General features: G+C 38.7%; 3 protein-coding genes across 4 annotated transcripts; 2 read left to right on the forward strand and 1 right to left on the reverse strand.

The window, feature by feature from the left end:
• The first annotated feature begins 4,123 nt into the window (after positions 1-4,123).
• Positions 4,124-116,538, forward strand: LOC139732605 (beta-1,3-N-acetylglucosaminyltransferase radical fringe-like). The gene is made up of 10 exons (XM_071643462.1): positions 4,124-5,133; positions 76,648-76,696; positions 78,966-79,008; positions 81,185-81,244; positions 82,669-82,816; positions 86,214-86,296; positions 103,912-103,982; positions 106,828-106,922; positions 108,048-108,136; positions 114,260-116,538. The coding sequence occupies exons 1-10, from the start codon at positions 4,345-4,347 to the stop codon at positions 114,318-114,320; spliced, it is 1,488 nt and encodes a 495-aa protein (XP_071499563.1). The 5' UTR covers positions 4,124-4,344; the 3' UTR covers positions 114,321-116,538.
• On the forward strand, positions 28,549-31,470 carry LOC139732607 (uncharacterized). Its single transcript, XM_071643464.1, has 3 exons — positions 28,549-28,828; positions 29,675-29,779; positions 30,443-31,470. Exons 1-3 carry the CDS (start codon positions 28,642-28,644, stop codon positions 31,468-31,470), a joined length of 1,320 nt encoding a protein of 439 aa, XP_071499565.1. The 5' UTR covers positions 28,549-28,641.
• On the reverse strand, positions 34,910-43,219 carry LOC139732603 (uncharacterized). 2 transcript variants are annotated; one of them, XM_071643461.1, is made up of 6 exons: positions 42,811-43,219; positions 39,336-41,187; positions 38,447-38,593; positions 37,806-38,006; positions 36,592-36,724; positions 34,910-36,080 (listed from the first exon to the last, which is right to left on the reverse strand). In XM_071643461.1, the coding sequence occupies exons 2-6, from the start codon at positions 41,178-41,180 to the stop codon at positions 35,794-35,796; spliced, it is 2,613 nt and encodes an 870-aa protein (XP_071499562.1). In that variant the 5' UTR covers positions 41,181-41,187; positions 42,811-43,219; the 3' UTR covers positions 34,910-35,793. The 2 variants fall into 2 exon arrangements, with proteins under 2 accessions (XP_071499562.1, XP_071499561.1); XM_071643460.1 differs by lacking the exon at positions 42,811-43,219 and having other exon boundaries at positions 39,336-41,401.
• Positions 116,539-119,706: the final 3,168 nt, after the last annotated feature.

Genomic DNA, 119,706 nt, shown 5'->3' on the forward strand with positions numbered 1-119,706 from the left:
AATCCCCATGCATCGGCACACACTTGAGTCAAGACGGACGTGATGAGTAAAACGTCTCGTCCAGGGCTGTACACGGTGGCCAGGATTCCAAACCAAGATCTATTCAACAGTTCAGAGCCTTGTCTTCTATGTCAAAGTACTCGCGATGATGGTGATGAGAGTGATGATAATGATGATGATGATGATGATGACGATGATGATGATGATGATGATGATAATGGTAGAAGTAGTAATAACAGCATGGATGAGCATATAAAATAGTGTAATATTTATACGGTGTTTAATGCTGATAACGGATAGTAATAATAACAGTTCCTTTTAATTTTGATGGTCATTCAGAAAGTGCAGACTTGATTTCATCATCTTTGAAATGAGTTTTTGATAACGTCACGACTAAGAAGACAAAGACACCTTTCGATAATGCATGTTTTAAAATTATCATTACAATCGGTAGCGCTTTTTTATAGATTCGTTAATCTGAAAGTGAAAAAAAGGTTCGTTATTCCAAAGACTTGTTGATACGAATACAAAATGAGTGGGCTCTTTTTTGTTTGTTTGGTTGTTGTTTTTTATTTCTTTGTGTATGCGTGTGTTGTTTGTTTGTTTGTTTGTCGTTTATATTTGGATTAATGACTCTTAGGCCCCTATTTCATTTTCGAGATAACAAACCTTCGGAGTAACGAACCTTATTCAATTTTCGGATCAACGAACCTTCGGAATAACGAACATAATATTGTACCTAGAAATGCAATGGGAGGATAATTTGTAACGTGCAGCTACCGAAAGAGGCGTAGAAAATGAAAGAACATTAATTAGTAACACTGTAAACTTGGACGAGGAAATGTGGAAAGTTTAAAGGGATGGTACAGTATTGGTGGAGATGAGAATTGGGCTTTTAACTTTTTGCGAGATATTGAGAAAACAATATGATATAGTACAGAGCATACCATTTTAAGAGGAATTCAAAGTTTATTTGATGAAAATCGGGTTTGGAATAACTGAAACATCCAAAAACAAAGTAAAACAAAGCGATCGTAATAATAAAGTGTGGGTCCCACACTTCATTAGAATCGCTCTTTTTTTGGATATCTCAGCCATTTCAAAACCAATTTTCATCATCGCAAATAAACGTTGAATTCCTCATAAAATTACGTTACATGCTCTTTCATATTTAATAAGAGGTTTCTCATTATCTCACCAAAAGATGGTAGAAACCTGAAATTAGGTCTCAACCAAAACTATACGATCCCTTTAAGCCTATATTGCAGGAAATGGAGGTCTATTGACAATCGTTCACGAACTTTTATGTATCTTCAAATTTCTAAGGCCTAAAGGAACTATATACACGGTAAAAGCAGAAATGTGTTTGTATATAGAACTTTTTTTTTTTCAGTACAGGCGATGAGCCACAAAAGTTGTTGTCAGATGACTGCACGACGGGACAAGGAAGTAAATTATGATGTAAACAAATCTGTCGCACGTATCAGGTGGCTTTAAGAAAAAAGAAAGAAAGGAAAGTCGCAAATGAGCTACTCTCGCTTTCTCTCTCTCTCTCTCTCTCTCCCTCTCTTTTCCACTCTCTGAGTGAACGATAGTAGAGCTTAATTTATATTAAAGATGTTCAGTGGAAAATTAATCCAATTGTAATTCTGGGATTAATTAATCATTAATTCTACAAGACATTATATAGCATCGGCATGGATCTGTTCTTACTATATATATATATATATATATATATATATATATAGGCTTATATATGCATGTATATATATGTATATATATATATACATATATATATATGTGTATATGTATATATGTATATACATATATATATATATATATGTGTATATGTATATATATATGTATATATGTATATATGTATATACATATATATATATATATATATATATATATATATATATATATAGTAAGTTTTTTTTTATTGAAAGGTTTATTTATTCATATCACATCTCGTAGCCCAAGGGCTAAATTGCGTGTAATATAACATAAAATATGTACATACAAATTCAAACATTCAGACAATTACAGAATAAAGCATTTACACGTGTGATAGAAATGAGTAGGAAAATATCATAATTACACAAATCAATAAGTTGAGCATTATGCAAAATAAGAGCATATTCCGCATTTGTCAAAACAAACGGAACTACACAAAAAATACTGTGATGACTGATTTGCCTCTACTCCAATAAAACTACAAAACATCATACACAAAACATCAGGCTTACATAACTGATGAATAAAAGGTATTTAGAAATGTGATTGCAAAACCCCCAATATAATTAAATCACTGTTTTTAAATTTCATAGCAAAATTTCATTCTGATGGCTGAGTTATCACATATGACTTATATACCCTAGCACTCTCAACCGACCCCTACAAAGCCCCGTAACCCACATTCTTCTTTAAACATCATCAAAATAACAACATCAAATTCACAGAAAAATTCGTCTAACTGTCCAAAAGTATGGATAAAAATTTCATATTTCTCCATTCAGAATTTGCAGAAATATGGGGAAAAGATAACGTTGTGGGAGTGATTCTCAACGTAAGTATCAATACGGAAGAGATGTGGAGTAGAGATACGAGAGGGAGAGGGGGAGAAGGAGAGATAAAGATAGGAATAAGTAGATGTATGTACACAATACATATACAGGTGTACACAATTCACACAAATACACAGTCATTTGCATGTACACACAAATAAACGAACCTCTCTAGGGGGGGGGGGGGGCAGAGTTAAAAAATAACATATTTATGTTCTGCATAGCTTTCTCAGTAAAACAGATATCATAAACCACATATTATATTTTTAATAGATATTGAAAAAAAATAGAAAAATACTCGGTAATGAGCAGCAACATAATCAGAAAAATAGCCCCATCAAAATAATAACATTATCAGTGAAAAATTTCCCCTGCCGGAGCAGATGGGAAGGACAAGGCAAACTGGATTTTAAAAAAGGGTCTAACAAATATTTGGATGTTTATGTATACATGCATATATAGGTATAATCATACTGTACATACATACACAGTCATATGCATGTACATAAATGGAGACGTTTGTATGGGGATGCAGAATGGAAAAATGACACATTTATATCCTATTTAGCTTTCACAGTAATAAATGCATACATACATATTATCACGGACCGCACACTTTAAAATTGCAAAGATAAAGAGATACAACAACGTGAAAGGGAAGGTGGCCCCATCAAAATGATAACCGTCGAGTCAATGAAGGCTTTCACCTGATTGTAGAACAGATGGAAAGACCAGGGTAGAATGGGTATAATGAGGGGTCTAGTAAAGATAGAGTAGGAGAAGGAGAGATAAAGAAAGGAATATGTGAATGTGTGTATACACAAATAGGTATACATATACGAACACAGCCATAGGTGCATGTGCAACCTTACTCAGATAGTAAAATATATTTGTGGTATAGGGTGGAATTTGTAGCCATCGTGGCACATACCGATATGTACAAAATTCGATTTATTTTCAGGACCTGTATTCACAGAGAATTGGATTTTGTTTTCCTCCTGTAATTTCTGAATCTCGTTTTCCAAATCATGAATCTTTATGACACATACAACTAGGTATTAAATGGAACGCCAACAGCAGATTTGCTAGTTACTCATTCCTGCAATAACATTTTTGGGCGCCATTTTTGATAAACATATCGCCATTATCAATTACACGAGGTTTAGGCCCTATTGTCATTATCAAAAAAGGACAATAAATCAAATTTGTCAATGATGCTGCATACGTTACACAGCTATACGAGGAAATATTATTTTTGAGGATATTATCAAAATGATCACAAATATCCTTATTAATTTCTTTTTTCCTCGGCAGCTTCAATCTCAATATCTGAAGCTGAAAAAGAAATGATAATCGGGTTTTGCTTTGAAACTACTCAGTATCACTCTTTCATTAGTGTATTTTTGCCTCAAAACCGTTGGAAGGAAAGGCGAATGGAAAAAACGCCATCATTCGTCGAATGTGACACAATCCCACGAGTTTCCTACACACAGCTAGCTACCAACGGCGAAGCCACACATGTTCTCAACGGTCACTTTATCGCTGCACAACTCAACCGTGCGAACTCGGCGTGCCGTCTACCAACCAAGGGGAGGCGATCTCCAAGGGGAGGGACCGCACGTTCACCTCTCTCTGAAGCGATTTCAGTGTACTGTACTGTTGTTGTTCTGGAAGACTGTGTTACACACGGTTAATGGATTGCGGATACGCGAAAATTGCTGGATGATTTTGATCATGGCTGTTGTCGTCGGAACCAGCCTTCAGTTATTGTAGCAAGATGCGATGTCGGCTCAGGAAAACGTTCCAATATCTGTTCCTCGCCTCTGTCACGTTGTTAGTATGGCGCGAGCTGAAATGGATCGACGGAAACCGCGCTTCGAACTCGAAGCGCGGAGCCGGCGCCGCCGCCGGCGAGCACCCACTTGTTGCTGGGGTGAATCCCCTTGAGCAGCGGGTGGAGAGGCGTTCGGCTGCCGGTGCCGCCGATGGGGCAGGTGGTGGTGGTGGTGGTGGTGGTGGTGGTGGTGGCGGCGTCGGCATTCGCGGGGGAAGGGAACCGCTGTGGCAGAGCAAGCAGGTAGACGGTGCCCTGATCCAGAAGAAACAGCGCGAAGCTGTCCCCGAACTCGACGTAAAACCTGATCCAGTACTGAACGATACACCTGCGAAAAATGCTTCACTGATTATCAGGACAAAGTTTGTGGTTTCGCAACGTGATAATGGACCCAACAACCCTGTTCTGCATCCTATTCAATCCAACGAAAGTATCAGAGTAGGAAAGCCTCAACATTTACCACCAGACACAGACCACTCAAAAGGGGCCAACCCAATACCTTTGGATCTGCGTTTAAACGATCTATCAAACATCGCAGCAAACAGACCGCAACAAAATGTGGCAAACTTTACAATCGTCGTCCATAACCCTGGCGATGTACAGTCGAATCCGCAGATCCACAAACAGATGGAACTCTCAGATATATTCATCGGCGTGAAAACGACGGGAAAATACCACAAGGAACGCCTGCAGATCATCCTGGATACGTGGTACTCCCTTGCTCCAGAACAGGTGGGTGACAGCTATAGTAGTAGTTACTAGTACACAAAAAGTCTCTACTCAATCACAGAATGCACATGTCTTGTGCTGAGCTGAGGGTGTTGACATTGTATAGAGTAGAAGTGAATGAAAACTTTTTTCGCCACTTTGAACATTGTTGAACAGTAAAAGATGTTTATCAAAATCAGACCTAAAATAAAGTTATGGAAGTGTAAAGTCTCCCATATATTTGACCGAGAGATTGGTCTGTATCTGGTCGTCGGGGATATGTTCCGCGGAGACTGCGTCTAGCTTCACGGATCCCCTCCTTGTCTCCAGAGGAGAGTGATAACTTTAAAAAAAAAATAAAAGACTCCTCTGGACAGACGGATCTTTCTGTCTACCCATATATTTGCAAATCAGGACTGGTTCGTTGTTTATACCACAAACCTTTAGATGTCTGTCCCTGGTACTCAGAATGGCAGAGGTGATGACATTATCACAAGTCTTCCACTGAGCTTCATGCAAACCTTCACTGGATTTAAATTGTCATATTTCCTCCTGATACATCAATAATAACAAATGAATCCACATCTAGCATCTGACAGAAATTGTGTAGTCAAATGTCTTGCATGTCCATCATTCCATGAACATTCACTTGGCATGAATCCTGTTATGAGATAATGTTAACTCTGTACATGCCAGATAAATTGCTGCTCTATGGGATTTGTGTGTAATATATGGTACATATTGTGACTTTGGCAAGCAAAGAGTTAAGGGGAATTTTAAGAAAAGACCAGGGCCAGGGCTGAGTTTGAAAACAAACAGCATTTTCTATCAACTGCCTTTGCTGGCCGGGAACCCCCAGCTGACATTATTATTTGACATACGCCCCCTCCCCCTTTTTTCCCTCAACCTTGGGTGGAGTTCAGCTCGATCATATTTCCTCCGTGTTTTTTAGTGCATGTTCCGTTATGAATAGCCCCCCATCTGATCCCTATTCTTCTGCTGTTAACTGCCCGAACTTGGCTGGGGTTTATGTGAAACAATGTGCGGTGTCGAGAACGACACACTCCGACCCCTATTGTTGTCACTGGTGATGGTAACACGCTGTCTGCGTATAATGGAGCTACCCCCAGGAAAAAAGAGAGAGAGAGGACTGGAGGCAGCTGGAATACAATTTTTGTATTTTCATTTTTAATGTCTAAGAGGTGACTGAAAAGTCCATGTTGCTGCACCAGATTCGTGGGAAAAATACATTCAGTGGGATGAGAGTAGAATTTGAAATACGAGCGATGCAATTAGATCGAGAGCGATGGCGACACTTTTGACAAATTGATGCAAATTGCATCCCAGGTGAAAGGAACCCCGGCATTTGCATTCATCATTGCCAGGGATTGCATGCAAACAGGGATTGCTGAGAAAGGATGGAGTAATTGATGGTTTTTATTTGTAGTGCCAATCTCCTTTTGCTGATTGCAAATTTCCCCATGGGAGAAAGAGAGTAAATCAGTGTAGGCCTACATATCTGAAATTTTGTGGTTTAAATGGAATATAATAAGTCAAGAAGAAAAATAAGTGCTTTATGTGTGATTTCTTTATTCTGTGATTGATCACCTCTGTGGATTATCAAAATTTTCCCCATCCAGTTGATGCTATTTGGTCAGCAGAGAAAAATGGAAGTATAGTGTTACAAATCAGTGTACATCTGTTGTATAAATGTTGACTTGTTATGTTCACATGATACTGGTAATGCATTTTGCTTTCTTTGTAGAGTATGATGCTTACGTGGAGAGAGTGACAGTCCGAAATGAAAAGAACCAAACAAAAATCTTAATATATCCATGCTTATCTGAAGATAGCTAATATTTTTTTTCACATACATTTTAAAGTTTATCATTAAAATTAAGAAGAAATAATTAGATTAATTATAATGAACAGTTCTAAGGAAATGGTAATGTACACAAAAAAAGGAGAAAAATAAGAGATAATAATACCGGTACTTGTATGTCATATACTGTAAAAGTAGTTTCTTTCGCGGTGGTTTTATTTTCGCGCTTTTAGCGCTTTGAGGTTGAACTGCAAATTTAACATCATGCGAAAATATTTGAAAAGTTGCGCGAAATTAACCACGCAAGGAAATGTTTTGAACTGGCCGCTTGTTACAACGCTATTGTGCACATGCACACACAAAGATTCCGCGCATTGAGTGTATTGATGGTCAACACACACACAGCGATACCGCGCAATGTAATGTTATTGTTATAAAGTGCTAGACTAGTACTATTATAACAATAACATTAATAATAGAGAGACAGGATTTCAGGTAAGCCTGCATTTAATTTTAATTTCTATTTAATGAATAAAAGAATAATTGGATTATAGTTTGGGTATTCATATGCAAAATAAAACAGTTTTTGCTGACTGTGAATTCACAGATTTTGCCGACCGCGAATTAAAATACACACGAAAAAGTCGGCACCGATGGAAACCGTGAAAGTATCTGATCCCGAAAGAAACCACTTTTACAGTATGAATATGTAGCAAGTCTAATTATTCCTGAGTGGTGACCTTGGAGTGCAGCAGTGAGTGGTGGCATGTGTGCATGCACATCACTTTTGTGTCAGATCAGAGTTGACATATTTTGTGCATTTTTAAATTTACAAATATCAACCAGACTGGCAAATTTGCAATATATGCTGTATACCGTAGGCCCTGCAATGGATAAGTATAGATTGTCAGAAAATGAATCAAATGCTTCGTACTATATATTGTAGCGAGGTTTCATAATATATGGCAACCAAAAAAGCCTGCCCTAGTTTTTCCCAGTGAAACCTAGGTCATCTATTGATAGCTAAGTGCTACTGGATTCTATTCAAATGCAGATAATTGTTGGTAACTGGTTCATGTGATTGCTTTCTGCAATTCAAGAAAGGAAATGAAATCAAGCAGCATTATAAGCAAGGGCTACCGTATTATTACTCCGTCTAGGATGAATGAAGATAAACATACCTTATGTGGGAAGTTGATATATTCCAATCAATTTCAATTTGTCAGTTTACATTCCATCAGTGAAATGTTCAGCATATCTCAGCACTGTTATCATATTACGAACATTATTGTACTATAAGCACTATCATAATTACAGTATGAGGGTTGTCTGTTCAGCCGTATATGGCTTCACGGTATTGAATACATCATTACTTGTTGTCATTAGCAACTGCCTGGCAATTGATTTTCAATCAGACAGTACACGTGTGGGGAATGTACTGTGTGCACACATACAGTACTGTACCAACGCAATTAAGCATTGATACTGGATTTTGTCCGGAAAACACATGTTTTTCAATTGTGTTCTTTGCCAGGGCATTTGACACATTATTTAGAGTATTTACTGTATGCTGTCTGACTAACAAAGTTGTTCTGTCAAGCTTAGAAAACTGGATTAATAGACTGGAAAAAAAAAATGTGTGCAGTAGAATAACAAAGACATATATTGTGATCAATGCACTAACAGCTCACACCTATCACTGGTTAGTTATAAGTGACTTGCAAAATTGCCTCTGTAATTCCAGGTGCACTCACAGGGATGTTGTTTGGCTTGAGAGCGTTAAGCAGCAGAGCTTGTTATCAGTACTCATACTGTACGATTCCAATGGAGATATAATTGTGAACGTGATTGCATGGAACACACTCACACTGAGAAACACGCTGACCTGCCCTCATACAAACCCACCACCTATACAGTTCCAGGGGGCTGTCATATCGAATGATCTCGCAGCGTTTTTGAAGAGATAAAACAGGCTTTGGTCATAAGGGTGATTGATAGGTTGATTAGTGGCAGCGATATTAGCCAGCCACCTCTTTATGTGTGTGAACAGTGCCTAGGTCATACCCGTACAGGCTAGTGTTATGATTTCAGTTCATCGGAGCAGTGTTCACACCACAAATTATTTATAGTCACAGCTTTTGGTGTTTATGGCAGTTCTGTGACACATCATTGTGTATGTGTAAAGACCATGACCTTTGGGAGTGAACCTTGTTGTTTGTTCATTATGGCCTTGCCCTTGTGGCTGGCCTTGATGATTTGCTGGCAGTTTTGTGGCACACATCACTGGCTGCATTTCCTACATAAATGAATGATAGCTAGCTGAATATCTTACTGAAGAGTACAGAAAAACATTTTGTTATGTGTACAAGTACCCAAAGCTCACTCTATCTCGTTTGTGTACTTTCATAGATGGGAATCAATGTTGTAATCAGTGCTAGAGTGTGAACACACACCGCCCTCTGCGATGCCCCCCCCTTTCGATTCTTTTCTTCGACTGATAACCCATCACCCGATACAAGCAATCAGCCAGCAGTAAATTGGGAGGCCGACATCCATTCCCTGGCCCCGCTCCCACAGGGAGTGATAGTGACGAAGTTGTCGTCTGCTGGTGTGCGTGTGAATAAAACATGGTGCTCTAGTGTCATGCATTTTTTTTTTCAATGTTTCTTTCCTTTGCTGGCGTAGCTCTAGTCGAATTCGCATGGCAGTCGGTAATAGTACTTCAGCACGAGACCATCCATGACTAATGTGATTGCAGCAGGATTGCGTAATGTGACCAATTAACAGCTCTTGAAAACCAGTACACGGAAACCTACCCAACTAAATTATGGTGTTGAACTGTAAAAGAATGCTGATACATACCATGAAGTGGCGTTCGTGCTGAGCACTTCTCTTCATATTTATGTAATGTATAATGTGATAATTAAGGAGTTTGTCGAATGCTGCATCTTATTTCTGTAGGTGCATCACAACTGTTGATCTCTGCCGAAATTTGTTATTCATGATGTATTCTTCTTCAGTGTGATATAAATCCGGTGCTTGCAAATTCAAATAATTTGGTGTCATTAATTTTTTACGAGTACTCTAGTTTGATTGGTCAGTGTAGTTGATTTTTTTTAATGCCACACAATAGGGGAACTTCTTTAGCTTCATTAAAGAGAGAGAGGGGGAGGGGGAATTAATGATAATACATGCTGTCAGGAAAGTGTGCTCCGATCCTTTGCTTGAAAGACACTGCAAAAGGTCATATGATCCTAGAGGCACATTCAAGAACTGCTTTGTATGTAAGCCAAGCAAAGGTCAATATACTTTTATGGCAGAGTACTTCAATAAAGGAAGCATGGATTCATTGTTTGATGTATGTGTTGGTTTCAGCGCATCAAATAGATACGATCCGGAAATCTTGATAGGTAAATGAATCAGCGTTGTTTTGGAAACACTCAAAAGCTATTGAAAAACTAATTTTCTTTCACAATTATGAAATGATCTAGAAGATATTAAATGACATGTGAGAAAGGGAAATTCAAACAAGACAATGCTATTTTGGTGAAAATTTGTCATACTGCTCAAGTATTCTTTTCATTCTTTATTAATGTTCTAGTTCTGCTGCTGCATATTTATGGTAGTAGCTCAAAACCATGAAAGCATTCAGTTTATAGATCATGAAACACAATGATGACAATGACATGTATTAACCAAGATTATGCCCTTTTGAGCTTAACCCATTGAAAACTAGTCCCAAGTAAACTCGGGCAGGTGTCTGTGGGAAACACATGTCATAGCAAAATCAGCTCGTCATCAAAGGTTTAATGAAGATGTAGTGACCTCGCTTGCACTTTTGTATAGTTATTACATGGATCACGTCGGGGTCACCAATGTAGAGTAACGGGTGATTATATTGAGTTAGTGTCAAGAGTTACTCTACTCACCGTGGCGGTTCTAGACGACTGTGAGTAGGCAGGACTGCTATGACGACACGGACGAAGGATCGGAGGACGGCTACCAAAGATCCCGGGCGATATATAATCACCCGTTACTCTACAAACTCACTGCTGTTAAAATCTTCAAACATCAGTAAAGAATCAATGAAAAAAGTTTTTGACAAAATGCACTTTAGCAGTGTAGTTAAAGAGAGACAGAGAGGGTGTGAGAGAGAGAAAAAGTAGTACTTCAGCCTAGTATTATGCTGTGAGACCCTAATGAAGGGTCTTCAGTGTGTATTTAAATCTGTGTCGAGGCCAAATATTGCACCAGTTGAAGCAAGATTCTGTCGTTGTTGGGTTGTTGTAGTAGCAAGAGTTATGTCAGTTTATAATCTCTTCTCAGACTGGTGCTTTCAATTATCCTTTTTTTTTTTTAACAAGTTTCTGAAATCCTCATTATATAGGCTCTGTCTGCCTTGGACCAGCTGCATTTCTGTACAGCCAGATATATAAGTTTATGTCAGTATTGCCAAACAGGTGGGAGAAAAATGGGCCCGCTGCCTTGAATTAAGGCTACATAAGATATATGACTTGTGGTTTAACATACAGGTGCGATGCTCTCAAAGTTAACATAGGTCATCCCCTGTCAAGATGACAAGCAGCAGTTGGTGATAAAAAAGAACCGCTCGAAATCCTTCCCTGACAGTCTGTATACATTTGGTGCAAACAGCGTTCACGGATGGTTGTGAAAATCATCCATAAAAAAGCGGGAATGCTTATTTCTCTGTCTAGCTAATGCGCACAATACAGAAGGAGACGGAGACACATTGGATGAGAACATGCAAGTGGATATACACTGTATTTTTTCCGACAAGATGTATCACCTGGCATTATTGATGAAGATGGTTACCGTGGTTACTGGAGACAGGGGGATTTGATGGTTGGGTCTGATGGATTTTGAGGAGCACAGTTGCACAGATATTGTTATGAGCATATGCTCCTTGCGATAAACGTAATGTTCTTGCGTATCTTTAGGTGGATGGAAATGGAGCAATGATATAGGCCTATACACAGATCTCAGTATACATCAATGATAAATACCAGCATGCCAGCCCGTAGTTAGTACATTTCATATACTGATGTTTACTCTTTAATAGTTGCGCAAACTGGCCTATCGTTTATCGAGTTAGAGCATTAGATTCGCCAGTTTGTAAAGCCATTTGTGTCAAAGGCAGTGAATGAGGGGATAATAGATCAGACTCCACATCATTCTAACAAGAAAGGTGTTAAACAGAGAGTGTAAGGAAAAAACAACAACAACAAAGATTACAAGAGCATGACATAGACTTTCAATGATCTAACAAATCATATACCTGAGTACCACAAACAAACCATGATATAATCTTGACCATATTCAAGGGGTTGGGGGGGGGGGGGGGGGGACTCGTCATGTTTTGTTAAATCACCTCCTTGAAATCCAAGGTAAATATACTGGATGTGGTGAGGAATTTGTCAAAATCTCTACAACCCCGCTTGGCAAGATATATCTTAGTCCTGCTTGGTTTGTGTAGGGGAAAAAAAGTGTAGATGCGAATGAGAGCAGATCCAAGAGGAAAAACATGCCACTGGTCGTTAGAAGGCATCTTCCCAGGATGACGGGATATCGTGTTTGTTGCTAGAAGCTAGTTTTGTTGGGCCGTGACATAAATTTTAGGATTTGCTGGGGTTTTTTGGTGAGATGAACCACACACGGCATTTCACATTTATCAAGATATGCAGGACCTTGTGAGAAATTCTTATTTAAATGGTACTTTAGTTTAGATCTGTTTGGCAGACTCATATCTGTTATATTACTATGTAAGTTGATAAAAAGTATAATTATGTAATAGTTCGTGCACAGATGACCAACGGAAAATGGTTTAAAGTGATGATACCATGATCTAGCTGTTATACTGCACTAAAGATAAGTAGTGTGCAGACTGTCCATCTGCCAGGATTTGGAAAAAGTATGAAATCAGACCACTCTTTCTGTAGTATACTGTAAGGGGCAGTCTTAGAATGAAAGCAGAAGGCAGGAATAGGCTTGATTAAGTAAGTAAGTTGACATGCACCACTACTAAACCAGATTGTACACACTTTTTTATTACTACATTATCTGAAACACGTACACGTATTAAATGTCCATTAGGTTTGGCATCTTTTGCAAGCTTTATCATACATCACTTGTGTTATATCTTTCATCTGATCTGACAAGTTTTGTTGAAAAGACACTGTATGTATAATCAGTATGATGACACATGTGAATCTCTTATGTAAGGACTGCTTTCACTGCAGCCAGCAAAACAAGTCCATCCATAATTTAGATAAGATAAATTGCAAGTTGTGAAAGTGGTTTCGAAAGCAGCAAGTGGATATGAAGGGGAGGAAGGTTGTTGACTTTTCCTGTAGATAGAGGGCAAATCTCTGAATTTGCTTTTCTCCAGTTATATTTTTATCCCGGCTGTACTCCCCCACCCCCAGCTCCGCCCACTGTCCCCGGCTAGACATATGGACCTCAAGCCCACAGACTTTACACAGGCTTATTTTCTCTGCACGCGGTGGTGTCACGCGAGATGCCTATTACATCATGTGTCAGTGGTGGAGGAATGAATGTTGGCATTTCTCCCCGCTGGTCGTCTACGAGGGGGTCCCCCCTTCGACGTCTGGGACAGGGGATGAACTTGTCTCTCCCCGCCTCTCTCCCTTCTCGCAGCCAGCCTACAGGTTGGCATGCCGCTCATTCAATGTCGTAGTCTCCGAGTTCAGTCTGAGTTCCAGCATTTCAGCTGTGGTGTGGGGCTACATGCTTTGCATCATGCCCAAATGATATACAGTATTTAATAGACCTGTAAATGCGTGGCATATTTGAGATGTTCGTTTTCAACTCTTTCCCATGAGTTCATTCCCCTGGGGGCCGTCAAAATGTGAGACAAAATCATCCTTAAAGGGCTTGTACTTGTACTTTGTTTTCAGACCAAATCCAGCCAGAAACCACAAACAAATCACACATTACTCATCTGTTCAACTCGCACCCGCTCAAGCATGAAGAATGTGGTAAACATCGATTCATGTCCCGCAAGCGCCATTCAGTTGGAGGTTCGTTAGAAGGCCCTACTGAACAAAGCCATCCAAGTGTACTTAAATTCAATGTTCTCTTGCTCAGGTAAAGCAAGAACATCAACACTGCAGAGATACCTATACCTGGAAGTTCGTCATAACAACTATACCGGTAATCAAAGTACTATCAAAACAGGTCGGCCAGCAATTGCAATGCACATACCGTAAGAGCATTTATGAGTAGGAATAGTACTTAGTTGCCATGCTTGGTTTGGAATAAATGTCGACTGAGCAACTCAAGTGTGGTAAATGCTGCTGATACAAATGAAAAACACAAATTTCGGGAAGAATTAGAAGTTATGAAAATCAATTCACTTTACTGTAGTTACTGGCTACCTACAATACATGTACCTATCAGAGCTGTTGATACTTTTACTAAAGGCTTTACTCTGACCTTTGTTCGATAAATGCCCGTAGTCATTCAATCCAACAGTCTACCAAACTATGGTGTCTCATTGTAACTCTGGCGAATTATTCAACTTGCCTTGAAATATCAGGAAGACCGTTTATACACTTTGTAGGTTACATACATGTACATACACATGGTTATACAGTTGTACAAGTGCACGCTTATTCATGCATTACATCCATTTACAGAAGTCCACGCATTGCTCTCCTTTGTAGTATGGCCTACATGTTTAGATCCCACCAAGGAATCTTGCTCTAAATAGTAATAGTTTTATACCGAGGAGACAGAATGTAGCCTTCAGTTCTTGGTACGTGTACCGGCATGTCAAGCAAATAGACAACTGTCTTCTGCAGCAGAATGTTACATGCTTTGAGAAAAAAAAAATGCTCGAATGGAATTTTCTTGTCCATTCAGGACAGACTCAACAAGTAAAAGGGTCTGAGTGTTCAGACTACCAAGACAAGTGTTATTTGGTTGCTTTCAGACATGAACTTGTAATAAGATCCCCCCATTTGCAGATGCATTGCAAAAAGCAGTGGTAATCTCAGTCTGTAATCAATTTATAAGCCAATTTCCTCCGAGGAACACGTTCTAAAGAAAAGAAGAAAAAAATCTGGAGATCATTTGCCTTAGCAACGATGTCTGTCGGATGCCACATTTTGCATTTCTAAAAAATACACCATCATGTACTGGTACGTCGATGGATGCAGCATAAGATATGATGAGCGGAATATCCCAGGATGTTTCAGGGCAAGTCGGGACAAGATTTGCAGATACATGACGTCGCGGTTGCTATGATACAGATCAATGTAGTGTTTTATTTGTTCCTTTTTTTTTTGCCGTCGTGTTGTGGTCAAAAAAATCCTCTCAAATAGGCCCCCTCATTTGAAATTCAAGCTCCTGTCTGCTGTATGTGTAAATGGGAATATGTGGAAATGTCTATGCGTATCTCCCACTAGATAGAATTGTATGCAGATAAAATATGTCTTAAATGTCAAATGTTCACTCAGAGAGAGAGAGAAATGAGAAAAGAAAATCTTATGGAGAAATCATCGTAGTACCCAAACTTTTTAGAGAGAACAAAAAAATCTCTCCTTACCATGTGTGTTCAGATTTTCAGTTTCACACTTGGTAAAGGAGATATTTTTTTTTAGTATTTTGTTTTGTTTGTTTTTGATGAGATACACCATGTGTGCATATCACCCAATCGGAGATTCACAGCTGTTTCACTGCTTACATTAACAATGAATATTAAACTGATTGTATAGTGATACATCTTTGTTCCTGTAATTCACTTTGATATTTGGTGTCACCACCACTTGTCTCCATGGTGCATACTTCAATTTCACATTAGTTGCTGTTTGTGCAAGGTATATATGTAAGACAACTAGGACAAAAAAAAAATATAGGTAGACATAAACTAGTTATGTATGTTCCTTTACCCTTACCATTTTAACTGCTGTATAGGATATATGGGAATATATCGTCGGTCTTATGCCAAAAGGGCCTTCAAGGGATGGTACAGTTTTGGTGGAGATGAGAATTTGGCTTTTACATTTGTAACTTTTTGCGAGATACCAAGAAAACACTTATGATATAGTACAGAACATACCATTTTAAGAGGAATTCAAAGTTTATTTGACGAAAATCGGGTTTGGAATGACTGAAACATCCAAAAACAAAGTAAAACAAAGCGATCGTAATAAAGTGTGGGTCCCACACTTAATTAGAATCGCTTTTATAGTATTGCCCTGACTGCTGGGGTGGGGGGGGGGGGGGGGTTGTATCTAGTGCAAGTGGGATGAGATCATTGGTGATTTCTAAAGACATGATTCGAACTGAGTCAGGCTAAGTCTAGAATTGATGATACCGGTTCCTCCCCTTGCTCTGTGGCTTCCTCCGACCCCAGTAAATGGTAACCCGTTTGACTGTCCTTTAGGGCTTTAGTGACTGAAGGAGGAAAAAAAAAAGCAGAGAACTTGCAGCAAGGGACGAAAAGGTCAAGCTCATCCTATTTTGGAATCTGTGTCATTAGCCGACAATGCGTGTAGTCTGCACCGTCAGGCTTCACTCTGTGTGCCAAGCCATACAAATCCGTGTCCAGAAATGAATGATGTGCTTATAATTACCTATGATGGTAGGGCCTTTATGCTCAAATTCTGTGCATCCCTTTATGGCTGAGGCCATTCCTGTCGACCAGAAATCCTGCCCAAGCTTTGCCTGGCATAGCAGCAGCTAATGAATGCAAACTGGATTCCTAGACTTGATAAATTTGTTTAACCCCGGCCAAATCAATATAAAATACCGTGCTTCCTGTGAGTGAGTGGAGATTAACATTACCACAGAAAATCTGTAGGTCCTGAGGGGTTAAAGAGTTGATAAGTTCGAATTATTACCGAATCAAATTTTCTCGGAACCACAGCACCATTTGAGCCCACTGTCCGCCGCAGTGCTCGAGACATGGGCTTATTGGGTGTTGAAGCAGTCAAAGCAGGAAATGAGCGAGTCGGACGAGCGAAATCGAGTGAGTAACTGTGCGTGGCAATAGCAGTGGCAGTATAGGGCTTTGAGCGTTATTTGAGCAGCGCCACATTTCAAGGAAATCCCTTTCCTTGGCCAGCTCTTCGGACCCTTGCAAATATGCTGCTGGCCTTTATGCCTAAGCTAATTAATTCAAACGTGCGACGTAAGGATTAGCTCCCGCATGAAATAAAAAGGATATTAGGCCGAACGTTAGTTGCCGCGGAGAGGATGTAGAAACAGGAACACACATATCCGGATGCCTAGAGCTATTGTTTGCTTCTACTTCACGCGAAGGTCTCAGTATTTCAATGATTTGACACTGAGGTGCTTTGTGTGGAGATGATGTTTGTGTTGTCTTGTGAAGATTACTGCCATTTCTTCTTTAATGATAATTTTTCTTTTCTTTCAAGGAATGCTTGTGATTAGGATTCTCATTAGAAAAGAAATTATTCTAGAGTGTAAGGTGGTTTGGAGTGCAGGCTGTGATATAAAAATAATATGAAAATTAAATTCAGATTGGAATTTGATGAGTGATTAGACAGCTATAACTATCGGTATGATAGTATATCAGCCAGTACACCCAATATCAGACTATTTACTGACCAGGCCCTGGAATGCTTATGTTTTTTTGGAAATGCATGATTTTGCTTTAGTACTGACTGATTTGATGTTTTGATAAGAAAAATTCCAGTTCAGTGAGTGACCAAATAATCAGCTGAAAATGCTGTTTTTTCTGAAGAATAACTCAAGTGTACTTCTTTTTGTAGCAGTTGTCAAACTTACTTTCTATCACATGATTTGAGGTATGGTCACATAAGAAGCAGGATGTAATGTGATGAAAAAGAAAAAATAACGAAACAAAAACTAAATGAACATACCATAGACTTCAACTGCATAGTCAAATTATGATTAATGTTTCGTTGCACACTGCTTCTTCATTTTCAACTGATTTTTAACTCAATACGGATTGACTACCAGCTACGCTTGACCGACAGTCACATTCAGGGCTATTGAATTCTTGGCAAAACTTGTATCATATTCATACAAAGAAGGATTATATGCCAATTCAAAATATGTTGCAATGATGCAAAATAAAACCAAATCACCACCCCCCCCCCCCCAAAAAAAAGAGAGAAATAAAAACAATAAGCAAGGCAACACTTTGAAACCAGAGTTTAGATATTAGGTCCGAGTGAGATTGATGGGCATATTTGGTCATCTGGAATCGATGAAAACCAGCTGTCAACCAAAGTTTTCTTGGCTCGAGGCTCCGGGATTTTAATTAAGAATTGATGACCTGTATTGAATGCATATTTACACAATTGTGGAGTAGCATCCTGTCCAGTTGATCACTATGGGTCTTTTTATGCCTCCACCACTGAGTGGAGCTGGAGGCATTATTCTAATAATATTTCAGTGACACTTCCCTTGACCAGTCCTCCATAGAACCTATATGCATTGATACAATTGTACACATAATGTCATGAAGATGATGTTGAAAAGACTATTCTGTTTTATCTGATTTTCAGTACTGACGTAGCAAAATGAAGAAATTAAGAGTTTAAACTTTAATTGGTGCTGTTATGAGATGCTTTTCCGTCACAGTCAGAAAAGATAACGAGAATCATGTAGTATCATATGCAGACAATGATTACACTTGCATGTAGAGACATACTTCAAGCAATATTTAGTACCACAATGCTATTGGTACTGCAACTATATACCTATACACATGTGTGATAATATGTAGATAGTAGATAGGTCAACTAATGAATGGGAAAAGAGAAAAAGAACTGAAAGAAACATATTTCGTATGATATATGCCACCTTTTTTAGATTGCAATTGGAGCACTGAGCTGAATATAAAATGAATAAACCAATGTATAGATATATAACTACATATCAATATGTGATAGTATTTTAGGATAAATATATTCTGTACCTACATTTTGTGCAGACATGTGCATGATCTGAAGTTTTTAAGTACATTTTTTAAAGAGTCCCCCAAAAGGTAACATGGATGAGTACCTACACTGCATTTTGCCAGAGAAGCAAATAGACACTCAGCGACTGGCAATTGGCAAAAAAAAAAAAAGAAGAAGAAGAAGAAGAAAAAAAAGATGGGTTCAAAATGAGGGTAAAGATCCGAAAAAGACAGAACAGGAGAAATTTCATTGATGATGATAATGATGATGATGATGGAGAATGACATCTCTCAGTCCAACTTATTTGTGAGTAATAGGCTGGCAATGTAAGCCAGATGTCGATATTGACTTAGCCTGGCCTCCAGGCTTTGAGATTTATCTGTTGCCATGTTGATACACTCATAATCATATCCCTGTGTTTGTATATCATTGGTAGTTCAAAGGATCTAAGTAGGAAACATAATTGTTCGGACCTAATTAGAATATGGTACCAACACCATAGAGGTGGGAAATAAAAACACACGTTGAAGTAGTCCCTCGCAAAAATGAACAGATAAATTGCAATTCATACTATCGTGGCATGGAGTAAGTCTGCTACAGACTTGACAGCAGGCTATGCTAAGGTATCTGGGGGTTGTTGCTCCTTTGAACCACTTTCTGGAAGTACATTTTGAGGGGGTTTCACGCAAGAAAAAGATTTGGTTTGTAGTCACATTTCAGAAACACATCAGTATTCATGAATGTGCACTGTTCAGAGTTATAGGTCATTCACATCCTAAAACAAGTCTTCTTGTCTACCATGTCACTATGCAAATGGCATTTGGAACAACATCAGTGTCAAAAACTTTGTGTTTTGTCATTCAAACTTGCAACTTTGTATATTAACGATGTACACGCATGCATGCAAGAATCATAAGTGTAGTTGCAGCACTTCTGCAGAGTGATTAAAAGGTTGAGCTAAGCTGTTCTTACCCATGTCACAGAAGTTCAACCATTCAGATTCCACCCAGAATTGTGTTTACATGTTGGAAAAATTCCTCCGATGACGATCGAAAAATCTTTACCTGGGAAGCACATTTCGGAAAAACATGATTTTGATCAGCTTTCAAGACTTGAAACAAGGGGAGAAAGAAATAAGTCAATTAGTAAGCATGTTCAGAAGCGAGATTGTTTAGAAGTCTGAAACCGTTATTTAACAACCTGTGGGCATGCCCTGGGCTGCCTCTGGCCATCCACCCCTCCCCTCCCCCCCCCCCCCCCCCCCCCCCACGCACATGTGGAAGTAGTGGAAGTTGCATGCGGTCCAGACGCTAGGACGGGACGCGGCGTATGTGGAAGGAAATGTGCGGGCTGGGCTCGGCAACAGATGTTGTACAGCGTGACATTTAAAGATGGCGATCGTTAATGAGAGGATCAGCTGACGAGACAGCCTTGAAATGTGCCTTGTGGTAGATAGTTAGCGCTCAAATGTCGTTGTTGTTGTCTGATGTACTGGGTGGCACTTTGATGTGACAGATATATCTTGATGTTGCCCTCTGCACAGGCCGCCATTCATTTTAAAAGCTCCTTGTTGATTAAATGATGGAGTTGAGGGAAGGGTGAAGCCACGACGTGAACATTCAACAAGCAGCTTGCGTGGCTTTGATAACATCGAAATCAATATGAAAACGTCCTTGTCAATCGACCAGAAAATGATTATGTAAACAGAGATGCATTGAATGATACTGTTGTCCTTGTTGTAGAGTTTGATTTGTGAAAGGCATGGGTTTTGAATCCATGACCTGCCTGACCGCTAAATTCTATGAGCACTGACATCAAAAGGATTAGAAAAAATAGTTATGATTTGATAGACCTTCCTCTGCCATCCTCTTTGCATCCTCTTTTTTTTTTGCCTCCCAAAACATTGGATTTTAGCAAGCTTTCTACAGCATGAAGTTAATACCACGTGGAAAAGTGTGAAATGAAATATGCACTGTACGTGCCATATATTTAGTGAGTCTAAATTTTCACGAATAGAGACTTCTCGATGATTTTGCGAGTGGTTAAATTTGAGATCGTGGAGTCCTGTACTGAATGGAGAAATGTATATTCGTACAGCACATTCATACTGGGATTAGAATCAATATTTTTGTGTGTCTTTAATTTCGCAATAAGCAGCTCACTAGCGAAATTCGCGAAAATAAAAACCTCGCAAAATATGGGGTGTATACAGTATATCACAATGGCAGCTAGAAGATGGAGTCTAAAGGATGCCAGCATGTCAGCACCAGTAGGAGGAAGTTATCATGGGCGGACAGTTGATGCGGTTGTCACGACGAACTACTCATGCCTGACTGTATTTTGGGCAGCCCAATATTTTTCTTGCAATTTCACACATTCAACATCGTTACAGTCCATTACCAACCGGTGTGCTGATTGCACTGGATACGCTGTCAAAGAAAGCTTCAAATGGTGTACTTGAGGCTCTGTTATATATCACCTATGGAATCACCATACCTTTTAAATGGTCAATTACATGCAGGTGTGCTGGTCCGCCAAGATATGGTACGTATGATTAAAATGCTTCAAATCATATGATACCTGTATCATACCTCCATCATGTCCATATATTCACACTGACTGTTGCCACATTTCTGCTCTAGGAGAATTATTCATAAAATTTAATTGTGTCCTTGGTATCTATAATACTCTTCATGTGATAGAGGCCATGTCATGTGGGTGATAAATGATTCACGTACTCATCAAAATTCAAAATGGGAGCGCCCTCACAGCAAGTGCTGAGGTGGAGATTACATCAAGGATTATTGCAATGTCCTTCCCCCACAAACTGCCCCTCTCAGCGCATTAAGCTCCATTCTCAATGCCTCTAAAATGGTTCACCATCTTATTGAGATGACAGGGTAGGAGGAGATGGAGGATTGGAGGATTAGAAGTGGAGAGGATGGAGCCGCCAGAGAATATAGGCGTTGGATGATTTGAAGTAGGCTGTAATCAAAATAGGGGGTTTTGACTTGAGAACACAGTCAAAACATAAAACAAGCAAACTGGCAACAATTTTAGCAGAGTTGTACATGTGTGTTAGAAAAGATGTGACCCTTTACAAAGGATGCTGGTCAAGATGGCTGGCTCAGGGATTCCAAAGGAAGCCATTTTGAATTATTTACCGTAATACCAATGTGGAGGCTTGACTGCTTTGGCTTTTTTACCATTTGGCTGATTTTGCCTAAAAATTGTTGATCCCTTGCTTTCAGTATATTTTTCAGTTCACAAATTTTTGACTTGGATTTGTAAAATCAATGCTGTCTGCTTGGCTATAGGCAAGCCAGACAGAAAAAAGTAATACAGTAGTGCCAATACTGATCATCTCTGTCTTTTGCATCATGACTGCATGCTTTAATATTGCATTGCCACTACTGTGGCCTTCCTTGAATTCATGTCATCCTTGCCTTGACCTGGTCGTAGGAAGCTTTAACTCTTCAGGGCCATTGTCTTAAAATTATGTTGCAATTGTACATAATGGTCTTGCCTCTGGCTATGACAGGGTTAATTTAGCAGACTGCCTGATGGGATGGGGGGATGTAGGGTTGAGGGAATGGACGGGACAGGTATCTGCGTGACACAATTGTTTTAATGAGCCTGAACTTTTGACTCTCTTGCGCATGATGATGTCGTCGTATAGCGAGCCCTGATCGTCCGTCCGTTGACTGCCTCGGGGGAAATGTGCCAATATCTTCTCATTTATACTGGGGCAATTTCCTGGCCACGGGGGTGTGAATTCCTTTTGGGAACTGGAAGTACATTTACTATTGGGAGCGCTATTTGGGCAGATGGAATCTTGATTTGATGCTGTGTCATTCGTAGTCTCCTTTGCTCAGTCCGTCCTTGTGTGATATGAAGCTAGAATAGAAGTCATACAAATGCAATAACATCTGCGTGTGTAAGTGTGTCTATGTGTATGTGTGAAATAAATCTGACATTTAATGGGTATGATGCAGAGGGTCATTTCTCCGGGAATTATTAAATGTTACAGCAGACCATTTTTCCTGTCATGGATTAGTTCCTCTTCAAATAGCAATGATTTTCTATTCTATGAGGAGGCCAATATTTTCGTACTATTTACTCCTCTCATTTACTATAAAAGACGCTTTCAGTTATGCTAGACAAATATATACATGTGATCTCACTGCATGCTTGAATTTACTATTCATTTGATGCAGAGATCTATACCAAACTTTGTAAAGAGGAAGATTTTCAGCATGTAGTCCTTATCTCACATTCAGATCATCTGTCATTTTGACATTGAAGAGCTAGAGCTTCTGTTGTGAAACATATATCTCCCTTTTCATGCGATTAATTGTACCAATCTGCTCGTTAAATCTGGTAGGACTAGCGTGATAGATTGGGTATTATGTCCACTGTAGTGTAATTGGTGAGGAATATGTAGTAAATCCCCCGTGATCCAGGTACAAGCACACAAACTCAGATTATAATGGATGCACGATGTGGAGTGATGAAATGAATGCCTGACTGTTTATAAATGTCTTGTAATTTTATGAAAACAGACACAGACTATATTTGTCTGTCTGTGTGTATCTGTCTTTCTGCCTGTGTGTCTCTGTTTCAATTTGCCTGTCTATCTATCATATTACAATTGCAAAGAATTTGACGAATTCGCCATTGAGGTCTGAAATGTAAAGGTTGAGCGTTTTGACATTTTCCTGAATTGTGCAGTTTTCTTAAGGGGCCTGGTTTTTAGGGAAGGAAAGTTTATCATCAGGTGCTCCTCTATTGATGTTGCCCGCTGCAATGTTTACACAGTACATGTTTTATTTGAGGAATTTTGGGCCAGGGGATGATTTTGCCGACGTCTCCTGGCCTCATTAGGCGTTTTCACATCAGCCCAATGTTTCGAAATAGCGCGCTATTTTCTGACTTGGGAAATTTTTCCTATAGCGAAATAGCGCGCTATTTGATAATGTGAACACAAATTAGCACGCTAATTGTATCGCTCTGATCGAGAAAATCTCTCGACTCCAACTCTGAAATTTCTGAAATAGCGGGATAGTAGCGCGCTATTTGATAATGTGAAAACGACTCGAGAAATTAGCGCAATGAATCCCATCATGCCTAGCGTGTGTGACCCGATCGATCGAGGCAAACTGCACACAAATCACGACTAATTTTTGAGAGGGCACGCACATTACTGATGCTGTTTACACATACTCAGCTGTCGAATTAGCTATTTTAAAATTTTTAACTATTCGGGCTACCCCCTCTTTGGGCTGATGTGAACAAGAAATGAAATAGCGCTCTAATTCGCAATCGCGGAAAATATTTCGAGCTTGGATTTTTATAGGGCTGATGTGAAAACGCCTATTGTAGAATTGGTTTCCAAGAATGGGAAAAAATGAGCCAACTGACATTTGCTTATGTATAGATAGGATGGCAGAGATACTATTACTCTTAAATCCTACTTCACCTTTTGGAAGAATATACTGGTATATTGACAACTTTCTTTGTATGGATTAAAAAAGATTAAAGGTGATTGGTTCCTTGATAGGTACTTGTTTGAACTTGAAATGAGATTTGGAAAATAAAAGAATATCGCAAATGCATTTTTGTTCCTTCTCAACTTGGTGTAGAAAAAGTAAATGTGAAAAGGAAGTGATGATGTGATGACCTTTGAACTTTGAGTGCACATCCATAGTGCTAACCATGCATGGAATCAGATCACAAGGCACAATTTATTGTTGGAGAATTTCATGATTCATTCTCTTTTTCTTTTTCCTTTTTTAATTTTTTTTTAGAGTGGTAATGAAGACATGCCCACATAGAAACACAGAAACATGCCCATATAGATAAATAAAGAAACATTATTGGCACAAATGTTGTGTAAGGAGAGGCTCACAAAAATATTTGATTTTAAAGGTACATGTTGACAAATGAGGCACAATACCGCGGAAATCAAATGAATTTGGATTCAGCTGAGTGCGCTTCTTTGATGCGGTGCCTTGTTTGTCTTCATCACTCTGCGTTCTCCTCCACACGCTGGCTCTAGGAAGCTTAGGACCAGGGCACTGCCATTGTTTGGTTAATTGTTTCATGTCATCAATCAATGGTTTTATTACTGCCCCATATTTCTTCTCCATGCACTGTTGGTATATGACACCACCCCCTTCCCCCCCCCCCCCCCCCCCCCCCCCCCCCCCCCCCCCGCCAATATTAACTAGGACAGATGGCTGGTAAGTTGACCTATGCTTCCCAAAGTCCCCATATCACTCCGGAGCTCATCCAAAGTACTTCTGAATGGACAGAAAGTAATGAAATGATCCTTCTCATATCAGAGAAATGAGGCTAATTGTGACCTGGTTAGAAAAAAAGAAGAAAAGTATGGCTAGAGTGATGAAAAAGTTGTATGGAGGTGCTTTATTGTTGACCTCAAGGAAGTTCATGTACATGCATAGACTGTATACCTGCTGCCAGGTTTTAGACCTACTGAATACTGTAAAAGTGGAAATTTTCGTGATATTTCAAGCAACCAGAAACTAGCGCGAAAATAAAAGCACATGAATATGTTTGTTCGCCATATGTTCCAGTGGTTGATGTCTTCATTCCGCAGAATTAAAAACATGCGAGACTCTTCTTATCCGGCCGAGCGTGAAAATTGATTGCGCGAAAATATCCATGTTTACAGTATGTAGTTATAAGTAATATCATTGATTTTTGAAAACATATAAAGCATGCAAAACTGCCACGATTTTCTTATTTTATGCCTTATTCAATGGAACCTGTCTCATTCTGTTTTGATTATGCTCTGATTATGAAAGCCAACAAGAATACTGTGTAGAATTGCACATTATTAAAGCAGAGTTCCGGTTTGGTAAAAACCATCAGAAAAGGCTGAATAAAGAGTGAGGATGTAGGGGGCAGATTGATTTGCAAAGTTATAGGCCCTAGATAACAACTAACAACAACCACTCTTCCTCTCATTTTCTGCCAAAATCTACAGAACTTCATGGAATAACTCCCTTCTGCTGGGAATAGCCCTTCCATTGTGTATAACAAATCTTACACACATGTTTTTTGGACTGTGAAGTAGGCCTATGTCATCAAGGAGCTTTTGAAGCTCCTTGATATCATCGATAGTTACAGGGTTGGAGGAACGGACGTGGGAACAGGGTCATGTTTAAGCCAACTCAAACTTCTGACAAATCTAGTGATAGTCTGTACATTCTGGCAGATGGAAATGCCCCTCGGAAGAAGCATTTAGCATTTTATTCTGAGTCTTACGAGAATGTCTTGTTTCGTTGCTGATCATATCTTTGGGATTGTTGTCTTTTTTTTTTGCATTGTTGAATGGATGGGAATTGATATTAAGTAATATTTTGGTATAAATTACAGGTATTGAGATGTGTATTCAGTGCTTTGCTGTGTTTATTCTTTGGCATTTCAAGTTTGATATTTCCACAGTCAAAAGAATATTGGATTGAAATTTGTTAGTGGCATTGCAGTATAAAATCAACCCGTGCAGAAAATTACAAGACAGCTTCCACCTGAGTTTGCTGTAAATGATAAAGAAATAAAAAACCATAGTTCATAATCTGTCAACCAGTGTAAGAGGTATGGAAATGTAAGACTAGGTTCTGGATGTGAAGGTAAACATAGAAAATGAGGGCTTCCCCTTATTTCTGGGTTGAGGTGAGGGGATGAAGAGGGTGGGGTGGGGGGTTGGTTTACCCCTCTAGCTGGAGTCAATTTACGTTCATGGGAAATCCCGGAATGAAAGGAGGTTCGCGATAATGCGGGCTACCTCTTGAAGAAAGACTCTTGCATGGCTGGAACAGGGAAGACTCAAATTAAAACGTAGTCCAGTGAGGAGTAACTCAAACTCTGTATTTCCGTCTCCCGTTAATGTCGCACTCTGTGTTTGATTAGTCTGAACATTCTTCTGAGACTTTAGATTAGGTCTTTCATCCACACATACAAATAGAACCAAGTGTCTGCTGATAACGAGACTATTCTGGAATCATTTCTCTCTGAATCTTTTTAACTTTTGTGAAATTTTATCTGTGTTATCATGCTTACAGCTATTTGTAAGGGTTCCTCATTCCGACAACAAGTATAGCGTTTTGGAGGAGTACAGAATTAATAGTAAATTGCAACAAAAGGAATAAATTCAACAAAATGTATAGAAATGAAATGCACGTGTCAACCTACAAGAAGTCCTACGACATCCACAAAGCTTCGTCAGGGTTCTGTTTTAGGTCCATAGATATTTATATTTTTGTTTTATTTCATGACTGCTATATCATTTATACAAATGCAATACAATTGAAGCAAGATGTAGATAAAAGAAGAGTATTTTCGTTTGAAAAAAAAAAAAACCTTCATCCTGGAAAGGGAGAGGGAAACAATTGAATGGAAATTAATATCAATATAATGTGACTGACACAAACTTGTGTGTCATATATTATATTCAAAGACATTAGTAAATTTTATACCACCTTGCTATATCTATGGTAGCTGTAAATCTGCAGTGGTGAGGCAAATATTTTCGAGTGGGAATGATCAAATGATGTGAACCTTATTGCAGCCAGAGGACAAATAATACAGGGGAACTCTTTACTCGGGGATCTGGCACAGATTTGAGGGGGGGGGGGGGGGGCATTAGAAGGGAGCCTCTTGGTCACACATCTTAAAGGAACAATGGAGTGTGCTGCCCTCTTCAAAAGAAAATCGCCCAAGAAATTAGTGACTGAAAAGGCCCATGTAGAGGTAGTTTCCTTGCATTTGTGTATCTCCGCTATCGGTTTTGGGATGTTGGTCTCGGCTTACATTGGCCAGGCACAGAGGCATGATTGGGGGCTGGAGCACGAGGGGTGCATGGGGGGGGGGGGGGGGGGGGGGGGCTTGCTCAGAGAGGCATTTAAAGATGGCCGGAATACTTTGGGTAGGGAGAGAGACAGAGAGTAGGGGCATTTAAATAGTCAAAGGGGCACATAGGAGAGAAGTCCTTTCCCACGTGTAGGGTGTATGCTTGTGCGTGTAATTGAATGGTGAGAAAATTGAGGGGGGAATCTGGAGTACAGGATAAATGGGTAATCCTAATCTGCACCCCTCTCTCTCCCCCCTCTCTATGCTGCTCACTGTAAAGACTCCAGCTTCAGAATACAACCCCAAAAAAGACCTTAATCCTTTCAGCGCCTTCTGGCCTAAAATCCTATTGAGCTTTAATATGTGCATGATCCTGATGGGACTGAAAGAGTTAACCAGCCACACCTATGGCAAGCCTTGGGAAGTCGTTGAGGCAAAGAAAAACTCACCTAGTCCTTTGGATGGGATTCATTTCCCTCCTTGGAATATCCATGATGAAGGTTCCATATATGTTGCATTTACATTAGGACCATGCAAAACGATGTTGGTTTCACCATGGACCTAGCAAAAATGGACATTCAACTCAAGGATCCTTTTGAAGTAATGATAGTCACCGCTGATTCTTATCAGCAGCTCGATCGCCAGTGCTGACAGCTAGTAATCCTCACGGGGCCCATAAACCGCAAGCTGTCACTTGAGAGGGATGAGTCATCAATGTGCGCTGCTCCTCAGAGTGTGTATCCGTGCATGCATTGACATACGGTGCAATAGAGCTCATCGGGCAGCAGCGTACTCCGTCGAGCATTATATCATCATACTGTACAGAGTATGCTGTTACGCTCTTACAGGTATGTTATGTGAGTTTACAACATCGATCGCGTCGTCTAAGAATTAATCATCATGGCAAATTTTATCTCCGAAGATTATTCTGATATCAGCATAGAAGATGTAGAAGATTGGAATGATCTTGTTCTTCATCCTCAGGAAGACGAAATCGGAGTTTCCTCGCCTGAAATCACCGGCTTTGCTGGTGAAAGTCATGGGGAGGACGCTCGCGCTCGCGTAGCGTCAACTTCTGCAAGTACCGGTAAGTAGTCAAATATAATGTAGTCCCTGGTACTGATATTCGTGATGTACCCAGCGTCAAACCGGCAAACGTCAAGTTACACAAAATGAATTGCCAAGTTACACAAAATGGATAGACTTGTAAACATTGCAAGTCTCAGAATTGTATGTCTGCCTGTTTTGGAACAAAATAGTATGTTTCCTAGAAAGCTAGATGTAATGATTAAGTTATTAAGTTTACACTGTTTATAAGAATATTAAGAATTGCCCTACCCTGTACTGTAGTAGCTAGCTGAGCACATACTGTACACCGTCCGGCATCACCGGTACGGCGGTAGTCAGTACGTATCTTAGCTGGTAGTAGGTGTGGTTGTTGTTTTGCCTTTGTTTTAATGGTGTGTAGGCCTACACATGTATCACTCAAGATTGGAGTATTCACGTGGCTTTGTTAAGCTTTACCGTAGACACGTACCTTTAGTTGTAGTACACTTTACTAGTAGTAGTAGGCTCAGCCTTAGCCAGTTGAATTTTAAATTGTACTTCAAGATCAACACGAGTTGTATCCTGCTGCGTCTTTTGTCATTTTGACTTGTTGTTGCCATATGCCGTGGAGTAACAGAATAAAATGAAAGCTCAGCCACATCCCACAGGCTTAATTGCAAATAATGAAAATATCATTGGTACTAGAGTCTGAACAAATGTAAAAATTCAGAGTGATACTCGGAATATGATCTAGACTGAGATGTGAAATAAAAATGATTTGTCTGAAAAAATGCAATATATGAACTGTAAATTAAGAACTGTTTGTTTTATATCGTAACACTAATAAGTTACATATTGGTATATCTTTTGTGCTTTTATCTGCTAGGCTCAGCATCTTCCCCTTCAGATGAACCAAAAACAAAGAAAAAGAAGAAGTCAAGCTCGACCACAACAAGTTCTGATAAACCTGTTAGAACTTCAACTACAAAAGGTATGTAATAATCTTTTTCTTATTAATCATGCAATTTCATTTTTTTTTTACTCTGCAACTTCCAACTTGTAAATACTGTACATGTATAGAGTCCAGTCCTTTGTTGTCATAGTAATGATTGAGAACCAGAAAGCTGCCATGCCAGCGTTCTGGCTGATGTGTCATTTAAAGAAATGTCATAACCATCAATACTTTTCCAGCAAATTTCTACATGTAGTTATTTTGTTCCATCATATTTTCAAAATGTCAAAGGTTGGTTCACAGTGTCGTGTATACACAATTTACTGCACGAGGGCGTGGCTGTCTCGTTTCTTGAGTAGGATATCTCCATTTTGAGTTTGTTGAGAAAAATAATTTGTAAAAAATTAGAGATTCAATATCAATTAAGGGCCTGGTTTTAAAAAAAGAAAGAATATATATATACATGCATGTATGTATCTACAGTATAATCTTGTCCCGCCAACGTTTTTTTCTTGCAAACTAGAAATATTACACATTGCACACACAAGCAAGTTTCGATGCCCCTTGTCTAATTGGCCCCTCCACTTTCAAAAACATTCTGCCATCCCTGCTTATGCACAAATTTAAAAATACTTGTAATCTAGATTGCTCTTGCATTATAGGTGAATACAAATATATATTTTGTTTCTAACCTTCCAACAGCATACTTTGTACTGCCACCCGAGGCCAGGGAGGATCTTCAATCTTCGCGCAAGGACATCGTGAAAGGGATATTAGAAGGCGTTTCAAGTGACGACCAGTTTTCTGGGAAGTATGGCTATGGTGGTGATGTACGGAAGCTGGCATCCAACATCCTCTCAAAAGAAAGCACAGACTCCTTTGAGTGCCTTGGCGAGTACATCATATGTTTGTTGGACTTGGTTGGCAGCTTAAGTAAAACCCCAATCGGACCAGCTCTCCAAGATGACACGTTCAAAAAGTTCCATGAATTTCGCATGTCCAAAGAGAGTAAGAAACATTGGGATTCATTTCTCGCCATGAATGAATTTCATCCTATATCAATTGTTGACAATATATTGTATCAGCATATGCTGGAGAAACTGCTGGACTTGATAGTTGTGCGAGTAGGAGGACACCAGAGACCCGAACAAATGACAAAGGAAGGTGAACCTAATGACGGTGACCATGATGCCCAGGTGCTACGGTACATTGCTGGATTTGTCCCGTATGCCCTCCTGAAGCGATACAGACGTTCCAAGCAGTCTTTGGCCAAGGAGTACGCAGCAATCTTGCAGTCTTGGAAGGCGACAGAAGATGGCAAAACCATGGCTCCATCATTTCTATCGTACACTGTGGCATGGATCGAAATGCAAAATAGAGGAGGGCTATTTTGCGTCACCGATGACGTTTTCAGACTTTTTTGGGCCATGGAGACCGCATCCAAAGGATTTCTTGCAAGGAGCAACTTGAATGCCATGAAAAATGTTAATGTTAGGGACACCATAACAGAAAAGTGTGCAAAGGACAAACATGTTTTGCAATTATGGAATACGTTGACGGCACCCTGCTCCCACAAGACGAACATGCAACCATTATTTCTGACTATCATCAATTACTGGACAAAAATAAGAATCCATGCTTTTGTGAAGGCTTCTAATTTAGTGCAGAAGACTAAAAAGACATCTTTGAAAGGGGAGAAGAGCCTTCGCAAAGAACTTGTGAAGAAATGAACAAATTCTATCATTTGCTCAGGAACGTAGATTTCTGGAAATCCATGCACTAGTTTTAAGCCAAAACTGCTAGGTGTCCTATTTTAATATATGAACAATTTACATGTTAGTAAGTCCATGTAATTGATGTCCATGTTATATAGATTGATCTATACTGTGGTTCTCATATCCTACCATCGATTAAGGCAGTGGTATATGTTGTTAGGAAATGACAATTTTTAATTAATGTGTTTATGCATAATTATAATACATAAAGAATGTTATTGATGGATTTTGGAAAATAGACTCTCATTATAAAGAAAATGCAGGTTTCACAAAAGCTCTGTACTATGAGTGCAAGTCTTTTTTCCTTTGTGGCCCAATCGGGCCACCAAATTCATCAACATTAATTTCAAAATTTTGGTGGCCCACCAAGCAAATTTGATGGCCACAAAACAAGTGAACATGAAACAAAAATTTAGGACTTAGTGTTAACTTGTTGGTGAACCGATCAGGAAGGAAAAAAGGAAGGCTTTTCAAGAGTTTTGATTGCCGACTTTTGTTTTTGCTGGCCCCGGGTTAGCATTGATGTCAAACCACTCCAAGACTTTCAGTGTTTAACTGTATTCCATTGTTTTTGCAACTGTGAATCCCAGATACAAAACTAAAATTCAATGTATCAAATTATAGTATTCTTTCTGGTCCCAAAGATTTGTTAAAAGTCTTCTGCATACCCATTCAGCATTTGTAAGTGTGTAAAACTGCTTGGAAATATTCCATTTACACCCATCCTTACATTACAAGATAGAAATTCAGTCAACATTGCTTATTACCGGTACAATGTGAACATGCAAGTCTTATCTCATTTGGACTGGAGCAAGAGCTCCGACTTACGAGAACATTCAATTTATGAGGGATTGAAATCAATTGAATACAAAGAGAAGAGGACTTGAAAAGATCAACTTAGATGATTATTCAACTTGTGAGAGTTCAGCTGAAACAAGGTTGACTGTATTGTAGGTCCATGTCTGTATGTACTTGTACACTCACTCTTACACTGTACATGTATAGTAAATCTTGAAGATGAGTAAAGCTATTCAATATGAAAGAAGGAATACAAATTTGGTAAGGTGCCATTGTTTCTTGTGCATGGCTAATGTGTATATTCTGTTATGAAAAGAAGTGTATACACCATATTATATATTACATATACAGTGTATATATAAAAAATATATATACACACTATATGTATATACATATTATTAAATATTATATTATTGTAAATACAGATTACATAATAATACAGGAAGTATAAGATAGGAAAAATTGCAAACAAAATGTGCAAAAAAGTAAAATTTAATGCACTCTTGCCATGGTATAGCATAATGAGTCACATGTACAATAGTGTACACCTGGAAGATTTAATTGTAGCACAGATCCCCATTGCAAACAAGTTAGTCATCTATTCATGAATCACATATGCACTTCAGGATGTTTTTAATGAATCACTCTTCAATCTGAACATTTATGAGCAGAAACAAAGGAGTGTACATGTACAGTACAAATTTGGTACAAATTTGCATTCTGTTTTTGTCTCATTACAAATACAGGTTTGATTTACATAGCCAACAGGTGTATTTCTTTTTTTTTTCTTAAACACATTCATCAAACATTTATTTCCATGGTTTAATTTATTAAAGAATAGTTGAAGGGACAATTCATAGAAATATCCATTTGATTGATGTAAACTAGAGCTGAAATGAGGCGACACTGAAATTATGACCTCAGTTCTGCAGTAAAAACAAAGTTATTATTCTAAAATGTATAATATAGACTCATTGTTCATATTAACTGGCTGTACATGCATGACCCAATTGTACTGAAAACACAAATGGCAACTGAAATCATTTCTTATGACCAGTGAGTACAATGTAAAGTACATTATGGTACATAATTCAAGCAATGAGCAACAATTTTGGGTTCTGTTCACTGAACATTATTTGATTTGTTTCAGTATAAGTATGTGTACTGTACAGTAGGCTATCAAACATTACACTATCCAGCACAGTAGTGCAATACTTAATTTGCACATGGTGGGATCCTTCTCAACATTATTTTGTCAAGTGCCTGGTTTTGGAGGTCCCTAGTAGTGACAGGCAGTTTTGACATTTACGCTGTACACTCCAGTAGCTTTGCAAATGTACTTCTGTACACACATATAATTCCATGTATTTCAAGAGTATGTGAATAAAACCAACGAAGCTACAGCTCTTTGATAAAACATGACTGATTAAAATGAAGTCTTTCCTCTTTCCTTTTGTGTTTGCATAAGTACTAAACACGTCTTGTATACTTCACATATGGACAATTAAATATGTACATTTTTGTTGGCGATCACACAAACGGACTCATCAGTCAAAATGGTCCATATACAATGTATATACACACGATGAATGAGGGACTGATTCGTGTGTAGACGATTAGTTCTAAATCTAATGAAAACCTCAACAAGACCAGTTCAATTCATTTTAAATTCCACTTTAGCCTGCAATCAGTTACACATACACTGTACACTTGTATATACATGTAAGTTAAATAACACCTAAACTGTGCTGTCTCGTTACCGTTTGACATCTCAATTTTTTTTTCTTTCTAAACCTTGACTGAAGGTGATTAGGCAGGAGGTGTCTACAAAAGAGCTGAATTTTAAAGGTACCAACTGCATAAAGGGATGAATTTTAAAGGTACCAAGGGGAGAAAGCAGAAATGCTAAATAATGAAGTCTAATGGTGAAAGAAAAAAATAATACTGCTAAAAAAAAGATAGGCAGATGGGAAATCAGAAGCTGTAATATTGCACTAGCTTTACTTTAAAAAAAAAGACAGTGAATGAAAAATACATATTTACATTTACAACAGAATGATAGCATTACTTTTCATATATTTTCATTCATACCCTACATAATGAGTCTGATAGGGTTGAAATTTTCACATGGATTATCAAGGCATAAAGCTGACAAACCTGACATAAAATCCAACCTTGTACATGTAAACACATATTTCAGACTTTCATTTCACTTTCAACTGGTCCTGAGCACATGTAATTTCACCTGAAATTCTATCAACACAGTTGAACTATTTTACATTCACATTTAGATCAATTTTTAAAGGTTCTTTATAACCAGTGGCATGACTTGGGGGGGGGGGGGTGCATGTATATACATGTAAAATCCATTGACCCATGGTATGCCACTGAAGTGAACTAATGTGAACATCAATAGTTCTTCAATAGTAAAAAAAGACAACTTTTCCAGAAACATCAAAACTTCATTTACATACTGAGAACCACACCAGGACTCTGTTACACATAAGCCGAAATCAAACCCATGTCAGACAATAAAAAGTCTCAAAATGCTTGATTCTGATTGGCTGATACCCAACTTAGGTTTGATTTCCTGGTCCCAAATTTCCTTCCACACAAGTCTATGTAAAATGCTATTCTTATAGTGAGATCTGCTATAACAAAATAACTGCTATATCAAGATAAATTTTGTGATTTCCAAACAAAGAAAAATGTTGCCAATCAAACCTGTTATAGCAAGGTAAAGCAAAATGTCTTCGGGTAAAACTTTACTTCGCCTGTGCTATCGATCATGTTCCGAGATCTCGATCGATGCGCCAAAAACTGTCATGTACACACATTTCTTCAGTGCCCTCCAGCTAGCGCTGCAGGTTGTACGTGGTACGTGATTGTGTGTGTGTGTGTGTGTGCGTGCGCACTGATACATGCAGAAAATGAGGTGGGACAGGGCTTATCGATGCATACATGACATCATTATGACATTTAGTAGGTGTAAGACAATTTGATGCTGTGATTGGTTTTCTACATAGGGAATTCCCCATCTTAACACATGCAGTCATAATGTACATAAATACAGAATGTGTCATATACACACACAGCCTTGTGCAATGTGCAGACCATATCATTCAAGCTTTCCACACACAACACATGCTTGTCATAATCACATAACAATCCAGAGACGATTGTGACACAATCGCAAGCTAGAATAAATTTACAAATTCAAATATCTGCAATTAATAAGAAACACATTCTTGATATTGGATTTCATTGGCGAAAAAACATCGTCTTATACCCATAAAGGTGAGTAATTCCCTCACACACATTACCAAGTTATCAGTATTGATTGAGAGATGATGGGTAGTCCCACATGTGCAAATTAATGTCTTTATGTTATGCTTTCTTTTTATGCCTACTGAGATATCTGCTATAACGAAGAAAACGACTCGGTCCCAACCATTTCGTTATATCGCGTTCCCACTGTTTTCACTTCTTGTGCTTTTTCCTTTTGGGAAGAGGAAGACTAGGGATTCCTTCTGTTCCACCTCTCTTCGTGACATTCCCAAATGTCGATGCTCTAACTGCAGCACCAGCGACCTGGAACGTCAGCATGTTGTTGGCAACTTGCTGCACCGTGGGATTGTCACTGGATCCCCCTGCTCGTCTCTGTTTAGAGAAGTACTCTTCAATCGGATCCTGTGAGAATTTTTCGGACAGCACATACTCCACTCCTTCCTGAAGAAGCTCTTTAGTACATGCAACAAACGATGCCACTGGAAAACAAATGCAATAAAGCACAATAAAATAAATATAAATAAAAATATATACTTTATGCATTAAATCTAAACCAAATAGTACCATGCACCTACAATTGTAGGTCCATGAAAGTAAAGACATTCATTGAATTGGTAGAACGTGAATAACTATACATGTATACCCCAATATACTTGGTTTTGTCATGGACCTACAAGGTTCATTACTTTAATAAAATAAAAGAATCATCACAAACAGGGTTTGTTACTTTGAAGGTCCCTGGTTATATCATAATCAATGGTTATACCACTGTAGGTCCACGGTTACAAATACCTTTTCACAGGCTTAGAGAAATTATTTATGTACTTGTGCTCTGAGATGTAAACAGCATGACACATAATCTTATGTTTCATGAAATGTTGAAGTCCTTTCAATGGTTCATGCCAATACATCAACAACTTTTGGTAATGCTCATTTAAACAAAGATATTATACATGTAGCATTTAAGGAGAAGAAAAAATTTCAGCTTACCAGTAATTCGTAGGCCTTCTCTTGTCTCCTTACTGATGCATCTCCGCTCTCTTTCAAGTGCACTCAGGTTGGGTGTGTCTGCAATTCCTTGTTCCCAGTCTTTGATGTACCGCAGGAAGACATCAGTGAGCCACTGTAATGAAACAAATATATGAAACAAATAGACTCTTGATTAATTACAGGAGAAACTCACTCTTAACGATGAGTGCTATAACGAGATATTGGTTATTACGAGGAAATTTTCCCTGTCCCAAATGTCTTTCCACACAAGTCTGTGTAAAATGCTACTCTTATAGTGAGATCGCCTATAACGAAATAACTGCTATAACGAGATAGATTTTGTGATTTCCAAACAAAGAAAAACATTGCCAATCAAAACTGTTATAGCAAGGTAAAACAAAATGTCTTCAGGTAAAGCTTTACTTAGCCTGTGCTATCGATCATGTTCCAAGATCATACATGCATAGGTTCATACATGCATGGTTCATATACGCAAAAGCTTGATGTGCCAAAAACTGTCTTGTACACACATACAAGTATTATCTTCAGTGCACTCTACAGCTAGCACCGCACTGACATACATACATACATACATACATACTGACATACATGACATTATCATAACGTTTAGGTGTGCGGCTATCTGATGCTGTGGTCGGCTTTTTGTGTCACATACACACACAGCATTGTGCACTATGCAGACCATATTCAAGCTTTCAACACACAACAAACTCCCATACCATTGCAAACTCTAGATTTACAAATTCAAACATCTGCAATTAATAAGAAACACATTCTTGATATTACACAATGTATTTGATTTCATTGGCGAAAAACATCTTCTTATCCATCAAGGTGAGTAATTCCCTCACACACATATGATGGGTAGTCCCACATGTGCAAATTAATGTCTCTATGTTATGCTTTCTTTCATGCCTACTGATGTAACGAGATATCGGCTATAACAAGGAAAATGACTCGGTCCTGACCATCTCGATATCGAGTTTCCCCTGTACACTGTACTTTCAAGAAAATTCAAACAAAGGCTTCAATGAAAGAAATAAGTCTTCAATGCATTCAAAGGAGCTTGTGGGCTGAGATGTATTCATACATTTCATGTTTGTTCAATATGATTTGAGATTGTAAATTAAAGATTGGTACTGGTTGTTAACCTTGACAAAATCCAACAATTACTACACAAGCATTTATCTTACCTCAAATCTACTGTCATTCACAGATCGGTAGGGCATCATGTTGGGGTTTCTCTTTCTCTGACCCTCCGACACAGTTGATACATTAAGGCAATCGAAGAACTTGTTGAACATCTCAACGTACTGCCTGGTTCCATCCGTAGAGGTGTCCCCTGTCTTTTGGCTCATAAGTTTGAAAGCATTCGCTACAGACTGGCTCAGCACCTAAAAAAGTTAATAAAAATAATCACATACGAAAAGGCATTATTAAAAATAACAACAAAAAACACTTCTGTGTATACCTGCACACAAAACACACACACACACACACACAAATTTTACTGCTATATGTTGTTTTCTGCTCTACATGCATAATAATCTAAAACATTTCTAGTACACTGTACATACAATTTGGGCAAGTCAAATATCTAATGCAACAAAGAGTTTCATGCTTTGAATGTTAATCTCTACAAGTGAATAAACAAAAGTAAGTATCTAAGAGAAAAATAAAGATGAAAACATAATTACAATGTTTTATTCAAAAATTGATTATCAACATCTAGTTAACATGTGCAAGAAAAGAAAAATATATGCAATTTGGATATTCACTTTTATTTTGTTTGGTTTTGGATATGGTATCATAAACTAAAGAAATTTTTGCTCACCTGAGTGGCCAGTTTTACTCTCATGCGAAGGGATGGGTTTAGATAGAGGTGCTCGGGCGTCAATCTCGGAAGAAGTCGAAGGTCAGAAGAAGAGTCCCACTCATACAGCTGAATGAGGTGAGTCCAGCGTATGTGTTTCTCTCCAATCTAGATAAAAATACAAAATGAAATAAAATCAATCAACATTCAAGAAATAAAAAATTTTGGTAAATGTTCATTAAAGGTAAGATTCATTTAAATATATAAGATCTAATATTTGAAATTGGAAGACTATTATAGATGATCATGCACACACATGTAAAAATATTCCATAAATAAAATAAGAATTTTAGGTTGCTGAGGCATGTGTGAAGTTTATGAAGTTTTTGATCAAGACTTTGGCCTCAATTACACATTCCCATAAAGTTACTTGCATGAAAATTCAGCTAAGACAGCAGAGATGCAACAGAAGGAAATAAAATAAAAACAAAAATTGTACAATTACAATGCATAATGGGTCTTTAAGCATCTTTTAAATCAGTGTTGGCATTTTGCTTTGCAATTTCGAAACAATGACCCTTCATCAGCATTTAAGATGAGTTTTAAAAATTGCTGAATTGTACATACTGTATTTCATTAACAAGGTTGGTTTGATACAACAGAAAACAAGCACATTAATTATGAATGAAAAAATGTGGAACACAACTTACATAATTCATTAATATATAATACCTATTACAATCATTACATGTACATGAATGGAACATTGAGAGAGTAAAAGCAAATTTCAAGAAGAAATTTTAGAGACAGGACTTGGAGGAAGACAATTTTGAAAAGGGTTGATTGGATTGGATGAAAGAGATAGACTACAGAATCTCAAAGGGAAAACACACAAAAAAAAATTACTCACTTGCAGATTTCTGCTTTGTCGGTTGAAACCAGAATTTTCCAGGTTATTTCGTGAAGTTTTCAGCAGATGTGGCACATCGCAGAAAAAGTATATCTTTCTGTCAGTCTCGGCAGGATTCATGGTATAATGTCCATAACCATCTCCATGCACCATGCACATCTTATAAAATTTTCGATTGCATGATGCACCATCTGATACAATCGCTCGTACTTTCAGTCCAGCTGTTTCGACTTTTAGAACAGTTCGCATAACACAATCATAGATTTCCCCACTGCGAAGAGTAGATGTGGGAAAAAATGCCACGGCTTGTTTCATAGAACAAAATAAACCACGAACCATTATCACAAAGGCATGAGAAGCTAGTTCACTGGAAGAGTCTTTCTTGACTTGTGTTTCAAATTCCCGGAACTCATTGTTTATGTCGCCGACATCAACAAAACCGAGTAGTTGTCCAGTTGAAGTTGAATATGCCAGTCCAGACTTCACTTTCATTTCGTCACAGACGAGGGTTACGTTTCTCTGCCAGTCTTTTTCTAAACTCACTTCCTCCAACATCTGCTGTATAATATCACAATGCACACCCGTCTTTGCATCAGCGAAATGTGTGTATCTATGTAGTGTTCCAATTGCAGGCAAAATCATAAAACCGCTGTCTTTGATCAGTTTATACGCTGCAGGGGATTTACTATGGATTGCAATAGCCCAGCGGATGATAGTTGGGTGCCATCGAACTTGTTTCCTATCAGGTAGTTTGAGAACTTTCATCTGCTCCTGCCATAAAACTTGTTGTGGCGAGTCCTTCTCCAACAGTTTTTCTATTTCCTCTGAAGCTTGCTCCACAACTTTCTCAATGCATTTTGTTGAATTTTCTTTCAGTACAACACTCTCGTGTTCAAACATTTGTTGCACCCTGTCCTTCAGTCTTTTTTGCTGCTGCTTCACCTTCACACGATCTCTCTGTAAGTTTTTGGCACGCTTGATTAATTGTCTCTTCGTCAGTGTGTGGAGTTTTGCTTTTGAGGATACTCTTGCTTTCATTGGTGAGGCCATTTTCTTTCTGTTTCTCATTGATATCAAATCACTTCTCTGTATTGTACAGACGCTGCATTTATCTGCATCACTGCATACTACCAGTCTGCAGTTTGTGCTTCTCACAGTCTCGACAGACTGGTAGAAGTCAACAATATATCCTTGAATGGCCTTTTCTTTCACAAATGAGACAAAGTCCGCATTCCCCTTGCATATTTGAGCTTGTGACACATTTCTAACTAAAAGTTGAACAGATTGTTCATCAAGAACTTTGGGAATGCCTTGTACGACGTCGTTTGTACAGTCAAGTTTTTGACCAACAATGGAAACATCCCATGTACCATCATTATACAGCGTAATGCACTTTGGCACCGTAAGGCTCTCTTCCTTAACACAAACAGAAAAGAACAGGCTTCTGTCTGGTTGCCAGCTAACAGAAAATCCACATTCCTCTGAGGCTTTTTTCCCTGATCTCTTTATGTCTTCTATTGGAAGAAAATCCTCACTTGAACAAATTTCACATCCAGCATCATTGTGAGCTTGAAATTGCTTGACGGAAACAGTGATGGTGAAAGTTTTCTTTTGCTTTTTCATTTCTTTGTGGCGGTACAATTTCATCTCGCATGCTCTGCAAAGGTATGGTGGAAATATGTTACAGTCCTCATCACACACGTCAAGATCAAACACCTCCTTGATTGCTTTGTCATACTTCTCTTTGTGGCATGGCTTTCTGTCCTGTGGATTTGAAGTTGCTGCCTTCTTCTGCCCGCAAAGACGACAGTACTGCTCTAGAATTCGCTTATGCCTGGATGCCATGATGGAGCTTCAAAAGAAACAAGATAAAAAAAAAATTATCACAAAATTTTCCAAGGTGCAATAATGTCTTGTTAATCCCTGACATTTAACATATTGAACAGTGGACCACATATTTGATTCAGATATAGATATTAAGACCTTTTTATGTTGGACGTTTTATCATAAGAGCATCGACAAGTAAATCAATGTTGCATTCAATGCTTCCCAACATCCAGTTTGGACAGAATTATATTTACATACCGTAGTTATGGGTAAACTCGGCCTAGCGGGTAAAGTCGGCCGCCAGCGCGCACAGTACAATTTTATGTACTGTGCGCGCTGGCGGCCGACTTTACCCGCTAGGCCGAGTTTACCCATAACTACGGTACATGAATATCAAATATAGATGTCTAGCTAGAGAGGAATTACTGTGATTATTTTTGTGGAAGTTGGTCGGCCAAAGTTCAAGATATTATAATGCGTAGATATCTACAAAAAGTACACTGATTTATGATTTCGCTTATACATGTACCTCCTCTAACTTTAGACATTGACAATCTATCTATCCCTCCACCACTGCACTGTAGACAACTATTCTACTTCCCTTTAATCCCTGAAAATTCATAAAAGTAAAACTGTACCTAAATCTACCGAGTAGAGTCTAGATTGCCATCATATGGTTTTACTTTAATCTGGGATTAAAATTAAAAGTACAATTTTACATGTAGAACTATCTATATTGTAAATTCAAAATGGTATTTGGTCTACGGTACGGTAACTGCGCTGCGCTGCTGGCCGACGAATAAAAAATAGATGAATGCCCAATCAATAGAACTAGAAGTTGAGACCAGAATTCTTTTACAGATCTTTATACCTTGGAAAGGTTTAGAAATGGTGTGTAGGGCACATGAATAGCATCCTAACATCATTAATAACAGTTATACCATGGACCTAGCAAGGTCCATGGTTATACAATCAATATGAATATCGCCACGAGGAAGAGTACAGAGTACACCTCGAGTGTATATTGTCTACCAATGTCTTCACTACTAATAAATTTAGGGCCTACCACCATCACCATTCAATATTCACGTAATAGTACTGTACGGTCACACACAAAAGGGTATAGATGGGACTGTTATGTTGGTGCACAGCGATAGGTAACTAACACTTTAACAGCATTCACATAATGTGTTTAAGCACTGTACAAGCTCCGAGTACTACTATGACTACTGTCTTCCAATACTCATGACATAATCTGATTAACAGTCGTAAAATTAGGAAGGGGTACTGTAAACATTTTAACCACCAAGTCCAAGGCATAAACTGGACCTAACCCACTAGTTACGTTAGGTAGTCATTTCCGGATTACATCGCCCGAAATATGTACGTAAATACGCTTCCCGAGGCGGTAAACATTACGTCATCGCAATGAAACACTCGCAAAATCATGAAAATAGCCTTACTATTCTGCGTTTTTTGTAACACCGCAAACAACCGCACATCGACTTGACTTACATCACTGAACAGATCACAGTGTAAACAAACTCACTGCGGTACAAATTCATCGGAGAAATGTGCGGAAAGTTCGTCAAAACTTCGTTTAAAAACATGATTTTCTTACATCATCCAAGCAAAAAAACGCACTTACCTTGGCTCGAAAGATGATTTTCATATGGATGTAAAATTCCACAGGATTGACGAAATTTAGCGGGATTTTTTTCTGATTGTCAAGAAGAAATTCTGGTGTATCGAAATCAACAATGGAGAAGCGGATGTACGTAATGCAATGCATTGTGGGTGATTGTAGGACCCATGTACAATCTAAACAACACCATGACCATACACAATCGGGTTTGACATTTCTAATATCCGTCGATAGAGGGCCAGCGAAAGTGCGGTGACTATCATCGCTTCAAAGGGCTTTGTGTAAACATTGCCTCCGGCGAAAGGTCGTAAAAACGATACAAGGGGAAAGTAAAGATAGTGACAGCGATTTTGACAGCTGGTAACAGGTGGAGGTCATAAAATCTTTGCGTTGAATGTCCATTTTTGCTAGGTCCATGGTTTCACCCACTTTGCCAGAATGGAAATCTGCACGACCCCGTACTTAACCCGTTCCTTATAGGAACCTGGTGGCCTGCGTATTAAAGTATAATATGGGCATTTTAGAGTTCAGTATGGAATGGGTTAAAATATCAGGCCAGTGCTCATTCATTAACACATGCCCACCACTATGTTTTAGTTGCCTTGGGCTATTGGGCAATCCTTGGAGATAGGGAACTTTTGTTTTCTTTTGCAGAAAACCATTAAAGCTTTGTCTTGTTTATTGTACATTTAACACTTGGGAGGAGTCAATTACTCTAGACATGAGATAAAGAATGCAATTTCTCAAGAAAATTTTAGAAATAAGCCTGTAATTAGAGAAAAAAAAAGAGAAACATATGGCTGGCTGCCAGGATTACTAGCTATCAATATAATACTTCCAGTGATACTCAAATTCTATTGTCCTTTGGGGGAAAAAAAAGATCTTTTTGAATAAAATGCAGCTACATGAATAATGCCAACCCATTCTGTGAGTATACAATGTTCGAAATACCACTCTGAGATGTGCTCTAGAAATCTACAAATAAACATCTAAAGAGAGCATGGACATGTTTTGCTTGCATAGAAGAGGCCTGGATGCAGGGTCTTTGCTGCCGAGATTCCCACGATGATTACCCCAGCACTGCAGTACCCCGGCATGCATGCTCACGCTCGCACTCTGGAAAGAAAAAAAAAGACCTGGTCATTGTTCAGAGCAACCCTCGATGGAGTGATAGCACGTGAGCGAACTAATTTGCAGGGTAATTGGGACATAATGAGAAAGAGACCCTACGCTGGGTCGCCCATTATGTCTTGCCCGAGTGCTCAGAAGATTTACTCACGCTTCATTTCATATTTTTCATCAATGGACCCTTCGTTAAGCCCTTGGATGCTGTTGAACGATTAAATCCTTCCTACAAGATTTCATGTCTTCATTTTTGTTGCATGTAAATGATCATATGTAACACTAAAAAGGTAAACAAAAAGTTTTGTTTATATCAAGCAAATTGATTACTGAAATTCATGCTCGTCAAGGAATTAATCGAATCTTCAATCACAACACATTGCTATTGCAGGTAATACTTGACTGTGTTTGAAGTAAATACATGAACTAGTCTGTTTGATCCTGATTAGCAGATTTATAAGTATTTTTTGTGATAAAACAAAATTGATTTGAAGTTGATAAGAGTATGAAGAAAGGCAACCAAATGGTGATTTTTTTAGAAGTAATAGTAAATATGATGATAACAGTATTAAGCAAATTTGTGCTGGTGTGGGTAGGTCCTACATATGTAGCAGTATATTTGAGTTCTGGAAGAATCATCAAATCTGTATGATGCATGGATTGTGTGCTGTTTGTGTTTTGTACAAAATACAGCATGATTTATATGTTTTCCATTGATGACTTCTTTACAATGAGGGAAGAGCAGAGCTCAGCTAGTGAAAGAGCCACGGCAAATAAAAAGCTGTGGCTCCGCATACCACAGGGAAAAATTCCTTCCTTTGTGCCGAACTTGTCTTGCGATTTCTCTACCTCAAAGGTGTGTCAGAGCTGAGGACACAGATGTTGATGTTCAAAGGGCAAAGCTGACTATGAACACAAGCACAAAATATTGACATTCCTTTTGTTGCCATCGCCTCCCGATGGTGTAATTTTTGGTCCTTATTGCTCGGCAGAGCGGGTTCCACGTAGGCATGAGCCGACCCCAGTTGATTTAAGGAATGACGAGGTGCGATCGAGGTAGCACGTAATGTTCTTGTGGCCTGTGCAGATTGACGCAGATGCGCATTGTCCATCAATTCTTCCAACAGTAGGGGCTGGTAGTGTAGACTAGTCTGCACTGCTGAATGACTACTGTTAGTAGTCTCTGATTGGTCGTGAGTTGCATTTGATGGTGTTCTTTCAAGGTGTTGGTAGTCTCTGCATCCAGACAGTATGGGATAAGTGGAATATGTACACAACATGTCCTCCCAATATCATGGTACTGTGCATAGTCTCCCAGGCCTATGGTCACATTCTGCTGTGACCTTCATCAGCATGAGGTCAAAATGTCATCATTTGCATTTCTCAGAGGAGAATCAACTAATGAGAAAGAAAGTTGTCTTGAATGAGGGTAGTACATCTTGGAAAAAGCCACTGATCATGGGAAATTAGGCATTATTCAGAGAGCAGTGACCTTTGAGCATCACCTGACTGTCCACCATTTATCATTGGCTGACCAATGACCATTGTTTATCTCCCAGGCCCCTCTTAATAATTTATTGGTCACAAAACTGTAATCATATATTGCTTTGTACTTCTCACTTGCTTTCTATTCAAGAACACCAGCAAAATTCATGTTTATGTATTAAAAAAAAAAATTAGTGGTTTAATTCGCAGACACTTAAAGGGGATGGCTAGTAACTGATCAGTGGGAATCAGTGGGAATGCTGGAGGATGATTGTTCCAATTTAAGAGTACATTATATATCTATTCTTGTGTGAAAATTATTTGCTTCAGAATGGTCTCATATTCAAGTAATGTCCAGTTTAATGTTTCCAGGTAAGCGTCCCTGGTCAGTGACGGGGCATTAATCGCCACATTACTTGAATATGAGACCGTTCTGAAGCAAATAATTTTCACACAACAGTAGATATATAATGTACTCTTAAATGAATCCCACAAGGATTGGAACAATCATCCCTCAGCATCCCACTGATTCCCACTGATCGGTTACTAGCCATCCCCTTTAAGTCATCAAAATGAGCATGGCATTGATATTGCAGTTGTGACATAGTAATTGATGTGGTAATTTAATAAAAAGGCACTACTACAGTAGACATGGCAAGCAGAAGAGTTTGTAGATAGGCATGATATTGATTCTCTGCTTTTGGTGGATCTTTTATAAATCAGTATAAATTCATGATGGATTGTGGAGAAAAAATAGTGTCTCAGAGTATGGGGATTAAAGAAAATTTAATAGTCGAGTGTAGAGGAAATGTGATGTACATTGTATAGTATCTGCAATGCACAGTAATCCATTGACACCTGAACGCATTGTTACCTATCGCCTGTGTCACAGGTATGTACCATACATAGGCCCCATAAAATATGTGGGAAATTACCATGCTATGGAAGCAATGGAATCTCTACTACTTGGCCACTGGTGGTACATGTGATGTTCACACACACACCACAGATGATTATGTATTCTGTATTTGTTTCATGAATACATTGCTCTCTCAGATATATGTTACAATCTGTCGTCAAAGAAAGTATCATTAACCCGTTGAGGATGAATCCCGAGTATACTCGGGCAGGTGTCTATGGGAAATGCTTGTTGTAGCAAAACCAGTCCGTCCTCAACGGGTTAAGATATTCGATTATTCTTGAATACACTTTGCATATTTCTAAAGCTCTCGGGCACAGGAAAACTGAACATAAGTATTAGTGACAAGAAAATAATTGAATAAACAAAGGGACTTTGCTGATGATTGATGGTTTACAGAAGTGGTATAGCATTTGGGGGGGAAAGATACATTTTACACATAAATATTTGATTGGGGTCAGCTGTAGCTATTGCTGATGTGAATGGACAACTGTTTCACACATATATTTAATTGACTATGATTCACGGCTAATTGGGCTGTAGTGGGCCGTAATGATCACCCGGCGAACCAGGCAACCTTCCCCACAGCCGCAATCTGTCATCCAATGGATTTATTTCTTTGTCCCTCGCTACTCTGCTTTCCCCGTCCGGTTGGAGGTGAGAAGGCACAAATTGCCAAATTAAATTTCTTCCCCGGTAATCATGGGTCGGACAGAGATAAGTAATTGGCTCTGATAGATTTGATTCACTAAATGATTTCTTTTAGAAGAGCCAAAGCCTGTTACTGCAGTGTTGAGTGCGGCATACTTACAAGAGTTGCTTGTTATACACAGGACTATGAATTATGTCTGTAAAGCTGTATTGGTACACAGAAGTATTCATTGTAAAAAGGATCAATTCAGTAGATTTGTATACAAACTGTACAACAAAGGAAGTATGTTTACATCAAATGGCAGTGGAGCCAGTTTACGTGGTCAGTTTGAATAGACATTATTCATAGAGAACATTAAGGTATAAAGGTGTAAATTTGTGTTTTTGATTTTGAAATGTAATGTCAGTATCTTTTCATTTAGTAATTAGCAACACATGGTTACAATCATTTTTTTTTCTATGTGAGGTTAGGAGCAGATTAAGATACACATACATTCCTGTTTAGGTAGCTGTTATAGATGCTGCATGCTATCTCCTCTCTAATTCTTCCATCTACAAAGACGTTATATTCTTGACCAAGTTGAAGTATACTATAAGGATCAATGAATTCATTTTATGCTTTGGAGGCTGCTGAAGATGTACAGAATTGATATACAGACTTGATAAGAAACTAGACAGCCCTTCAGTCTGGTGCCATGACTCAATACTCCAACCATTATGTTACCAAGTGAGAAATGAAAGAGGTTTATTTGGCTCTTGCAAGTCATGTTTGAACAAATAAAAGTATTGTGGGGTTCTTTGACAAATCAGAGCAATGAGAGGTCACAAAGTTAGCTCATGGAAAATTCCAGCTTTCATATGGACAAAGAATATGAAGAAGAAGGGATGCTTCTACAAACAAAAAAAAGGGGGGGGGGAATCAAGCAGAGCTTAACTAATGTTTCATGCCTTAAGTATGACTTTACGCAGTCACGTACGAATGCAGCAGGCTCGGCAACGTAAATATTTGGGTGCCAGGTTGAAAGACTAGCGCGACCTGGAGGCCGATAAATGAAATCAGAGCACTGCAAAGACTGACTTTTGAGGTCGTCGGTCGTCTGAAGCACTGAATTGAAGCATTTCCCCTCCCGTGTTGGCGATATCTTGCTTCACTGTTTGCCTTGAATGTTTGAACAGGGCATTAATGATTGGTATCAAACTGATTGATCTTTGGTTGTTATAAGTCCCTACCATACAATTGCAGTGCCACAGTAGTGTGTGTGTACTGTGTGGCAATTGTTCAGCATTTGCTGTATAAATCAATGTAGCGTGTGGGGTTTGTTTGACACTACGCAATATGGATCTCAGTCGAAATGAGTGCTTGGAAAGACATCTTAAAATGACTGCTTTCAGTTTACAGTGTGATTTGATGCCTGAGCACAAATTGTAGTTGAGGTACCAGGCAACAACTGTCTAGATATTCAAAATCACATTAGAATTATCAATCAAAGAAAAACGCAAATGCAAATATATTTTTATATCTAGTGAAGGATACTAATCAACAAAGGAAAAGATTTTAAAGGAAAAAACAAAGAGAAAGAGATAGATAGCATTAAATGCATCATTATTCACTTCTTTTCTGATCCCTCAATAATTACAAGTCTTACAATACCAGTGATGCAGGGGAGGGAAGGAAATAGGCCTACATACAGCCAGTCATTGGTAGGGGTTTGTTAGATCATACAGTAATTTGTGCATCTCTGCTGGAACTCTTTGGAGTGTGCTTTTAAGTTATTCTTTCTTCTCTCTTCTGGGTTTCTCCTTTCTTATTCCTCATCCATTGAGGTTACACTATGATTCATATTTCTCATCTGAATCAACTTGTCGTGAAAGTCTGTACATGCAGTATTATAAATAATACACAACAGAGATGGGAGTGGTACCCGGAATCAGATGTTTTCACACACACCCCTCTGACTTACAACTATTTCCTGTTGTTGAGTTCCCCTGTAAACACTTTCCGTTTACTGCACTAGTATGTGTGTGCTAGAGAGTAGTTTGATGTCCTTTTCAGAGTTCTCTGTATGTAAACTAACCCATTGTTTCCCCAGCAGTAGAAGTTCTTAGCCGGTCTGTTTGCCAAAACTCTGGGTCTTTGGAGACTGTACAGTTACGGCTTCTCAATCCCCTGTCCCCCTATTCTCAGGGAATAGAAGTAAACCCTTTCAGCTCCCAAGCCCTTCAAACACTCTGCCAGGTTTTTGCATGGAGATGGCATTTTTCTGTCATCATTGCAGGCAATGAATTTAGCTCAGCAACTGAGCTACCAGTTTACGTAATTGGAATTTCACACTGATGCGAATTAGTGGGATGTAAATCTTTTGATTTGTATTGTAGTCCAAATATCTAGATTTTCATCGCAATCCAAATTGTAAATTTTTGCCAGTGTAGGCATAAAAATCTTACTACACAATGCAATCATTTATCATGATTCTAATATCCCAAGAAGTCTTGCAATTATTTCAGAATTATGGTGATAATTTGAGAAATACAATGTGCCGTGATAATTTGAACCATTTTAGAGACCGGATGCCATGGTCTTTAATAGATGATATCATGAAACACTGGGTGCTGTGTTACGGATTACTCAAGACTTAGCTTTCAATAGGATATTGGCCCTTGGTAGATCATGTCTTAAATGGGCAGGCTATAATGAAGCAAATATTTGCGACATCAAACTCTGCATGGGGCGGAGCACATACCCATGTGTTGTAGCCAAATGGAAGAGCACACTGTGAAGCAAGTCTCGTTGACAAATGCCAGAAGTGTGTAAATGCAGCCAGGCCCAGAAGAACAAGCCCTTTAGACTATCCTCAATTGATGTTTATTCTGTTTAAGCGGATAGAGGAAACCCTTACAGGCAGGGGTGGTACTATTGTTTCTCCCAGGGACGACATTCAATGTAAGTGCACATACAATGACAGTGAGAGAGGTGTTTTAGGAAGCCCAATACCTCTTTGTGACATGTGATAAATAAATGTATGTGCATCTCCATGAATTCCACTGCACAGAAATTGAATACAAAGCCATTGCAGCAATTTGAATCGAATTTGAAGGCAGAATTAATCCTAGGGTAGAGAGACAAGTGCTTGTGCAGGACAGCATTTGATGAGTGTAACAGATATCAGTTATAGTGAGTAAACTTTGACTAATGCTCAGACAGAAGATGTCATTATCATCCTGTCATAATTTTACCTCTCTGACATGTGGTTTGTGGCATGAATCTTCCTCTCGGTATAGTCCACTTGACGGAAAAGTGTGGCATAGCATTGCATTACTGGTCTGAATCCTAATTTGTGTCTTCTCCCCCCCCCCCCCCCCATAAAAAAAAAATCCCAACACACAAACGCATACACACACACACACACCCACACACACCAAGATCACTTAGCCACCTTTTAAAATAAGAGAAAAATTCCAGGATGAAGTATGAGCTAGTTGTTTCTTTTTCCTCAATGCAAGGCAGGGCATGTTTGTCCAAAGTGAGGTCTTGGTGTTTGACTTGGACTTGTTACCACTGTTTTGCTTCCAAACATCCTCAGTCCAGCAAAAATAGCATCTCGTCTTGATGGTGGTGTAAGCATCGTCGTCGGTGCTTAACAAGGTTCTTCCCCACTCTGCCTGTTGCCATGACGCCGAGAAGACGGATTCCTATTTTCTCTGCATCTCACGAGTGTTTTCTGTCTCCTTCGATGCTTCTCTCTCTTTAGCTCTTCCTCCCAGGCTTGTCACCACACTTTTAGTGCCTCTTCAAAACATGAAACCACTCAAAGGTTTATGCTGTTATCCAGACAACTGTCTGGGTGTTGGTTGGTTGTCTCCTTAAAAACATCATTAGTGTTGCAGACACTTTCTTTATCCCCCCCCCAAAAAAAAAACCAAACAAACAAACAAAAACAAAAACAAAACAATACTGTAGTGTAGGATTCATTCACTGTCTGTCCAAGTTTATGGAAAACAAATATTTTGAAGAAACTATCCCTGATACCACAATTTTGTAGTTTTGTTGCTGTATCATTTTATTACAAAGTTTCTTCTGTATCATACAAAACTAATATTTCATATAATAGACTAACAAAAAAAATGTTAGTCATGCTTAATCATTAATTTCAGTCATCTCGAGGATTTTCAAAAGCCATTTGATTTGCTGTATTTTTATAGAACTGTTGAATTTTGGGATATATTTTAGATGATTAAAGTTTTCATGTTTCTCTCACAAATTGGCATTTCCCCTGTAAATTTCCTTCTAAATTTGTAGAGATTTAAAAACTTGCAGTCCCAACCAGTTCAATCTAATCTTTGTCCAGTGTGAGGTTTGCGGTTAGATTCAAAATGGCTAATGTAATAATGTTGAAATGATGATTTTAGTATATAGAGCAAAGTCCTTGGAACTCCATAGGTTATAGTCCTTTACTCATGGCAAAGAATAGAAAGTTTCCCACATTGTGATGAAATTTTTTGTTTATTTGGACATCCTAAATATTCTTTGAAAAAGTATTATTTTTGTACAACAAAGATTGCTATGACAATCATGAATACACTTAAAACATCGGTCTCTGATATTTCTGCCTTCTTCATTACTTTACTTTGGGGCTGTATTTCTTTCTGAAATTGTGCATACGGTAATGTTTCCATTCTGAATTTCCACCCTTGACCTCATAGTACAACTCTCACTTGGGATTCCAGTCAAAGAAGGCTGCAGTATTCATATTATACCTGAGGCAGCACTTTGTAGGGGGAAAAAAGTTGAGTGTCATAATTTCACACTTTATGAACTTTTTTCAGAGAAAGTTGCCTTTTCAAAGAGTCTAGGAGAGAGTATTTATGACTCCTTTCTTTCTCGTAAAGAAGTTGTTAAAAGAAAGTGCAGGGGACTTTGATTTTGTAATGTTTATGAAACCACCTGGGGTTGACAAATATGTCCAGTAATTTTTGTGGAAAGTCAATTTTACAAGAGAAAGAGTGCCAAAGGGATGTGTCATTCAAATTCCCTCTTTAACAAAACTTTGTTCACTTTCCACTTACGTTGAATGTATCTCTTGTAGCCTCCAAAGTGACATATAGGATACATACTGTTGTGACTGTTAGAAAAAGTGAAATCAAAATGTTATTGTAAATTGTCAGTCCATTTAGGTAGAAGTGCATTTTTTACACACTATCTCTCCGTCAAACTTGAAATGCAAGAATGTTCATTTTTTTTTCTTTTGTATGTGATCCACATAATTCATTTTAGGGCTGACACTTTCACAAACAATGCAAAACAATCATGGGCAGGTTTATTTTCCTTTCATGCAACTTGAGGAGCCAGAGGCTTGTTTCTTCAATTAATGGTATATCTGCTAATTGTTGGCCAAAGTGAATAAGGGGAGGGAGGGAGGGCAAGTCAGCTCATCCTTTAGTTGCTAAGCTGCAAGTTAAGCAAACTAAGACCCATTAATGCACTAGAGTTATTTGTGTATTCGCTTGCAGTGCAAAAATTGCTTTAAATTGCTGCTGTTCACATGTGCCCCCCCCCCCCAAAAAAAAAAGAAAAAAGAAAAAAAAAAAGAAAGTCAGCTGCAAGCAAAGCGCTATAAATCTCTGGATTGCAAATTCCTGATCTACTCTGAATGATAGTTATCTAGCTTTACACCATCAGTCTCTGTAACAAAGATGGCAGCGATCATCATGCAATCCAGTAGTGCCCCCTTGAATCCCTGGTCCGTGTACCTTTAAAGGTACAAAGACTGTCTGTAGGACTCCGTCAAATTTACGAAACTTACATCTGAAAGAAAGACTAATGACAACTCTTTACAAACGGTTTCTGTCAAACTTTCTGAACATGGCAGTTTACCCCCTTTGACTTGCCATGTGGTTGTAAAAGGGGGCGTTTACACCTGGGCATCGAGTCAGGAGGGAACAAGGCGCGGCAGGATTTCTTTCCTCGGGAGGATCCGTCTGCCACACAATCCAGCCGAGGGGGAAACCGGAGTGCCCAAGCTGCTCTGTGATTACCTTTTTGTACAAGCTGTGCGGGGCACGTACTGGAATTGATTCACTGAAGGGATTACAGATAAATACACTGATAGGTCAAATGTAAATACTTGCTGTGAACCTGGAAATTTTCTTCTGACAGTGACAGGTCAAAGTTTTATATATTTTTCTCCCTTTTTTTTTGTATTGCAAGGCAGGCGAGAAAGAGAAGGAAAAGAGAGAAATGACTTAAAGAAAAGATGATTGATGGAAAGCTCCAAAAATTCTCACCTGTGGGGAGCTTTGGGGACTCCTGTGATCTTTAGATTGTTCCAAGTGGGAAAAACACAAACTTTTACGAACTCTTTTTGTAACGAAATTTGTTTCTTGGCATTTATCTTTTTTTTAAAAGTGCCAATAGGGGGCTCTTGTCAACATATTTGATGGGTGTTGAAAAAAAAGAAGTGCTTTAACTTTTGTATCCATTGAGCAATCAATCACTCTACGTCAAGAATATCCAACTTTAAAATGTCGATGCCTGTATCTACTGAATTGCCCAGCTGAGGACACTGCACTGTGAAAAAACAACAACAAAAAAACTAAAATGGCAGGCATGAAAATTGGGCAAAAAGTGGAAGCAGTGACAATTTTTAAATGTCCTACTTGCAGCATTTTCTCCTGTCAGTGCACACTTACATGCACATGCAGATGTCATTTCAGTGACAGTAAAACAGAACAGGATTTTATATATTACATAAATGTCATGACTGATTGATAGATTGATTATGCTTACAATAGATAACCAGGGCTAGACACTAACTTTTTTTTCCTCTGGTGGCCCAAAATGAACAAAACCATAACAATCCATTTTGAATCTTAACCCTTTGAGGATGAGTACCGAGTATACTCGGGCAAGTGTCTTTGGGAAATGTGTGTTGTAGCAAAATCAGTCCGTCCTCAATGGGTCAAGTGCTCGATCAGGCTACCAAAAGATAGTCTTTTTGGAAATCTGGTGGCCCTACATCAATTTTTAGTGGCCCCAGGCCACTGCTAATGTTAAAGGCATAATTTACCATTTGCAGATGAAACAAAAACCAAATATTAGTGCTTTAAAATGTGAGTTAGGGATAGAAACAACCACTGTAAAAATTTGAATCCGTATAATCGATGTTAAGTATTGTTAAGTACGCAAAATGTGAACAATAGTTATAATAAGAATGCTTCCAGACTAAACCGTATACAGTTATGGTTTATTGAGAAATATCCTGATATCTCCTCATATTTTAGCCTTTATTGCAAAAATTTTATATGGTAGGATGTTTTGTGATACAACACACCTACAAATATGCATCAAATGTGATATCTTGAATATTTTTGAAATCACTGCTCCCAAAGGTAAACTGGATCTTTAAGCCCTGATAATCATATATGTGACTTGCCAAGAAAGGTCAGTGTAAGCAGAATTATGACACCTGAGTCAAATAAACCCAAAGCAAGAGGCAGAGCTGCAGGGAACCTAAAAAGGAAACCTAATAATTTGAGCTTTTATCTGAATATGCTTGAAAAGCATGAGAACGAGGTGAATAAAACTGAATTGTGTAGGTGGTGGTAGTGTATATTCAATTTGCCCCTGTATTCTCTCAGAGTTGAATTTCATGGTCAGAGAGCGTGTTATTGATGGGAGTGATATTCAGATCAGACACTGTCCATTTTCTGATGCCATTGTGATGTGTAGCTTTATAGTTGACGACGACCACTTTGGACGCACTCCCCTCTCCCCAAAATACAAGCAGGGCCTTGCCTACCTATCTGAGTGAGAAAAGCCCTTCTTAAAAAGTCTTTGGGGTTCAGCAAGTAATTCACGTGTAAAAGAAAAAAGATGGGGCCTAAGCTGTTCTGTGGAAGAAAGGTGGTAGTTACACCATCACCGAGGCTTCCTTTTGTCATTGATAAGGCCATCCAGCCAATTTCAGCCATTGTTATCCTGCCCCCTTTTTTTTGAGGACTTTGAGTGGGGCTTCCAAGAGAAGAAATATACACACTGGTCCCCCTTTTTCAGAGACTGTAAACTTTGACCAGTTTGCAAAGACACTCATTTACATACTGTTATGCATAAGTCACCCAATCCCCTGAGTCATGGTGAAAATCTACCAGGCGATAATGAATTTGAATTTTATAATCTTGTCAAGATATAACCTTGCTCATCTCTCTCCCGGCAAATTATGCTTATAGATCAGATATACTCTAACACAAATTTACTCCAACACAAATTTACTCCGTAAATGACAGTGAATGATTGTACAATATCTTGCAGTGGTTATATCAAGTTATGAATTTGCAGGTTGACCTATATTCGCAAAAGTAACAACATACAAATACACAATGTGTGTCTTCTGAAAGGTTGGAGATTGCAAAGTATATTTCCTTGAAAAAAAAAATCATACTGACTTTTTCTTCTTATTCTGTCATTGGGGGCTTGAATGCTACTTAGTCACTGTTGTTATTAATATTATTGATATCATTATTATTTGTATCAATTTCATTTCATTATATTACCATTGTCATCATCGTAATTATCATAATCAATATTGTATCGTTAGTAATGCTGCTGTGCATATTCCTTAATGTTAATGTTAATGTTTGTGACTGTAGAACAGAAGTTCAATGTGAGGACAGTCGTTTCCTCCGGCAAGTCTCAAATACAGAGGATATGCCTGTCACATTGAGATAGAGAACAACTGAGGGACAATCAGCCTGTTGCCATGGCAACGGGGTAATATCATACCTCCATGGAAGATGCCTTTTCTCCATCACGTCTCGGTGGAGTTGATTGAAAGTGATGCAGATTGCCGGGAGGATAAACAGGGTGATTCCGTCCCTGTAAACCATGGTTTTTATGTCCCTCCTTGTACCCAGGGTGGTCACACAACAACAGTTTGAGATGAATTCATGCCGGAGATATGCCTGGTATTTTTTCTGAAGGTTGGTCTTGATGGCGTCAGGGATACAGAGACAAGATGGAGATATAGTACTAGTTGACCAAGAAAATCTTCTGGCAAATATTGTGTAAACACGTACTCTTTCTAAAATTGCACGCAATGAGGGAAAACACTTCTACACTTTGTATATTTGGTACTATCACACAGCTCACTGTCTTGCGTTTATGTATGATGCATTGAGATTTTAGGGAGAATATGTCTATAGTATATGCCATGAGAAAACTTCATTTCAGTGATGATCAACCTACGTACCAGAGGTTTGATAGAATTCATGAGTTCTTCTTGAATGAATTTCTTAGTGGCTGAAAGGGTACAAACATTATGTCTGACATCTGAAATGGCACAGCCTTTTGTTGCTTGGTTTTCTTCCCTTTCCTAGAGGGTGTGGCTGTTCTGGAGTCCATTCATTTCATGGCCATTGCATCCCCTGAAGTTATTCAGTCTTTATTTCATCAGTCTTTATTTCATTCAATCACTATCTTTGTTGTGTTTGTCTCAATGTGCCATCCCAATTGATTTCTTCATGGTGGATACCTCCCAACTCTCTTGTGTTCACCGGAGTAACACTTACTGTTTTCTTTATTTTTTGCCATTTGTTTACCTGCTGGAGTTTTATCCAAAACCATTTGTGTGAATTAAATCTAACTCATCCTTTTTACTAAATCATTCATCTTCTATATTCACTTTTGTCTCCTGCTAAAAAGACATGGAAAATGTGGTGCCTGCATGTCCATCAGCAACATTACTCAACATTCTCAGAAAGCCTTTTGTCTCTGGCTCATGTTATTTTACTCATTCCTGCCTGCCTGCTTGGTGGGCACTGGTACCATGCAAACACACACCAACTCCCACTTCTCTGAACAAAGCTGTTTGTTGCTAGGCAACCAAGGAGGAATGAAAGATTCCAGCAGACTGTCTAGGGGTCAACAGAGGTCAATCATACCCATTTTCAGAGCTAAAATGGGGTCTCTTCCAAGACCTAGGGGGTAAACATTTCTGGAAAACAATAATAAGAACAATATGCCATTCTGCAGCTCTGCAGGAGATGATGGGGACGGGGAGGGAACAGGGAGGCATGTAGGGAGGGGACACGGGAGGCAAGGGGTAAGAGGGCAACTCCTCATAATCCTTCAAGGAAAGGGATAAACTGACATAAAATCTTGTGTCATCAAACTGAGGTTATTTTGTTTACTTGATGAACATCATTGTGTAGGGGGTTTGCCATTGCCCATGTGCAGTGTCATGAACTGCTCTGCTGTCTACAGACTTGGTGCGTTTATTTCTGTAATCACTTGTACTACCCTGCCAGTTCAACTGAAAAAGCAGTTACTTGTTTTAAGAGTCACCTAGTGGACTGACGGATGGTTTTTTCTGCTGTGAAAGTATATTACTTGCCCATATCATGGAAATTAAATTACATAAATAAATGTTTTCATATTTCATGTAAAGTTTCTGAAGCACCATCATTGGGGAGACATTAGTCTAGCTTCCAGACCTTATATTGTCTGCTGGTTGTCTGTGATGATATGCTACAATTAAGACCACATTGCCTTGTCTCAGAGTAGGCCTACTACTAGTTCATCGATACAGCAGTTATTCTACTCTGTGTGATACATGTATATATCACAGCAGTTTTTAATAATCAGAAGTTTTAATGATAGATGGGTCTGGAACCTAAGACTTCATGGTGTGAATTACTCGTGAGCTCTCTTAGGTGGGAATCGCAGTCTGGTCGAGCATTTAGGAACGCTGACAGCCATCGCATTTCATTTTTAGAATGATTGGATTTGATGGATGCACAATGTTCCAGGCATGTAGGCCTATGTGTCAGTTAGAACTATAATGTGATAGAAATATTGTGACAAGAGTAATGAATGGATGCATATCGATGGAGGTTAGCTTTGAGATAAGTTATAGTGCTTAGCTTAGAGATAAGTTATGATATGTGTGAACAACTGTCTACTCTGGAAGACAGAGATGTGGTCACGTTTTTATGTTTTCCTAAAGATTTTTATTATGATGAGATGATGGAAGGCTGGAATATGACTAGTGAGCAAGCAAGCAAATAAACAAATATGCAAAACCCAGAAGCAGAAACAAAGCACATCTGATGAATGGAACTGTCACATTTTTTTTTCTTTTTACATAGCCAACCCCATGTAGGAAAAAGGAGAGTATGCAGAAGCAGGTGCAGAAGCAGGGCCAGAATTCTAACTTTACTTGGCAAGTGGAAAGTTTCTATCAAGCTCATCTTATCTATTGTGTTATGTAATCTCTGTCTAGCTGATGGCTGGCCTGGGCCTGACGCCTTATTCCTGCTTCACCAGATAAACAGCGGTGTTTGCTTATCCATGTATTTCATTATTTCTTTAGACATGCCAGAGATAAATGTGTCCTTTGATTACACAGAGAACATAAAGCCATGTCTTGATAAAAGGTCACATTCTTGTGCCAGCACCAAGAGTAGTGTATAGACTTTCAAGGTCCCATTCAATAGTGTTTGTAGTTTACGAAAAATACAAATCAAGAGTTCCGTATATGGTCCTTCTGTGACCTGTGATTCTTATGTACAAGAATAAAAGAAGTGGGGGGGGGGGGACTGACATTGAAAGTGGTCATGAATGTGCTTTCAAAAGAGCAAAATTGGGCACATGACTCAATTAGCCACATTCACTCTAGTTTCCTAAAGATAAAACATTAGAATAAATCATTATTAAAAACAGGATACTTGATGGTGATAATGGATGTGTATTTGCATGATATATCCTTTGAAAGTTCAGGTATAGCCTCGATGACCTTTTTTATGCTTGAATGTTTTTTTATCTGATAAACAAGATCACAAAGGTTCAGAAGCAGAGTTAAACAATTTATTGATCGAGCCATCACCATGTAAAACAGTATCTTAATCAGGATAGTGTTGTAATAGGTTGGAAATATGGGGAGGGGCAGAAGGAAGAAAACAAAAAAGAAAGAAGAGAGAAAAAGATACAGCAAGTTGAAGTTTCTTTTCTATTCAGACTGCCTAAGCAACCTGTAGGGAGGGGTAGTTTATTTCTAGGGAACAGGCAATGAAGAATTCCTGGTTCTTGCAGTACAATTTCTGCACTGATTGCACTTGCAGGTCAGGCACTGGAAAGAAACGACAGACAGGCTACCGACTAGAAAGCAGAATATAAACTTCTTCATCTTGATTTTCTTTTTCCAGCCTAATGGAAGCCAGGAGGTCACATGACATTATTTGGATTTCTGACCCAGGAGAGAAGGGTCAGTATTGGTGGGGGGGGGGGGGGGGGGGGGCAGGCAAAGTGGCAGAAGAAGAAAATATTGGGAAATGGCGAGGACCTCTTTCATCAAATCAATTCTGGTATGTCCCAGACCTTTCTTGATGGATAGCAACCTGATGCAGTTGAAATTTTTAGGAGTTATTTTATAAGATGTCAGAAATTCCATTTGCAGCTACCTTGCTCTTTTTTTTTTGAAACAGCAATAGGGCCTCTTACCTGCTTCGAAGAGCAAAGGTTGCTGTTGTTGTTATTTTTTTGTCATTCTTTATTGCAAAGAAAAAGAAGACATTGAGAGGAAAAGAGAAAATACATATCAAGCTTTCTCCATACAGTACGTTACTATTAATGTGCAGGCTTTGAAATGATCACCCATTGTTTGTGACATTTTTGAGTCGTGGATTCAGGACTCATTGTTGCTGACCAAGGAGAAAGAAAATATTATGATAATGCAAAGGTGCGGTGTGACTGAAATGCTTTTCTGTCCGAATGAATTAGAGTATGATCTAAATGCTAAGGCAGAGAATAAATGACTGTACCCATGCATTGTTATGAAAAGGTCAAAAGAGCACACGGCTCCTCCACTTCCATTTATCATCCTTTGTGTGATATTGACACAAAAATGTTAGTTTGCTGAAGAAGGCACAAACTCATCTTTTTTGAGGAGTGACGTAATGGATCTTCAAATATCGAATCGAGGGGGGGGGGGAAGCAGGAGGAGAGAGGTCCCATGATTATTGCCTCCTTCAATGTTCAAAGTTCGATTGATTGGCAGGAACATGTCTGGACTTGCTTTCTTTAGCAGAGCTGCTGCGAAAAGCCATTGCAGAGTGAGTGGTACGGTATACGAATTAATAAGATGGAGCTCTTTCAGCTAAGCTTTTATGGACCATGATCGGGAATGTTTGTCACCTATGTCAACAATTTATCCAAATTCTGTGTTGCATGGAATTTACTCTGCCTAATGATCCTTGTCATAGATTATTATGAAATGTTACAATTTTCCACATTTTTTTTTTTGCTATGAACAAACTGCTAAAGAATTCCAATAAAGTGAAACTGATTTTTTTCAATAATTATTTTCGAAGGATTTTCTGTTTTTGAATAAAACTTGCATTGCAGTAATGGTTTAAAACATATCGTTGTGACTCAAGAAATATGCAAATTTATATAACATTGGAACATTCAAAGTTGAAAAAAAAATAAAGTGATTAATCAGTAATGTGATTGGGTGAGATAATAGTAAATGAAGAGATACATGTATATGAATCTAACCATCACTTTGATTGTAGATTTGATGTGACTCTGCAGTCTTGGAACAATCCAGAATTCATAAAGGCCCTATATTTCCACAAAAATGTGGTTAGGGTTATTCTTCATGCAGCATGCTATTTAGATGAGACCTAATGTAAGTACAGTTAAGAATGCCTCATTTTGAGTCAAGACTTCATGGCACCGATAGTGCCAATTGACCAAACATTGCATACGTTACCAAGGAGACAGATACACACCGCCTTGTAGTGGTATTACTGCCAGGCCGATCTGGGCTCATCCATAGTGTATGATACGTGGAAATATAGTCCTCTATTGATAAAAATCATCATTATCATGATGGTGATGATGATACTAGCACTAGTACTAGTACTACTAGTACTGCTAGTAATACTGCTACTAATACTACGACCTCTGCTGATAATGATAATGGTAGTGATCAAAACTATTCATTGAGCATTATCTCTACTTTAACAACTGCACCACCACCATCGTCACCACTGACACCGACACCATCACCAACACCATCAGTAACAACAATACCAACAACTGCAAATTGCCAGCAGGGCAGATCCAGAAATTCCGTAAAGAGGGGGCGCGTTTACAAAATTAAAGGGGGGCGCACGCACCCCTCCCCCATTTTTTTCTTTTTATTTCTTTTGTTTCAACAAAAAATAAAGGGGGGGGGGGCGTGCGCCGGTTGTGGTCCTCCCTGGCTCCGCCCCTGGCTAGTGTCAAAAATCTGATATGCCAGTGATGTCAGCTGCCTGGGGTATAGCAGGGTGGCTCCCTCTCTGCTCTGAGCAATGGACTTGGGGCGAATGGAGGCAGATTTAAGATGGTTTGAGTGTCAAAGTGAGGCATAGAAAGTGATGGGCCGGACAGGTGCAGTGGCATACCATGGGGACAGCCTGGAAGTCAAGGTTAATGCCGCCTTTTAAACTCCCCTGATCGAAGGACGGTAATCAATCAGGGAATATACAGAACCTGATGTATCACCTGCTGTTCCCTTTTAAAATAGAAAGGAAAAAAAAATGTCATGTAACACTGTGGGCATCAATAATGTAGGTGCTCTAATGCAAGCAATTGACTGATTAATTAGTAATAATGCAAAGCGTGGATGATATTGGAAAAAAATATAGGCCTACAGTGTAGGTCATATGCCTATATACTGCATATGCTTACTGTAAAACACAATATTTTCATGGCATGAAATTTTTGCAAATTGGAGCCGACGGCCTTTTTCACAACATGAAATTCTTGTGAGTTGCCTCTAACATTCAATGCGCATACTCATTACCGTATAGTGCAGACACGAACTTTCAAGTGCATTTTAATTTCACGAATCTTGGCTCTCACGAAATTCGTGAAATTAAAATGCACGCAAACATTCCTTGTTGTACAATATCTGATGAAAATCTTTTCTCTATATATGAGGACATTGAGGACACATGGTTCAACCTTACATGACCCATATTATGACCCATATTATACGGGGAAAGTCTGTAGTTATTGTTTCTGAGTATAAAAGGAAGGGACACTTATCTTAAGAGCAGACAAGCTGGAGTGTGATGTTCGTCATAGCATAGAAATATCACAGCTCATTAGCAATTGTGTTGGCATTGCGTGGTTGAACAAAAAATGACAGAAATACCAGTAAATCCCCATCTGGGCAGGCTTCTAAAGTTAGATTTCTGTGTTGGAGCTACGGTGAGAAAGTCAGAACGGAAAGTTTTTTCAGTCGCTTGTTGAGAGCGAAAGGCTTCCTGCTCCATGTTGCTGGAAGGAAACGCATCGGGATGCGCACGATTCAAATTGGTGTAAAAATTAATTGCAGGAAATACCGACGGCAGCCCAGACACGCGGCTGCGGACTGGGCGCAGGTGGGCGCAGAAATCTTGGCGTGGGTGAAGCTTGTTTGCGGGTAGCCAACCTTTTGCGTAAAATACTGGCCTGCTGGAAATTAGATTTAGAATATTAGTCTGAGGTCTTGAGTGAAACCCTCCTGCAATGCTGATGGGCTTGGAGATTTTTCCTGTGAAATTTCTCAAACAAAATCTGCGTAAATTTGTCTCTTGGATATATGCACCATAATTTATACCTGGTCATGGAAATATTGTTGAGATATACTTTAGTAAAATGTAGGTGAATGCAGGTAAATGGTTTAGATAGAAAAGAGCTGATATGTGCATTTTTTTTTTCTTTTACGTGCAGGGGATATGTCTGATATACATTTTTTTTTCTCCCACCATGAAATCATCTTGCGAAGTGTATGCCACTTTTTTATAAATCCACTTTCAAATCAAGCTAAATCATTGGAGAAGATGATGAAATGAAAAAAAAAAAAACTACTATGAACTGCCCTGCAATCTGGGATTCTTTAATAAAAAAAAAAAAAAAATCCTGCAGTAGTTAGTTCAAACTGAGAGCAGATGGAAGTCCTCGATTCAGAGCTATGTGTTCTGCCGTTTTCTTGAAAATGGCGGAGACTTCTTAATTATGAAATTGCTGGAGATATCTGGAAAACAGTATGACATATTTTAGATTATCTTGACTAAAAGTCAAGACATCTAGCAGGCTCTAGACCCAGTTTGATGGTATGTCTGGTTGGATGGGAAATATTCCATTAGGATGTGTAGCCTCTGCTCGCCATGACTGTCTGGACTCTAATTGTGCTTGCAGCATCTGGGTCTGAATGAGGGGTAGTGTCATCTATGATATTAGTCCATTGATAAGATGGACCCCCTTTCAGATTGGCATAAGAACTTGTTTATAAACCTGCTTACAAACCATTTTTTTTTTCATGCTGATTTCAGTGAAGCAAAGTTGATTGGCACCTCACCAGGAGCATATCCCCAATATCATGTTTGGCTAGTGACACAGGTGCTATTTTGTGGAATGGCAGTGGCAGTGTACAGTCAAACATCAGACTTGTGAAACATCTGAGCACTTTTTATTAACCTGTTGAGGACTGGCTGATTTTGCTACAACATGCATTTCCTGTAGACACTCGCCCGAGTGTACTCAGGACTCGTCTTCAATGGGTTATGGTCTAAAGATGATTCAGAATGCATTTTCCAAATGTGATTACAAACTAGGAATTTATTACGGTTTGAAAATGGGCATACTTTTGGGCATAGGTGACAACATGTATGTATGTTTGCCATCTCTAGTCCAGAGGGTGCCCCCATCTGATTTATATCCTTTTTTGCTTTTATCTGTTCCCTTTCCTGTGTAGCTAGGCTCTGAAGTGAATGCAGTGATGTGCTTCCAACCCATCTGATTCATATCCTGTTTTGTTTTTATTTGTCCCCTTTCCTGTTTAGCTCAGTGACGAAAAAAAAAAGTGAAGGCAGAGATGCGCTCCCAACGGTTATCTCGCCTTCTTGTAGGGAGGAAGGATGGAGAACGAGACGCGTCCCTCGTGGCCGGGTTGAGGTCTGGGTGAGGGGGAGGGGAAAAAAAAGGGGCCAGGCTGGGGTCATACGGAGGTCGAAAGGAATTAGTCACTGACTGCTGCTGTCCGTATTCACCTCAATTTGCCTGTGGATGGATAGGGATGCATCGATGGACCTAAATCATATTCCATACAGGAGAATCCATTTTTGTCCCCGCCGAACGAGTTCGAGCAGGGGACTATGAAACGGGCTCCGTACGTGTGTGTGTCCGTGTGTCCGTCCGTGTGTTTGTCCGTCCGTCCGTGTGTGCGTCCGTGTGTGATCAAAATCTTCAATTTGCTACTTCTCTGTCATTTATGAGCCAATTTTGATTCTGTTTGCTTTATATGATAGCACTACATGGGAGCTTTGAAACTTCTACACAGAATTTCAGTCGTGACCTTTGACCTTGACCTTTGACCTATATTGTACATTTTGCTGCAAAAGGCTACTCCTTCGCCATTTCTAACCCGATTTCGATTCCGTTTTCTTTATGTGATGGCACTAGGTGAGGGCTTCAAAACTTATACACAGAATTTTGACCTTTGACTTCTTTGACATTTGACCTTGATTTTTGACCCATATTGTACATTGGCTACAAAATGCTACTCCTTCGCCATTTCTAACCCGATTTTGATTCTGTTTGCTTTATGTGATGGCACTAGGTGAGGGCTTCAAAACTTCTACACAGAATTTTGACCTTTGACTTCTTTGACCTTTGACCTTGATTTTTTACCTGTATTGTACATTTTGCTACAAAATGCTACTCCTTCGCCATTTCTTACCCGATTTCGATTCTGTTTGCTTTATGTGATGGCACTAGGTGAGGGCTTCAAAACTTCTACACAGAATTTTGACCTTTGACTTCTTTGACCTTTGACCTTAATTTTTGACCTACATTTTGTTGTACATTTTGCTACAAAATGCTACTCCTTCGCCATTTCTAACCCGATTTCGATTCCGTTTGCTTTATGTGATGGCACTAGGTGAGGGCTTCAAAACCTCTACATAGAATTTTGACCTTTGACTTCTTTGACCTTTGACCTTGATTTTTGACCTATATTGTACATTTTGCTACAAAATGCTACTTCCGGCGGGGACATATATTACGCACCGCGTAATTTCTACTTTTCCTTGTTCTTGATTGAAGTGATATACATTGTACTATTTGAATATTGTTTCATCGGATACTGGCTGTGCCATATTCAAATGGACCAAACAAATTAAAGATGAAATGCTATGGGATTTTTTTCCCACCTATGGAGATATTAAAGGACAAGTTCACTGTCATAAACATAACTATTGAGAAAATGCAACAATATTAGTAGAACACATCAGTGAAAGTTTGAGGAAAATTGGACAATCGATGCAAAAGTTATGAATTTTTTAAATTTTTGTGTTGGAACCGCTGGATGAGGAGACTACTAAAGCTTGTGAGTCATATGCGTACAACAGTATAAAGAAAATGTAAAAGAAAATTCAACATATTTTCACTTTTTTCGCATAATAAAAGAGCACCTGACTTGCCTCTTTCTAAACGCAGGGGGAATAATATTACCCATAACATTTGCCGGTAACGAGTCAGGGGAATGTGTACTTTTTTAAAAAGATGGAATTTTGTGAAATTCTCTTTATATTTTCCTTATATTGTTGTACGCATGTGACATCTAAGTTATTCATACACTGCAGTAGTCTTCTCATCCAGCGGGTCCTGGACAAAAACATCCAAAATTCATAATTTTTGAACGGATTGTCTGATTTTCCTCAAACTTTCAATGATGTGTTCTACTATTATTGTTGCATTCTCTCAATCCTTATGTTTATAAAAGTGAACTTGTCCTATAAGAGTTTTAAGGCTATGTATCTTCTCATCAAGTCTCAAGGCCAAGCAAAGTTGGACATGGGGGCAAGTCAGATGAAGGGTCAAGTCAATTGACAGGGACAGTTGCCCAGGTGCTGGCAACAAAGTGTTTCACCAAATACATCACTCAATTTTGAAGAAGATATGTTCAGAACTCTTCAGCTGCCTATGATTCTGGCAGATTGATTTAGGGTGCATTTATCAACTCTGTTTTTTTGGTAGAAACAGGTTTTCCAAACAGCTTTCAGGGATATTTTTCAAGATGATAAACACAAAGCTGTTTTGATTATGGGGTTCAGAAAGCCTTTTTGAAAACCGCAAATTTGTGCTTTCAGAAACAAGGTTTCAGCCAGAAACGTGTTTCTAGAAGCGAGATAAACGCAAAGCTGTTTTGAAACGACTTTGTACTGCGCACGCTGTATATGACCCCTTCTCCTCGCGCCAAACGGCGCAATGCAGCTATGCAGTGATAATGCCAGTTTTCGTGTTGGCAATGAGTTGATAAACGCAGCTTATTTTGGAAGGCGTTTGTAAAGGGCTTTGGAAACGACTTTTGATAGTGGGTATGGAAAGCCGTTTCAAACTGGGGAGAGATGATAAACGCAGCCTTAGTCTTGTAGTGCCCTGGAAGTGGTGCGTACTTGAACCTGCCGGAGATGATCCCCCGATTTCAGTTTGGCGATATTGTTCATCCATCCTAGGGGCACCTCACCCAGTGGTGGGTGGCTGGGATAGGCAAAACGAAAACACATGAGGTGGGATGTTGAAAGGAAATGTCTTCAGATTTTCCCCTCTTGGGACAGCCGTGCAACATTCTGTCACCTGTTCGCAGTTATAGCCCTACACCGGTGTTAAACGCCAGTCAAAACATAATTACCAGGCTTATTTTAGAGACCAACAAGGCTACCATATGTCTTCGGCTGTGCCTGTGCCTGTAGTAGTCTGTTTGGAAGGTACAGGTGCAAGCTTGTCGCTTCCAGATCATCTATGGATCTTGACATTTCATTAACTTCTCCGAGTCATGGGAAAAAGAAAGAAAGAAAAAGAAAGAGGAAGTATTTTAGGTGAAATGCTGGATTAGGAAGGAGCTCCATGTATTGTGAGAGGGGGAATCTGATTTTGTGAACCAAAAAGTTATCTGCCCTGCCCCACCCTCATCATTCCAACCTCAAACAACAGTCAAACAAACAAACAAACAAATAAATAAATAAACTAATGAAGGCACCAAACAAACAAACCAATAAACAAAACTGAATGCTGTGAAGCAAGATATTTTTGCAGCATGACATTTTTGCGAATTGGAGCAGACGGCCTTTTTCACGGCATGAGATTTTCACTGGCATTCAGTGCTTATAGTGTAGACAAGAACTTTTGCGGGCATTTCAATCTTGCAAACTTTAGCTCTCATGAAATTCGCAAAAATAGAATGCATGCAAACATTGCTTGTTGTACAGGAGATGGAAAGTACACACACAAAATAAAAAAAAAAATGGGATGGACAAAATAGAATGAGAGTGAACTAAAGTTTTGTTGCTTTTTTTTTCCCGCAAGAGGATAATGACATAGCAATTCATTTATTGCTTAATTAGAGTGTTCTTTCAATTTTCAGTGTAGACCATTCCCCATCAATGCAAAAACATCAAGTAATTCTGTTAATGGTAAATTGTAAATTGCCTTCCTAATCCCATTACATCCTGTGATGCATATTGTAACAGTAATTTTAATTTCATAAATGAAATGGTGAATACATGACTGGTAATGAAATGGAACTTCTCAGTTTTTACTTCAAGAGCTGGCTAAATTTGGCAAATTAATTTGAAGTCGATAGCTAATTAAATGTGCATTAAGGCTAAAAAGTTTCATGAGGATATCAAGTGGATGACAGTGTTACATTGCTAATTAAATTGATTTTGTCATTAATGTATCCACTTAATCACTTGCTAATGTGACACTTTCCTAAAAATGTAAATTATTGATTAAGGTCGCATGCACTTACTGGTGGGAAAGGCAATTTTTTTTTTACTCAGTCCCATATGTTCCAAGTTATGTAGCTTTTGTTTGTGCTCATCAGCTGTGAATAGCAATCCTCATGATTACCAGTATTATCATTATCATTATCATCCATTTTTGACAAACTACAATTTCGTACTTGCTTTAGTTAGTTGCATCCTTGTATGAGAAGGAGAAAAAGGACAGTGTCTGCTCATGGAGGGATGATCGGACATAATTGCATTTACGAGGAACTTTGCGCTAATTTAGCGAGCTTCTTATATTGCCCAGCTATCCCATGAGTGTCATAAGTGGGAACTCATCAATTTCCACCTTGTGAAAAAAGTCCCTCTCTTTCTCTCTTTCTCACTCTTCTTGAGCCATTTTGTTTTAATTGTATTATGAAGTCCCCCAGGCCAAACAAGGAAGGAAGGGGTTAGGTATGTTGATGCTGTGGCTCAGGTATCTTTACCAGAACTTAAAATATGTTTTGAGAACACACATTTCAGAAAGTTACAACTCTGTAGCTCATCAGAAATGCAAAACAATATTTTTTTTTCTCCTTTTTTTTTTCCGGGGGGGGGGGGGGGGGGGGGGGAGGGGAAATTAGTCTACTGAGCAGAGGACACAAGTACTGAAAAGCAGGCATATCATATGATTTCTTTGTAGCCACAATGAATAATCTGGCTGCGCATACCAGGAAGGATATTCTTGCATTGTGTCAGTACGGCAGCTAATTGTATGGCAGTTTGACTGTCTGAGAGTGTATTACATTGACCCGATTGCAATATTGTTTGTGTTGTTGTTGAAAGCAGTTTTACTAGAATTTTTGTGGAAATATGGGCAAATTGACTTGTAGCACTTAGATCGATGTTAGTAATGTTTTCCATTTTGAAAATGACAAGATTCTACAGCTTCTTTTCTCCTGTGTTGTTGTGAACACTTTAGCATAGTAAAATCAAGAACTGTCCATTTTGATCATCATAATAAATAGGACCTACCAATAAAGATCAGACCAGCATGATGACTGCAATGTACAACAACCTGATTACAATGTAAAATGACAGAAAATACAATGTAGGACTGTATACAGGGAATATGGGCCAGTGAAAAAAAAGGCTTGATATTCACTTAGGTCAAGTTTGAAATCATATCAATTTGGCAGACTAAAACAACAACACTGTATGAAGGGCAACACAGTATACCAACAGATTCGGTCACAAAATCATGGATGATTTATGGAGTATTATGTCTATATTTCGAGTAAGTTAATTATATGTTATAAAAGTTATAGAATTAATTGAGAGATATGCATTACATTTCCATGAGGAGAAGAAAAAGACGGGGGAGAACGGTGAGGATGAAAGAGGAAACATTTCACCAATGTTCTCCACCCGTAGTTTGCTGATTTCAAACTTTTCTCTCTTTCCCCTACGCCCACAACCTTCACCCATACCCCACTAGCCAGTTATTCCCTAAACCATGCCTAATCCCATTTCTGGCAAGTGGTTTTCCAGAGATTTTGCCTCAAATTTTGCTACCCTGGGAGCAGAGGGGGAGGAAGAGGGAGGAGCAAGCCCCTTATTCATCAAATTATGGCCAAAATTTGTTAATTGGCCATTTCATTTTACTTTCGGACTATTGCTTCCACATCATGTTTGCTAGCCATTTACTTGGTGGCAGCAGGGGATGGGGGGGGGGGGGGGGAGTCGGTAAGGCAATCTACCAAAATTTGATTTGCTTGAATGTTGAAATTGGGGGAAAATCAACAGTAAATGGCAGAGAAATGGGGGGAAAGTTCACATCAAGGTAACTTTCTGTGACCATGAAAGATTTTAGGGCTGCCTTCTTCTTGACTTAAAGGTGATATCTCTTCTCTGATTCTATGGCAAATCTGGTTTAAAAGTTGCATTGTTTGTTTGTTTGTTTGCTTGCTTTTTGTGAGAGTAGAATATGTCTGATTCTGGCTCAAAGTTCCCTTGTGTTCACATAAAAACTAAATGTGACAAGTGACAAGATGTAGGCACCCTACTCAATATCTTGAGATCCTTTGAATCAAATTTAGGAAAAACATGGTTTTTATTTCTCTCTGTTGACCAAACGCAAATGAGGATTTCCATGCAGGTGTCATGTGACTGAGCCAGCTTGTTGGGGATATGCAGGGGATAGCACTCTGTTCTGCTGATGACATTCAATCTAGGACTACTTGTCTGATTATTCATTCCAATGTTTGCTGGTCTGTTGTCCCCTTCTGCCCAGTTGCAACAACATTGCTCTTTCTTTTTCTTTCATTAATTTCTTTATGGCATGAATGATTAGGCGAATGAATTAATAGGGCCTAAATGAATGAATGATGAATGAATGATGAATGAAAGAACAAATATAGAGGGCTTACACTAGGGAACACATTTGATCACACATACTCTATCAAAAGTTCGTAGTGGAGGATGTGTCTTTTGTTGCAAGGCCTGTAAATATATTTAGCTTGACTGACCTCAGAGATTTACAAAATCACCTCATTGTAGAAAAGATCAAACTATATCATTGTCGGAAAGTTTGTGAGGTTCAAGTGAAGGAAGAATCCGCTCAATCCTATCCTTCCTCGGGAAGGACGGACAGAGAGAGAGAGAAGAGGACACAGTATGGCTAGCATTTAGCATTGAACTCTGCACCATCCACAATGGCAGCAGTTTGTGGATGGAGTTCAGGTACAACCGCTGAACTTGCCATGAACTTCCATGGAATGGGTTACTATCCAAACTAATCCTCTTCTCTTTAATATGAAGAACAAGTGTGGTGGATTCTTCACCAAACCACTGTACCCCCTTTTCCTGAAAAATAAAATCACCCTCCACACCCCCCCCCCCCCTTGATTGATCCTATGCTGAATTGGCAGACCAGAAAAAGCTGTGCTGTTCTCTTTTAGTGACCTTTCTGTTATATAGCTTCTAGGGATCTGCTGTCTTGGAATGGTCTTGGATGGAGGAGTGTTACCAGAAAAAGTGGACCTGTTGGATTAAGTCTCCCTGTGATTTTAAAACACACACACACAAAGAACAACAACAGTAAAAACGACAAAAACTAAAACTGTAAGCTGCCACCCCACGGGTCACTGACCTGAATGTTGAACCTGGTTATGGTGCCAAGTTTGGTGCAGTGCACTGAAATCAACAAGTGTGCATTGTCCATGACTGAGATTTATAATGGATGAAAAAGAAAAGGAGCGTTGTGTGTGCTGTAGATGGTTTGTTGTTTTGTTTGTCATCTTCAGGTAATGTCAACAAACTTTGTGTGTTCCCGTTGGGCTCTTTATTGTCCTGGACTTGTGCAGAGGGTTCTTAAATATTTCAAACTAACATTCATGAGCAAAATGTAACCATCTAAAGGATGATATTCAAAGTTTTCTGCTTGCAATATCTTGACAAAAACTTGAATGTGTAAATTTCATTATGCATACTTGCATTTTGATGGAGAAACTGGAGAGAAGATTTGCAGGTCTCTGATGAAGATGGAAATCAAAACTGCTACATTGATTTTTTTTTTTTTTTTTTTTTTGGGGGGGGGGGGAGTTTGTTCCCTCTTTTTTTTACTCTTAAAGAGAGCATGCACACTGCATACATTGAGAAAGCTTGTGTTGGCATCTCATTCGGGACACTATATCCTTGTAGATCATTGGCAAATGTGTAGGTCTTACTGTTAAACATTGAATATTGCTTCACTTAAAGTTTACTTTAAGCAAAGCTTAATCTCTGCTACAAATGATAAGTTAACAATGTAAGTTAGAATTAGCATGAGTTTTTGCCACCGTGATGCGTGTACGCAATCGCCTCGACAGTCTGCTGTGCATAAGTACGGTTGTGATGTGCTGGCAGTGTCTGGGCAAATAACTTTGTGAGTGCCTTTGGACAGGAAGTCACATGACAAATATTGTGATTTTTTTTTCGTAATGAGTGCTATCATTGCAAATTGTCACAGCAAAATTCAGGCTCAAAGTCAGGAAGATTGTATTCTAGTCTGTTATTATTTTCTGGCAATGTTTCGGATAGCTCTCGTTTGCACAGTTGCCTGGCAAACTTTCACCCAGATGACAGGATTTTTCTAATGTTGGGATATTTCACCAGCAGTGTGACTTGCTCTTTTGATATCCCAAGAAAGGAAGTTAGCATTAAAGTTAGCAGTTATGTAATACATCCTACATCCACAGGGATTTTCAGTTTCAAAGGTGAATTCAGTTGTTTGGCACCAAATCCGCTGTGACTGGACAGCAAATTTATTGGATTGTCCAGGGGGCCCTTTGTTTACTTTGGTGAGAAATTTGACAGAAGATGCAGTTCTTACACAGGCATTTAATTCATCCTGAGTTTGTGTGTGTGTGTGTGTGTATGCCTGTTTGTGTACTCTATGTGTAAGAGGCTCTTTAAAGAAGACTAAAGGGATCGTACAGTTTTGGTTCAGACCTAATTTCAGGTTTCTAACATTTTTGGTGAGATAAGGAGAAACCTCTCATGAAATATGAAAGAGCATGTAATTCTGTGAGGAATTCAACGTTTATTTGGTGAAAATTGGTTTTGAAATGGCTGAGATATCCAAAAAAGAGCGATTTTAGAAAGTGTGGGACCCACACTTTATTACGATCGCTTTGTTTTACTTTGTTTATGGATGTTTCAGTCATTCCAAACCCGATTTTCATCAAATAAACTTTGAATTCCTCTTAAAATGGTATGTTCTGCACTATCTCATAAGTGTTTTCTTGGTATCTCGCAAAAAGTGAAAAGCCCAATTCTCATCTCCACCAATACTGTAGTATCACTTTAACTTGATCAGAAATCAAAGTCTGTGTCACAGAGTCTTTTGGCATGGATATGTGATTGTGTGTTTCTTCACTTTTTCTTCCCTGTGTAGCCCTATGTTCTTGCACTCTTGATTCCTCGCTAAAGGAAATTTCACGTTTGAATTCGTGCCACTTTTCTTGGTGTACATATCTTCGTTTATTTTCCATTTGAATGGCATATCTTTTTTTTAGTCCACAAGTATTTGTCCTGACCATTTCAACAACGACAGTAACAAAGTTTGAAGCGTATTCTCATACCTGCATCAAAGCATTACAGTGATGAGATCAGCAAATATTACAAAAATGCAGAGCACATTATACACCCCAGCCTCAACTATACCCCTTTTCCTTTCATCTTCCTTCACCTGCTGGAGTCCTGCACCTGTTTTCTAAAGGATTTTCAGGATAGTTCATCTGATATCTTTTTTTTTTTATCCTGAAAAGTCTGTCATCATGATCGAGACTGACTCTCCAAAATCATCATATCTTTATCTTCAAACCGTTTACTTTTGTAGAATTGTAGAGGGGGAGAACATATGTCTCCTTTACTGTTTTATTTTTGTCCGATTTTTCTCTTTCGTCTTCAAATCATATTTCTCGGTGTAGCCATCTCGTTTCTTACACTGCAGCCGTCGGAAAACAGCCAAGATGACCCGACATGGCTTAAAATCCTGAGTACCACTTCACATGCCTGATAACATTGTGACAATTACAACATCATACAACAAAGTTGAAAAGCCTTTAAATGGGTGCTTAAATGAGTGCCATCAATTATTCACGTTGTAACGCATGTTACACAGATAGATTTATGGAAATCGTTCCTAGATTATATCACAGAAAGCAAAGTCAGTGTGTTTGTTTGGGCCACTCCCGTGATGGAGTTCAAGTGTTGAAACTGCTCTGAAACTGTTTTTTGTCGAGAATGATCAGAAAGAAATAAAGACTTGGAAGGTAGTCGTTAGGTTCAGGCTTTAATATCTGTAATATTCTCTTTACTTCCTTATCTGGTATGTTGTCTGCGAATCTTACTTTGTGTGTTCGTGAGAAATGGGGTGGGGGGGGGGGGAGATGAATAGAAGAATGGTGTTTATGTGAAGGTATGGTGCTGGGAATATTTTTGGCTCTTCTCTTCTATCTGAATGGGGGAAGAGTTCAAGGTTTGTCGATTATTTCATTCATTCTTTCTTTCTTTCTTTCCTTTCTGGCCAGAAGTGTGATTATTTATCAAAGATATTTTCTTTCCCCCCTCCCTAAATCCCCCACCCATTCTTCCCTCTTGTTCGGGTCCAACACAGTCAAGATTGTTAACAGAGGAATGTGTAATCGTGCAAATTCTAATTGTGCTGAACTGAAGAGCGCTCAACAGGAAGCAAATCAGGGGGCTACAAACAGAGCGAGTGATATGTTTAATCTTCGCACCTTGGTGAAAAAAAAAGGAAACAAATAGGCCCTAATGGAATGCATAATTATTTCACAGTCTGGTGATCATGAAAAGGCAGCGAAGTCCCCTTTGTAGTAATTCCCTTCTAAATTGAGAAAACGATCTTGATAGTTGGTGAAAAACATATTTTGGTTGTTTTTCTTTTATATAAAAAAAAGGAATGCAGGCTTTGCCTTTTTTAAATCAAATGTAATTAAGATTTTTGATCTGATAGCATGTTGTTAATTCTTTGTCTTTCTGTTGATTGTTTTTTTTATTCAAAAAGTTTTTGTTTTGTGCTTCCTGTTTTAATTGACTTTTGTAGTTTTGTAGATGTGCTTCAAGATAACAAATTAATTTCACACTTGACTGCTATGAAAACACAATCAGATTGTTGTTTTAGAGTTTTCTGAAAGATTTAAAAACAAGAATATATGTGGTACAAGATAAAAGATTACATGACTTCATTCAACTTTATTTCCCCAGGGGCTTCACTCATTAAAAAGAATTCAAAGTACAGTCAACCTTGCCTAAGTCAAGAAGACTGAAGAAATAGCTTCGACTGAAGAGAAAATTTGACTTATGAGGGGTTAAAAGAGAATTTCAAGAGAATATAAAGAGAAGAGGACTAGAAAAGACCTTTGACTTCTAAGGTGATTATTCAATTTTACTTATGCAAGGTTAACTTCAGCGAGGTGACTGCATAAAACCTTTGATACCAAAGTTAGCCCTTTGTCTTCAAATTTGCCTTCAGATGCTACTGATGAGGGTAGATTGTTATAGATGTACTTCTGTCTGCAGATCATTATGTGCTTCCTTTCAACCTTTTCCTTCCCCTGTAGGACAATAGCAATCAAATTATGGCATAGATATTGACATTTTACTTTTAAAAAATGCAGCGCTGTTGTTGTATATTTATGCAAGGTTTTGTACTGATGTAATGACCCAATAGCTACGTTTACACAATGAAGTTTCAAACATGGACGATTAGCTCATAGTTTAGCCCTATATGTATGTAGATGTACTTGAAAGATAGCAATTGCAAAGATTAGTCGATGATTAGAACCACAAGATTTCTAAGGGTTTATGCTCTATCCATGAGCCATAGGGAGTCCCCACTCATAGTTTAGCATTGTGTTAATGTGATAATCAACAACTAAAAGATTGGCATGACCTGTCCATAAACCCCAATCCAATCCCCTTGAGCTTCCGGGTCAACCTCCATAGCATGTTGTACACTGTTGTACAAATTAATTGGTTTTATCGCTTGTGCTGCATGTATGTATTTCTTCGGGTTCTGTGGTGTAATTATTGAGTGGGACTCTCCTCGGAACTTTAATCATAAAGATTAGGTGTCAGTGCGAATGCATGTTGTAGTTTAAAGCTACAAGCTAATTGTCAAAGTTTAAAGCTTCAGAGATTACAAATATCATGTGAACCTAACTATCTGTTTGATTTAGGTCATGCTTTTAAGTGAGCTCCTGTAGGATTGAAGTATTTTTCCGCTCAAGGAAAAAAACGAACCTTGCGATATCACAGCGGGGTATCTCCTCTGTTTATATCATCTCTGTATGAAGAAAAAACGACAACCAGATTATTTCTTCTTTTTCCAACATGGTATGATTGATACAGCAGAAAAGAACAGTTAGGGGTTGTTTGTGTTTACTTCTTGGAGGGTTTGTGGTCTGCAAGCATGGCAGGATGTAATAGGTTCATTTTTCCTCCCTCCGGTAATTTCTGCTGCTATGGGAAAAATTTTTGGGAATGGATGGAAAGGTCAGAATATTTCGTAAATGGTTCAGCAGAGGATTAGGTACCATGCAATAACTTTCATAGCAAATCAGATATTTTCAGATGATATGCGGCCAATTTTTCGGTCCACGACGTTGCAGAAACTGTTAAACGTAATTCATAAACAGCATCTGTAGCCATCTTAATTTTGTTTGTGTGTTCATTATAAAGTTACAGAGATAAAGATGTCTTCCATCTTCCTTTGGTCATGCTGCCCTGGTTTGATTTTGTACATTACTGTTTGGCCTGTTATTTGTGTGGATGGGGGGGGGGGTGCAAGAGGAGGAGTAGAACTATTGACAGAAATCGTTGTAGCTGTAGATAGCTGTAGATGATCATAATTCATATGCCCCTCTCTGACGGCGCAATTTTCTACATGGGACTTGTTAATTCGGTCTGAATTGTCTGATTAACTCGCATTGAAACAAGAAACACCTGTAAACCAAAGTTGCTGTTTTTTTTATTTGTCTCAAATTCATGACCAAGTTGTGTAATTGTTTGAGATTGATTTTATGTGGTTTACAAATTTATGAGAGTATCCAGTTCCATCTAGATAATCTTTCACCAACATAGAGTACAGAGTAAAAACTTTCACCAATATAGAGTACAGAGTAAAAACTCAAGAGTTTCCATTTTGATAATGACACAGTGATTATTTCTGCATGGGGATATCTGAGATATACTCTTTGGTTTGTGTGATGTTAAGAATTCATCCCTAATTTGTGTCATCATTTACCGTGCATGTTTGCAATTTTTGAATTTAAAATTTGTCTTTCTATATTTACTTGCAGACAAACTTTTTCACTGACGTGGATGACGTAGAGTTTCAGCAGAAAGCAAGTAAGTACAATGTATCCCTCCCCCTACCTTTGCCAGACAAACTTGATTAATGCTTCCTCTTTGATTTCAATGTGACCCTGAGTTGTGTTATTAATTTCCAAAAGGATATTTTTCATCAAACTTTAATGTTTTTTTGTTTCCATGGAAACCTGTCAAAGGATGCACATGCACGACGTGGAATATTTTCTCAATCATTAATCTATAGATACTATATTGCTTAGATCTCTATTTTTCTTTTCAATATATGCATATAAGATACAGAATTATATTTAAATGCCTAATATTCTTTTACTCAATTACCATTTGTGTTTTCCAAACTCTTTAAATTTCCTTGTATGCCTGAAAATATGTCTTTTGCTCATCAACCCCTTTTATGTGTTGCTACTCTTGATGAATTTATGGATGAGGCATTAAAATATGGTAGTTTTCCCCAAATCCTCTGCTTTTTGTATCACTTGGAATTACTAGGTACCTAATTTTTCTCTGTTTTACCGTGTGTTTGTGTGTGTGTATGTGTGTGTGTGTGTGGCTGTGCAGAAGTTTAAGAAGAGATTTTTGTCATGTATTACCTTTAAATTTTTTTTTCAACTGACTGTTTTTGTTGATTGTAGAATGCGTTCATAACAACGGTCATGACTTTGCCAAGGTTGCACAAAAAATTGTGTTTGCTTACCAGAATGTTTGTTTGCTGCTGTTGTTGTGGAATTCATTATTTGTGTACTTAATGCCTTGGAGCTGTGGGATCTCTAACTTGAGGAAGAATTCAAAAAGAAAGAAAGAAAAAAGGCAAACAAATGCAAAATGAGTGTCTGCAATGGCTAATTTAGCATTGGCAGTGATTCAAGTTACAGATGAGTGATCAACAATCATCGTTTTGGCAAACAGATGGCTTAATTACCTTGCTGTGCTCTACTTGATCACAAACGTGACTTTGCCATGAACAGATTTCAGCATACCTGAATTTCATCCGCTAGTAGATTTTTCGCGTAGAGCATTGTCAATGAGAGTGCTTTGCCCCCATAAATTTGTGCAAAGCTCAGAATGTTTTCATAAACTAATGTTGGCATATTGACACATTCCTTTGATGTGCAACATATTTCACATTCATTTCCTGAAGTATCGTAAGGCAGAGCCTGTGGTTCCAACTAAATTGTTTTTCTCACTAGGAAGATGCAACTTACCTGGTATTAGTTTTGCTTTCAAACATTTTTCCACAAAGGGATAATAACATGATTGATAACTCCAGGTCCCTTGCATAGCAGCCTCTGTGGAGTAAGATGAATGGTCGGCGAGATCAAATGGTTCTATTTTGCAGGGACCTTATCTCTGATTTCATTTTGAACCCAGCATGGTTGTTGTTTTTCCTAAATGCTGATAAGATCTGTTTACAAAGGACAAGTTTTGTTTGTAGTATGTTTGATTGTTTGTCTTTTTCATTGTTGTTACAGTGAGCGAGTGAGAAATTTAGACCCTAAACCCTAAGTTTTTGTCGTTCTGTATACTAGTAGGTGGTGGCAATTCTAAGAGGAAAATCAATTATGAAGCTCATGTCCTTCCCACTCTTGCTCCCCCTCCCCCCCCCCAAAAAAAAAACAACAACAACAACAAACAAACAAACAAATGAATTAGATGGGAAAAAATTCTACTTGATATTAGAGTAGTGAACATTTGCCCTTTGATGAGGTTCAGTCAATGCACAAACATAATTCTGGTCTAGAAAATGATTGAAAAACATGCTTTTTGCACTTTTCTGACTTCTTTGTTTTATAACATGACTTTTGTGATATAATGAAACAAAATATCATTTTTTCAGTGAGTATACACACATATGCACAATAATGTGGCACATGTGAACAGTACATATAATGACAATTGGTACATAACTGCTCGACTGAATAATCACAAAAAAAAGTAAATCTTTTTGCTCATGTCTATTCCATAAAGGTTTGAATTATTTTCTTGAGTCTCTGGTAATAGGGATAAAATACCATAGGTATTTGGGATGTGACACTTTCAAAGGAATCTAGTTACCACAGCCTTCTGTTAAGCAAATGGTAGTACATATAGCAACTTGTAGACAGTTAAAATGTAACATAGACATTGATTGATTGAAAGTGGCAGGTGTGAAAGAGACTTTGCTAAATTGGCAACACGTGTAACTCTTCCGTTGAGAACAATGCTTGCACTTCATGCATGTTGCCGAATAGAAACTTATCTGCACCTGTTTGTCGCTAATCAAGGTGTTGACACTTTTGTTTCTTACTTTCAGATGGTCACATGATTAATACGCAGTGCCAAGGGACACACTCAAGGTGAGATTGTAGTGATTTGAGTAATAAACCCCCTGTTCAGACTCAAGCCAGTTTATACCAAAAATCGATTAGGAGACGATGTATAAAGAATCATCGTATATCTGACAGACCGATCAGACGCTAATTTCAATCATTCTGGAAAATGTATAGATGTGCAGTTTACCACTGGGCTATGGTCATGACATCACTGCTAGTGAGAGGAATAGGGTCACCTTTCGTGTGCGCTCACATTTAGTCCTTTCTAGTTATACCATTCTATAGTCGCCATACATTCAGACGCATATGGACATGATGGAATGTTGATTCGTTATCGAGTTCCAGTTCGAAACAATGCTCTGACTGTCATTTAGTTATACGTCGTTTGGTAATAAGCCGTTTTGTTAGCGTTCAGATGTATAAATTCATTGTTGTATAGCTATACTGCTTTAGTATAATTCTTTTTTGCATCTGAACACTTGAGAATTACAATTCAACATGCCGCACTATCTATAATTTTCCAGTCTACCACTGCTACTACTGTATTTCTACAACTCTTTCCCTGGGTTCGGTTTCATGGAGTTGCCACGGTGAATCATTATTTTCTGTCCTACCATCATCCGGTGCATCCGTCTTGATTATGATTTAAAAGAGAATTTAAATCCAATCCTGTAAAAAAACTCATCCACTTGGAGCAAGGATGATGCCTTCAATGACAATAGTTCGGACAATTTTATGAACCTGAAAAGTGAAATGATGTGGACTTCAAGAGGCTACAGCCATCAGAGTGAACACAAGGCGTGTCTTCATCAGCATGAAGTTCAAGCTAGTGGGATATTTTGTCTGGGAAAATAGCAATATATTGCGAATTTGCGCCTTCCTCAGCTCGAAACAGCCCGCTTGGGGAAATTAGCCCGAAATTTGACATATGCGTACTTTGCATTATTCTTTAGTTAAAAAAATGAATTTCCCTGTGCAAATCTCCCATATCACTGTATGTACAATGCACAACAGATGCGGACACTTGTTTAGGTAAAGCAGGTAACAGAAATAACAAGTTCGATATTGACTCACATTCGTGGCATCCATCTCGATCGTGTAGGCCTACACAATACATGTAATGAGCTTTTAGGTCTATTTTCTACCATTCTGTTGGCCCATTAGTGTGCAAATCGTATCAGCATTGACAGTTTACAAGACACCGTATCCATGATAAGTAAACAGGGGCTTTGCCAGAAAGCAAAGTGAAGGGAACAGTTCGTAACATCTGTTGCTTTTACGTGCACCACCAGCCAGTGCTTCCCAGGAATGACTGGTGCAATTGAAAAATTTTCGGACTGATGAAGACGAGACGCACACGAAGTAGTGCGCTAGTTCACGAATTAGCCCAAGATTTGGGGGAAATCTTCCCGATCAAATTGTGCGCTATATGCGTCTTTACTGCACAAATAGCGCGCTATTTTGACATGGGGCTACTTTTGTTACCGCAAAATAGTGCGCTACTTTGAAACTTCTGGCTGATGAAGACACGCCTTTAGGGTCAATTTGTTGAATATATCTGTAATAAGGACTGCAAGTGTATCATTGTTAGGATTTGTTATCATGTCAGATATATTATTGTACCCGTCAGTCTGGGCTGAATGAAATTCTCCCAAATGTCGGTGGCTTCATCTTTTGGAGTACCGACCAATGCCACACAATTTTCGTTATAATATGAGAATGTACTTTTCAGTTGCGGACCTCTCACTACTCCCCCTCTCCCCCTGAAGAAGGACCCTACAACCATATTTCTACTAAATCCACAGGATTATGAAATAACGTTTAAGACTCATTTTTATTCTGTAAACCTGCTTCATCTGACAATAAGACACCATCTTGCCCCCAAAAAGGGATTTTATGTATTTTTGCATATATACATGTATTCAAGGTCAGTGTACAATGCAAAATAGTTTAGTAGAGCATGTCATACTGTGGTCCTTTATATTACACGCTCATTGATTTCTGATGCCTGGAATTTCACCCCGCATTTTGCTCACACAATGTCACTTTTCCTTGGAAGTAGACTTTGTCATATTGTTTGCTATGTTACCGGTGTACTTAATGAAGTGAAACTGAGCAAAGGTCAGTAACTTAATTACGTCAGCACCTGTACTCTTGCTGTTATACTTTATTCCCATCTCTCTCTTTGTTCTCTCTGCAGATTAGCGCTGTGCTGTAAGACATCATTCATGCTGGATATGTTTTACAAGACAGATAAAAGGTACGGAACGTCGAATGTGTGTGGCACGTGTTTGAAGCAAGTCATGACCACACTCGTATGCAAATTTTTAATATTTTCAATCTGTTACTCAGAACTGTAAGACAACTATGGCCTGTATGCAGGACCATGCTAGTTGCTACTCAGGATTTTTCAAACTGGAAGCATCGCTAGATAATGCTCCCGAAGGATGTCTTTTTTTTTCTCAAGGGGGGGTCCCAAACTTGTGCACGTATGCCACCTTGTTAAACTCCTACTGAGATAGGGTGATAAGTCTCGTCAGGGAAAAGTGGATCCCGACTGATTTTCCCAAAGTACCTTGCCGGGTAATTGTCTTCCCCTAACCGGTGACCCTTGACCCCTGACCAGTTGGACTGTTGCGAGAGAGGGGTTAATGGGAAGAAGGAATCTCTGTGTGGGTCGTACTTAGAGAGAGCATGATGGGGAGGTACCTGGTCTTATGGTGTGTGGACTTTCCTGGGAAAGTTCAGTTGGCAGTGATGAAGGAGCAATCTTGCAAAAATCTTCGATATTATTGAGAAGATGTAAGCATACCAAACATATGCTGATCCTTATCATTCTGTATTAAGATATGTTGCGTATATTCATGGGCCAGTAAAAGTTTCATGTATGAGGTCGCATTTTTTTTTATTAAAGTCAACCAGTTTGAACAAGAAAATTATGATGGGATCAGCTTTGACGATTTCTTCTCAAGCTTCATATGCAGCAAGCCTTATATCATTCGTTCGTGGATGGGTGTAGCCATTTTGTAGTTTTATTCAAAAGCCACTCTCAGAACATCAGCCATATCTCAGGAAAGCCTCTGAAAACTAAAGTTGACAAGTATCCTAGTGTGTTTTTGAGATCTGTGTTTACTTGGTCATGAGACATGTGTTAATGTTACTGTTAGTTTCAATTCCATAAACTCTGGATTATATGAGTTTTATTTTGACTGCAGTAATAAAATTTATTGTCCAAGATCGATTGGCAGTGACATCAAGTTGTCGTAGAGACAGTTAACTTCATTTTGATTTTGCTAGATAGATGTATCAATGCTATTCATATAAAACTATGCATTCACCGTGAAATGCTATACTACTCAGACATTGCTTTAGCACATTACTTATTGATATAAACCATGATTTGATAGTAATTCAGTCAAACCTATCTATAGGCCACCCAAGGGAGTAAAAAATGAGGCTGTTGTAGGCAGGTGGCTGCTGTGGAGAGTTGGCTGCTGTCATGAAGCTACTTGGTTTGTAGCTTCATGCTGCTGTAGACAGGTTCTGTAACTTGCTTTTTCTCTTGGGGGGAATTGTTTTCAGTGGTTGTATACAGCAGGTGGCCACTATAGACAGGTGGTCACTATGGCAGGTTTGACTGTACCACTCAAACTCATACTATCTGTTTCTCCGTCCCCCTCACAGGTGGTTCTGTAACGTTGATGACGATAACTACCTTAACGTCCCGGAGCTGCTGAAGCTGCTGAGACAGTACGATCACACCCAGGACCATTACCTGGGGCGGGCCAGCCTCAGCCATCCCATAGAGGCTATAGATAGATATTCCAATCAGGTGGGTTTTACCGTTCTCGCATGCAGTATCTTGAAATGGACCTACAGTGTGACTAAAAGTTGGTCCTGATACATTATTGTGCCATTTTACAGGTTTTGCAATAATTGGAAGTTGCAGTAGTAACAGTAATACCATGGCAGGCACACGTACTAATCAGCTGTGAGCATTTTAGTCATGATGATGGTGAACTGCAATTGTCGCATAACATGCTGCAATAACAAACATTCAGACAAAGCAAGCCTCCATTACTTTTCCCATATGGTAAGTCAGTAACAACCGCCATTCCTACTTTGGAGACTTTTGTCGAGAGAGTGTCCACAAAGTTCAGAAGCATTTACCCGTCTTCACGTACAACTTGATAAAACTTGAATGGTTTTCCTGAAGTGGGTAGGGCCTAAATGAATCGAAACACTGCTTCATTGCAGGAACTCACCCTTGTCCATTGAGAATCATGTGTAATGTGAATCAGTGAAACATGTGGGATAAATATCTGTGTGCAGCTGTATTTGGGGCAACCTCATAATCAAGGAGGATCTCAATTCTACGGCTTTGAAGCAAAACAAAAAAGACAGAAGAAAGAAGAAGAGCATGTGTGAAACGGATTCAGGGGAGAACGGTAGATTGAGTCTGCAGCCACCGCCTTGGTTTCCTTGGCGGGAATCTCCACTTTAAGCCGAATCTGAAAGATGGAATTTAGAACAGGAAGCCGGTGTGCGCGGACAGAGATAGGGATCTGTGCTAGGCTGTGGAAAGTGAATGTCTTCTTAATGGTATATTTGAAAGACAGAGAGAAAGAGTTAGAGGTAGTCTGTGGCTGTGAGAGATACTGCCTCTGCCATATATTGTGCAGTGGTTTATTTTTCAACGACATTCTTGTTCTGCTTCAAGTACTCAAATCTGAATAATAAGAATATCCAAACACTGATCATCAAGTGAATAAGGCAAGTCATTTATGATATTCACGATATATATGTTCTATTTTATGCACAACATGAAAAGCATTTGAACTAAATGGGTAAATTAGGCTTAGCCCACAAGCACTAACAAAGAATAAATCCAATGCATTCCAGCTCAGTTGTCATTATTAGTTGCCGCAAGCTGCCTGTAGGTGTATTCATAGCAAAATTGCCGTAGTATTTAATACTGTGGTAATTTGTTGGCACTGTTCTAATTGGCGAAACACCACAATAATACTGCAGATATTCACCTTGTACCGTTGTCATTCATGAAAATACCGCAGCATGTCTGGTGAGCAGTGTGCATGTGCATATCTCCAGTGGAAAAAGACACAGAATTGTCTTTATAGGTCACATGAGAAATGCACCTCGCTGTATGATCGGGGGTGTTTCATATAAACACGATTCACACTCAAATCTTGTATGCGTATATTTCTTGCAAAGTTTGAATTACCACCTTAACTACTACGATAGTTTGTGATGTATTTTACAATGTATTTGCGTTCACATTACAACATACTGTGCAAAATACCGCGATATTCAACTGTCAGTGTGACTTCCCCTAGTATACTATGTCAGTGGTATTTTTGAATACTGTATAAGCTGTTGTTTTCCCCGAGGGTTTAATTTTCGCAAATTTTGCGAATCATACAGTAGGTGGATCGCAAATTTAACCACACGCAAAAATGTCTCAGTGCGTTTGGGTGATAGTGCATTAATGTTAGCATCAGCGTCAATTCGTGACAACAACATCTTGTGTAAGTGTCGTCATTTGCAGAAATATATATATGCAAAAATAACAGCGTAACAGTAGTGGTGATGGATGGACCTCGGGGTAATGAATCTCAAAGAGTGATCTAATAATGATGATGATTGAACACATTTGTATTGCTCCATTTATCTAGTAGAACTATTCTGAGGCACATTGCAAATCAGGAGAAGGAGGAGAAATATGTATATTAATCTATCTGTCTATGAACAATCAATTAAAAATATTCTTCATTACACCCACTGCTGATTTGATGGTCTGCCTAGTTTAATGTGACAGTGAAGTGATCAAAGGAAGCCACACAGAGAGCAGTGGATATTCAATCTTTCTGAAAGCCGAGAATTTAATTATTCATAAATGCTTGTTTTCAGTGATATTGATGCCATGACGGAAAGCTACAAGGTATCAAGTGGAGATTCTGTTTGTTGTGGATTTGATGGATAAATTACTTTCGTTTTGACTGACGTGTGTACTGTTATCACATTAGCTTACGTATTGATGGAACCAGGAAGAAAGAAAGAAAGAAAAAAAATGCCCTATGTTTTTCGCAATAACATAGTGCCTGGGGATTTTAATTTGTTGTGTAAGTGGGTTTATTTTTGAGTGCGTTTGAGGTTTTATTTCCGTGTATGTGAAAGAAATTAACTCATTCGCTGAAGGCCAATGTGATCAACATTCTAAATTTTATGAGGATGTGGGGTACAACTTTGCACTTTGTTACCTTGCCTTTTGTGAATGGCTGTCAACCGTGATTTATACAGAGCACATTATTTGCATGGGTAGAACCAAGTTGAACACAGCCCTTTATGAGAATCTTTAAAGTGTTGTGTATTAAGTGTTCTGATTTGTGAAGTAACATCACGACTTGCAAGTAGGGGTAAACAGCTATTGATAAGCGTTCTAACCAGAAATTCGTAGGAAGTGGATTTGAAAGAAATAAATTTGTTTGTTAGTGCTGTTCAGATATCAGCAATTTGAATTCTGTGGAAGTGTAAAGCCAGAGAAATGTACAAATGATGCACTGTGGCAAGCAGCTTATGGCTGCGATCAACAAATACTGAATACTAGATCAACTCTCCCAAGAGGATACACTGTCATGTACAAGTAGATGTGATCATTAAAAGACTCACCTTTTTTTCATTGACTTCATTCAAAATTAGGGAGGTTATGAGGCACAAATTTATTTTTGAAGCCTTTCACTTTGCACAGAAATTTTCGTCTCAAAGAGTAATTAAGTGTAATTTTTTCAGAATGACGCATAAACCATTTTAATGTCAAAATCACCACTGGCTGTTAGAGCAGAAGACCAAAATGAAACATCATGTTTTCTTGCATATTGTCTTGCCTGTAGTTTAAAGTTTCTTACTGACTTGTGTTTTAAAAAAAAAATCAAATGTTCTGTCGTGCATCGTCGTTACTTCTTTGAAAAAGAAAAGAAGAGATTGAATCAAGTGTTGTTTTATACTTGCCTAATGCATTATGATTGTAGAAAGCCTGATTTTATTCCACTTTGCATTTCTTTCCTTCACCTATATGATAATTTGAACATGAAAATATCTACCTCCAACATCGTGATGACTACCAAATTATAACTCTTAAATACCCTGACATTTCTTTCTTTCTCTCTTTGTTTTTTCCCCCCCTTGTTTTGGTTTTTGTTTCCCCTCCACAGAGAGTTTCGTTTTGGTTTGCTACAGGCGGGGCTGGCTTCTGCATCAGCAAATCACTGGCGATGAAGATGGCGGTTTATGCAAGGTAAAGGAAATCCTCAGCGGCCCGAGGAAACGATTTCCGGGCTAATGCCATCTTGATATCATACACCATCCTTCCTGTATTGTGTGCGTGCCACTTGAAACCAGCAATGAAAAAAAAAAAATCCTTGCATTAACTCTTTGATTACCATTGACAGTCTGTCTTTATATAATGTCTATGGCATATTGAGGAAGGGATATGCTAAGAATGCTTGCATGTAGAAAAACAGCTTTTAGTTTTTGAACACCTAGCAAAATTATAACATTGCTCGATTGATTTGCATGCAAAGTATTAGAGGGTGATGTCTATGTGAAAAGCTGCAAGAAAAACGTTTAGGTGTATGAAGCCATCAAATTCATATAGGCCTTGGTGTCGATTGCATTCAGTTATGTAGTGCAACTTCTTTCTCTTTGTGATAGTTGTTGTTCTCTGCAATAGATTTGCTGTGCTTGCAAGAGGCTGAAAGTGAGTGTACACACTGGGATATAGTGCCACACTCGATGCGGGGGTACAAGAAACTATTTCTTTCATTAGCTAGCCATGCATAGGAAAAATATATCGGAAATCATCATGAATCTAATATAATTCAGACTGATTTGGGGTGATGTTCATGGGAAGTAGAATCTCTTCTACCTATCACCTGTCTGATAAATTTCATCATAATCATTTTTGTGATAGTATTTTTTTTTCTTAACCGGGATCTCTTTTAAGTGATTGTGTAATACAAAGTTGGCCCTGCACTAAGATCCTGGAAAAAAAAATTTTCTAAAGCGTGCGAACTCCATGGCTAGAATCCGGTTGTGTTTACACTTTAGTGAGTAGATCATTATTCCCACCTCCCTGCTGTCACCCAGGCTTACTTGAGAGCTGTAGCATTCTCAGACCCTGGTCCATGCTCGGACTTTCATTAGGAAGTAGATCTCTCTGTATGTATGAAGGGGAGAAGAGCCAGCGATAAATCAGTCTACCAAGATTCAGATTTGGCAGCATTGTCTGTCGTAATGATAGCCTTCTCGGAGCTGATCATCAATTCATTCTGTGTGACAAAAGCTCATTTCATTACTCTAGCCGTCTAGCTGATTAATTGCATTTGGATATAGATAGCTACGTGTATAGATGTCTGCTTTCAGAGTGCAAAAAAAAACAGAGAGGTGTTTTCATTATTTATCTGACCTCGCTAACATGCCTGGAAATCATGGTTGTAAATGGCTTCCGCTGACAAATTGTCGGTTAGACCCGAGAAACATGGAGGCAGGCTATTTTGTTTTTGTTGTCGTAAACAAGAGAGAGAGCAGAGTAGGAACGCAGCGAACTTTGTAGAGTTCATGGGCTGGCAAAAGATAGAAGCAGTAGGGATTTATTGTCTTGTTTTTTTTTTTGTGTGTGTGTGTGTGTGTGTGTGTGCTTGTGTGTGTTTATTGAAGACAGGAAGATGTTAGTATCCTAGTGCTGTAACAATATGTCGACTTAAGAGAGAGAAAGAGAGATATTTTGGCTGTGAAACTAATCATGATGGCACCATGTAAGCCCTAAAATCTAAATTCTTGTCACCATCGTGTACACTTCCTGCTATAGTATCTCTCCACCATAATGATCCTTTCTGTGCCAGGGGCCTTTAGACAGTATGTACAACGCTATGGGGATTTTCCATGTCAATCTGCACCCAAAGCACGCAAAGGGTTATTCAAAGCACAATTTCACACCATGTGTGATGTATGATTGAAGTATGATTTAATGAAACTGAATTAAATCAGATGAATGGGAATGGCTAGGGATTTCCTCAAAATCCATCCTAAAATGAGAAAGTACCGTTAGTGCACCAGTTTTCGACAGGACCCAGATTTCGACACCCAGCAGATAATTCTTATTAAATTTTATACTCAATACAAACGTCTGACCTTAACAATCAACCAATTTATCAATCACATTTCTAGTGTTATATAAACACCGTTTGTCACTTGTCATCATAACCCGACGGTAGAAATTTAGGAGAAAAGCAACACAGTGTCAGCAGAAATGTTGATGTCGGCCATTTTTAGGGGTTCAAAACAATATGACGCATTTTGTATACATCGCCGTAAAATGAAATTCACCCATGCCGGCTATCTTACTTTAGTATCAATTTGTTTGCCAAATCCTGATGTTTGATTTCATAATCGTCTTTAGTAATTTCGTGGCTGAATTCGTGATAAATGAGCAAACTTGCAGAAGCGTTGGCTTTGAGAATGTGGCACCAGATTTCGACAATCCCATATTAAGACACGTTATAGAGGGAACAACAAGTTGTTGCGCTGGTATGATTGCTGGTTTGCGTCCACAATGCAGTGTACGGGTACTGTACGCGCTATGTGATTTATGTGTGATGCGCGCTGTGATTGTGTCGAAAATGATGCTGGGTGTCGAAATCTGATGCCAGCGACGGCGTGACAGAAATCGCTTAAAAATTGAACCTGAGTGCATTCAAATGGGAATTCGTTCAAGTCATATTATTATTGGCCTTGTAGCTCAACTTCGTATCGAAATTCGTAGGTAAAACGGTGCAGTATTGATGGTAAACAAGGAAATGTGCTAAAGTGTCGAAAACCGGTACCCTAACTGTAATAGAAATTAAAACTTTGCCAGAAAAGGCCAGTTAAATTCTCAACAGACATATAGCAGTAGATGCATCTGTCATTGCTTTCTGATTTTTATTGCCACAACTATCAGCATCTTTTCAGTTGTTTAACTCTTTAAAGCCCACCACACACTATAAAATCTGACCGATCACATGACTCTGGAGGCAAGCCGTGTCGCACGACCAGTCGTGCGACTCGACTCCGCACACTATGCGATCTGACCACATAGCTTGACTTGAGACTGTTCTTGTGCCAGTTCGCATACTTCATGATATTTTAGCATGATTGGCTGAAAAGTCCACTATACAATCCAACCGATCACATGACTCTGGAGGCAAGCCGTGTCGCATGACCAGTCGTGCGACTCGATTCTGCACACTATGCGATCTGACCACGTAGCTTGACTTGAGACTGTTCTTGTGCCAGTTCATTATATTTAAGCACGATTGGCTGAAAAGTCCACGAGCAGTCGTGAAGATTTTGACATGTCAAATCATCATGACTGGCATTGCGATCCAGTCGCACGACTGGAAACTGGCAAGACTTGTGATGCAAAACTTCCGGTTACTAGGTCATACAACTGGTAAAGTGGCAAAGTCGTGTAGTGTGCAGTTGCCTTTAGAATCGCGATGTTACAAATTGCCATTGGCAGTGCGTACAATTGCTTTGCCAGAGGAAATAAAAGCCTTAATCTACTACTAACAGGGGGAGGAGAGTACGCAGTGTTGTGTTGATGTGTGGAATTGTTTTTGTGTTGTGTTGCATTTGCCTCTTTTCATTTGGGCATATTTGAACGGTGGAAGGCATTGACTGATGAAAGCGTGCTAGGTTCAGCTTGGTCGACGTCCCGTGACGGGCCCTCTTTGATTTTCGTACTACGCCACTCCAAGCATCGCGAGCGTGATGGCACGGTCTACATTGTTGCGTTCACGGAGCCGTGCATTGGGGGATGCGAATGCATGATTTAAATTTGTGGTTACGGGCTTCCCCCTATTGGATGACTTTTAGTGTTTGCATTTCCTTGAGTTAAAAATACATATTGGCATTCAAATGGAGCCATTGTTTATCGCTTATAATTTGCAACCACTCCAATTCCCCAACACACACACACACACGTACACACTTCGCTGAATGTGTACCTATGGTACTTCAGTCCTATCTGTTTCGAGCACAACCACAGATGAATTCTATTGAGAAGTCGTGTGAGTAATATTGGCAAACCTTTTGACTAGAGGCCTTTTCAATGCCCTTGCTCTGTTGGCTAAAAAAAGAAAAGAAGAGAGTATTTTGTGGCATGAATCATCCTTCTGAAACAACCAACGTCTAATCAGTAACACCTGCACTACAGTTCTGACCCCCTTTTTATTCCTTTAGGGAGAGCAAAGAATAGAGCTGCATTCTTTGCTATTAAACTGAAGTCAATCATATGACCATGGAATTACTGTTTAGTAGCTCCATGTATGACCATATCATTATGATAGAAGCAATAGGCCAACAGCTGTTGTCATAATTCACTACAGCTCTGTGGTTTATTATAGGCTTATTGTAAAAGAGTAAATGCAATTGCCATACAAGTGATAAAACTTTGGAGCAGGGACATTGGAGGTTTTACAACTGTCAAGTCCAACTGAGAATGACTAAGATATTTGGTTCAATCGTGAGTTCTTTTCCAACTACACATGAAACTACTTATTTATTTGATGAAAAACAAAATATCTGAAGGCACATACCAATGTTAAACAACAGATATCAAAAAGAAATCTGAGCAAAATATGGCAATTAGTGAAGGTCATATGGATCCAGTGATGTGCTGTATACGCCATATATTTTGCGAGTCTAAATTTTCGTGAATCGGGAATTCCCGATGATTTCGCGAGTGGTTAAATTCGCGATCGTGGAGTCCTGTATTGAACGGAGATTGTACACGTGTACGTCACATCCACATTGGATCAGAGTCAATATTTTCGCGTGTTTTTAATTTCGCAAATAGCACCTGACACGCGAAATTCACGAAAATAAAGCCTCGTGAAATATTCTGCGCATACAGTAATGAAGGTCATACGGATCCAATGATGTATTTGAAGATCTGCAATAATATGTTAGTATAGGCCTACTAACTGTAGGCATTTTTAGTGGTCATGGTATAATTTCTTTGCGTTGAAAGATATTCAAGAGCATCATGTTTGCCATTAGGTGCCCTTATACTTTGAGCAGATTTGTGGGAGAAACTGAATCTTTTGAGAATAGATGCTACATCATGAGTTGCTGAAATTTCATACAGGGAACAATAGGTGAGTGTTGCATGTATCATGTTACAGTCAAGTGACTACTTCGCTATTGTGCTCAGCGCTTGTGGGGCCTAATGTAATTCCAGCGAATCTCCTGGAATGGATTTTTCTCTCATCTTTTGTGGTCTACAAAGTTATCACATGATGCCAAAGTCTTTCCCTTTCTTATTTCCCTTTTTTCGTCATGCTAAACTATCTACAAAACTCGTAAAGTGCTTTGAGAACCACTTTTGATGCTCTGAATGCAAAAAAAAAAAGGTGTCGGTTCCTGTGTTTAGGGAGGTAGAGTGTATCATGTTCGAATCCCGGCAGACACTTGATGCTCACGTGGCGATGCTCGCAGGAAGTCAGAGGTCGTGAAACTTGCGTCTTCATCACCGTGTTCGGATTCGTTTTATTAGAAAGAAGGAAGTCATTGAGACAATGGCTACAAAGATTCCATGAGGAGATCATTTACAAACACATGTTCTTTCTTTCTTTTCTTTCCTTTTTTTTTTTGGGGGGGGGGGATATTGAGTGGCATGCACTGCTGTGTACACCTGGCAAACATTTTTATATCACTTTGTAAAAGACAGAACGATAATGTTTGAATCTAATGGAGACATCCTGTGAAATCAGTGGCGGATCGGGGGGGGGGGGGCGTGCGTGCCCCCTCTTTATTGTTAAAACAAAAGAAATAAAAAGAAAAAAATGAGATGAAACTCGGAAGTGTCCCCAGAAATATTTTTGAGCCCCCCCTTTTCAGAATTCCTGGATCCGCCCCTGGAAATGTATGATGACTTCATGCTCATGCTTTACATCCCACACGTACACCTTAATGAAGTGTAGATTCTTCGCTTGTCTGTAAGAGGGGTTTTACGCAAGAGAAAATTTGTCATTTGAATGATGATTCTAGGAAAAAGAAATGATTTGAAGTTTGATATTTATCAGACATGTGCGATCAAACTAAAATCATGAAGTCAATTACAATCATGTATTCAACTTACAATCCGGAGATGAATTCTTGAATAAAACAGAATTACTCAAATCATATTCTGGATTCATGGGTATGATTTGGAAAGCAGAGCTTAGTGGCCTTACAACCACTTCGAGGGATAAACTGTGTGCAACATGAGTATAATTGTTAATACTGAGGGTTGATGCATAGCGCCCACTCATAGCCATGGTGCAAATTATTTATCTGTGCCTCCTTTCAAGAATGTTTTATTCAAATCACGGTTTTGGAGGTACTGTGTGTATGATCTGATCATTCTAATAACAAATTACAATCATCATTACAATAACAATATTACTGTGGCATGTAATAGCTGTAGAGTTAGCTCTTGACTCTTGCATTAATATTGTTTTGGTTGATCATTGATGGATACCTGGGATCACCAATTTTGTTTGCAATTTCTCGGTCTTTTATTTGCTGCACATGTTTTTACTTTACTTGTTTGTCTGTAGCAAGGATATGGTTGTACGATCCATAGTAAGGTGGCTTCTACTTTCCATGAATTGACTACCATTTATTCAACTTCAAGTGGAAGTGAAATAAGTACTAGCCTATTTCCTACATTTGCGCAAAAATGGGTGATCGACAAAACTAAGAACTTGGGGTATTTTATTGTTATCTCCCAGGAAAAAAATCTAACATTAAGGGTTTATTGGTTCTTGTGCATGTGATTGAAACTTGTACCTCTGATCAAACATTTTTGTTGCGTGCATCCCGAGGTTAAAATGTTGACATGTGGGACATCAAACTCTTCTTGAGAAAGTTGCTGAAGCAGTGATTGGATTTTGTCCACAAGTTAGCGAGTGGTACAGAGAAAAGCCTTGTTCAGTTAGCTTTCCTCAAAAAAAGAAATATATGGAAAATGAGTCAGAAGTTGGAAAGGGACTTGATTTTTCTTATCTCTCTTACGAAGAGCTTGCGTAGGCTGAGTTATCGGTGCCCACTTTCCCAGCAATATTCAGTTTCTGCCAAAGTGGTAGGATGGACGCAGGACTGACAAACATTTGGAATATGTTTCATGTTGGTGTGGCAGTCTGTCAGAGGTAGGAATTTTGGGGAGAGCTTCATCCAGTGGGGACCACAAGTACCAATCATTATTAAAAATTTTGTGTTCTTTCTCTGCAATCGAGAAGTCAGATAATGAGGATTTTCTGTTTCCATCTCAGTGGAATTCTGCATGACTCACGAGGACATTGTGGGAAAGGGAACTCACAAGAAACAGGATTTGCACTCTACTTCTATACTGTCGACACAAGCAGTGAGAAGTGAAAGTAAAGGACAAAGAGAACTAAAGAAAGATCAGAAGACGTTATTTAGGTAGACAAGTAGGGCCTATATAGATGGATACATGATAGCTACATACACATATGTATACATACCTACAAACATACATGCATGCATACATAGGCCCTACTTGCAAATGACTTGCAGATTGACATCCAGGTAGGTAGGCAGGTAGATAGATAGATAACTAGAAAAGATAGATAGATATAGATAGATATACCAAGAAATTACAGATTGGCATCCAGGTAGGCAGATAGGTAGGTAGGGACAGACAGACAGACAGACAGACAGACAGACAGACAGACAGACAGACAGACAGACAGACAGATAGATAGATAAATAGATAGATAGATAGACTAATTGATGTATAAGTCAAAGAGAAGTGCAGGATGAAATTACAAAAACATAGAAAGGAACTAGGTACGACACAGGATGAAAGATACTATTGTGATGGTTCTCAAGATGGCAAAATTGGATGAAATCATCTGGGGGAAAAACTGAGGGAACCAACAAAAGTCTGTTTGTGTTTGCTTGTTGAACTTAATCCAGACTGATGAAGTAGGATTGATCACCAGTCGGAGAGGTGAAGGTATGAATGATAGGAACAGAAGAAAAGTTTTGACCCCAGAGGTTGGCATATTTTGTGGAGGGAAAAGCCGTGGTAGACTCCAGAGAAAACAAGGAGCAGATTTACAGGATGCAGGGAGGGGTTCTTATCAGGTGGGTTGGGGGGCAACAAGTGGTTGGACAGCATCATCACTTCCATGAAAGGGTTACAGGGTTTTTTCCCCTCTCTCACTCGCAGGGTGTTCAGACGCAAGAAATTTGTACTAAAATGGTATAGCTATACAATGAATTTCTACGTCTGAACGCTGAATAACGAAATGGCGTGTAACGAAATGAGGTGTAACGAAACAACGATGAGAGCATCATTATGAACTAGAACTCGTTTATGAATCAGCATTCCGTCATGCCCATATGCATCTGAATGTATGGCAACCATAAAACAGTATAACTGGGCGGGGCTTTAATGTGAGCTCGTGCGAAAGGTGACCCTATTTCTGTCACTAGCGGCGATGTCATGACCATAACAACATGCGCAATGGGAAACTGTGCATCTGTGCGACGTTTTCCAGAATGGTCGAGATTAGCATCTGAACAGTCTGTAAGGTCTGTCGGCTCTACGATGTTTCTTTATATACATTGTTTCTTTAATGGAGTTTTGGTATAAACTGGCTTGCGTCTGAACAAGGGGTATATCTCTACATATCCCTTACCTTCTCCCCGTTCTTCCTATCTTTCTCTTCTGAGTTGTTGTGACCTCCTGCTCCTCAGTAAACATCTTGGGTAGGTGCCAGCCAGGATGGGATCTCCACCTGTTGGAAGAAGGTGGCGGGATGCAGACCAGCTGATGTGGAAACCAGAAGACACCGACTCCTGAGAAACCTCCAAGCCTTTCTCTTTCTGCTGAGAAACATCCTCCACATTTCCTGTATTGATGACAAAAATGGCAAACTGGGTTGCTGCCTTCCTCCCCAAAAAAAATTCGGCCATTTTGTCAACAATCAGAAGTTTGTTGAGAATCACATGGCAACAATGAATAACATCAAGATGTTGAGGTGTCGTGAATTACGGTTGTGATGAATGAACCAGAGGGATAAAAAAAAATATCAAAGTGGACAGATAACACAGCATAGGTTCATACCTAGTTAGATAGATATATTGAAAGATAGATTGAGTGCCGAGTAGACGCAGAGAATATAGAAGACCGAGATAGTTTCAGGATCTCTTCTGTATCCATCCAGATAAATAGAAAGATAGATAGATAGATAGATAGATAGATAGATAGATAGATAGATAGATAGTAGAGGAGATAGATAGAGATAGTGAGATAGATTATAGATGAATAGATAGATAGAGTGAGATGGATAGATAGATAAATAGATAGATAGATAGATAGATAGATATATACTATATAGATAGATAGATAGAGAGGGAGGTAGTGAGGTAGATTGGAAATAAATATACTAATTGACAGATCATAGCTAATATTGATTGACAGATCAGACAGATGAAACATATATCATTCAAAAAGTGATTAAACTTGTCAGACTGTAGCAGTTTGTATTTTGTGGAGGAAAATGGTCCCCCCATAAACAGCTCCAGTGCACATTAGATGTAGTGTTAACAAAGAATAGAAAGATATGTTATGCATTGCCATCAGTCAATGGCTGTGCTAATGCTTGCGTAGCCTGGCATCATTTATACTTTGTAAAGCTGGTGCAAGTTTATATGGCAGTGAGCAAATAAGAGAACAATTTGACATATTTTTAGTTCTATAAATGGAAGCATGCTGATGGGCCATCATGCATCACAAAAAAAGTAGTAGACTCATAGTATTGATGTTCCTGTTTTTGTGAAGCGCATGCCTCAGTTCTGCATAGCATCACGCTATATCTTATGCAGGGAGGAGGGAAGGGGGAGGCCCAGGGTTGATGGTTGTGCTACCACTCGTGGATGGTGATGCGATCGTAGGCAGCATTCATGCATTTGTATAAGGGGCCAAATTGCACCCTCGTCCCACCAATCCAAGACACAGCCATTCAACCTTGATCAGTGTCATTATGTCTCATATTGCGAAGCAATTTATTTGATTTTTCAGTTTTTATGGCAAAATCCAATTCTTACTTTGTGCATGTCTATACTTCTGTACCATCTCTGACAATTATTTCAGATGTTTCATTTTGAGAACAGGTTTCCATGGGGTTTTGTTTATTTGAAGCTGTATTTTTCTAATATACAAAATGGTGTCAACAGTTGAGAACTCCCCCTCCCCTCCTCCAAGCAAATGGTTGTTACCTCTTCAAATTGTAATTGAGATAATGCCCACCCTCCCCCCACCCCCACTCAAGAAATGTTTGAATGGAAGTTAACATTTCTGCCAAGGGTTTGCAGCACTTGTCATATAAGGTGATGGAAAATTTGTCTCCTGTTCCTTTTCCAAAACTTGTCAACTTGCAAGTGGTTAATTTGCAATTTGTTTTGCGTTTCTGGACAAAAATTGATGTATACGCGGAAGGCCATTTACCCTCAAACCACGGAGGAGAGCAGACATCTTCCTCGTCCTCTGAAGATGGATCCAGGGTAATCACTTCAGTTTAGTGGCTGATGGGTCTGATGAGAGCCGACACCCGACGATGGTTGCTAGGCGAGAGCAGGGTGTCTGCGTGCCTCTCTGTCTCTCTCTCTCTTCCAGTAATTTGTGTGCATTTTTTTTATGCTAAGCATGTTTCCGTTCCATCCAACATGCTTGTAAAACATGCATTGGGTCAAGAGCTGTACTTGCCTTCTAGCAATAGAGTGGGGTTATTGAGTCTAAATTGTTTGACATTTGTATAAGACACAGCAACACATCTTTTTCTTTTTTTTTTTAACCCAGTGAATCAGGAAGAAATTCTGATGCTGCTGAAAATATAATTTCTGTAATCACTGAATTGGCAACTGAATTTCACTGCATAGCTGGTATCTTATATTAGAGAAAGCTTATAAAAACCAGCTGCATTCATTACATCTGCATGAATAGGAGAAAAATATTTAAACATTTACCATGTTTAGAAAGGAACAGGTACTTAGTCTTTGGAAATGTGAAGCCAAACTAAAGATCAGTTGTAGATTTAGCAATCATGAGATATTTGACAGTACTACAGCCAAATCAAACAGATGTGTAGGAACAACACAGGGCTAAAGTGAAAGATTTCTGTCTTTTTTTTTCATGCCTCCACGGAGAAGTGTCACCAGTGACATTCACGTTTGAAACACTGACAGTGAATGATAAAAACATATATACAACAAGGTACTTCACCAAACCACAGAAATGTGGGATTTGATTAGCTCTCTAATACAGACTCTAGAGTTAATTTGACTGAGAAGGGTTGATTTAGAGCCAAATAGGCCGGAAAGGGGGAAATGGGCATTTAGATGGTACATTTGTCATCCTTGTAGATACATGTGTAACTGTTTGATTCATTTTGTTGCATTTGAACACCTGGTATGTAAGGCTTGATTGCTGGATGCTTGGGGGTTGATCAAGATAATTCCCCTCTCCCTTTTCATTTGGTTTTTACTAGGTTGAACAAATGTATTTGGCATTTCTCCTCTTCATTAATGTAGACGAATTTCGTGACAATCTCTTGCAATCACTTTCATGTGATGATTAGTCATATTGATGTCAGTACCTCGCCAGAGCATTGGAAACCATTTTTGGCAAACTTTTGGGGGAAAAAAGGGCTGTCCAAATTGGCAGATTGTTGGCACATTCTTTATTTTGAGGAAATCGTGGTGTCATGCTTTGCCGCAGGACATGTCTTTCTCTTGTCAACAAGGGGACTAAATATGATACACATGACTGAATGGATTATCTAACCATGCCATTCTGCCAAGAATATAAATAGTGATATCCTGGATCACCATTAGTGATCTTTTTTTTTTCATCTTGACTGACAAAACAGCTTCGAAATATGCAATTCCTGTAAAACACTTTTTTCCCCCAGTCTTGATTTAGCTCCCGTTCAGCAGGCATACTTTGCTGTGATACAGGACTTATTTTTAATTTATTTTGATATAGATTGATGTAAGGTGTTGAATTCGGTCAAATTCTTCTGAAGCCCACTTCACCTTACTTGACTTTGTCACGATTCAACGGTTGTACAACCTCGCAACTGGAAGTGTGACGTCACCAGCCTTGCCAGTTTCCAGTTGTGCGATTCGGTCACGATGCCGGTCTTGAAGATAATGATGCGTTGAATTTTCACGACCAATTGTGGACTTTCAGCCAATCATGCCACAGTTAATGTACTGACGCTGGTACAGTCGTAAGCCTAGCTCTGTAGTTTGATCGCCATAGTGTGCAATGTTGAGTTCCGTGACTGGTCATTTAATGCGACTTGCCTCCTTAGTCATGTGACCGGTCAGGTCATGCAGTTTGCGATGAGCTCTAGAGAGTCAGACTGACAGAGTGAAATGACTGTAGTGACTAGTACTTCATCCTCCGTACAGCTTACTGGCTTGTATATTAGGCCCTATACGCTAGTGCAGTGGTGTGTAAATGTCAATGATGGGGGGGGGGGGGGTAGCAAGGGATGAGACTGAGAGAAAGATTGAAAGATGTCCAGGAGGATGCCCAATCAAGGAAGAAGTAGTGCTTACCATTAATCTCCTGCTCCACGGCCCGCCTCCCCTCAGTTAATTACGGCAATTGGAGAGGATGGGGCACCCCTGTTTTATTTGGGTATTTCAAGCAGAAGACTCCTCGTTATCTCTTTCTTTTCATTCCTTCAAAGTCTCTGAAATGACAAATTTTTGGTTTGGTGCTGATTGTCTTGAAATTGTTTTTCCATGACAGTAGTAATATTTCGTTAAATGGAGTCAAATAGTTGTATTCATTCGAGCCTTTTTGTCATAAAACAAAATATGGTTTGTTTTGGTTGCAGAACTTCCAAGAGCATCTTCTAAAATTGACAGCCCATTTTGTGGAACATTCTCCCATCACCTGTTTTTGCAAATTGACAATGTCATTACAAGGTGGTGTTCCTGAGAGAGTTTGGGTTCCTACTTGTCCCTCAAACTGGGATTTTGTTTTGGTCTATTTCTTTCTGATTTTCTGAAGATTTCATGAATTTTATCAGTGAAATTCAGGAGTGCCTTTTTCATGAATAAGAGGCAATAATTTCAGTAGCATAATTCCCTGTAACTTGTTGGGTTAAAGCCAGTGTCCTTTTTTTAAAAACTTTTCCCACAGTATTTCATCAGAGAACTAACAATTCTGGAGCCAAATAGACATTTAATTGCTGTACAGAATCTAGGAGTTCATTGATTATTTTACCAATCATTTGATGCATGCTATATCAGTGATTCCATGCGTCACCGTAAGATATTCTCATTTTGGTTCTCTAACAAATTTCGGAGGGATGTGCAAAGAATGGTAAGTTTCATGCTGCAAACAGCTTACTTGCAATAAACAAAAAAAAAGTGTTTGGTCTAACTCATTCCTTGCTTCATTTAGTGTTCAGTCATGCCTGATTGCGATTTCTTTGCAGCGATTCCTTTGCAGAAATATGAGTCAGATTGATTTGTGTTGGGTGAGATGCATTGGGCCATGCCCTCTGCAAAAATAAAATTATATGTTGCCACTAGTGGGAGCTCTTGCAGCTTGGCAAAGAACTTGTTTGTAAATGTGTATAGAAACACATTTCATGCTTTCATTTTGGAAGTCTGAACACAAACCTTGTCCTGTTCCTCCTAAAACGTGTATCTCAAAGCTTGTTCGGCCACTCATGCTCAGGCGATCAATGCTTTCCAGTCGAGTTTAGCCCGATTCTCGTGCTCATTCGCAGTCTGAATGGTTCAACCCCTCTAAAACATGACGGAGGAAGAGAACCTTGGCTCGACCGTGACTTCCACCATGATGCGTGCGCACAAATATGTACTCGTGCATATTACGGTATCGAGAGTTGCTTTTTGATTGAGGGGCCGTATTAGGGTTTGAGAGACACAACCATTGCATGGGATGTTGTTAGCTGCATTAAGTGGTTTGTGTATAGAGACTCGTTTCTGTGTCGAGTCTCTGTAACCGTAACCACATTATTTAAAAATGCGCTACGGTAACGTGATTATGAATGAGTTTTATGCCAAAGTGTCCAACTCCTCTGAGACGAACATCACATCGTATTCAACTGGCACAACTTGCCTCTCGGGGAGGCCTCCCTCAGATCAAGATGTCTGGCATGGGGCTGTGTAGTGAAAGCAATAGCAAGGGGATTAAAATTGAATCAGACTGCAGGGCATTTGCCAGGATTAGCCACCAATCTGGATTAGGTATAATCCTTGTGTCCCTATTCAGCAAAGCTCCCTGAAAGGGTCAAGTTTACTCTAATTGGGTTGACTGAGGGCAGTCTACAATAATGCCAGGCCAGACTCAAGAGCTGTATGATTTACGGGGGATCGAGGCCATTAATAAGTGGTAGAGACATGGGATGAGGATAGTTTGGAGTGCCAGTCTGTGTTTGTGAGAAAGTCGATCATCACAGAATATGTGCAAGTGACTGGATTGATGATTGACAGCACTGTTAAGGCAGAGGTTGTTCTGTGTTGTTATTGCTGTGATGAGCAGCAACAACAATACGGAGTAAGACATTGTGTGCATTTATCAACTCACTTCTGGCAAGGAATTAAGGTTTCCAAACAACTTCCAGGGATTTTTCCGTGCAGTTCATAAACGTAAAGCTGTTTTGATTATGGGTTTAAAAATATGTTTCTGAAATGTCGATAACAGTATGATCGTAAACGCATTTGAGCCAGAAATGCGTTACTGTAGAGAGGATAAATGGAAAGTCGTTTTAAGATAAGTTTATACATGTATCCTGGATCTACACACAGCAACTATGATCTCTGCTATTGAGGTCAAGCCGTGTAATGGAGGTACACAGTGACAAGACCCTCTCGACTCATGATCGCAATGATAAATGCAACAATTCAAGTAATGTGATCCGAAAGGCATTTGCAAATGTGGTTTGATAATGGGTGTTGAAATGTGTTTCAAACATGGGAAAGTTGATAAACACAGCCACAGTGTATCAGCAAGTAACTTGATGGATGATTGACAGCACTATTAAAGGCAGAGGTCGCCCAGTTAATGCTGTCATTAGCAGCAACATCTTTGTGGAGTACGACATCAGGTGGTATTTGAAAGTGCTCGTTCTGAAAGGTTGTAACTTGGGGATTTCCTGCCTGCCTGCCTACACTCAAAGACGGCAGTGAATTGTGCATATGTACTACCTACCAAAAATCTGAATATTCCATTCTTATCTTGTGCATGTGCATTTCTTGGCATATCACCTGAGAGTTTCTAGGGTTTTTTTGACAGTGTGAATGGTACATTGAAGAACTTTTTTTTACCATTCTATTTTGTATTCATTTATCTTCTCTTTTTTTTTCTTTTTTTTTTTTGCGATGCAATCATGTCTCACAAAAGTTTGTTCTTGGTTCCATCAGGGAAGTGGGAAGAGATTGGATGGTATATTTTTCTTTTAATTTATCATCCAGAAGCTTATGGAAGTTGGTCTCGCAGGTAAAACAGATGGATGGTCCCTGGGAATAAAAAGCTGCAGCCCTCATTTCGTTTCCTCAGAGCGGTAAATCATCCTGTGACTCAGCGTGTTTGACTGCCGCCCCTGCGATGTTCTTGCGGCTGATAATCAGCCGTGGGGAATGCAGCTAAATAAAATCTGTCAGTGGTGCTAATAGATTATCAGCATGTCGCAGCTGTTGGGTGTATGTTGTTTTCCAATGTTTAGTCCCGCCCTCTCTTATGTGCACATAGATCCAGATTCCTTGTCGTTTTTATTTTTATGAATGCTCCCATTGCTCTAGGAGATCATGTTGCCGGCAACAAAAATATCTGGTTTGAAATCATGATTGCGTTTTGGGGATGCATTTCTTCTCTATACATTAAAAGCAAGCCGCTCAGAATACGACCAAAATGCCATCTAAATTCGACCGCCATCTACGTGTGGAAACCGATGCTTTTGCATGCAGTCGAATTTTTGGAAGGGGGTTCGAACCTTGGTGCGGGTTTTTTTAAGAGTTACAGCCTGTTCAGACTCTCCTTGCCCATTGGAAACTGCCGATGGTGCTTCATACAAATACCACGTTGCAAAGTCTTGACCCTTTAAGTAAGTGAGATACTCGCAGGAGTGATATGAAGAATATGGTTTACAGAAATGTGATTCTGCCTTGCTTTCAGATGCACAAGAATTATCGTGATTAGGATGAAATGCATTTGTGAGCATGCCTGCAAACAAGTTCTGATATTGTAACTGTCTGAAAGGGCTTCAAATTTTCTCCCGATCTATATTGCATGATCAATTTGATATCAGCATTATCAACAAGACTTTTCAATTTGTCAAGCATATGAAAAAACAACACTGAATCAAAAAGATGTGTTTACTATTTTTGGGTTTTTTTTTGCACAAATGACATGAACAAATGTTTCATAATTTTTGATACTGATATATATATTTTTTTGTTGATAATTTTTAATAATTCATAAGTTGCAAGTTTTAGTGCTTGGGACAAACAACTTTCAGACCATTAGGAAGTGAGCTGTTCAGAACAAAACTGGGGCAGTGTTTCTTACAATGTAGGAAGCTGGGGGGCTGATAGAGCTTCTACGCCACGGAGGGGCTAAGATGAGGGGAGGGGGTATGGTGTGGAATGTGTTGATTAACCTGTGCCCTGGTGTACGGGTGTAAATGGAGCACATCATTTCTCCACCTGCGAACTATGATGACACAAAGACCTGTGTGCGTGCCGCAGCATAAGAAAATTCCCCCACGATTACACCTACAGCTACCTCCTAGCTCCCGTCCCAGGGCGTTCAAATGCGCCCTTGTGCTCCTTTAGTGTAACAAGTTTCTTGTGAAGCCAATTTTTGAGAACAAACAGGGAGTACTTGAAGAGGGTACCCAGTGGGGCGTGAAGGGTACTTGTGGGGGACTTAAGTGGAAAGTGATGAGTGAGAATTAAGAGACTGCATTTTTTCCCATTCAGCATTAATAGGGATTATGTCTCAAGAAAAAGCTGCTTGACTCCCCAAATGAAATAGATGTGTGTTCCATACCCAACTGGCAAATATGTAAATATTGATTTTACCATCACCAAACAATGAACATCACAAAGTTCTTGATGGTCTTTAGGACATCAACAGTTTCTGTTCTAACATATGTACCTTCCATTGTGAATAATCACAATGGTACAATCTTACTTTTTTCAGTTATTATTTGTTTTTGTCCATGTAAGATTCCACATCATGATGTTTGCTACCATTCATGAATGTGTAAGATCAGGACAACTTTGTCAAATGGAGTCTGAGTCTGGAAGACCACTCATCATCTGGATGAGGACATCTTTGGTAGATGCTAGCACCTTGTCAGTTGAATAGCTGGCCCAATCTACTGGGGGCAATGTTTGCGAAGTCCATCAAATATGAGTGTCTTCTGAATAGCACTTAAGTATCTGTCGGTTCAATGTAGAATGGCATGTGGTATGTGTACACAGGTTCCCCCTCCCCTTCCCCTTCCTATATCTTGATTAACATACAAGTATCACTACTGTACATGTGACATACGTTTGTTCCTTGTTATGCAAGTGCGTGCTTGACAGCGTTTTCAAATGGTGAAAAAAAACTCTCATTTTGTAATTATGATCACTGTGAAATGTGTTTGATAGTTGTACTCAGAGTTAAAGGCTGTTGCATGCTGCAAAATATCATTGTACAAACTGCATACTGTGAGATGATATCCATTTGCAATGACCACAAAAATTTTGACTTATCAATTCTCTCTGCTCTTTGTCTCCTATTCTCTTCTTTTGACCCTACAGTAGCGGAACGTTTGAGAAAATGTGCAATAGAATTCGTCTTCCAGATGATGTTACGATTGGCTTCATTATCGGTAAGTTTTTCCAACAATCCCAGTCTTCCTCCTGTCTCTTCCTCCATTCTTTCTTCTCTCCATTTGCTTCTTCTTCTTCTTCTTCTTCTTCTTCTTCTTCTTCTTTTTCTTCTCCTCCTCCTCTTTCTTTCTCTCTCTCTCTCTTTTTAGCCATCAACACATATCATTCGAACTTACCAGTAAGACCACTTGTCTAACAAAGAAATGGGAAAGAAACTTGATATCTTTCCCTCTTTTATGTCATTAACACATATATTCAAACTTAAGACCACCTGCCTAACAAAGAGAGAGAGAAAAGAAAACGTAATTTCCATCGACAAGTTATGTGATAACCTGGTCATTATACATAAAAGCCCCTTCACCAAAAAAAAAAAAGAAAGAAAAAAGCTTAGAACAAAAAAAGATCTTTCTTTTAACATGTTATGTCAATAACCAAGTCAGGATTACATACTGTAAAACATGATATATTCGCGTCACAAAATTTTCGCGAATTGGAGCCGACGGCCTTTTTCGCGGCAAGAAATTTTCACGAATTGCCTCTTGCATTCAACGCATATAATGTAGATAAGAAATTTCGTGTGCATTTTAATTTCGCGAATCTTGGCGCTCGCGAAATTAAAATGCACGCGAACATTTCTCGTTTTAGAGTACATTATCTTCTTGGAACCGTAGTTTAATACCAGTAATAATCATAGAAGACTTATGGTCTCTCTAGCAGGTTTAGCTGATTTCCTGAGTAGAGAAAGATTTTTATTTACTCTTTAATATTTGTATACTCCATACCATTATAGTTCTTTGTTACAGTTCGTTTTGACAGAAACTGAAGTTTTGACCCAATTACTAACTGCATGTGCTGTTGCTATATTCGCTGACCATGCGATACAGTGGCTATTTAGCACTTAAGCCTATTTATGCTTAACCGACATTAGTATTGCTGAAACCAGCATAATAGTAAGATAATGACTGCCTCATTGAATGAAACGCAAATGCAGTGAATCACATCGGATTGCAATTACATGGAAATTAAGGGGTACATGTAGCATTGAAATACCTCTTTCATAAAATTCATTTCTTTTTTTAAGTGATGTGTCTGTCATTGATAAACTGTTAGTATGTTTGTAATTATCAGAATCAAGCTCTTTCTGTCGCTTTCACTGCGGATGGTTTACACAATACCTCTTGGCGGGAAATGTAGAGGAAATGGAGAAATGTGTTTACCTGATATGTCTTTCCTAATGAGATAAAGCAATAATTGCTAACACCAGAGTGAAAGAGAAAAGTCATTTGAGACGTGTTTATCATACAGCATGTATTTTCTCTCTCCCTTTCTATCTGTCTTCCTCTCTTCATCCGCTTGCTTTTTTTCATCCATCTCTCTCTGTCTGGAATGCATGTCAGATGTCAGCTCTTAATCAAGTTTGATGATTAGTCGATACTGGTCAGACGCTGTTGTTTAAAATCAAAATTTAATCTCTCCGCTTCAGATCCGGAAAGTATTCATTGAGTTTATGAGGAGAGAAGACAAAGCAAGGCAAAAAGGCGCAAAATTTGTTTCATGTTGTGTGTTTCAGTTTCTGTAACGCCATCACACAATTTTCCCATGGTGTGAGGACAATGCAGTGTGCTGGTTACATCTTTCCATCTTCAAACCCTCGTGGCTGTCTGTAAAATTGAGCTAGTGGTGCATAGACATCTATGTGTTTTTGTTTTTGTTTTATGTTTTTGTTTTTTGATGTCTAAAGATTTTGAATGGGACTGCCAGGCTGAGGAATCTTTTTTTTTTCTTTTAGTTAAACTGGCTTTTACTATTTATAAAACAAAAACAAAAACAAAAACATGCTAATGAAACATATAAAGCATATTGCTGTGATTTTTTTTTTGAAGAGAAAACCAAGAAGTAACTAATCATTTTAAGTGTGTAATTCATACAACTTACCAAGTATTGTATTTATGAATATGAATATATGAAATAAGTCAAAAACATAAAATTGTGAGATTTTTTGGTTACTAGTGTGGTTGATCAATATGCATATTTTCAATACTTATTTGCTTCTAATTTATTAGATTATGAGATAACACAAATGTGTCTTCTTTGGAGTCAGTAGGAAGTTTTTAGATGAAAATAGTTGTGATAGGTGTTTGTGACTGATGTATCTGGCATAAATCAAAATCAAGTTCTTTTGCATTGGTACCCTTTAGAATATGATTTTACCGGGGTCACTCTTAGGCTTTGCGTTCCCCTTAAAAGACGGATGAGTGTAGTGAATTCTGAAGCTGATGATGACACATGTAGGACAGATTTTTGTAATTCACAATGTTACCAGGCAACCCAAAAGAGGTTCAGCCCTGCCCTTGATTTGAATGAGTGTAATACCCCTTGGTATCTTGATCAAAATTGGGTGCATTGGCATTGACAATGATGTACCATTTCATGTGGTAATTTGTAATGTGAATGCAAAATACATCATGGAATACCGTTACTGTAGTATTTAGGTTGTAATTCAAATTCAAATGCACAATATGCAAAATTTGAGTGTGAACCGTGTCACAAAATGCCACCAATCATACAGTGGTGTATTCATCTCATGTGACCTGACATATTTCTGATCTTCCTCTATTAGATATGAACGTGTGCAGTGCTTTAAAAATACCAGAAACACTATGGTATTTTGTGAATGAGAATGGTACCAAGTGAATTGCCACAGTATCTGTTACCATGGTATTTTACCAATGAGACTGGCGCAAAGTATTGTGTTATTTAATTTCAGGATAATTCAGATGTAAATGCACCTATTTTATCTTTGTTACTCCAACCTTTTGCATCTTAAAATGTCCACCCCTGCAGAAGTCCTCTTGAAGAAGCCACTTACCAAAGTGCAAACGTTCAACTCACACCTCCAGCTCCTCAGAAGCATTCCAACCGGACAACTACAGAAGCAGGTCAGTGTGCAGGAGTAATGATGACGACGACTATGATGATGATGATGATGATGATGATGATGATGATGATGATGATTGTGATTGTGATGATGATGGTGATGGTGATGGTGATGGTGATGGTGATGGTGATGGTCATAGTGATGATGATGGTGATGATGATAGTGATTGTGATGGTGATGGTGATGATGATGGTCATAGTGATGTGATGGTGATGATGATAGTGATGGTGATGGTGATGATGAATGTGATGGTAATGATGATTGTGATGGTGATGATTGTTGTAATGGTGATGATGATTGTGATGGTGGTGATGATTGTGATGGTGTTGATGATTGTGATGGTAATTATGATTGTAATGTTGATGATTGTGATGGTGGTGGTGATGATTGTAGTGGTGATATTGGTGATGATTGTGGTAATGATTGTGAGGGTGATAAATTTGATGGTGATGATGCTTGTGATGGGGATGGTGATGATAATGAGGATGATGACAGTGATGATAGAGATGATAGTGTGGTAAATGGGATGACAATAGTAGTATTGATGACTTGTACAACATAACTATGGTGATGTTAATATGGGTGTTGATTATGATGATGATGGTGATGGTGATGACATTGTGGATGGTTATGATGGTAACAATGACAGTGATGATGATGATGATGATGTGGGTGGTGATAATGATGACGATCACAATAGTGACTCTGACTGTGATGACAGTGTAGATGGTGGTGATAGTGACAATGACAGCGATGGTGATGATGATTATGATGATGATAAAGATGTATAAATAATGATATGGGTGGTAGTGATAATGATGACAGTGATGGTGATGGTGATTGGAGTTGTTAACAGAGCTGTAAAATCTGAAGAAAAAGTAATCCCTAAAACTGAGCATTCCAAGATGTTCGGCAGCTTTTCCTACATGTTACATGTATTCAATTTGATAACTTTTAATAATTCAAATGAGTTGAAATCATGTATTTATTTGTATATTTTTGAAATTGTGCAATCTTGTATTTACAAATAAAAATTATGCTAAAGCCTACTAATACAATTTATTTAAGCAGAATATTACGTTTTTGTGATTAAAACGTCATTTGCTTTGTTGATTTATTCACACAGTTGACCTTGAGTTACAGTATTACACCGAAAAGGGTGAACGTCATTAACATGCCGTCTTCCTTATACTCACTTGAAGATGATCCAACAAGGTAAGTAATAGCACCGTAAAAATGTAGTATTTTAATGTGTGCAATGTATTTCATTTGGGATAGTTCTTTGAGATGGAGAAAACCAAGCATTCTTGTATGATTTGTATGTCTAAAACCTACTTTGTGCAGTCTGTATATGAAATTGTTGTAATTTATTGGTTTTTCAAGTTGGAGTTTGCACTTGTCAGTTGTTGTAGTCATTCCTTCAAAACAAACTAAATATTATGTGTCTTGTGCTGTGAAGCATGTTAAAATTTCTGGTGCTGCTGTAAAAGAAACATCATTTTCTAGGTTTTCATTGTAGGGTAAAGGTTTGGGGTACTTTGCAAGCCAAATTCATGTGGCAATTAACATGAAATGTCACTGATTTATTTATTCATTCGAAGCATAGTCCACATTAGTGATATGAACATGGATTTTTGTAGCAAATAAAGATAGCCTCTCATCCAAGCTAACTGAGCATTTTGCCCTTCCCACAACACTGTGATATACTTGATTTAGAAACATACACAATACACTACATTTTCAGTATGATTGTACTACCTGCTGGTGCAAATTTCTCTTTGTTGCTTGTGTTTCTAATTATGTTTCATAATATATTTGCTTCATGTTCTGAAGAATGGAAATACAATGCATCAAATAGAAACACAAACATCCAGTAGATATTGAAATTAGGAAAGATACTCCTTGGGTACAAGTGTACTTGCCATTATGAATTCTGATGATAGTAAGCCTTCTATTGAAATTATGAGTCAACGCTCAGTCTAGTTAGGCAGTTATAAAATCACGTAGACTTATTGGATGTAGAGTGTTTAAAGATGTGGCAGCTTCCCTGTTTTGGCTTTGCTGAAATCTATGTTGTTTTTGGCATTTATAAGAATTGTTGACATTGTCACTTTGATCCTACTCAGTATACAGGATATGTTGAAAACAGGAGTACAATTTCCTTGGAAAACAAATTTGTGTCTGAAGGTTATATGCCCTTGGCAGAGCTCTGAGTGGTTTTTCATGGCTATTGTTCGAGAAAACCACAATGCTGACAGAATGTTTGTAACTCTTTTTTTTTAGCACATCTTCCCTTCTTTTAACAATGTAGGGCCTATCTCCTTCATGTCTTTGTGTCTTATTTGGTGTGTAACTCACACACACATCAAGTACACAGTCTGTGTGTGTCTGTATTGCTTATTGAGACAAAAAAACAAACAAACAAACGGATCTCTCTTGTTTCTTTTGTAGTCTAAAGTCCAGAGGGAAAATGATTTGTAAAATCTACATTTCCTTGAAGATCTATCTCTGAAAATGGATGAATCTAAGCAGCTTGTGTTCATTAGCTGAGTGGCTGGAGATAAGACTGCATGCTGTCTCAGATAGTCATATCATATCATGGTGAAGCATCCACAAATTAATGGGCAAGTTTCATATAGCCATTCTCGCTTCGCTACGGAGAGGAAAGCCACGGGCCATGTGCTTGTGTTTAGGTTAGGGTTTTTCTTTTTCCTTTCTTGTTCTTTTGGGATGATTGGGCACGGATCCCAGCCATGCGTTTCAGGGGTTGATTTCGTGGCCTGGTGGATGGTGTGGGTTTCGGGTTGCAGGGTTGCACGCAGCCAGCTACCATGGACCTGGGGATATGGTATAAATATTTATTGCTCTGGCACTGACACTGGCAAGAAAAACCATCTGCCAACCAGTTTTTGGAGGTGCTCTTAGTCAAGGGGAAAAAATAATTGGATGAGGAGAGAGCTGATTGGACCTTGGTATATGACTTTCACTAGCAATTATGTATATATTACAATTATGGTAGAAGAAGAATGTAATAACCTCTTCCTCCCCACAATGATAAGGCAGTCATCGGTAAAAGCTTGGACCTACATACATGTGTACCTGTAGGTCCATAGTGGGAATGGGCTTGTAAGGTGTTGATCATGTTAGGGAGAAGAAAGTAGTGCTTTGTAGAAATGGTTTTCCTCACTAAAGATGTAATACACCAGATGTCATAATGCAAATGTGAGAAGAAAGCATGAGGGCTTCACAGTTCAAACAAAATGAAGAGATCTTATGAATAGTACATGTAGTTGTGATTCTGAGATGTGTTTCTGAACGACCTGGTAGCATGCGGAGACATGGATTGAACGATCTTTGTTCGCTGCCCCCTGGGGTACATTTGGAAACCACAAACAGTGCCCATCAGCGAATATGGATGTGCATCAAAGCATACACTCATCTGTAATGGTCGACTTTTGTCAAAATTCTTCAGCTTTGAGTGTACTTACATAAAGACCAGTGATAAAGCTGTACACAATTCATTAAGGGGATCATCAAATATCTCCAAGCAAGGCCAGCCTTCCCATTTCACAAAATTGATAGAAAAGTTTGCTATCTGTAATAAAATGTGGAGAATGTTCACACAATACTCCACTGTGAAATAAAATCTGCATGATTCGCACTTCTTGACCTCAGTTCTGAAGGTTGACTGGCTTGCACTGGCGATGAGAAGTCAACACTTTCCGAGAAAAATTTGAGTAACCATGGCAACAAGAACAAAGTCTTGGTCAAAGTCTTATGGTCAGATGGGAATAAGATTATGATATGAACCCCTTCCAAAGCTGCTTGTACAATGTACTTTCTCGCGAGAGGGCATGATAATTTCACAGCGAACTAGGGCATGACTGAGTCGGTGTTCATGTATCACACTATGCCAGCATCTGATTGGTTGAGCCTGGAACTCATCATGATTATAAATCATTTAAAGAAAAGAGAAAGATGTCTAGGGACGTGATGGAAATCAACAAAGAAGGCAGTAATTGAATGCTTGCAAAAGTACATGCCCTCCCTGTGAGTAGCGTGATACCTCAAGTAATTGCTATTTCAATTTTTCATGGGGTGCGGTTCTTGAATGTATGCGCATTCACAGCACGTAAGAGAATTATTATTCCATTCAAGAAATTTGCAGGCGGTACAAACAAAAGGTCCCATTGCTTAAAATAGATAACTAATGATAATATCTCCTTTTGCTTGGTATGCTCTATGCACTCGATGTAAATGGGATGTTTCTAGTCTGCTGCACAAGCCAATCAGGTGGATCCATGTTGCTAACATGATTTTTTTTTCTTTTTTTTTTTCTTTTTTTTTAATACTGAAAGTGGGGGTAAGATGAGATCAATAAGTCTACCTCACCTAAAGTATGACTCCATTCAATTAAAAAATGATTCTCGTGCCACATCTCCACCACTGACAAGCACCAAAGTTGAGATGAGATTGCAGATCGCTGTTTGATTGCTATCTTCAGCATGCTTCTACCTTCCGAAGTAATCAATGAAATCATTTGTTTCATTCATCATATAGATTGAAGCACCTCGATAATCATCCACCATGAAGTCTAGATACAAAATAGGACTGATTAAGTCACATTTCTGTCGCCGTAGACTGCCAACTTTTGTCTTGAATGTGTTGGGCACAAGTACGTTTGCACTGTAGACTGTGTGATAATCAGTCGTTAAAATGATCAATTAATTGATATTAATTGATAAATTCTTTGAAAGTAATTTGCTTCCATGTAGTGAATACACGTAATATCGCTTTAAAAATGATGATCTATTAAATTTTGGAGCAATTTTAAAACTAACAGCATCATGATAAAAGACAGTGTAAATGTCAGAGATGCAAATATTTTTTCCCCTCCCCTGAATGTATGTATGTATGTGTGTATGTGCATCAACATGTTGGTCAATTAAATCTTTCTGTGCAATTTATTCATAGAAGGCACTGACTTCAGTCGCCAGTAGCTTTCCATTGAGTCTGTTCTGTTAACATTTCATAATTACATTCAAACTCATCTAACATTTTGGTGAAGGCACTTTTCCAAAGAGGGAACAACTGTGATGTTGAATTTCTAATCTTTTGTGCCTACATAGAAAGTCTTGTAGTAACTAGGTACCTCATTTTCATTCCAGACCCGAAACTCAAGCAAGGTATGAATGGCTGCTAACACTAAAAGTGTGATTAATTTGAAGTGTTGAATATTGACTGTCTTGTCACAGAGAAGGAGATAAAAGACCAAAGGATTTGTAAGAGGACTCGCCTTTCCTTTGTCATAGAGTTTTATTGAGGACGATCAACTGTGTTCAGTCCGTATTAAGTTAGATATTCAAACGTGGTATGAAAAGAGATTTGTTAAAGGACATGTCTGTAACTCTAAGCATTCTATGCTAATAGAATGAACTGTATTCTTGAGAGAGAAAGAGAAAGAGAGAGACAGAGACAGAAAGACAGACAGACAGAAGGGGAAAGAGGATCAGAAATCTATATGCATCTTCTTAATTTGTATGTATGTGTGTGTGTGTGTGTGTGTGTGTTTGTTTGTTTGGTGTGTTTTTTCAGGAAAGTTACTGCATAATGTGAACTAGTTCACTATCCATCAGGAAAATGCAAATTTTATGTGAATTCAGTTGAATTTGATTTTGCTCTGTATGGTGTGAAATATTAACAAAGGAAATGGAGGGGGAGGGGTAATTTGCGTGAAACTACTCAAAATTATATTCGATGAATCTGTAACTTGTGCGATTCTTTGAGTCCTGTAGACATCACACAGAACTTGGCCGATGCCTGTCAGAATCTTTGTTTTGAAGTTGTTGTTTTTTGGTTTTGTTTTGTTGTTTTTTTTTGTAGGCAGATCCAAGTTATCTGAAGAAAAATGATATAGATTTAAAATATTTGGCACTTATTTAGATTATCTTTTGACCACATAGGTGATGATTAGGGTGTTACCAATTGATACAACTCAACATGCATTTGTATCCCATAGTTCCTTTAAGGCTACCGGTATATCACTCTGCAAACTGTTCAGGGAATTGTAGATCGGACTGAAAGGGAATTGCCCGATTAATTGTCGGTGCCTGTAAATAGGATTTGTAAATGCCTTCGCGAGTATTTGTCTCGGGTGTGTATACATTGTGAAGGAGGCTTGCTTCGTATTTCCTGTGCGGAGATGCATTCATCAGGGGCATCGATGAGATTAGAGACTTTGGTATAATAGGATTGTCCGACTAGGCCTAAAAGCAAGCTTTGAAATTGGAAGAAGGACAGAGCTGATAATTCTTTGAGTACTCCCTCCCTCCCTCTCTCCGCCATCGGAAGAGTTTTAAACAGGACGCGCGTGGCGCGTGCAGCACGACTTCACACTAGAGGTGATGACTTTGATACATGTAGATGCTCAATATTCCCATGATTGATTATAATCTACATCGTTCACGCCTGACGGAGAGTGTTTGCGTGGGGGGAATCACAGATGTTATTCTTCATTCGACTGGGGCCTGCGTAAATGACATTTGTCAAGCGGATTTCAAAAGCCATCACTTTAAATAGTCATTCTGATGATGAATTGAACACTTTCACCAAATCCTTCCCCATATCCTTCTCAGTTTATCTCAATGCCTCATATTCATTTTCCCCTAAAAATTTCAATAATTGCTTATGTATGTTGGCATTGTTCTGTTTGGAGATTTGACCCATTGAGGATGGACTGATTTTGCTATATCATGCATTTCCCACAGACACCTGCCCGAGTATTCTCAGGACTCACTTTCAATGAGTTAATCTGTTATTACTTCTACAATTTTTCACAATTGATGCTGGCTGGGGCCTCTAAGTCAAGGCTGCATGGAAGTACAAAAATTGGTGTTTCAACTATGCATCGTTTTTTGCTGTGTTTTGGAAGTCAGATCATTGCAAATTAACAAATGTGAATGTTGAAGTCATAACTTTTCATTGGATGCTCTACATTTACATGTTTCAAACCAACAGTTTAGTAGCATGATTCAATTGACTTTTCGAACATAAAGCAGTCCAAACTTGTTCAATTATGGACAGTCTCACATGGGATCAGCTGGTTTTGCTGTATCAATATGGGAGTCAATATGAATATCCTGCTTAATATCTTTTGAGTTTAGAAATGTTACATGAAGGTAGTCTCGAGAAATTTCCAAAGTGGGAGTATCAGCATTGCATTTTTCTTGTCATTGATACCATAAATTTTGAAGATCCAGACCTGAACATTTCCCAAGCGAGAATGTTATAAAACTAAATGCATTTTTCTGGTTTCATATTTGTTTTTTCCATACACAGGTTCAAGACATTTCATTGTACCTACTTCAGAGGCTTTGGAAATTGTCCACCAGGTAGCTAGCCTGTCCCCCCCCACACACCAGTCATCAACTCCAGTCGATGGTCACCCACCATAGTTGAACATCCAAACCGAACTCCAGTCGGAAGATGTTGCACATCTGGAACAGCGTTTTCTGTGAGGGAGCGAGTCTCTCGATTGCCAACCTTGGTGCTTCTGCATGAACGTGGTCAAAAGCAAAGCAACATGAAAGCGAACGTCCAGGATACAATATGTTGTTGCACATTTTTTTTCGAAGATATTGTATCAAAATGCATAGAGTGCCAAATTGGTGTTGTCACAATTGATTCTTGCATTATTTGCTAGATTAAAGAATGAAAGGATGTCATGATAGTGAAAATTTTAGCTCGGTCTCATCAATAATGAGCTACATTCCAGAGTTGTGGACAACTCTGTGATCATCGTGGGATACTAGACTTGGCATAATGTGGAACCACTCCACACCACAATGACTCTATGGTACAACTCTCTCTGCTGACATGTATTTTTTTTTATTTTTTTTTGGAGTTGAATGTTTAAATTTTAACAATGTTCATGCCTTGATTTAAAATATATACTGCAAAATGGCTCAAAGTCACACTGTTACAATCTGGTTATGCAATGTTAATTGAAATATTACATCTGTTTTGGAAAGCTTCCCACCCATTTTACATTTCGTCCATTCTTTTTTCTTTTTTCATGAAAGAGGCTGACTACACCTGTTAGGTTGTGTTTCTCCAAGATTTAGGTCTGCATCACCCCAGTGATGTTTGTTGGTGGTCCTGGAATAGAATCTGGTGTGTGGTGGCAAAAAAAATTGTTACTCTCCACGGCAAACTGCGTCACAGATTTGAGCCATTATTGTCATTCCAAACTCGTGACAAGTACTATGAAACGTAAATTTGCATTCCGCTGAGGGGAAAAAATGGTGCTTTATTTATTGATGCGAAATGGGCATCTAATGACATCAGTTGGAGATCTGGAGACTATATAAGGTCCCCGTGCAAAATCTTGGGCCACGTTCTCCAGAGGTAGCATCTGAATTTTGCCATGCCCACTGCATTTCCACCAGAGGTCATTTAAAGTTGCTAGGCTCCAAATTCTGAAGTCATTTCAGATAACGTGAGGCTGACCCGAGTTCTGTTCCAAACCTGCAGCATTGTTTTTCAGTGGGGATTTTGTTTCTTTGTTTGCTTAGTGTTTGAATACCTGAACATAAAAATGACCCAAGTCCGTTAGAGGGTATTTTTCAGAAAATTAAAGAAAGGAACAACGAAATTCTAATATCTTTTTGAAATGTTTCATTTATTGGAATGTCATGTATACTTAAGTAAATGTTAAGCAGTCATTTAATGATTATCTATATTTGCTTTACTTCACAGGGGGTATCCAAGGATGATAGCCAAATTTGGACTTGGGTCGTTCTTATATTCAGTTATTTGTTTGTTTGTTTGTTTGTTTGTTTGTTTGTTTGTTTGTTTTTAGAAAAGTCAAAGCTTTTTGGGGGGAGTTACACAATTCTGTTCAGGTTAGAGAAATACATGTGCACAAAGGCAGACGCTACCTCAAATTCAAGACAGTGTGACTTTGTGGAATTGAACTTGATTCGATGTGTCGGTAAGAATTCAAAAGCAACGGTGTGTATGTCATGTCGAGACAATGAAAGGTGCTGATGCTTATGATATATATATTTATATATACACTTATCAAAACTGAATCACTGTGTGTGAAAATTGTATGACGAAATATTCTCTGTCGTCACTGCAGCTGCGCCGCGTAAATGCCCACCTTTGACTTGATGCTGTTGTTTGTGTCGCTTCCGACGAACGTTTTACCGAGCGAAATGCTGACGGCAACTTTGCCGAGCAAGCTGTCTGCCACTTCTGAGGAGCAAAGTGTGGCATGGCAGCAAATGCCGCATTAGCGTAGACACTTTGATGCATGCTTCTTTTTAGAATGCTCTATCAAGTGCAAGTGCTTTAGCAAATCAAATTGCCCCGAGTCCGCTCAGTGAGAGATATTGTGAATCTGGTAGTTAGCTATCGTATCGGTGGCAGAGAGAGAAATGCAGATTTTAGAAATGGATTTGCCGATACTTCCTGACGTGCACCAAAGAATAGACACAGTGGAATGGATTGAAGAGATTTCTGTGTAAACATATACATGAGATACGAAGAACTGTGAAGCAATGAGGGCTGCATTTGCTTATATGTGTTGCTTTGAGTAATAATCTGCTACTATGGATTCCAACAATGCTATTTCTCTTCTAGTATGATATGTTTACAGTTGCTTTTTCGAACAAGCAAAAAAAAAGAGGTCATTAGTGTTATTTTTTCCCCATTTCATTGGGTAGAATTTGTGTTACAAAGATATGTTTATATTGACTGCTCCCTAATTCTTTATTCAAATTCTCCAAAGTTTGATTATTTTGAAAAAAAATGTAAATGTTGCTATATGGAGAGTGAATAAATCAAATCAAATCAAATCAAATCCAAAAGCATTCTGATTCATCCCACTGAAACTGCAAGAAAATGAGATAGGCCTATAACTCAAAAGTGGGAAGGTTGGAACCCAAGGGGTATGTTCAACTCTCTGCACCCAAATTCATATGCCCCTCCAATCATGAGATTAGGGTGTCAGTTTTCACCTGTTTTGCTTCTGGGAGCAGTGGCGCAACTCAACACATTTATCTCACTTTTGATCCTGCAGTTTGTAACAACTGCCTCTGAATTTATTTTGTATCTTTTTATGGTTTTATCGCGTCTGTGTGTTCACAGAGTAAAGCTCACCTTTGTTTGTGTGTGTGTGTGTGTGTGTGTCTTTGTTGTACATAAAAACTTGTTTGTGTCTTGTGTGTTTCGAGATGGAGATATTTGTGTGTCAATGATCATTTACATTGACATAAATTACCATGTATTATAATGTGTGTATATAAAATTATGGGAGAGTGATTTTACCAAAATATGAGAGATATGACATATTGAGACTTATTTTTGTACTTGGTAGAGATGCTAGAGAAAAGTGGTGCATTCTTTGATGAGCGTGGTACTATCATAATGTAATAGGAGAGGCATAAATTTCAGTCTATGTAAAGATTATATATGAGATAGTAGGTATAAGCAAGTCATTGATTCAAGATTGAATGGAAGGAGGACAAACAACTTTAATGCTTGAACTGGTGATGGTGGTATAAATTGGTAAAAAATATTTTTGGTAGGATCTGTAAAAGGTGCATCGGTATGTAGTTTATGTGAAAGAAAACCCCACCAAACTTATTTGTCATGTATGATGTTGAATCAAATGTTATATGCACTCCTGAACAAAGATGTCAATTTTAATGATGTCATAGTTAAAAAGCTAAGAGCAAAGTCTCTTATGTACCCCTGCATGTATATCTGGTATCAGGCATTTCTGTGTCACTCTGACAACTGCCCTGCCCATGAACAAAAGATGGCGCCATTTTCATATTAGAAGTGAGTAGTATTGGGGTTTTCCCCTTTTGTAGAGGGGATGAGCACAGTCACAAATAAAATGCCTGTGTGGTACACAAAACATACCGGTACACAATAAATCTATTAGTTCATCATAATTATGTCATATGGTATCCAGTAAAGTAAAGTCTTCTTAACACAATATAACCAATTACCCTATTGCTTCCAAACTGTTGAAAATATAGGGGAAATTTAATATTCATGTAATATCAAGCCATCACTATTTAATGTGTGGGATGGTTGAACATGAATTGTTGTTGTAAAGAAGCAAACTTTTCTCTCTTTTTTTTTTGGGGGGGGGGGAGAATGGGGACACATAGCACAGAGAAAGATGCCACTCTGTAAACCTTGTATAAATGTTGGAATATTTATAATTGGAAGAATGGGTAAATGAGGCTGATCTATTCAGCAGAATTTATCGCTGGGACTGCTGACTGGTTCCAGTGTGGGTCGCCCACCTCAAGCATTCTACAACATTATTTTTTTCATATTCCATGGTTGTTTTGTCGTTATCTCAGCATTTCAAATTTCCCATGTAAACTGGGTTTAGATGTTTGAGTTTTCCTAATTGGAATAGACAGGTTGACGACTGAATTGATTCAGTAGAATCTGTTGCTAGGACTACGGAATGGTAGTAGTGTGGGCAGTTCATATCGAGTGTGTTATATTTCTTTCATACTCCTTTTTTTTTTTTGGTTATCCCATCATATTGTATTAATTCTTCCCATATACTGCATTTTAGCTCATCTCATAGATTGTATACTAATAGCTTTGTGGTGGTGTTGATTCTTGTTTTGCAGGCTACTTCTGCAATATCCAGCATTATGTATTCATGTAACCAAAGAGAATATAATTATATATGATCGTCTCTTTTTTCTTGTTTTCTCAATTGCAGTTTTTCTCATCGTAATTAATAGTCATTATCTTGATGTGATTATCAATGTAACTTAACTGTTCTTACATTGTGTATTTTTCTAAAGCATCTCAGCTGGTGTCTATATGTACACCTTGCGATTGAAGACTGTAATTTTATTATGTTTTCCTTGAGTTCGGATTATTGTAGGCATTGCTTTAACCAGGGTATGGTCACTGCAGGATTAACTGTTCAAACTGTAGATGGTGTCGAGGGCTGTATGAATTTTTCTTGGAATGTAGTATACAGGATTGATCAAATGCATGAAAGAAGACAATGAAGGGAATATTTTGAGTGGATATGTCTAACATGATAGCTTGCTCCATTTTTTAGGGGGTAGGTATTTTCCTTTTGTTGGCTGGGGGATTTCAAACACCTTTATTTTTATCATAATGGGATGAAGTATGCATGAAAAAGAAGATGAAAACTCACCTTTATACTCTGAGGTTGAACATTCCAGCAAACCCTTGTGCAGCATAACTGAGCAGAAGACTTTTTTGTTTAATTTGTTATACAAATTCTTGTCTTTTAATTTCATGTTTTTCTGTGCGCATGGATATTGCAGATACTGTCATTTACCTTTTGTTTTGTTTTTCTTTTCATTCTTTGTTCAGTGTACCACTTGGAAATGCTGTGCAAAAAGGGCTAATTTGCTCTTCATTATTTGGTGCAAAATCTGTCATAAACCACCTGCCTGTTAATATGTAAAATTATTTTGATATGAACTCAACCCACACAAATCCATGGATTCAGTCAGTCTTGATGAAATTAAAGTTTCAATCAAAGATATCTACTCTCATAGATTTTTTCCATAGTTGATAATATTCCTGCCAAACTCATACTAGATTTATAGTTGCTTGCTGTTTTTACTTTTATACAATGTCCCTTTGCTTGATTTCGGTTTTGGTACTTATCCATTCATGTATTTACTCCATCCCATGCATTTTTTTATCATTGTAGTTTACCTGTCTATGTTACTGGTTGGTAAGATTTTATACTGCGTAGA

The sequence above is a fragment of the Diadema antillarum genome, unplaced genomic scaffold (genome assembly GCF_040938485.1).
Source record: "Diadema antillarum isolate AM-2024a unplaced genomic scaffold, OU_Dant_1.0 seq00000439_RagTag, whole genome shotgun sequence".
Taxonomy (NCBI): domain Eukaryota; kingdom Metazoa; phylum Echinodermata; class Echinoidea; order Diadematoida; family Diadematidae; genus Diadema; species Diadema antillarum.

Excerpts from the sequence above, each read along its gene's own strand:
- LOC139732607 (XM_071643464.1), top strand. The coding sequence starts at position 28,642 with ATGGCAAATTTTATCTCCGAAGATTATTCTGATATCAGCATAGAAGAT. Across the intron at positions 28,829-29,674 it reads GTCAACTTCTGCAAGTACCG|GCTCAGCATCTTCCCCTTCA; the intron begins GTAAGTAGTCAA and ends TTTATCTGCTAG. Across the intron at positions 29,780-30,442 it reads TAGAACTTCAACTACAAAAG|CATACTTTGTACTGCCACCC; the intron begins GTATGTAATAAT and ends ACCTTCCAACAG.
- LOC139732605 (XM_071643462.1), top strand. The coding sequence starts at position 4,345 with ATGCGATGTCGGCTCAGGAAAACGTTCCAATATCTGTTCCTCGCCTCT. Across the intron at positions 86,297-103,911 it reads AAGATGGCGGTTTATGCAAG|TAGCGGAACGTTTGAGAAAA; the intron begins GTAAAGGAAATC and ends TTGACCCTACAG. Across the intron at positions 103,983-106,827 it reads TACGATTGGCTTCATTATCG|AAGTCCTCTTGAAGAAGCCA; the intron begins GTAAGTTTTTCC and ends CCACCCCTGCAG.
- LOC139732603 (XM_071643461.1), bottom strand. The coding sequence starts at position 41,180 with ATGGCATCCAGGCATAAGCGAATTCTAGAGCAGTACTGTCGTCTTTGC. Across the intron at positions 38,594-39,335 it reads GACAAAGCAGAAATCTGCAA|ATTGGAGAGAAACACATACG; the intron begins GTGAGTAATTTT and ends ATTTTTATCTAG. Across the intron at positions 36,725-37,805 it reads TGAATGACAGTAGATTTGAG|TGGCTCACTGATGTCTTCCT; the intron begins GTAAGATAAATG and ends GTTTCATTACAG.